The sequence below is a fragment of the Struthio camelus genome, chromosome 1, assembly GCF_040807025.1.
Source record: "Struthio camelus isolate bStrCam1 chromosome 1, bStrCam1.hap1, whole genome shotgun sequence".
In the NCBI taxonomy this organism is placed as follows: domain Eukaryota; kingdom Metazoa; phylum Chordata; class Aves; order Struthioniformes; family Struthionidae; genus Struthio; species Struthio camelus.
Window position 1 is genome coordinate 50,836,760 of NC_090942.1, and position 144,179 is coordinate 50,980,938.

The 144,179-nt window shown below is 40.8% G+C and overlaps 4 long non-coding RNA genes across 4 annotated transcripts; 2 read left to right on the plus strand and 2 right to left on the minus strand.

The window, feature by feature from the left end:
* Nucleotides 1–17,507: 17,507 nt before the first annotated feature.
* LOC138066686 (uncharacterized) lies at nt 17,508–56,371 on the minus strand. Its single transcript, XR_011140060.1, has 4 exons — nt 56,172–56,371; nt 37,565–37,669; nt 26,016–26,123; nt 17,508–17,774 (listed from the first exon to the last, which is right to left on the minus strand). It is a non-coding gene; the product is annotated as an uncharacterized lncRNA (long non-coding RNA).
* A 2,066-nt stretch (nt 56,372–58,437) lies between these two features.
* Nucleotides 58,438–76,489, plus strand: LOC138066689 (uncharacterized). Its single transcript, XR_011140062.1, has 3 exons — nt 58,438–58,552; nt 74,904–75,141; nt 76,431–76,489. It is a non-coding gene; the product is annotated as an uncharacterized lncRNA (long non-coding RNA).
* A 10,847-nt stretch (nt 76,490–87,336) lies between these two features.
* Nucleotides 87,337–121,145, plus strand: LOC138066688 (uncharacterized). The gene is made up of 3 exons (XR_011140061.1): nt 87,337–87,591; nt 90,707–90,792; nt 119,505–121,145. It is a non-coding gene; the product is annotated as an uncharacterized lncRNA (long non-coding RNA).
* On the minus strand, nt 91,213–97,161 carry LOC138066684 (uncharacterized). Its single transcript, XR_011140055.1, has 3 exons — nt 96,347–97,161; nt 94,338–95,843; nt 91,213–93,701 (listed from the first exon to the last, which is right to left on the minus strand). It is a non-coding gene; the product is annotated as an uncharacterized lncRNA (long non-coding RNA).
* Nucleotides 121,146–144,179: the final 23,034 nt, after the last annotated feature.

A 144,179-nucleotide genomic window follows, 5' to 3' on the forward strand; every position in this document is an offset into this window, starting at 1 on the left:
AAGCAAATAATAATGTTTTAGCTGACCCATGCACAAAATAAATCCCTCTCTTTCAGATATTAAGCTCATAGTCTCTTATCTCACGTGATGGCGGGAAGCAGGGGAGTTCAGGAGTCTGTCCAGGTTGAATAGCCGGACACAAAATATGGGGCTTATCTGACTAGAACGGAGCCAGGCTTTCACCCTAGCTAGCAAGGAAACATTGCCACACGCCACCATTTTAGCTGTAAACCAAGTGGGTTGAAAAAAAAAGGAAAAAAAGAAAAGATAAAAAGAAAAGCTCCTGAATCAGATACACAGATTCAGTCTCTGAGCTATAATATAACCCAAGGGCGCCAAAACAGCCAATTTTATCTAGCAATAGAGAGCAACTCACACGCTCATACAGATAGCAACAGAACGAATGCGAGCGCGTTTGAATCATTTGCTTCAGTTTGGAAAGGCAACCTTAAACACATACTTTTCCAATTCAAGCCTTTAAAGGAAACATTTATGGCTTATGACAAGTGGGTAACACATTTTAAAGTATTTCTTAAAATAACAAAGGGGAAACAATTGTTACATTCGTTATTCATTCGCTAACAGGGCCCTGGAAATATAAGTTCAGTTTTAGTGCAGAACAAATAATTTAAAAATATAAGCTCAACATTTTCAGAACACGATTTCTTGTTTTAAGCTAACAGATTTAAAAAATGACCAATTGTGTTAGAGCATCCCAGATAGAACACTGCAAAATTTGCAGAAACAGATAGAGACAGCACTAAGCACCTGACAACACATCTCAGCCAGCAGCACATGTGAGCACTTTTTATTTACTTTCTGCCCCCACAGGTTTCGTTGCCACATCAGCTGGTAGAAAGGGATAAGAGCAACACGAACGCTTCTGTGAGCATTTATTTTCTGCATAAACGCTGGTCATATGCACATGCACACAGTCAGGTGCATACAAACACACATGCAGAGTAATCAAAATGTTAGGTGAAACTGCGGTGTATGATCTATTTGCCTTGCAGATTGTGGGATAGCCTTGCTATGCCTGCTTTATTGTCATAAACTGGAGATGTGATGTGTATGGTACATCAGAAACTCAGCCCAGGCCACCTTGCCAGTTCGCACCATGCTGGGAGCCACCCGGGAGCAGAGCTGCTCTGTGGCGGCTTCAAGGGCATCAGCCTTGTGCAAATACCGAGTTACAAACATCGCATACTCCGAGCATTAGTCACAGCAAGAAGTGGGCTAGCGTATGTCCACACAGGCAGCATGGAAGTTAACAGTTACATTAAAACTTTGCCCATTGGTTTCAAGTGAACATATGCAAGCAGGAAGATGCAGTTGCCGTAAGAAAGGAAGGGCTCCAGAGCAGCTTCATCTGGCCTCTCCAGAGCTGGCGCTACCTGCCATTGCCAGAGGGTCTATGCTGAAATCAGCATGTAGTCAGCACCTGGAATCTGAGCGTAGAGCCACCTGCACAGAAACCATAAACTTGTTTTCTGGTTTCCTCTCAGTCCCATTAGCATTACTGTATAGCCTTCCCAGTGGAGGCATCCAAACTTGTCCTTCATGGATAATTCCATAGCAAAAAGAAACTTGGATATCTCAAGGGGCTGCTAAAGCCCCCAGCTTTACTCCTTCCTTCACTATAAATCATCCATCCACGAAGATGCTGGAGTGAAGAAAGTGCATGCCCAAAAGATAAATTGCAAGCTTTTATTGTTGCGGAGTGCTTGCTAGCATAGTTTTCTCCTGAAGAATGTGAAAAAAAAAAGGCTAGGCAAGAATATAAGTAAAGTTTACAAAAGTCAATTCAATAAAGCAGTAAGCCTTTCACTAGCCTCCAAGACTAGTTTGTATATTGACTGATAGCACGGCTCATCTGGAAAGAGTCATGTTCAAATATGCGGCAGCTATCACACCCCCAGCTCCAGTGCAGCCAGTTCAATGGCTTTTCTTGTTCCAAGAGGCACTACCCACCTAGACAAGGAGCAAAACAAGTTCCTCCATACTTGCAGCCTTGCCAGACACTGTAAGGTGGATGGATAAAAATTAATCACAAGAATGCCCTTTACAGCTACTTTATGTGACGGCAGAGGGGAGGAGGTGTTAGAGAGGAGAGGTAACAGGGCTCGGTCTGGTGACTGCATTAGGGTAAGACTTTTGTCTTTACACTTCACAGATCATTATGAGACCATTTCACTTAAATTTAGAGGGACATCATCTAATAAACTTAATTCAGTTGTGCAGTCATCTAATTGGTAGTACCAATATCAGAATTGCTGGATCTATGGCCGAAGGGCAGGTGTTTTAGACATATGTCTGATTTTCTGAAGAGACAGCGATACTACCTATTTTATCTCCTTTGATAAAAAGAGAAGACCCTTTATCTGCAGAAACAAGGCTAAAAAGACTGACTTACAGTTGTACCAGCACTGATTTTATATAGCTTTAAAATATTCCTATGTTTTATTTAGGAACAGAACAGAGACATATTTCATATGACTTTTCTAGGTATATTAGTTCAGAGCAGGAGCAGGGAGGAATGACTGTGCACTCAACAGTACCAAATCATATAGCTTCATCAGAACATTAATTAATTTTTCGACCCTCCAGTCTCTCTGACCCAATTCTGAGAAGCTTATTACTGTTGTCAGGTCAGAACTTGTTTCAAGGAACCAAGTGTTACCTTCCACTCACAGATTATGCTGGCAGGATTCAGTCTGTCTGCTTACACAGGATACGTCTTTGTCCTCAACATGCATTTTTTCTATAGTTCTTTTGTGCAGAAGCAAGGAATTAGCCTTCCAACACAATTAACAGATGACATTGATCAGTGGGATAAAAATCCACAGCTGATTAGTTCTGCCTTCTTTAGGAGCTAATAGGAAAATAGCCCTTCCCTGTAATGAGATGAACAACATAAAAATATTATCTGGGAAATAGGTAAGATGCCCTATTGCAAAGATGATGCATATAGAAAATCAGTTACATGCCAGATGACCCATAGAAATGCTAAGGCTCAATAAATAGAACGGATAATCTGTGGCCTGGGGATTGCTCCTGCGTGGCAGCATAAACTTGTTCTCCTCTTCCATAATAATCCTACTCACAAGCCTCTTTTGTTGGAGAATGTTCAAACAGCATTGGAAAGAGTCAAGTAAGCTACTCAGTGCTGGGGCGGGGGGGTGTTGTGGAAATGTAACCTTTAGCTCATAAATGATATTATACAGTTAACATACATTTCTTGATTTGTAGAGCTTACCCCTTAGAGTGGGAGCATCAACTGTTAATACTTGAAGGTGACCCCAAATGGCAAGAAAGATAGCAATGCATACACATATATAGTGTCATGCCAAGCACATATATTTTTAGGGAGCACAATACACTTATGTGCTACACTAGAAAATACTAACAAATTTGGTACCAGTTGAGCCATAGCTTCTCAGAGTAGATGCTCTGCATTTTCAGGAAAATCAAGCTGTCTTGTGAAGTGCCCAGAGACTGAAGCAGCTGAAGTTACAGATGTTATTCAAACACAGACCATGTGTAACTTCATGTATTGTACATGCATTTTCCCCTCTCAAGCCCAATATAATACTGTAGATGTAGTGTCATTAACTGAAATAGCTACAATATAATATTTGAATTGGGAAAGCAAATTGTTTCCTACAAAACAATTTCTTACTATAAATGTAGAAGTCAAAGTTGTAAATGCTACTGAAAAAAGCAGTTGATATTACCCAAATTAGTAAAGGATGAGGTACAGCAAAAAAACTAGCACTGGTCAGTTTTGTTTGTGATTCCATATTTAGATTTATTTATATATATCTGTTGTTTGCATCAAAGCGCAGATGCAAAGTAAAATCTGTTATTCTCTTCCAAAGTGGCAATCTGTCCTGTCACTGCTTTAGCTTTGGCTTCCCTCTGTCCCTTCTTTCTTTTACATTTACTTTTTCATGGTCAGGCTGAAGCACAGTTTCTGCTTAACCTGAGTTCAAAAAGAAAGTTGTACCAAGTCAGCCCTTTCAGCTTTCATAGCTTTGGCCAAAGATATCAGCTTCATTTTATTTACCCGCCAGGGACTGTACATACAATGGGAGACTTGAGGATCTCATTTTCGAGGGTCATCCTTGCAAAGACAGTTGCTGCCTGACACAGCTGTTACAGGACACTGAGGAAATCATGCCATGAAAATATTACTGCCACCTCTGGGTATACAACACGTATATCATCAGCACAGTGTTATGAGGATGATGGAATGGCACATGGGGATAATTTTAAAGTCCACCTAGACTGTAAAAACATGCTCTCTCCAGAATGTAAGGCACACGTGCATCTGTGTGCCTTGTGGCAGGGTAGGAGGGAAAAGGGAGCACTGAAGACAGTAAAACAGGAAAAAACACCCTCTTTAAAAAGAGACTTTACACCCAGTATGGCAGTGAATTATTACACTGCTATCACTGGAGTCACACTCTCTATGTATTTATTCTAAAGTCATCTTACAGTGAGTAGGAGAAGGATTTGATTAGCGAGGTGCAGCATGCTCCATGCTGCGTTACTAATGTTGCAACAATATCAACTGCAAGACACCCCTGGCTGGTAAGAGAGAGTGGAGCTAAAACAGGAAAGGAGAAGAAGGGTCACCAGCACAGGAGTGAGGCAGGAAAGCAAGAAAAGAGACAAATGGTCAAGGAGCAGCAATACCAAGAGAGGAGAGAAATATTAGAAGACAAGAAGGCAGAATGAGCAAAAAAATAGACAAAGAAAACAAAGCTAGCATTACGGCAGAGTGAAGGGCTCATGACATCCCAAAGGGCCCCCAGTTCTTCTGGCACCTTTTTAATGAGAGTAGGACTAACTGCGGTGTCACATCAGTGCTGAACTGTGAATAGTCATCTCACACAGACTTTTAATCACTGACACCCAGAATTCAGAACAGCACAGCACGGGAACAAGAAGAGATCTGGGTGTAATACAATGCCCATACAAGGACTTAATCGTCTTCCTCTTGTGAATATACGAAGCAGCTGCTCCATAAGGCCTCAGTGCTTAAGTATGAATAATGTGTTTTTAGGAATGCTGCTCAGTGTTGAGGAAGATTACCATGCATGTCCTTAGCCATGAACACCGGGAGATGAAAGAGCTGTTCTGCTTGACCTTTAATGTACATGGGAGAGGATTTTTGGAAAGAAAAGTGTGATTGTTCACATGTCCCGTTCTACAGCCGATGCAGTGCTTTTCCAGCTCCTGCAGCTGTGTTTGGCCATAAGAGAGAGGAGCTCTCAGACTTTATGCTAGCACTTTTTATACCTAGGGGAATGCTATATTGGCCTCCCCGATATAAACACATTTCTAAAAAAGAAATTACTAAAGATTGTTTTTCCTTCCTTTTTTCCTGCTAAGTGACTCATTTAGGGAAAATATGATGCAATATATTTATATACACTTTTTTCCCTTTCTGGTTATCATCACTTCGGATCCTGCAGAAGTTAGATATTCTTTTGGCTGCATAGGAAGAGATGACAAATCTTACATGAAAAATCAACCTGAAGCGAAAGAAGCTTCCTCCCACGTGCTCCCTGGGGTTTTGCATTTACCCTGAAAGATGTCTGCACTTTAGGGCTGGAAGAGGAAAGCTTCAGGGCATGGAGATGGTTGCTTTTAGTTGGCTGGAGCAAGAAATAAGAAAGATTTGCCCAAATGTTTATGAGCAGTGAATCCCTATTTTGCTAAGAAAAGAGCAGAAATGAAATGCATTGAGGATTTTTTTCTCTCTTTTTTGCTTTATTGTGTTGCATCCCATGCTGACAAATATTATGTAGGAAAACAAACCAGAAACCTTTTAGTTTTGTGCATAGCAGAAGTCATCCTGGGGCCTCCAGCAAACTGGTTAGACAGACTAAGGGGAGTGAAAAAAATAAACATCCATCCAAAGTTTATCTTGTCATGTCCTTGAGAGCTGGTAGGACCAATACCATCCCAAATTTAAAACCCAGAGATACTACTCTCAGAATACTCTGATAGCTTTAGTAGAGATATTACTAATTGATAATACAGAAACAAGGTCAATGAGACATTCAGAATAGCCGACTAGAATGTGTGTAGGCCATTGTGAACAACATGAGCTTAAATTTCAATAAACCGAAGATTTTGAAAGCCCTGTTTGAGACATCTTAATTCAGCCTAATTTTCAGAAAATCTTGCACACTGTCATCTCTGAAAATGAGTACTTTTGAGCCATTCACAATGCAGGACTCACCTTGAGAATTAAAGTTTTCCTTTTCTGTAATTGCTATGCCTACACTATATAATAGCTTAAAGACCTTCAAATTCTAGATGCAAAGTAACCACTGAATCAAGCCTTGCAGTCTCTTGGTCACAGGTTGTCTCTAATTCCTGAAAGAGATTGAAGGTAATGAAACTATTTGCAGGAAGGTGAGTTGCTGGAGTTTTTAAATTAGAAGAGTTAAAAACATCTTAAAAATTTTTATGCTACGTTAAGCCAGAGAAATTATTGTGTGGTTGTCAAGCTTAGCTTATAGGGAAAGCTTCAACGTATAGCTCACATAATTAAAAAATTATCTGTTTAAAAAAATTGAGACATTTCATGATAAGTCACTGTTCATAATTATCCTAATTAATAAATGTATATTTCACCTCTAAACTGTTATTTTCCATATTGATCTCCAGCACAAGTTAAGCACACAACAGAAACAAAAAAAAATGAAACCGCAAAAGCTCAGTGTGGCTACATTATCCGTCTACAGGTATTGCTAAGGTGAGCTAAGATTTGGTCCCTATTTGTGCATGAAATAAAAAAGGAGTTATACCCACAAACAGGCACGTCTGTATGTTATGGATAAATACTGACAGTTGAATAGGTTCGTACTTGTGACTAAGAATTTGCAGTTTAAGCATCCCAAGATATACCTGAAACACAATCACACAGTGATTGCCATAAGCAGCTTAGAACAAGACCTGTTTGCTGCAAAGAGGAGGAAAGAAGAAAGTGAGATGCCAGAACCTGGTCATATAAATTACACCTCAGAAGAAACTTAGTATCTCAAAATTCACTTTCATAAGAATACTGTAGCTAGCATCTGTGCTCTAAATGAAGATTCCTGGGTCTTTCTAGCATCTCCTGTTGTATGGGTCATCCAAGTGACTTTATCTATAGCACCAGGGCATTCTCTCAAAAGGAAGAGTGATATTGTAATAACTGAGTCATCTACATGATACCTTGGTTCCATGTAGAAACTTCCCTGAAGAATTTCCCTGCCCAAGTGTTAGTTAGAACTGAGCACACATTTCATAAAAGGCTATTGTCCAAGCTAAAATCTTGTCCTATTATCAGTGACATTCATGAAGTGAGTCCCATAATATTTGCTGTCCTTGCTTGCTTGCTTGCTTGTTTGCTTAAAAGGAAAAAAAAAAAAAAGTGGGCTCTTTTACATTGGTGCAGTTGTGTATAGAAGGGTCATGCAAAATATCATCTTTAGCCCATTGAAAATGCAGTCACTCTACATTATAGGTTGAGTCTTTGGCTTTGCCATAGCATCACTGACTTCAATAGAGCTTTGATGAATTATACCATGGAAAATCTAATTTATGTTTATCATAGCCGCAGTAATATATTTTGTACATTATCCATGCATGTACACAAAAAATAACAGGTATTCTTCACATAAAAGAACATAAGAAACTTCACAGGACCTATTTTAGATTCCGTTCAGAAACACTTTTCTCTCCTCTTCTTCAAGGTATATGTGGAAGATATTTTCCCTGTCTCCAGAACGTCTCTAAATATACAGGAGCTGCCTCATCTTACACTCAGACCTGCATGGGTGACAGTCTTACTGTGATTGATTGTGTTAGGGGTCACACTTGAAACGAAAGCAATAGAAGAATTTATTCATATAATGACACAAACCTGCATTCTTTTTTGTCTTCCTGCCCTATAAGTGTTTCCATCATTAGGACACTTTATCTGGGATCACATCTTTCACTTACAAAGTGTAACTGAGAGATATTTTTCCCTTCTAATGTGTTGGATTTTATCCTTTCTACTCTACTGTTACTCAGAGAGTATATAAATAAAAATCACACTTCCCAAATAATACACAACAAAGAAAAATAACAGACTTCTCACTTAGTCATTGAACTATTTGCCTTCTTCAAACTGTCGACAGCTTGTGATTCATTTTTCCCTTGTTGTCATCCCAGAGATTAATTTCCTTCTTCAACTTCACCTTAAAATACAAAGCTCCCTTGCTTGTTTAGAGGGGCTGGTTGGCTGGTTTTGTTTTGCAGATGGTGTCACTTCTAAGTGAGGAGGGTCATGGCTGATTTCAGTGCACACTGGGGTCTGTTCACTGATGCTGAAGCCTGTGCGGGAGAGGATGGCTGGCAGGGGCCCCGAGCACGGAGCAAAGCAGGCACTGCCGTCCAGTCACTTGCTCCCACTGATTTCCCCACCCTCCCAGTCCCTGACTTGGGCCTTGGTACACATGCATCCCTGCACTTGCAGTTGTTATGCCAAGTATTCAAACTGAGAAATCCTTTCTTTTTGCAGATATAAATGTGTGCAACACCATGGGTCTCGGTGGAGCCTTACCCTCTTGTATTTGCTGAAGATTTGAAGATCTGAACTCAACTAATTTTCAGCTGCTTAAGGTACTACCATTTCAAGAACCATCTACTTAGATTAACTGATTAGCACTGAACTATTCGGTGATGACTAGATCTTCACAGATTTTCACATACTGCCATTTGTCTGCAGTTGGCTAGTGTCAGTAACTTTCAGGATAAGTCATTTGCCTATATATATACATATATATGTTTATATTTACGCCTGCCTATATCCAGCTCCTGTGGATAAGTCATTATGCACACATTACAAATCTTTTGAACTGGATAAGTCTGTGTCTGCCCTTGACTATTCATGAGTATCAATCCAGAAATTTCCCTGAAATAAAACTATTATTTCCATGAAATCCGTATGAGAAAGACTCATTGGAGTTTTGTTTTATGAAAGAAGATATGCACAAATCCCCTTAATAAAAAATAGATTTTTCTATTATTGCCTCCTGAACAAAAAAGCACATTTCCTGTAACAAGGGCAAAAATGCAATCTAATTTTCCTAAGTACTGCCTAGTCCCTTGTTGATTTCTTCAATAGGAACGAGCAGAGCAGCAGCACACACCTAACAAAGACTGCTGGAGCACTAGGGTATCTCTCCAAATGCTGCTTTATTGAATCCTCTCTCTCTATGAGGCCTATTATCCATGCATTATACTTCTTGTTTCCTCTTCTTCACCAGCATCTTCCCTACCGCAGGTGGCCACTGCTGGCCCTGAATTGAAATTTTCTTGTGCAATAGACCCTGTAACCTCTCTTTTAAACAGCACAGCCTTCATACCCTTTGCAATATACTAAGAAATACTGTTCTTCCTTTCAATTATTGTGTTTTCAACATTATATTTGGTCATTATTTTTCTCCTTGTTCTCTTTGTTACTTCTTAAAAATCAGAAAATGGTGTCTCTGATCATTACAGGCATGTAACTGGGACAATCAAAGGCCATTCTTGTAGGCTGCAATGATAAATTTGAGAAAGCAGAGCACCTAAATGTAAAAGACTTGGATTAGATAGTTTGAGGCATGTCTAGATAGATACTTCTGAATGTGCATCTTCAAATGATATAGATAGAGATCTCAATAGAGCCTTCAAGACTTGTGTTTTTAACATGAATTCAGAACATGGCAAGACACTAAATATAATACAACTTTATAATGTTAAGCATGGCAGTAAAGTGCTTCGTAATGAAAAAGAGAGAATTTAGGCATATTCAAGGACAACTGTTGCTACATCTTTATTTCACTGGAGCTTGCTGTGTTAAGATACTACATCTAGTCCATACATAGAAAAAGAATGTGTTCAGGCACCTGGGCAGCACTTGACTTCAAATGAAAACTATTTTTCTCTACAAAGCATCTCTGATCCACATTCCATTGCCTAACAAATTGATAAAACTAAATAAGAACATTTTTGCATTCACTAGTTTTCTTAATCTAAATATCTGCTACATTTTGAAATTATAGAGGATACAGTTACTAACTTTCCAGGTACTAAAGAAAGAACATGCAGAACACATGTAACAACACACACACACTGGCTTTTTGTTTCAGTTTGAAAAATGTCTAATCTTTTGTGTGAACTATTAATTCACACCAAAAATAGAGATGTCATATAAAATAAGGATTAGCTCTAAACCATTCTTCACATGGGAAGTCTCAAATTCCATCGAATCAAAACACCAGAATTACAAGATTTTAATTATTTTAATATAGAAAGAAATGAGAAATGCTCAAAATATTTTAATCTGAGACTTTCATTTGCTAAACTCAGACCTGAAAAAAGGTTCAAAGTCTTCACTTCTCCACTTCAGCTGTGGTTGATGGACACAGTGTTAAGCTGACTGCTTTGCAGTGGTCCAACTCTAAGACTTGCAGAGCAAGGCTGGTCTCTAGTTGTACTGATTAACCATAGGAATACTTGGATGGTGTGACAACACTCTAACAGCTTGTTTGTCCTTTTTCCCTACCCTGACCATCAACAAAAAAAGAGGGTGTAATGGAAGTGTCATCTTGGCCCAGCAGACTCCAAAGGTTAGCTGACTACTTTGTGTCAGCACATACACTGTCAATCTTTTCGCCCTAGTTTTGAAAGAACTGCCTTCTCAGCAGTGGTCCTCACAAGGCCCAGAGCATCTCTGAAACTGAGCTGATACAGATGCAAATGCACACAAACTTGGCCCACTGGACTGGAGATAGCAGTTCGCAATCCTCTCTTTGCGAGTCTCCGCAGAAACTCGGTGCTGCAGAAGTCTGAACCCAAAAGAGTCTATTTCCCCATTGTTGTTCTTCCCCCTCCTCCTCCATTTCAGGATTAGCTAATACAATTTCCTCACAACTTCCAAAGTAAAATACTTACCTCTGGACTAAGACCAGACATCAATACTTTCAAATCAGAAAGGGACAACCTGGAAAGTTCCTAGTGCAAAAACGAGAATGTATTCACATAAATTGCTTCAGTATCTTAACTGCTTTTCCATGAACAGTGTTGATCTTATAAACAACTCTGATTAAACTGTCACAAAATCTAGAATTCCAGGTTAAGGGCTGGGATCTCATTGTGCTGGATCTTATATGCTCAGAATAAAGATAATCCTTTTATTCAGAGTTTGCAAATCCCATACTCGCACGCAAATCCGTATATAAAATGTAGTACAAGAAATACTATATATGAAGACAGATTTTGTCAGACTACTGCTTTCTGAGATATATGTAAGATTAATATGTTAGACTGACATTTTAGCATACTGAAGATCATAAGACATGCTTTATGGTGCATTAAAATCTCATAATAACAATTTCAGAGAGTTAGCACAATATCTTATTCAGAGTTAAACACTGCCTTGAATGATAAGGGCTAACATGCCATCAGGCTATAATAAACTACAGCCTTGAAATATCAGTTTTCATTTATCAGTAAGGTCATTTACATAGCTAAAGCAAGAACATAATGATGTATTTTTTTCCTATCTAGGAGAAAAAAAATGCACTTATTTTCCAACATCCAGAAAATATGAAATGTTCAGAAAAAGCCATTATTAAGTCATTTAACCTTTCAGACAAAATAAATTGTCATGGATTTAGTTATAAACCTGAAAGTAAATACATTCTGGTTTTTTTTATATTGAACATAAACAAACTTATTTAAATTCTAGAGGAAATATTGCATTCAGGCACAAATGTATTACTGCAGTGGATTTTTTGACAAATCACATCTATTTATCTGATATTTCTGTAAGTGACACAGAAAAGCCATACAGCACTCCTCTACAACTTTACCCCAAGGAAAAATTCATCAGCATGAGTTACTTAAGAGTTGCACATTGCCCTTAAGCCACATATGAAATGCTGTATTTATAGGCCCTTAAGCTGATAAAAGGGTATGCTCATGAGGTGGAAAAGAGGGCAGCTGAAATAAGAGAAAGTGAAAGGGGCACTAGATCAAAAAACACTTTTATCCTCAAATCTTGTTCAAATTTCCATCCTGATGTGTGTGGAGAGCTGCAGGAGTCACCATTCTTGCACCTTCCGCTTGGGAATGCTTCAGGCTACTGATTTGATGGCTCAAATTTCAGCACTTCTTCCCAAAAAAGCAGGGCCAGCCAAGCCAAGAGGCAGCCTCGAACAAGCCTGGGCTGCCACACTCAGGTGTGCCACAGCCTCCCAGTTTTCCATGTTGCACATGTCTTTCTACTTGGCAAAGAGCTTGTAGCACACAGCACCTTATGCACGCACGAGTCCCTTCTCCACCTTCAGCGGACACAGGGCTGGTGTGCCTGGATCACTGGAAGGGCAAGCTCAGCCCAGGAGCGGCCACGTGGGCTTGCACGCAAGCACTGAAGCAAGCCTTTTGGGCGTGCAGCAGGCCAGAGGATAAGCCTTATACAAGAGGTTTAACCTGGCTTCTCAGAGCATGCCTAGACAGAAGCAGACCACCAGTCCAGCAATGAACTTTGATGTACTGCCCCAGAAAGATCAGAAATTCCTCTCCCCTTGGCTTTTTGGTGCTACAGGCAACTGTCGATACAGACGTGCTGCTAAAATTCTGATATAGAAGATAGGGAGCAAATACTTCCTGCGCACAATGCGTTTGCCCCTTATAATAAGGTGAGTAATGAGGCTTTTTAACCACAGAAACACTTGACCCAGATCGAACCAGTGAATTTGAGCCACTTGTGCCTGGATGTGAATTTGGTCTTCCTAGTGCAAAAGGTTCTTTAACTGCTGTCCTCTGTGACGTCTTCTGCATGAGGACTAAACTGTTATTTACACAGCAATCCTTAATCATAGGAGGAGGCAGATCAGGCGTAAGCAGTGGTTTAAACAGGTTCCAGGACTTTCAGCTTTCAAGCCTGCTCTCAGGACTCACCCATTTGGCAAGTCTCCCTGCAGTGTGCACAGGAAAAAGAGCGTCGTGCCACCCCATTCAGCTCTCCATGCTAGGAATTCAATGTGTGTCACAGACAACGTTGATTTTATAATGTGATTTTTAAAAGCTTTCATCTTACAGGAAGCAGTCTACTGTGTGTGCACAAAGTTCAGTCATTTAAATAAATAGTCCACTCGAGTCATAGAAGAAGTCCAGAATGCAACATACCCTATATCTTGATTTTTTGACCACATGCTAGGTTTAAGGTCTAGAGCAGGCAAAGGTATATTTTGCATCAAGTCTAATTTAATTCTAAAGTCAGAGTAGTCTCTGGCTCGCTGCTCTTCTTTATCCATGATATTCATTGTTATTGCCGAAACGTTTTCTGCAGTGAGGTTTCCTTAGATTTCTTCCTTCTTTGCTCATGAATAGGAGCAGTTCTTAGCTTTTCTCTTTTTTCTTTTCTTTTCTTTTCTTTTCTTTTCTTTTTAGCATTTATGGTAATAAAAGAGAGAGGAAGGGTAGATTTAGTGTTGCAAATAAAAGATAATGCTAGGCTTTTCTTATGTATTTTGTTTCATAGTGTAATTGCAAGTGCCAGTCACTCTGTTCACGTGCCTCTGTGGAGGTGACAAACAGGCCTGCAACAGTAGAGCAAATTTAACTTGGTATTTAAAAGATATTTTCTTGCTGTATCTTTAAACCTTTAAGCTTTCTTACTTTCCCCCGCCTCATCTCCACCATATGCACTAATATTGCTCTTCCATTTTTATTTTTTTGTCACCAGCCTTATTAGCAGTGTAGCAGAATGAGACTGATGGGACTGCACCGCATGAAAGGATGTCATCAGGCTGGTGTCAGGTCAGATTGGACTTTGAAGAAAGAATCAAACAGCCTCTTTTCAAAACGATTGATGCCTTCTCCAGCTTCAGCTTAATCATTTTGTGCATTCTTATCAACAGCTTTTGGTCCACTGCAGTGAAATTTCCAGCACTGCTCTTGTCATTCCTGCTGAAGTGGATTGTCAAAGTTTTCACTGGGCTTAGGCTAGCGCAGGAGACCAAGATTAAAACACCTGTAGTCAACCCCTGCAAATTCCTTTCTGTGTTACCAGCATAAGGTTCAAATATGCTAGGAGTGAATAAAGGTCATATCACTCTGAATTTAGATCTGGGTAAAAACTAGTATCCCTGATTTTAAAATAGAAGTGTCAGATTCAAATCCACGTTTAGTTTAGTGGATGGCCTGATGTTCAACAATACTGAAAATTGCTCAGTGTGCAGCACCCTCAGAGAGAAAAAGAAAAGAAATTAGACACTTAGATGCAGAATTAGGAACCAAATTTCAGCCACCGTAGTCAGGCCAGGGCTCTGCCCAGCCCTGGTCAGCCCTTGGTATGAGCCCCAGAGAACTGACATCGCGCTGTAGGTTTGGATTCAGCCACATTTGTTTTCAGACTCATTTGTCAACAACAAAAGAAGAAAGTTCAAGCAAAATGCAAGGGTGTCATTTCTTACCAATAATGAATAAGACTAAAGACACCTCCTGCAGATTAATGACTGGCTGGAACCAGTTAATCACCTCAAGCCATTAACCCTAACTGTTATTAAGCTCTAGGATCTAAACCAAGTCCTCAATCATAGTGGCCGCTATTCAGCCCTCCTATTTCCAGACCCATCCCCCCCACTGCCCTTCTGACTCACACACCAAAAATCAGGTAAAAATTGCATGTGAGAATTTGTGTTACATATATTTAGAGAGATAGAAACCATCTACACAGATTAGGTCTATTTCTCACCTATCTGAGAGCAATATTTATTTCACATCACATACATGTCAGCACAAGGTATTTGTGGACATTCAAGACCTGACGTGTTGGTCAATCAGGGCTCAGCAGAGTATTTGGTTTATAATATAGCAGGAAGCAAGAGAAAAAGGCAGAGAGAAAGGACCTGCCGGGGGAGGGGGGGAGTGGGGATGAGGCGGAAGAGGAAAAAAAAAGGGGAAAAAAAAGCCTCAGGGAGATAAATCTGACTATTCAGCGTTCTGAAGAGGAACCTATTCATAAAGTTCATTCTTGATGTATTCTGATAGTCTTTCGTTTCGGTTTATTTTATAACCCTATTTTACAGTAGGCAGCCCGTTGTTTGCTCTAATCATCTGTTTCCATGACCTTCACCTTTATTGATTCAGCTTCTTCCTAAGTTTAATGCAGTCTCTGAGATTAAAGCCATTTTTCTCCAGGATGCATTGGTTAACAGTAGATTCACTTTTAAGAAGCAGAAATCATTCTGATTATTAAAAAATCATTTTTAGCACAGAAAATATGTTTTAAGTAAATAAAATCTCTCGACAGAGCTAAACAATAGAAGGGGGATTCTAGCTCATAAACAAAAGCAGTGTATTTTTTTTAAAGTGTGAAAAAGTCAGTGAAATAAATAAAAGTAGCATTGCTTATGGTATATTTATGAGTGCTATCAAATCCTGCAGATTTGAAGAATAAGGTACAGAGGATTTTATTTTCCCCTCCCAGATGTTATTTTAATCAGGTTTATAGTTGCAATGGATAGAGAATCATATTATGAGATGTAATTTTCCCCAACAGATATAGTAATATAACTCAGCGTTTTGCAAGTGTAGCAGGTGAGATTATAAATCAAAGGCAGAATTTACTGAAAGAATATAATAAGCCAGATCCCATTTTCCTCAACAATTTATAGTTCTGATTTGATTATATAGCTTATTTGCTTAGCTTTATCACTGCATTAAACTCTCCCTTTCTTGATGATACTTTGTTCCGTAATATCTACCGTCAACCTCCAGTCACACATTTTGATAAGAAAAGCACCCGGTTGTTTCTTGCACACAATATACTAAACACTGACAATTGCCTTTCCATAGTGACCTATACATGGATTTGATTCTGCAGCCCCTTTACCTCACTTGAAACTGTAATGAATTACCAGAGATAAACAGACTGATCCAAACCCACTGAAGTAAATGGAAAATCGTCTGTTGACCTCACAGGGCTTTGAACCATTCCTCCCTTGACAGCAGACATTCATTTCCTGTTCCCAGACTCTGCCAGAGTAATAATAAATGTATTACCCAACTCAGTTCTAGCACTTGGTAGCAAAATGATCCAGAGAGAACATGCAGTACAAACAAATACACCCAGTTTTTTCTGTACCTTACATAAAATTCAGAAGGGAAAAAAAAAAAAAAGAATTATCATGATCTAAGAAATAATTGAAAAGAAAACTGCAGATAAAATGATTTTTCTCATTCTCCCTCTCAAATATTTTGACTGTTGCCATTATTTTTCCACCACCACAATATCATTTATTTTGAAAAAAAAAAAGACAGACACACCTGTAAATTAATTATACACTTATAAATATTTGAACCACATACTGCTTTCTGTTAAAATGGTACAGAATTACTGGAACAGAAACCAAACAGCAGCTACAGAATCACCACTTCCTGTTGATAACAAAACCTGCGCTCAACATGCTCAGAAATTAGTATCTGTTGTATGGAGTTCCCCCTGCAGTGCTTGAACTGTATTTTCCCTAGGTATCGTTTTGATTTCATCCCTGGGAGTTTTCTAAATTTCTCCGAAACTGAATTATTGAAAAAAATTATTGAATGTTCCTATGGTAACAATAAAAAATTGAAACCATTCTAAGCAGATTGATGACTCAGGGCGCAGCTTCTCATTGGAGACCAAAGCACTGATCATTTGTCCACTAATAGAGCAATTTTGTGGGCCTATGTAAAGGGGTTGAACTCAAGGACTATATTAATACTGTACTTCTATTTAGAGTAGAATATTTTTCTCTTCTAAGCAGCTGTCTGTGTGCAGTCTGCGAGCAGTATGTGTGGCATTAATTAGCATACATATCTTTATATAATATATATCCTCCATAGAAATTATTTTAAGCTAACGCTAAGGTCACACCATTACATGCTTTAAAGTAAAAGATAAAACTAAAAGCGACAACAGAAAATCAATCACAATTTTATGTAGATTTTTTCACTCCCTCACACATAAAATGAAATACTCTTTAATTGTTATCTCAGGTCACACTTCCTCAAGAGTGGAGGGGATTGGTTAAAACCAACCCAAAATTCAAAAAAAAAAAAAGAGGTTTTAAAAAGGTTAACATCATAAGGTTCAATCCTCAGCTATCACAGGCAACCACACTGCGCAAGTCTGGCCATGAATATACCAAATTTCTTCCTAAAACAACTATGCTTTTTTGCAGTTATGACACCCATCAAGAGGCTGTCCCAGATCTTTATTCCCAAGATGTCTCAAAATCTTCCTCCAATTTTCAATGAAGTTTATCTGTTGTGCAATCATTTCTATTTTTTTTCCAGTACAAATGCTGTCCTTTTGCTTAAACAGCTCCTCTCCCTCTTTGGTGTCTCAAATACCCTAACATATTTTTACAGAACAATATTTTCCCTACCTAATCTTTCTTCCAGGAACCTAGACCGTTTGGCTTGCTCACCTTTATTTCTACAGGGGACTCTCCTTTCTTTTGCTAATTCTTGCAGTGCTCTTCACTTGTTCATATGTAATTCATTCTTCCTGACCAGCAAAAAAATCCGGATGTTCTTTTACCTGGGCCTTGTATAATAGTGTTAATGCTTCTTTGCTATCACTGGGGATCGTTCCCCTGATACATCCTGGAATATATCATCATGCTGTCCTTCTCCCAGGCTGTATGACAATGCAGGTGCAGAACAGAACCAATTACAAAGAGGGATATCTGAAAATGTCACGTAAAAGCAGATTATTAGTAGTATTTCATGCTTTCGTAGAAATTAAGATTAAAGGAGACTTCTAAATTAACTAGCTTTCTCCTCTTTCTGTTACAGGCAGTATATTTCATCAGAATATCTCTATCAAGCCCAGTGACCTTTGTGAAGCTGAATGTTTTTTCAGTCCTCAGAAGTCCTTCTTTAACATCAAGTAATTAGCACAAAAGACTTGTTTGATCTTAAAGAGCACTTCAAAATGCAGAGCAACATTTTTGAAAGATAAATAAAAAAGTGATGCTAATTGTTAGACACTTAATTCGCTGCATATTCCCTATGTAATACTCATGACCCTCAGTGATGGATAAGACAGTTATTCACAAGCCCTCCAGCCTGTAGTGAAATATCTTGGTCTGAAAAACACAGGGACTGAGGTAGAATACAAAGATAGGCTGTTTTAAGGGTAAGAGGTCAGCTGAAGTGATAATGACAGTTTTTTTAATAGTTATATCATCTCCACCATCTCACATGCAGAGGAAGCAAGCAAATAAAGCCTTGGGAATAATGGTCTGTAAACAGCTTGGTTTAAAAGTGATTGACATCTTCAACTGCTATGATACTTCAGTCTCAGGGGAAAGAAACTGAAACGCTTGTAGCATAGTCTTGAAAGCCCTTTTTCCTTGTTGACTGCAGGAGACAGTCAAAAGTATTTTTCTCCTGGTGTTGCACATAAGTATATGCAAGTGCATATACAAAAACAAAATAAAACAGTAGGTTTTACCAAGATTATTTTATAGAGTTTTTCACTCAATGAAAGCAAATTCTTTAAATCAAGTGTAGATTTATATTTGTGCAAACAATTTGATTGATATGGAGCTGACAGGGAATTAGTGCAAGAAAGTTGTCAGAATCTGTGCTGATACAGTTCTTTTGGGGTGGTGCAATTTCAGAGTTGTGCAAAAGCTGTAAGGTAAAGTATTGCTGTTCACCACCCTTCAGGTCACAAGCACAGCTCAGTAGCTCAACATCACCTTGAAATAACACAGGGCTACATGGTTTAAGGTGTCCGTTCATTTGCAGTTTAGAGCTCAGGCAAGTGTGAAACTAACAGCATTAGCAAAAGTGAGGCACGGCATCAGCAAGCAAGTTGTAAGCTTTCCTCTCCTCAGTCAGGAGCGAGGCCACCCCTTTTACTGCAGGCCAGGGTAGAGAGCCTGCCAGATGCAGCCCAGCTCCTGGCTGTGACAAGTTTCTGAGGCTGAGCAAAAAACCAAAGATGAGACCAAATTCAGTCTCTTGCTGCCTCAGCTAGGATGTGGGCACAGGTATCTAGCAAGGAAAACCTCAGCAAAAATGGAAAAGCATTTCTTAGCTATAGAAAGTTAGTAAAAGGCTTGATCGAAAGCTCAAAAAAAAATACCAACAACTACTGCACCATTGCTTCCCACAACCATGACCTGATTACTCAAGCATTAGTATACAACATAACACTAGAAATAAATGGAAAGTGCAAATAGCAGTTAGAAGGAGGAGAATAAACCGGGTTCAACACCAAACCAAATAACATGCTGCCGTAAAGAGATGTCAGAAGAGCTGAACTCATTTACCCCAGTAGAAGAGTTAGCACACGAATCACTGCTGTAAGCCACGGCTTACAGCTGACGGTTGGAAAGGTCGAGGAGCCCCTGTGCCAGGCTCACCTATAAAAGCCACTGCGACAACCATGTCATGAAGAACAAGCTAAGTAGTGCTCACCAGGTTAGAAGGACTCCTCCAGGCCCATATACCTCCCTGCCAGCAGATTGTTTTGAGCCACAGAAGAGATGAGGTGTTGATATTCTGTGCAGATTCAGATCGCACTGTGCCAAATAAGAAGGCTCTAAAGATGTATTTTTAAAGGCGCCTTGGGGACTTGGCCACCTTTTTCTGAATTGTAGAGTTTTTTGAGCCCTAACTCTATTAGGCTCCCTCTGCAGCCCACAGTTAAGAAAAAAAAGAAATATTGCCATGATTGGTGTTGACTTCAAGGCATTATTAAGAACTGAACTTCTGAGGCTGAACTACACCACTTTTTCAAAAACTCAAGTTCTCGAATTTGCCACTCAGAATCCAAGACACCTAAAGTGACAAATCACTTCTGGTTATTTAGGTAACGGCAGCTTTCAGCATGCAGAGTTATAAAATTTTTCACATCTACTTAGGGAGACAATTAAGAGAAATCTGACTTGATTATTTTGTTTTCTACTATCACCTATTAGCAAGCCTTGAATTTACTCACAACACTAATAGAATAGTCCTGGGGTAGCATCAATATTATCCTGAAAATGAAAATGAATTCTACCCGCGTTACGTTTGTCATATATTTGTTTGTATTACAATATTTATCACGAGAATAGTATTTTAATGTCAACTCAGACCTGCTTAATCTGTGCCTAGTTTATCCATATGTCTGGCTGGCTGAGAGACTTAAGTGGTAACTAATCTAAACAACATATGTACCACTGATTTAGTCACCTTAATTTTTATGTTAATTCAAGTGAAAAATGACCTTGGCAACTGTGTCAGATGAAGTAGGTCTGATTAGTATTCTGCAAAAGCTAGAAATAAACTATCTTAATTTAAACATTTATCTAATTCATTGGTTCTTCTTATTGTTGTATATTTACAGACTCCATCCAGGGTAGAAAGAGCATATGGACAATCTAAGCACAGAAAGCTGAAAAAGCCAGGTCATATTTATATTCTCCTACTGGGAGATGCAAAAAACACAAATTAAATTACATGAGCAGTATAATTCTGTAACTCCATCACTTGTTTGTGGTGATGCAGAAGGTTTTGCTGAACTTGAAAAAAGAAACCCTAAGTCGATCATAGAATTGTACTTAGCAAGGAAATGCTCTTGATCAGACGTTTGACACACTGAGACTGTTTCCTGCTGTAGCGTGTGCTGTTAAGTACTAATCTATTCCCATGGAGATGAGGATGAAGGGCAAAGCCAATCCTGCCTAGATTTTGACCTATGGCTCTAGGGAGATTAGTCATTTTAAACAGGAAAAGCACCCAAACAATACTACTATTCAGTATCTTTTTGTGTTTCTATGTTTTTTTCCTGAATAAAATCCTTATTCTCCTCTCTACCCCTGAAATATTCCCTCTTTCCTCGCTCCTATTCTTTGTACATACTTCAATTTCCTTTTCCACAGTCTCATCTAGGCTTGATGGAAATCAGGGTTCTGAGAGAGCTGTGTCTGGTCTTCGCAGGGAAATGTTTTTCTCTTTCAAGATTCAAAGAGCATCTTGCTATATAAGTGCAGCATTCAGATTCTATACATACAATTATATTTGATTTGTTTATTATTCCTGTCTTTCAGCTTTTCTATACCTACCCTACACTGTATCAGTCCTATTGCTTGAAATAAAAGTGGGAATAGAGAGGAGGACTCAAATGTTAATCGACTCTTTCAGGTTATACACATCTTACCCTGCATCTGATTTCTATAAAGCATAGACAGGCTGTGTCCTCTCTACCACTTCATACACAGTCCTCTTCCTCCCCATCCAGCCTTTCTTGGCAAAAAACTGGCCTCAGCAACGGAGCTAGGGATGATTTGGGGTCTATTTATTGTGATAATAAAGCAGAGGGCCTAATTAGATTAGATACAATGGGCCTCAGTTTACCTAGATGCAAAAGCCGGGGTACACCATATGTTGGAGCACTGGCCTTAAGTGTGACGCAAAAATAATCACTGCCAAGGTCACTTATTGGCAGTGGTAGGAGCAGCTCAGAAGCCTCTTTTTTCCCTCATGTCCTGTCTTGTTCCAGAGTCAGCTGGGTGCACAAGTGTCCTGCACAACGTCATGTAGGACAGCTGCTCCAGTCGAGACCTGCTGAGACGCGTGCCCAAACAGCAATGACATTATTTGGTGTTCTGAAGGCTCAGGTGAAAGCTTTGGGGAGCTGCCTAGCACAAACTGCCCAAGCCGTGGCACAGCACAGCCCTCTGTGATTGAGAACTTCAGTTGCCCACAATTCCACCCCTCACCCCACCCCCCAAATTCCTGAAGGCCTCCAAAGGCACAAGCTGTTGCTAAGGACCAAGGCAGAAAATAAATGCAAAGCTGTTCCAGGCCAAGCCGTAACAAATTAGGGTGATCTAAGGACGAGAGTTTTCAAGGGGAAAACCTTCATATTTTGAACCCTTCTTTCTTGCAAATGCCTTCTTCATTTTTACCTTAAGCTTTCTGGAAAAGTAGAATCAGACCTGTGAAATTCAGATAGATTTTGCTGGTTAGCTAGAAGTGAAAGATGAGCCAAAATCAGGTATGAAATTGAAAACTATTCCTGTCAATGATAAGGAAATAAGCTAGCAGTGGTCTTGGACGGAATACGTGACCTAGCAGCCTTTCTGCCTCCAATGTCATCGATTAAAGTGATCATTAGCACTTTTCTTAATTGTACATAACATTTCTGATTTTCTGTAGTCCTTGCTTTATCCCCATCAAGTTCTTGTGGACCAATTTCATCTCTGCTTAGCTTGTTGCTGCTTTAATACAAGATATTAAAGAGTTAATCCACTTCACAGCATGTCTATAGAGTACCAGACTCCAAATTTACCTTCAATCCACATAAAATTAACTTTGTAATTAGTTTTACAGGATCTCTAGCTTCATCCCCACCAGTTATTCCATTCAGCTTTTGAAAAGACACGTTAGTAAAAGTAGTGTTATTGGCAAATGCAGAGGGTGAGATGTGAACTGATCCTTCTAAATTTTTCTGAGCTAAGTAGCATGGAGCTCAGCTCTGAAATCAAGAGCAGGAGCCATAGATACTTAAAGTCATTACTCTTCCTACAGACAATAGGTCTCCATCCAGTGCTGTACTACTTTGGTTGCAGTGATCTCTCTAGGTCTCTATTTCTATGATGCAGTCTCTTCAAAAGTTGCAAGGACAGGTAAGATAGAGGGCAGGAAGTAAGGGCAACTAAATTCAACTGTGATGCTATGGGTAAACATTAAGAAGCGGTCTCTTCTACACAAGATAAAACAAATAGCAATACAGGGAAGTTTGCTATGCCCAGGTAATAAATATACATAGGTTTAACAGACTTTGGACCAAGACCATCCTTTGTTAGCCTTTTATTAGTCTAGATAAAGTAACGGGACTTTTGAAAGATCCACCTATTAAGTTAAACTTAAGGCATATTTTAGAACTCAATGTATTTTAGTCCCCAAAATTCCCACAGTCAGTATGCACTTTGGATCCCATGTGCCATACAATAAGGATATTTTCTGTAAGCTGGATGGTAATGTTGAGGCACATTATTTTTATAATTAAATAAGATATAAATTAAATCATTGAGTAGTTATATCCCTACGAAATGGAATATATTAACAACCTTTCTCCTACAATTTAGATTACTGTACCTGAAATCATGAAATCAATGCACGTATCCTAGTACAAACATTATTCTGCTACCTACAGTCTTCCATTTTACCCATAGAGATTTACTGTGTACTTTCAAGGTGGAATCCCATCTTATTATGTATTACTTGTTTTAGCATAGTGAAAAGTGTTAGTGTAAAGATATGAGAAATTTCCTCATACAACTCAAAAGCAACAATAAAATCCCTAGAGAATTTCAGGGTCACTGCCATTTCCCCATCTGTAAGGTTAAAATTCTGCTTGGGCTAGGGTTTCTTGGAAAACAGATATTCAGGAATAAATCTCAGATTATGACTGTCACGTAGGACGTAAATGATTTACAACACATGTTAAAATGTGTTTAGCATTTGGATCTGCATGATCTCCAGTGCCAAACCATTCCACAGCAAAGCCTCCTTCTCCACCCCCTTTCCTTCCCAAACAAATAACTCTTTCTCTCTGGGCTTTGTAATCTCCCCAGCTGTCACAGAAATTTAGTCTTTGATGTAGCTGAGACTTTATGCATTAATTGCTTTGTAAATTAGGACAAGAGCTTTAAACTGGCATCAACAGCTGAGTAGAGTAGCTGGAAGATTTCTCTAAAGATCTGTTGTGTTCACACTGGGCTAAGCCAGGGGGGAAAATGGGATCAGCCTTCTGTCTAACATCTTTCCACTCAACTTCAGTGATTCCCATGAAGAAGGTTGTATTCATGGATGGATACAAAGAGGCCTTAAAAGAGAATGACAGATTTTCCTAGATTTCTGGTCACCCTTAACCTGCTATTTGGAAAACAACATTAGCTGTTCATTCCAATTTCACGAGGAAAAAACAAAGCTCCCCCATCTTTCTGAGACTTTCTCACATGGTGACAGATAATGGATATATGCCTTCCATGAGGAGGCTGAGAAAATATTCAAACTTTTTTTTCAATTCACTGACCAGTTCAGTTTCACTGATCATATCACCCAGTTCGAGTTGACCCAGTTATTTTTCATCCATAAGCTTCCACATTCTCTTAGCCCTTAAGCTAAGCTACTGCATTCCACTGTCTCCTGCACTCCTGGATCCCAAAGACTCTGATCTCCTTGGTTTTGGTCTGAACCTTTTGGTCCATACTTGAGCAACATTGTGGGAGAATCCATGGAACGATCTAACACTACAACAAAGAAAGTGACTTCCTTTTCTATGGTGTTACTTATGCCCCTGTGAATGCTGCTACTGTGCATGCAGTGAAAAAGTAATGACTTGTCCATGGGGCACCATAAGATGCAATGTCAGTCAGCAAACAAGTGGCATGGAATTCAACAGAAAGATTTGAAAGTGTTTCTGAGTAAATATTTTGCTTTTGAAGTGTACCAGATTGCATCAGTTGTCAGGAATTTCAAAATAATTTCTAAGGAAGGTTCTCTTAGTCCCTCTGGTTCTTCACAGATCATCTGAAATAGTAAAACTAGACACTGCATTGTTTCACCAATACCTTAGGTCTAATTTTCGAGAGCAAAGCATAAATCTTCCCAGAAAATCTACTTCTTGAAAGTTTATTTGCAGAGTGGCAGCACCTTGCAGAGCAGACTTGAAAATGAGAAAGATTTTGCTTAACTGAAGAAGTGAAGAAAGATTCCTCTCCCTCCTCTTTTTGCAAGTGTAAGGCCTGTGGGGTGCAGAACACACTAATGACCTTGAACTGCAGAAATGTTTACATATGATGATGAGTGAAGTACCTAAACACTTCAAGATTGGGATCACAGAAGAAGACATTTGAGGGCAACCCTTATTAACTCAATATGTCAGTGTTTTCTGTTCAGTCTACAGTTCTTTGTGCTTTTTTTAAATATCCTCCATCTCTGTTGCTAGTAATGAAGAGAAATGTAACTGATGATAAGAAGAATGGATGCTTGTGCTATAATAAAGACAAAATCAGAAATGTTGCAGGAATGGCAGCTGTAGCAGGGTTTTTTTATGTAATTGCTGTGCTGTAATCGCCTTTTCACCTTTTTTTTCTGCCTGATCTTAAAAAGCACTAAAAAATTCTATCGTTCCTTCATAAAGCAGAAATTAGATATGAGAAAATAAATGAAAATGAAAAAGTAGCTTTCCACTCTTGAGTTAACCTCTCATAGAAATAAATAGGTGCATTTTCAGGTTCAACAAAGAGGAGGATAATGGGCAAGAGAAAAACCATTCTTTTTCATTGTGCTTCTTGGTATGAAAGCCTAAGTTTCTTGTCAGAGAAGAATAAAGATAGAGACTACCTAAGGAGAAAAATGGCAGTATCCCAGCATACTCAATGTGCTTCTAAAATAAAACCCTCCGTACAAGCTACTCTGCACTGGCATATCACTTCTCTCATAAATAGCTGAAGAGACGTGAATCAGTCTAAGACAGTGAAGGGAAGGTGTACAGTTTGCCTTTTGTTGACGAACTGAAACTCAGATGGGGTAAGTCCATGGGAAAGAATAAATCTCCACTTTTTTTAAAGAAAAAAGCCTAGTAACATTGTTATCATTAGCCTATTTCTTATTGCTGCTTGTGGATAGTAATTATCAGAAATCTGTCAAATTCATCATTTATTACATTCAATTTTTTACTTGTATCTGGGTTGCCTCAGTGTTGTCTGCATTTAAAACTCTTTTTATGGTTATTTGCTCCCTGACTAAAGCACATTAATCAACATGGCGGATAAACTTCAGTCTCAAATGGCAGTCTATTTCTGAAACAGCCTTTGCTATGGAGTCATAGAGCAGGTTTAAGAACCAGGCTGAACACTGCTCAGCTCAGTAGCTGTGCAAATCAAACCCCATATTTTAGTCTCATCATAATTGCTTACCCACTGAGCGGCCTTGGGCAACTGATCATCTCCTCTGTGCTTTCCATATGGTGTCCATCCATAGAGGAACTAACAAAGAGCCAAACTTCAAGGTAAACAGGCCAAGCTCTTAAAAAAAAAAAGAACAAGACAAGCAAGCATTAAGCATCACCATGCTGTATTCAAGCCTTTTTAAGCCTCCTTCACAAGAGTGTCCTGATACATACTAGAAAACATTTATCCTCACTATCTACTATGTACCTTCTTAGTAATATCATACCTATGATTTACAGCTATGACTTGTGGAAATGTTGCTGAGGACAATCCTAATCACTCATTAGTGCTAACAGGAAAAGGCTAATTGATTTTCAAGCTTTTATTTAAGCTATCTTTCCACAGAAACTCAAATGCATACTTGCATTTAAGCCTTGCACTCCAATTTCTACACACAAACAATTGTGCACTAGAGGAGGGAAGCTAGGACACTGCATCAGTTTGCTTGCTAAGATGTAAAAATTTCTAGGGACTTCAACTAGGAGAAAATCTATACATGAAAGCCATGAGAGACAGCTAGAGCAATAGCTCCCTGCCTCCCTCATTTTAGCAGCACTGGAGCAGCTCAAATTGAACTGCCCTTGGAGAACTCTGTGTGAACATGTGCTATAAGACTAAGATTATCAGGAAAAAAACTTAACAGAAGCAGAATGCGCTTGGCAGTAAGAGAAATTCGGAGACTGCTCATGAAATGGCTACTTCAGCATGGCACGTGCTTCTCTCTCCTGAATTTAAAGTGGCTTCCTACAAAAAGACATGCTGGGAAATCTGCCAAGTGAGGCTTGGAGAAGACTAAACAGTTATCATGAACGAAAGGAAGAAAAGGGCTATCATGTAGGGATTCAAATTTTACTTGTAGTTAGTTTACTACTTGCATGTTCCAAGTAGATATTGCAAATTACCCTAGAGAGGGAATAATCAAAGTCAATAGGATTTTTTTCAGCTTTTTAGACTGGAACTTTCATATATTAGGCAGACATCAGCTCATATGCTGCTGGCCACGCATAATGTCAGATAATTCAGCACTTTTATTTCTTTTGTCAAGTATTTCGCTCCTGACACTGTTCCTCTGGCACAGGCTGCTCAGTGTGAGCTTTTCCTGCCAGGGATATACACATGCATCATATGCAGGCTGGTCAGGCCTGTTATGGAAGAGGCCGTTCTCCACTAAAGGAAAGGAAACACCGAGACAAGGAAACCTTTCAAGATGTATCAGTCTTCCTATGAACCTATGAAAGTATAATTTAAATAGGTGATGAATCAGAATTTAAACAGGTGATGTACTATAAGGAGTATCATTGATAGTACATGTTGGAAAAACATAGCTATTTACAGTGAGATGCTTGCTTAAGAGTGTTTCTGAATCACAGAGATGCATGGGAGTGGGCCCAAGATTAAATGAAATCATTCCATCTTTTTCTAAACCAGGGGGAAGAAAGAAGATTAGGCAGCTGCCAAACCTGGACTATGCTAAAAGCAAAGCTATATATGTCAGAATAATAAACACCCTGAAGGAGGGTTTGTCTCCCTTTGGCTGCAAGTCCATTGTCCTTCATTGATTGTTTTGGGTTGTTTTTTTTTTTTTTTGGATCTGTTTGAACAAATTGCTAATTTCCTGTATATTAATCTGGGGGAGAAAACTTGTCCTGCAAAGAAACATAAGCCTGATAGGAAGGGCAGGATGCATTATTTAACTTCCTTTTTGTTTCTCCCTGTCACTGTGATCCTTGGTCACACATGTAACCATCAGAGAAGATAACTCACAGGCTTCCCTGTATTCAAGCACTGGGCTGTCAGCCACCCTTTCTCCCAACAGCCAGGCTAACAGCTGTCACTTTTACATCAACGTTATCTTGAGAATGCTTCCCTACTTTTCTCAGACATAGCATCAAAACTATTCTCCATGTTTTTGTAACCTTGCTCCTATTTCATTAGCAATTTCATACCTCCTCACCTTCCTGCTCAGTCCGTCCAAGATGTTGCCTTGACCATGCTTGTCCTCTTTTTCCAGTCTGCTCAGGCTGCCAGCACAAATCTGCAATCTTTTCCTTGGAAATCAGCACCACGGTCTCACTCCTATTGCATCACGTTCAAATCCCTGGCTTTCAAATCTCCACCGGGCACATGTCTCCTCCTGCCATCCCTGCGTTCAAACTCTTAACTCACTCTTTGCTTCCATACTCCCTTCAGACCTGTCTCCCACAGGCATGCCCAACGTGGGACCCCTGTTCTGGGACGAGGCAGCCTCTCCCTTCATGTCCCTCCAAATAATCCTGGCCTTTCATCTCTCTCCTAACTCTCCATTCCTGTGCTATTTCATGTTTATCTCATGAGATATTTACCAGATAAATACATTAAACAGAAGATAGGAGATAAAAATTAGGTTGCTTTTTGGACAAATCAGATTATTGCTTGAGTAAAATTTCTCCAAACTTTCCACATAAATTTCACCATGCTTTGTTCCACATACATGGTAATCTCTTCAGTACAAGGATTGATTCTTTTATATGATTATTATATACCACAAAATCTTCAGCCTCTATATGAGCATGTCATTAGCATTATAAAACATAAATAATCAGCATTAGAAGAAAGAAAAGATGCAGCCTCAGTAATGGTCTAAGATTCAGGGGCTTGCAGTCAATTCAGGTTTTACCAGATCTAAAACCTCTGCATCCCTGGGCAAGTTACTTAATCTTTCCATGACTCCCTGTGAAAGAGCAACGTTGATGTTTCCCTGGGCTGCCTCTTCCGCCATCTCTCTCTTTTGCACGGTAAACTCCTCAGGGCAGAGTCCCCCTCATTGCACATATAATATCTGGCGCAAAGGAACCTCGATCTCACCTGGGCATTGGGTTTTAGCATATTATAAACACTTCATTAAGAGTTTGTTATTAATATAGCAGTTATTGGTAAAGCTGAAAAAAATGCTTTTCTTTCATTATTTTTCTCTCTCTCACAAGCACACAGGCACACACAAACCATACACACAGGCTTTCTTTGGCTGCCATCGCCACCACACACTGACCTTTGAAATATGGAAATAAAAGTGCTCAGAAATAAAGCTGGCAGCAACAGCAGTCTGACTGTCGTCATTTAGACTCTGAAACAAGTGGGGCCATAGTTTGCAAGCTGTCTTCATAACTACTTGAAGCAGTTGTCACTCTGGCTCTAGTTTGTTCATTACACCCCAAACAAACAGCTGATATTTGTTAAAGCACATAAGGCACTTTGTTGAGGCAGGGTTCTTTATTGTGAGGAACCCTGCAGCTGCAAGTCACATGCAGTTCATAGTATTTCCTGATTTCCTTTGCTTTATTTGCTACCCTGCATTCCCTTTACAGCAAGGCCTTTTTACCAGAGAGAGAGAGAGAGAGAAAAAAAAAAAATACAATAAGGTAAACATTAGCTAACATAAAGCTTGATAGGCTTAAGGTTTATGACCCAAATCTGGTTCCCATTAAACAAATACTTTTGCCTCAGTAAAGAATTCTTAGCATTAAGAAAGTCATTGCTGGAATTTGAAGCTGCTGCTGTACGGTGAAGGACTGCCACTTGCGGTGCAGCGCATCCCTCCCGCAGCAGTCCGAAGCAGGAGCGCTTGGACAGGAGCAATCTGCTTCGAGTCAGACAGATTCTGTAAAGGTCCTTTCTTTGCACCCTTAGTCCTAAAAACTGAGGTCCTGGCAAGGACGCTGCATAGGAACTGTCAGCTGGTGGATGGTCGTGATCTTCTCCGACGATAAACTGGGTGGCTGGATGGAAAAAGATCCGCTTTGGTTACCAGGGTGGGCAGGTCTCCCTGGCTGCTGACAGAGATGAAGGAAGGATTGGGGAAGGTGTGCAGAAAGTGGAGCTGCTTTCATCTGGGCTGTACGTGGTCTCAAGAGTGGTGGGGGAAAAATCCTATCCAGTACCCCTTTTTTCAAGCCTGTTCTGGCAACGTGATTTTGAAAGAATAAAGACAATAAATAAGCTCAGTGAGCCCAAGAGCTTGACACAGTCTTGTACAAGACTAAACTATTAAGTAATTTCTGGATGTGTGAAAAGATATCTCAGCCTGCTGAGTCTGAAAGAAATAATATAATTTTTTTTTTAGTAAAGGTACCGGTAGTGTATTTCCTTCTAGTGGAAACCCCTATTCCCTTTCCCATTAGTTGCGGAGAATTTTTATACGTGAAAAAATCCTATCTGGCAGTCTCTCAGATGATATGAAAGATATTATTGGTTGCCCTTGTTGGTGGGAAAGAGTCAGCTGAGGTATTGTTATTGCAGCTCTTTATAATGGACCAGCAAAGAGAGAAAATGTGATTTATTTCTATCTTGTTGACATGTAGCTCCAAGCTCACTGTTGTGGAAACACGAGCCCAGCACATAGTCTTGTCTGACACCTGCATGTCCAGCAAACTTGTACCAGAGATGAGCTATTCAAGACAGTACTTTTATGTACACAGCAATTGAGAAAAGATACACTCTTAGACTACTAGTTGGTCTTCCCATTAAACATGAGACCATGAGAAAGAAAGAAGAAAAGTGAGATGCAGGGAAGGGAGACACTGGGAGGTCTCACAGGTGGTGAGAGTAAGGCCATGTATCATTTAAGAACTTAAGCAAAGTCAGAGAGGGAGATGAAGACACCTGAGTTCTTCCCTCAGGAAAGGGATTGGGAAAGGAAAACTCAGTGGAGTGAGAGTGAGTAGAGGGTGCAACCTGTCAGGTACAGTCCAATTCTTTCCATTCAGTCATTTTTAGTCTTCTACTGAAAATTTATAAAAAGGCAATATGTAGAAGAAGTTAGCCTTTAATTATTTTCCTCATAATTTAGGCCTTTAATTTTTTTTATTCTCTTTTCCTGCATGGCAGCATCTATAGGCTGTTCTTGTTAGATCTAATCTTGTCTTTCTGTGCCTGTCTGTAGCTGGCTTTTAAACTTGGAATGTAAAAGGCAGAGTTAGACCTCTGCTATTTTGCAAAACACAGAGAAGAAGCCAGGAATCCAGAGGAGAAGGGAATGGACACCCCATAATCTCAGCGAGTACTTGCCTCATCTACCTCTTTTTAGGCATGTCATTCCTGGCCAGGGGTACTCCCATTCTCCATGTCTGGGCTCGGGTTACTTCCCAGATGGCAGCTCTTGGCTATGACAGTGCTATGACTGCAATCCGTTGCTCTGCATCGAGGCGAGCACCAGCACATGAAATCTCCCCCTTGCACAACCAGGCTTTCTGAGGAAGGAATGAGAGAAACGAGGCAAGAAGCAGAGCTGCTTGGACATTACTGAGCTGATGCTGCTGCAGATTCGCTGCCAGTGTCGTCAAGGGCAAACCGCTTCCTGCACCAAGGGCAGGGTGCTCTGATTCTACCTCAGCTGAAACAGATTTCCATTTTTACATGTGAAGGTAAGCTATGCCCAGCAGTAACCCCACTATAAGGATGCAGATCCAACAATAGCATCATGGAGCAAACTTGCAAAACTATTTTATTTCTTTGCTGCTTCCCTCCCAAACGAAAATGAATCATTTGTGGGAAGGATGGGGTACCAACATGGTGCTTCAGAGTATAACTTAAACTTGGTCATTTATACAGGGCATATGCATCCACTTGCATCCAGCCTGTGCTTCCTGGTTTAGCGATATGCATATATAAATTAAGTTTCGTTAGAGCTTTGGCAAACCTGGCTTTTTCAGACAAAGCTTTTCATACTACTTTCCCTGGCACACTTGCCAGTGAGCGCACCTGCTGAAATGATAACAAGAAGATTATAAGGAAAGGATGACCGAGTCGTAGTCTCATAATATACTCCTCCGAAAGTGCCCTCCTGAGAGCAGAAAAATTTTTCACTGGGAAATTTGAAAAGAAGAGACTGCAGCTGTCAAAAGTCAGAGAGGCCATGCCTGGAGTATAAAGGACTGCCAATTCACAGGACTGATCTGGGCACCGAATGGATGACCAGGCTGAATCTTCTATAGACAGTTTAAGATTTATTGATAAAAATCTCTGAGGGAATACTATGATAGTGTAGAAAGACGTATTAAAAGGTATAGCACAGCACTGTAAAAGGCTTATATATCTGGACTGGGAAGTCATCTTTCTAGTAAAGGCTGGCAAATATCTTTCCTTTCAGTAGACGTTTTCTTTATCTCACTTAGTAAACAGAAATGTCTTGGCCATACTGAGTCAAGTGCCACCAAGCCTGTTGCAACTGCTAGATAGACTGAGGTTAGTCATATATGAAAACTCAAAGTGCAAAGCTTCTTAATAAAACAATAATGCAACCACTATCTATTGAACTCTTAGTATCTGGTTTGCCATACCACAAATTACACTGTAGGAGACCAAGTTTGAGAAGCAAATATCTAACAAGGGAATTTTTGTTTTCCTCCTTTCCTCCTTTCCTTCTATTTCCTGAATGTATTCCATTATTTAAATATTCTACAAGATGGGCAGCATTCTCCCTCAATTTAAGCCCTAGTAAAACAGCATTAAAACAAGTGACAAGACTATCATTCAAAGGAGAGGGGTTACACTAGTGGCTTGTTACTTCATTTTAATGACAAAGATTGCATCTGACATTTAATACCTAACATCTTTCAAGAAATATAGTGAAGCGCTCCACCATTTTGACCTTTTCTTGGCTCTTTATTTCTGACTGGCCCATCCATTCCACTCTTTCCTAGGCATTATAGCCCTATCAATCAATGAAATAGAGATTACAGTCCACGGTGAAACAATACACATTTAAAGGAGGCAACATTAAGGTTTTTAGGCTACACATCTTCTATAGCCTAGAACAGTTACAAATGGATCATTAGAACCAAATTTTCTCCTTTTTTATTCTTCTCTAGCCTCTTAAAATAAATTTAAAAAATAATGAAAAGTCTTCAGGATTGTCAAAGATACTATGGTGGCAGTATCTAACAGTGTCCCTAGGTGACAGGTTTGCATTATCAGTAGATTTGGCATGACAAACCAAGGATATGCGTGGAATGGAGAGGCAGAGATTTTTGCTCATTTCTAGATCAACCCTTGTGCAGCAGTAGCTTTGTTTCTGTCTCTGTCTTTCTCTCTCTCTCTCTCTCTCTCCACCCTTTCTGTGTATATTTTGGGGGAAGAGCAGGTGAAATCTAAGTAACACTTTAAAAACTTCCACCTATAAAAAACAATGATCAGATAACACTTAGATCTTTAGTAGCACTTTTCAAATGCAGACCTTAAAACACTTCCAAAAAGTTGGAAGAGGTATTTTTAGATGTGTCCCATGTTCATCCCAGAGGTCACTGTAGACTCAGGAATAGAATCAAAGATTCCTAACGCCCAACTTTGTAGGCCTCATAGCAGAAAAAAAAAAAAACCTAAGTAGAAGTGCAGAGGTAAAGAAACACTTTTGAGCCTCTTGGAGGGTAACAGTAAGAAAATGGGGAACACTATAAAGCACTATCTGCATTCCTTTTATTCACTGTAGCTATAGTGTCTCACAAATGAAATAGTGATTTATATACTGCCATTGACAGCAATGATAAACAGATCAAGGAGTTTATGGCCACTAGTGACTGACATCAGCTCTGAATTATGCCCTGCAGTGACCCAAACTCTTAGTCATGTTATCAAAGCTATAGGGAAGTAACCCTTGAAGTTGCCATGTAGTTAACGCAATAGAAGCTCGTGTGCTGTTTAAGCAGCTCAGCAAACACAGTATATCACATTTGTACCAAGGAAAAGATAAAGAAGATATAAAAAGGGCAAACAGGAACTTGAAGGAGGGTGTTTTAAAGAACACGGAGAGAGAAAGAGAGAGATTGTGATTGAATGGAACTTGAAATCCCAAAGGCAAGACTGTCTCTGTAGCACTAATGCCACCATTTGAGCAATCTCACACCATTGCTTTCTAAAGAGCTGAGCAAGCATCACACGCCTTAATAAAAATTCCCACAAAAAGAAGCACACAAGTAATTTGCCACGTCTCTGTCATATAACGCATGAAAAGCCCGAACCAAAAAACTTCAATCTGAAATGAAAAAAAAAGAAACCCTACTCTTTTCATCATTGATGTACATGCCATGGGTACAGTTTTGCAGTGAAGGCTTTGGGAAGTATAAAATAATGCACATTCACTTTGAAAGGGCCCTTCTTTTATTTGCTTTGAAGTGTGATCATCTATTACATGTTGGGCTCAAATATCATCTGGGATTTAAGGAAGCAGAGTAAATCATATGGGCAGACACATTGCTCAGCTCTTTGCATTGCATGAGGGCTGGATGCAGTTATGATGAGGGGAGAGGAAAGGTGATCCTCTATTATTTACCATGGAGAGTTGAGGAAGGGGAAAGGGTTATTGCTTCTTAGCTCTCCCCATGCCAGTGAGTCTTTGCTGGTCTGATAGCACACTAGTCACAAGCCCTTCCAGCAAATGCCCATGCTGCTTACTTGTGGCTATCTCCCTTCTGGGCTAGGGACAGGGCTTGCTAAGATTTCTTTTTTTTTTAATTATAGTCTATCAAAAACATCTAGTTCTTCAAAATTGATCTGCTCATAGAAACTTGTTGGTTTGGATGAAATTTGCAGCAGGAAAAAATTATGGAGTTCAAGCTTGCATTTCTGATTAAAACCAAAAAGCTTTAGGTGGATCTCAATAGCCACAGATACTGGGCACTCAGCTAGGATCTTGGAGGCGTTAGCTCAAATACCGGCTCCAAAAACAGTCTTGAACACAAAGAACCAGAATACAAGCTAATCCTTGGTGGGGTGTTCTCTTTCCCTTATAATTCTCCACCAAATCAAACAAACAAAAAAAATATACAAAAGAAAACAAAAATAATTGGACAAAACCTTTTTTTATCCCAGTGAGGAATGGAAGAAAAAATCATGTTTGCGAAAAAGGTCGCAGGAGGAGAATTCCCAGCCCCATTTTAGAAAGTAAGAAATAGAAGCAGGTGGGAAAGCAGCTTTCCCAGAGCCTCACTGCAAGTTCGTGACAGATGCAGAGTCAGAAACTAGGAGCTTTTGCTAGTAATCACACCACAGGGCTCATTTGCCTGAGGAATATATTTACTGTTAGTCAACCCAGCATCTGCACCAAATCCACCCTTACAGAGCACTTACAACTTTCTTCAAGCTCTGTGCAGTGGCAGTACCAAATGTGGTTGCACTGCAGCTGGGAAAGCGATGGGGAAAGGGCTGCACCATGGTCATGCGGTTGCCATGTCAGGACTCATTCGCACCCTGGACTGATGCTGCTGAGGACGGTTTTGAAGGCTGCTGAGGTCCTCCTGCACCCTCATGCTTTCTGTCGCTGTTGTAACTAACTATTCCCCCTTCTGACGTCCCACAGGTCTTTTCAAATCTTACAGTGCCCATTTTGTTATTCCAGAAAATACTTATTTCTGGAAATTTGTCTCTTCCCATCTACCAGCTGGAAAACTGTTCATATGCCAATATTGGCTCCTGCACTTTTCCCCAGTTTGTCACTGGAGCTAAGAGTCTCTGATTTTAATGTTAGCTCTATACTGTATTTTATCTTTCTCTACATCTCTTTGTTTCCCACTCTTCTTTTTCCCTCTCTGGCATCTGCAGTTTTCCTTTCCCTTTCCTGCTTTGACTTGCGGTACTGACGGCTTAAACCTGAGGTGATCTTGTCCTGACTGAAAGGCACCCACCTCTCTGAAATTCATGTAACCCAGGAAGAACTGAGACATTCAGAAAAGTGTTAAAATTGAGCGACATTCTTTCTCTGATCTGAACTGAATTCTGAAGCTTTAAAAAGCATCAGTTATTAGAGAGAACAACGTACTGGCAAACCAGTATCTGATTTGAATTGATGGTGTCAGGAAAATCTGCAGATTCGAGGATTTGTTAAGAGCTATAGGTTATTCGTATTAACTTTGGATGAGCATTTTGGCAAATGTAGACAGTTTAGCAGTGCTCAATTTGTTCAATATCAGAAACAAAAAGATACTTAAACTGTACTTGATGAGAATTTTGAAAGTTGTTTGGGCAAAGGTATTTGATTATGATGAGATTCTGATATATTCGGCATGCCAGAATAGCACCTTATTCTTCTTTCCTTTCAGCACTACTCGTTGCTGTTGCTATCTGATTTCGGTGGCTGTTATGTGGCCTACTTGTGCACATTCTCACTAACGTGCTGGGTGCTTACTCACTCCTCAAGGTGAGGGCAAACTTCTTCTGAAGTTCCAGAAAACACCATCTGCCTTCAACTCCCAACCTTTTCTGACTTACTTCTCTCTTGCTCCTTGACCTCCAGGGCTATCTTTTCTTTTTTCTTTTTAATTGCTTGCTATTCCCCAGGATAATAATCTTAGTCCCTTCCATGCAATATTAAAGCTTCTCCTGACCTTTAGAGAGGTTCTGTTGTTTTCTTTTTCAATTAAAACTCTGCCCAAACAATGCTTTAACTTTGTTTTGTGAGGGATTTTTAATTGTTCGTGGTTGCTTTTGTATTTTTCTTGTTTTTCTGGTTTGTTTGGTTGAGTTGTTTGCTGTAGGTGTTTTTCAGAGTGGCACTTGGGTAAACAAAGCAATAGATGTTAGTGACATTCTTGTCATGAAAAATTTTTCTCAGAGGAAGGTTGATGTGATCTTCACTAAAGATGATAGGATTTAGTTTAAGTGTGAGGCACAAGCTAGCCTCAGCCTTCGATTAGAGATTCAGCTGATCTCCATGGGAATTTACGTGGTAATTGGATCTCCTGAGTCAAACACGTTTGGTCCCAGCTCTCACCTGTTTCACTCTGAGCTTCATGAACCACAAATATTGTGAATTTAAATATCCTCCACCTTTTTATGCCTCATATTCCCTGCATCTCAGGTACTTCAGCTCTGGGAGAAGCTTCCTGGGTGAGGGAGAGTCTCAGTGCTCAGGGAAAGGCAGCACACCTACCCTCATCCGAAGCAGGGATGGTAGGGAGCTTTCCCCAAAACGCCACATGGGAACGGATGCTGACCCTCCTCTGATCACTCCGACCACCACCACTAAGCAGACACGTCCCAAGGCAGGAGGCTGTCTCAGCTTTTGGGTGCTCATCTCTGCAGACCTCAAAATCTTGTAGCCTATAGACATTTTTATTTTTATTTTTTTTAAGCATAATGCATGTGAAACACTCCAAGGCTTGACAACACTCAGCCTTCAGGATCATGCCTGAGAATGCACCTAAGCATAAATTATTGCACAAGAATTCAAGCCCTATCTGGTCTTCTTGCTTAATAAAATTAACATTGTGATGTGAACCAATATGTCTTGAAGTAAAATTACACTTTTTTCAAGAGTTCAATTGAAAGGAAAAAAAAATAAACCCAGGTTTTTATGATAGAGGCAAAATATAACGCTCTTTCATCTCAAGACTTTTTCTTTTTTACAAGCCAGCAACTTAGTTGCTTTTGATTCTGTAAGTAATGTGAGAAGGCTTTTTATACATACTCTGAGTCATTTCACCATTCAGAAGGAAAGCAAAACCAGAAAGCTGCATGTGTTCCCGAATTTTATTTTTAATGAAAAATACCTTTTTCTCCAGTTTCTTGGAATGTCAGCACTGAAAGGAATAGTGCAATGCTCTGAAGAAAGTACGTAGAAAGAAACTTTTCTGTCACCCTCTCCTTCAGAGTTCCTGAAATAAAAGAGTAAGGAGTTTTTCAGTGCTGTCTTGGTGACAAACCTGCTCATCTTCTTTCAAAATATGTACAAATACACATCAGCACATAAAGCAAACCCCAAGCCTAAGATCATAATGATAAGGAGTATGAGGAAGACTGTACTAAGATTTACAGCCATGCAACATCATTCAGACTGATACGAAGGCCTGAGGGTTAAAGGTGGTAAAGCACTTGTAGTAGTCAGCTTATTTACTCTTTTATGCCTGTAGGTATGTGGAGAAGCTGGCCTCTTACTGGAGAGGTCAGCCTGTCACAAAGTCCAAGCATTCAGCCTTCTGCAGCTCAAGAGGTTGCATCAGCTACACAGAAACAAGCCACAGATCAAGAAAATACTTTTCCATAGGTGCAACTTATAACTAACGTTATAGAACTTAAATCCTTTATAAATTAAAGCTGGTTTTAAGTATTCAGCTATGCTATGGAATGGATGCAATTTATTCCTAGTCTAAAATTCCAAATGCATATACGTAGTCTATTTTCTTTAATTCATCAGTTAAGTGATGCTCTCTATCCCTCAGAAAAACAGTGATTACACTGTTCATACAAATTCTTGTCAAGACAGTAAGACTACTTAAAGGGGTCTGTGTGATGGTTAATACACTAAGCCCATGAATGGTGTCATGGAGATTATTTTGCGAGTGTGCAAAACCTCCCTGCCATACAAGAAAAAGTTTGAATCTAAATGCAGATATTTATCATGGAAGCCCCAAGGAGCCACAGTATAATAACTGTTGGGAAACACAGAATGAAAAGAAGTAGAGGCCTAAAAGTCTAAAAGTGCAACTGAAAGAAGTAAAAAAAAAAAAAAAGCAAGGGTAGCCTTTTGTCAACCTCATATGTACGAGAATAAAAAAGCAGATTTGAATCAAAATCAAAGACAGAGAAACTCCTGGATCTGCTCTCTACATGCCTTTGAACTGGCCTAAGCATGCCTCAGTCTAGTCTGGGAAACGTGCATGCACTAGTTTGAGGATTTCACAATTATGACAACTAAGCAGCCTTTAGTTTGTGTATTTTGCTTAGTTAAATGTAGCACCCCACACACACCTTGTCAAAAAGGTTTTGATCGAGTCCTTATGTACTTTCAAAAGGCGAGTAGACAGGCAGAGAGACACTGACTGTTTTAGCTCTCCAACCAACACACTGGGAGAGCAAACTTACTTTCTTCAGGATGCTGCTTGTTAATTAGATTCTTTCCAGTGTGAACTATACAAGAGGATCTTCACGCGGGCTTTGCGCAAGGGCAGGAACCCCCTTAGGCAGGCCCAGTGAAAGGTCTTGGGCAACGTTCACAAAAGAGGCCAAGGTTGTTATCTTCCGTACTTTCTCTTTTCCGCATACACAGCATCCACCCTTGGGGCTGGGGGCAGAAGAGCAACAGGGCAATGCAGCTATCCCAGATTGCTAAAACAAAATGGAAATAAATGGCCAAAGTTCCACAATGGGGAAGAGTATGGTGGGAATAACTTGGAAAAAGTCAAAAACCTCGGACAGAGTAAAGAAAAGAATTAGGTCACTGACTCTAAGCCAGGAAAAAATACACACAAGAGGAAATTAGAACAGCAGAAGTATTTCATATTAGCTCATCCAAAGATTTAACGTGCACGGGCAGCGGTATGTTCTGTCTTCTGGAAAACTATTGTGGGCAGGAAAGATTTTTAGGAATTCTATGCCATCTCCACAATCTAACCAGTACTACCCAACAAATTACATATGTGGCTGTATACATATGACATGAGATATCCTTTAAGCCTGAAAACCAAATGCTGGAGTCACTCTAATAAGAAACAGCACAAAGCATGTTTGTTAACCCTTTGTATACTGTACATTTCACACACATTATCAGAACATCATCAAGGCTACAAAGAAGCACCCAACATTATTTTTCTCCCCAGTGCGGATGTGTGTATTTAAACAAATTGTTTACATTTTCCCTTATTAAAGTCCCTACCTCAGCAGCTAGAATGGAGTTGTAAGGCTTCATTTTTTGCAGAAGTTGGATCCAGGTGCATGAAGGATAATAAATGATTTAGGATAGTCATCACAGAATTATGAAAGGCAAACCGCATTTGTCCAACCTCATTGCCTCCTATGATGAAAGATTGACTTTGTGAATGAAGGGAGAGCAGTAAATATCATTTACCTTGATTTCAGCAAGGCTTTTGACACAGTCTTCGGTATTATCCTTATAGCCAAGCTGAAGACATATGAACTAGATATCTGGAAAACAAGGAGGGTGAAAAAACTGGCTGGGCTATTGGGCTCAAAGGGTTGCAGTCAGTGGTTTGAAGTATAGCAGGTGGCCAGTTATGAGTGTGTTCCTCCAGTTAATACTTTCATCAATAATCTGGGAGATGTGACAGAAGGCACCCTGAGCAGCCTCATGGATGACATCAAACTAGGGGACAGCAATTGACTTTAGAGAGCAAGGCTGACATTCAGAGAGACCCAGATAATCTGGAGAAATGGACTGCAGGAAGCCGAACAAAGGCAAACACAAAGTCCTGCACCTGGGATGAAATAACCTCAGGCAACAGCAGGTCTGGGAACTGACTGGCTGGATAGCAGCTCTGGAAAAAACATTTGGAGGGTCATCACGGACGACCTGTTGAACATGAATGAGCAGGTTGTTATTGCATCAATGAATGCTAACTATGTATAGCAAGAAGATAACCAGCAGGTCAAAAGCAGTGATTGCTTTCCTCCTGATGAGGCCTTATCTGCCACATTCTGCATAGTTTTGGGCCCCTCCATACAAGACAAACTGGAGACAGTCCTGTAGAGGGCCAGTAAGAGCATTATGGATCTAAAACATACAACAGGAAAGGCTAAAGGAATTGCATTTATTTAGCTAGAGAAAAGAGGACTAAGGCGACTGTCTTTTACCACCTAAAAGGATTCACAAAGATGGAGTCAGACATTTCTCAGAGGTGAAAGGACAAAAGGCAAAAAAAAAAAAAACTGGGGGGAGAGGCTAACACACCAGAAGACTGTGCTGCCATTCAGAGGGACCTGGACAGGCTGGAGAGCTGGGCGGAGAGGAACCTCATGAAGTTCAACAAAGGCAAGTGCAAGGTCCTGCACCTAGGCAGGAATAATCCCATGCACCAGTACAGGCTGGGGGTTGACCTGCTGGAAAGTAGCTCTGCCGAGAAGGACCTGGGAGTGCTGGTGGACAAGTTAAACATGAGCCAGCAGTGTGCCCTTGTGGCCAAGAAGGCCAATGGGATCCTGGGGTGCATTAGGCAGAGTGTTGCCAGCAGGTTGAGGGAGGTGATCCTGCCCCTCTACTCAGCCCCGAGGAGGCCTCACCTGGACTACTGTGTCCAGTTCTGGGCTCCCCAGGACAAGAGAGACATGGCGCTACTGGAGAGAGTCCAGCGGAGGGCTACCAAGATGATTAGAGGGCTGGAGCACCTCTCCTATGAAGAAAGGCTGCAAGAGCTGGGCCTGTTCAGCCTGGAGAAGAGAAGATTGAGAGGGGATCTCATCAACATGTACAAGTATCTGAAGGGGGAGTGTCATGGGGCCAGACTCTTCTCCGTGGTGCCCAGCAACAAGACAAGAGGCAACGGACAGAAACTGAAACACAGGCAGTTCCATCTGAACATGAGGAAAAACTTCTTCACTGTGAGGGTGACAGAGCATTGGAACAGGTTGCCCAGAGAGGTAGTGGAGTCTCCTTCGCTGGAGATATTCAAAAGCCGTCTGGATGTGATCCTGGGCAATATGCTCTAGAGGTCCCTGCTTGAGCAGGGAGGTTGGACTAGATGAGGTCCCTCCAGAGGTCCCTTCCAACCTAAACGATTCTGTGATTCTGTGATTCTGTGACAGTCACACTTTTCAGAAAGGGATATTTCAGTAGGAACTAAGAAAAAAAAGTTCTTCACCGTGAAAGCAAAGAAACACTGTAAGAGGGGCTCAGAGAAGTAGTAGGATCTCCATCCTTGGAGATTCAAAGAACCCACCTGGATGAAACCCTGAGCAACTTGACTTGACTTACGAAGTTAGCCCTGCTCTGAGTGGAAAGTTGATGAGTCCCAGAGGTCCCTTCTAATCTAAAATTTTCTATAGCTCTATGATTCAAAATAGCATGTACATGAAGAGCCTAAAGCCTTTATGGCACATGAACTCAGCCTCTCTGTCCTGACTATTGTACAGTCTAGGCACACTCTGCCAAAACTTAGTATGTAGTGGTGGTGGGAATGTCCATGCTTTGGAAAAAAAAAAAAAAAAGCACCTACCAAATGGCTGTGACACTTCAAAAGCACTTCAAATCCACAACTCCTACCTTCCAGGAAATGTTCTAATCCCTGAACAATTCATCCCAGTTCACAAGAGAGTTGCGGTGCAATTTTTTTTCTGAAGCCTCTTTTGTAGCAAGCCAACATACACAAAGAAAAATAAGAATTATATTGCCGAAAGGAGAACAAGCAAGTAGGGACTGAGTCCATAGCCAATTGATTAAGGCATTACAGTAGGTAAAAAAGAACTGGCAACCACCAGAGAAGGGAAAGTCCAGAAGGTCTGTGCTCTCCAGCTCATTCACACGCTTTACATATGAGAATCATCAGCTAAGTGGTTCAGGGAGAACCAAAAAGACCAAGGTCTTCTCTTCCAGTTGAGATTATTTTTGCATCTGCTCTGCAATGATTAAGGCAAGAAATAATAAGGGAAAGAAACTGAGAACTTATGCTGAAGAGACTGGAGAACTGAACACTATCCCTTTTTCCACCACAGATTGTCCATGTGATGCAATGTGAATCGCTCAAACCAACATTTCACAGGCAGTGAGCCATAAGCTGAGTCCCTTGCTTGACACCCTGAGATCTAATGCAGAGAACACTGGTACACTTCCAAATGTAAGTGGAGCCAGTGCAAACTGTGTTTTGAATATACAGGGTACAGCTATTTAATCTTCCCAGGCCCATTCACTGCTCCAGGGACCAACTGTGTCCATACCATTGGAATGCTTCTGTCCATACCATTAAAACCAACCTCTGAAAGACCATAAAGTTCTCCGCAGTGTCTATCGAAAATAGTTCCTGGCCTGGATTGGCTCCTCAACTGTACTCAGGAATTGCCGGTGAGGAATTGGCACGAGCCAAAACCATATCAGGAAATTTTTTAACAATTCAGAGCAGGGTTTGAATGATTGCCAGTGCATAAAGCTTAGAGCTACATGTGGAACAATGAGAGAAAGTAAGATATTGATTATGACGTAAATGCTGTTCTCCTAGCTTAGTAAGCATAGCTTTCCTGTGCTACTCTCTCAAATTAGTCCTTCAGATCTTTCCTCCTTCCTTTCTTTCCTGAGCTGTTGAGTAGGATATACAAGATATACAATATATACAAGATAGGATCTTGGTGCACTGTTGATGATCAAAATGAATGAGATTGCCACCGTTTCCATTAACCCTGCTGCCTGTGTTCTTTATCTTTTGTGGCATTTTAAACTTATATTCCAAACTCTGTGTAAGGATTCACTTGATCTTGTATTTTATTGCATGAGATCCAGTAGGGGCGCAACCCAGGCTGTAACTGCTTTGTACACTGGTAATAAAGATTGAAAAAAGTGATAACAATGTTTTTGAATGAGCACGTTTGTTTTTAAGACAATTTCATTGCTTTAAATTATTCATTTCCTAAATTTAAACTTGGCTTTGTCTGTCAGTTCAGGAAGTCTGACTTGAAAATATTCAATGCTGATTTAGATCATCAGATAGGAAACATCTTGCAATTCCCCTTTTTCAGGGCTATAGTTCTGAATAGTGATTAGGGCATCTCTACAATGTCTCTAATTTGTACCATTTAAGTAAAAACTCCTTGAGGTAAAAGGAGAGGTCCAGACACACCAGCTTATGAATGTCAGGCTAACAGTTCACAAGTCTTTATACTATGTCTAGTTTTTCCCAGAAAATATTCTTGGAGCTGGTACAGGCCCTGCTACAACAGAGTAACTTAAGACTGCCTTATGTCAGCTTTTGCTAACCTGCAATGAGTAAGCTGGCAGGCCAAATATATGTTGAATAAAAGGGAGCCATTTCTCAAAAAAAGTTGTTTTGACTGTAACTGTAGATCTGTCAAAACTTAGGCATTGAGCACCCCTGCTCCAGCTCCACAGTTTTACATACCAGCAGGGAGGCCTGAGCAAAGACCAAACACACAGATCCCCAATGCCTGATGTGCCAGAGGGGGAGAGAAACCATAGAAGCTTCACCCAGCCAGAAATGCCCCATTCTGACAGAGGAACCTTTCATGTAGATAGAATAATGGAATATCCTCTTGTGGTGGAAAAAGTGTCAACTATTTTTGCAAAAAGGAATTTCAAAAAAAGGTTTCAAGAAAATGGAAGTAAATATTTACAAAATCTTAGTCATTCAGGCTGCCAGCTGCAGGGGAGCCAGACAGGTTGTGAGGCAAGTAGCTGTGGAGCCATCAGTTCAGACAAATTAGGACTGTGTCAGCCTCAGAAGCTGGACATACCAGGGAGCCCTTAAGCAAGACAAGCCAGGCAGCTCAGCTGGCCTAGCTGGCAGAAAGCATTTGGCTTCCCTAACGTCAACATGTTTTCAATAGAAAAATGTCTCTCAGAACATTTTCAACAGGCTTTCATTCTCAGAAACACCAACAACGGCACTGCAAAGTCACCCTAACTCTAACAGATATAAGCTTTAGTGGGAGGATGGAGTTGAACTTCAGAAAGGAAGGGGCAGCAGAAGGCTGGAGGAACTCCTTCATTTCTAAGATGACAAGATACTTCCAATAGATCCCAAATGCTCTTTGCTAGTTATACCATAGTGCAGAAAGAGTTGCTGAGTAGGAGATAATTCTTTAACAGAGAATAAAAAGATAATGATAGAACAGAAGATGCCCTATCCCTGCTCTGTTCAGCAGCCCAGACTAAAGAGCTCCCTTCCAGAGGGATTAAGCTGACACCTCCTACAAGGTCAGAGGCAGTTTGCAGATCATGCTGCACTGACCTACGAGGGGGCTTCACTGCATGTTTTTTTGGGCATGCACAGCTCAGGGTAGAGTTGAATGAACTGAAGCAGAATGGCTGAGTACATTTAGCTTTATTCAGATTATATCCTATTGTCACATTCATGAATTTCTTTGTCATTCTTTCCTTCATATAAATTCCCTTGCTTTGTATGTTGACTCAGAACTGTAACAAGGGTGAAGCATTCTTAAGGCTTATGGGCAATATGATAAGAGCAACTGCAGGAGGAAATTTCTTTTCTTAGCCTAGGATGGAGGCCTAACCAGTTTTACTGGAATCCAAGACCCATTGAGCCCAAACTTTGTTGTTATCCCAAACTGCCAAGAAGAAAGATTACCCATGACATTGATTTGGTAGGACAGGACACACTTATATGTCCACAACGTGAGCAAGTCCTTCATGGCTTGCCCTGACCTTCCTTCCTTCCATTTGATCCTTAATCTAGCTTTCTTCTTTCCCACTGGCCCACAATTTTCTCCACACATCATCTTCTCCCCCAAGGACCCTCATCTCCATCTCACACTCTGTCTCTGCTCTCTCTCTGATTGCAATCTCTTTGAATTCACATTCCCTTCACCACTACCCCTCCCATTTTGGGCTAAGGGAAGACCTTAAGCTCAAAAATCAATAGGGAAGTGTAGGAAAAGTAGCACAGTCCAGACCTACCCACAGGCAGCTCCTTTTATCTTCTTGAGATGAAATGTCATTTCTGTCGCAAATGCCCTTTCATTTGGAATCCATCTTTTCTACAATAAAATAACATTTCTGAAAGCACCACATCAGAGAGGATGATTCTTTAGGGATACAGTGCTAATAAGCATAGCGAGTGACGGAGGATAATCTCAGCAAGCATTTAGTAAGGTAGGAAGCAAGACCTATTCAGTCTTTGATTTGGCAGAAAACTTCAAACTGGGATTAAGCCAAATCTTCAGCATCCCTGACATCTCTAAAGAGGCAGCCAGCTGTTGGGTCACACAAAGAGCTACTATCAGAAATTCATAGATTCCAAAGGGCTTTGGGCATTCTTACTCCGTAAAAACTTATCCTGGACAAAATATTAGTATGAAATTAATTTTAATTATTTTCTGCACTGTTGGTAGCTTCCCATTTCCAAACCCAAAGCAAAAAAATCTCTATTCCTTGAATGGTTCTATTGGATTTCACTCTTGGCCTTTCATCTTTCTGAAAGATCCCATGACACTACTGCTGTCCACAGTCTTTTGAATTCTTTGAATTCAAGTGGCTTTACCTGAAAGAGAATATGATCCTACAGTTGTCATTAAGGTGATGAATAATAATGAGGACCTAAAATTTTGGAAAACCAAAATTACACACTTTTTTCCCCTGCCCTAAACTAATAGGAGGAACACAGCTTGAAAAAAAGCAATTAAAAAAATGTATTACGGTAAATGAGCAGTTCTGCCTCAGCTACCATCAAGCATTATGTTACATTGCCAGAGTCATGTAGCACACCTGGGTGACTTATGTTTCCTTTTAATTTGTGCAATTCCTGGAAATAAAATGCCTCATTATGTTCTGCAGTAACAGTAGCATTTCTGGAAGGTGCCCCACAGTATCTAATCATCACAATACTTTCATTTTATTTCACTAAAATGAACAGACGGGCACAGAGGATATCTAGCTCTTGGCTTTTAAAGGAACACTTGGCATTCCCAGTTTAAAGTATTTCTATTATTGCAGCTCGGATGATTAATAAAAAACAACTGTTGTCTGGCAGATTGTATTTAAAAATGTACTATTGAACATATCCCAGTGTGCTATGGAACAAGGCATGTGCAAGGAATACATCATTAAATACATTTCAGGAGGGGAAACATCCCCTAAAATTTAAAATAGGTAATTGTGTAAAGTTCAAATAGCACTGGTAGAAAATCAGCCCATTTGCTAGATCTGTCAATGTGAAAGTAGACAGGTTCTTCTCTCGCAGTAGAATAGATCTAAAAATAGAATAAAAAATGTAGTTAGTCCTCCTTGATGTCCCTTAGAAAAAGGGTATGCTTTGAGATAAGTTTGGAAACCAACAGGAAAAAAGCTTAAAGCTGTTTAAATAGTGGTTTAACCATCAGAAGGAGTATTTAAAGATTTAAATGTGATTGTATCCTGGGGTTTTTTGCACTTATAGCTTTTTCTACTATGAATCCATTTTACACCAAAACACAATTTAGGCACAAGTTAAGCCTTTATTTAAAATCAGGCCCTTCGGTGCCACAGGCTCATCAGCTGCCCCCACAGGGGAAAGGAGGATGCTATGAATGCAGGACAGAGCCAGGAGATTCACAAAGCGAAGGTGTTCAGTGCTGCCTTAACCTCTCTGACTTTGCCCAGAGTTGTGTAGCATACTTTCTTTTTGCCCCTGCTTTGCCCCCTCTAGACCTCCTTCTCACAATGCATGGAAGCAAGCGTGAATGTAAGGCAAGCGTGCTGTCGCTGCTCCCACTGGGAAAAGGGATGGCTGGCTCGGGGCACGTACTGCGCTGTGTGCATCCCGCAGCACCTAGGGAAAAACAGCATCATGGAGGCATGTTGTGGGGCTGTGCTGTGCATTGTTATGTAAGAGAAGCCTTCGGCTTCAAACACACAGCAGTTGTCATGAATTTAAATAAGACACTGAAGAGCATTAGCTGCAGAAAATTAATGCCAGATGAGCCTACTCTAAATACAATGTGCCCAAACCCCTTTTCCGGAAAAGAATAAAGCAAAGAGTGGATATTCATTACATTAAATTACATGCATACATGCATGGTCTGCATGTAACACATGAAAACTATCTCCAGACACATGTGCATGCATAAACACACACACACACACACACACACACACACACACACACACACACACACACACACACACACACACACACACATGTACCATGTGACTCAAATGCACACATAAAAAACATTATGTGTACTTTTCCCTCATCACATATGTCTAAATAATAACAGCACTCGCATGAGAATACACTTGAGCAGCTGTGAGTGCCAGATATAGGACAAGCATATGCGTGTGATGATGAGGCGCAAGCCTGGATTACCATAAAACCAAACAAAAATGCAAAGAAATTGCATTTAGGATTTCAGAATTTATCATTCAGCAGCCCAGCTCCATAATCTCATTCTTCTTTTTATTTGGTTAGAGAACTTTCTATATACTCAACAATTATATTTTATTGCTATTCTTCTCAATATTAATATCAATATCAATTTAGAGTGTTACTTCTTTAACAAGAAAGGTAATGTTTGCCACCACTAGTATTAGTAAGGTATTCTGTAAAAGCAATCTAATTGCCTACACATTAAGCAGAACTTCTAAGTGATAAGTTTCTGTTGTAGTATTGTAATTAAGCTGAAAAATAATGCAGTAATAACCTGAATCACTAGATCTGGATTTTAAGTGGCAAGATATGGTAAGAAAAGTTGTTGTTTGAGTAGGTTTATAAGGAATTTAAGAACTGGAATTGCAATCCAGAAAATGGATATTCTTAATTGTGATTACTTGCCACACTTAAGTAGCCTCACAAGTAGTGCTAAGACCAGTAGAAGTGGCAAAGAAATATTTGCCATATTCAAAATGAGTTGGATTTTGTTAAAGTTTGTTTCTATTCAGCATTTGTGAGCACATCTTAGCTACTCAGTGTTCAAATATATTGGAAGAATATCATAGGAGCACAAAGGGCAGATGCTATGGTTTGTTAACAAAGTATCAAAAGCATATAAGTAGATTTCAAGTTTTGAAATCATTCAAGAATTTTGGTGGATAGAATTCATGCATATATGCATACGTCTTAATGTTAAAGATCAGTACTGTCATTAGCCAGACGTACTGTGTGTGGAATACATGCTTAGATCAAATTGTCTAGACAAGGTCAGGTTTTTTTTGAATTCATCATACTAAAAGATAAATATGTCCAAATAAAATAAAGCTCTAGAATGTAAAAACAGTCATTTAATTTCAAGCTTTTCATCATTTTGGCAGAGGACAGAAGAGTGGGTGAGATAGCATTTGGTGACAGAATTATTGTCAGATCTACAAGGTTAAGCTACGTAAATAATTCATCTCCACACCAGATATGTCTTTCTGAAAATCTACTGCATGTCTTTCCTCTGTGATGAACATGTTACACACCATTATTTCAATGTTAATTGTGGTGGGAGCTAGATAGAGGAGCTCAGAGTGCCTACTGTGCAAATGAAAATTGTTTGCCCTATTTAAAATCAGTAGTGCTTGACATGGTAAAGGTTAATACCGTGAAGAACAGTGAATGGCTTTCAGTCTTTAGTGCTGATAAACAAGTTTATTGTTTCTTTTGTTTATTTTCAGCATTAAAGTTAACCTATCCCTGTTAAACCAAGATATAGGTCAATCAGTTACCATATGTAAAGGAAGAAACTATGTCAGTTAGACTCGCAGGAGAAAAAGATCAAGCAATATTTAGTCCATTTGGCCCTGAAAAGAAGTTGTTCAATGGATAGGAAAATTACAGAGTAAGCGTAAGGAGCATATATGCCTATTGTTTGTGATTTTTCCTCTGAGTCAAAGAGGAGATTTTGAAATTATTTGTTACACTAGAGATTTGGTTGGGATTGCTGAGAGCAAAGTGCTAAGGAAGCTCTGGAGAAGCAGACCTTCTTTCATCTGGGTACAGACTAGACCTGAAGAGTAGTGCTTCATGCTTGTTCTCAGCTGTAAAAAAACATTAAACCAGATACACAGGTAGTCTGAAATGGAAAGCCACAGTCTTTGTTTGCCACAACCCAAGGCTGGAGTCCAGAATTTAACATGGCACCCACAGCAAAGGAGAGTAATAGTCAGAGGCCTCCACCTTTATGAAGGAAATTCAATACTGTATTGCTTAAGAGGTAAACAAGAAAAAATGTTTTTAGGATCTTAGCCTGTTAGTTGAAGTCCAATTATAAAAGTCAATGGGCATCATATTTGCATGACTCTTTAGGTAACTATGAAAGACACAAGACACATTTAAGAGGTATAAAACTAGCTGAATTCACCTCTTGAGGTTCAGGACTGCACTTCAGAGAAAACACTCATTTTTAATCAGACCTCCTTTGCTCCTATAGCTGTGTCCCTGCCTCAGCTTCCCTGCTGCTCTTGAGCTAGGCCAGCACTCTCTTCCTGGGGTTTTCCTCTGTCCTTGCCCTTTTGCTCCTGGCTCCCCTTCCGAAATACAGAGGTCAACATACATAAAATGCCATTTTCCTTTGGCCAAATACTGTTTTCTAAAAATTTTGTCTTTCCAGTTGCCCTAATAGACTACTAAACACCCTTCTTTCTCCCCTCAACGTTTCCAATCTGTCTTACTATGTGCCACTCTAATGAGCACTATCATGTGATCAAAGTATTTTGCCCATACCCCATAGCCCATCACTGTTGGGGGTGCTGGCTTGTCATCTAGGTCACTGTCTCCCTGTAGGCAGGGGCTTCCATGTGAGCCGGTGATCATCTCTGTGTTTAGCTAAGCAGGGTTGCCCCTTTCAATTTCTGTGCTGTTTTGAGGCGGAGGACCAGCGAAGGCAGGTTGCGGCTTGTAGACATAGGAGAGGTCTGAATATCAAGTGGGAATGACAGAAATAATCATCATTTCATCTCATTATTACAGTACATTGACAGGGAGAGATTCGATCTGGGATATGTTAACAGAGGGTGAATAGCGCTGTTGCAGCCATATGATACACATGGTTGCTAGCTCAGCTTTGCTGTGAAAATATCCTGAAGCCTTTGAAGCCCCTGTGAGGGATGGGCTGACTATTTCAATGCAAAGAGAAGAATTAACCAATCTCTTAAGGTTCTTGCTAGGGTTATCCTCCTCACAAAAATATACCAGAGGTGGCACTGGTGGCACTTTTAATAATAAAAGTTATTTTGCACTTTCCACACCACATGCTACAAATCCAGTGAAACAACCAACCAGCCTAGCTGCAGCCAGAACATAAAATCTGGATTTCTGAGCATTTGAAACTTGAAGTTCTGAAACCCCAGGAAAATCTAAATTCTTGGCAAGTCCCTTTTTATTTTTAGGTATGGGGATTTCACAACGGTGGCAAAGAATCACCATTTCTGTTACTTATGTGTTTGGTTCCCCACTTTGACCTAGGATGGGTGCTTTTTTTGAGCCTTCATCCATCTACTGGGTTTCAGATTAAAACTGAGGGATTTTTTCCTGAATTGCCGCCAGTATGCTATGTGTATTCAGAAGTGACTCCCATAAAGTCACTGCTTTTCTTTTAACTTGCATACTGTGTTGAAGATTGTAATCAGAGACTCTTACTTCTACTATTTCTATCTTATAGGTCATTAGCAAGCTCTTTCAAGCTCTGCCCATACACTAGATTCTTATATTTCCTTTCCATTTACACACTTCATTTCAAATTCTATGGGAAACCTTTAGAGGACATTTGTTTTCAACCTTTATTTTCCAACTGGAGAGCATTTTCAACAGAATGGTTTGCAATTTTATTTTCAGTTTACACATATCGAGACATCGTGACAGATCTGCACTTCATAGATCTCAGCAAATGTTTTAATACACAAAGTCCTACAAGTGAAAGCCCTGAGGAAATGAGACAACAAAGGCCAACCATGTCCTAGATTAAAAGGTCTCAGGAGAAAATTCTTTTTGCAGCCTACCCACAGCAGCCTTAACAGAACCCTTAACAACCTCTGTGCAACCTCCAACTAGACCCCAGGGGTTTGTCTCTGCTACCCCAGCCCACACTTACCCTAACCATAGCTGTGCGCCTTGTGAAAGGATCCCCAGTCATAGTCAAGACAAACAGCTTGTCAAGGGAAAACTATTTTCATTGCCCAAACCTTCTCTTGGTAGCCTCTTTGCAGACCTTCTCTAACCGGACCTATATGCTTTGTTACGTTTCTAAGCCTAATCCTGTAAGTGGCTGCAATCTTTACCCCAGGCAAACCTTGCCATGGTCAAAATGAAAAATTCTTAGGGGGGAATACATTTGGTTGCCCAAATCTTCCATAGGCAGGTCCTTTGCAGTCACACTCCAAAAGCCCCTTTGCCCTAAGCCTAGCCCTAAGCGATGGCTGAGCATTACCCCAAGATCCCAAGTGATAGCCCAGATAGGAAAATCTCTTGGAGAAGAGCAATTTGTTTGGCTCAAACCTTCCCTTGGCAGCCTCTTTGCTAGCCCACCTCTAATATATCAAAAAGTTTTATCTTTTTCCTAACTCTAATCCTAAAAGCAGTCAGAGCCTTTACCCCGGCCATGGCCAAAGTGAGGAAGTTCCAGGCTATTGTATGGGGTCTGGGCTCTGTCTCCACCAATAGCTAGGTTTGGCTTTTATAATACATATTTAAAAGTGTGCAAATTAAAAAAAAATTAACAAATAACTTGATAGGTCTTAAAACAAATAAATAAAGTTAACTATCCATCTTCTTCAAGAGAAATATAAACCATAGAGCAATTTTCCTGTGGCTATAAAACAAAAGTTACTTTTAAGATATATATGCTATATTTAGAGCTGGTGGTGCACTTTAGGATAGTTTCACTAACTGAGGAAGGATCAGGACCATGCAAGGGTTTGTTTGAAGACCTATTTTATATGAAGCTCTCACTGAGGAAACGAACATAGGGAGAACTTCAGCCTCAGATAACTTTGCTCCACAGAGGCTGGAACTCTCAACATTTTCACTCAGGATGTGGTCAGACGGGGCAGGCCACGGGACTCTGCAAAGCTCACTACCGCTGAACAGGGATGGGTCCCAGCCCTTTCTCCTCCTCTTCTCCAGATGGCTTGCACCTACTGCTCTCCAGTACTCACTCCACTGCTTGTCTGATCCTCCACTGAACCAAAACAACTCACTAACCCCAGCAGAAATCTAACTCGGCAAAAAAAAAAAGTGCGTAGTTTTCTGCCAGGTTAGTGAGTTGAACTATCTCAAACAGAGTTAGCAAGAGCTAAACCTGAGGAGCAGGGAGGAGATTTGTTGACACAGCCCTGGCAGCAGGGCGAGGACAAGAGGAAAGAGAGAAGTAGGAAGCAGAGGAGGAGGGGGGCAAGGAGGAGCAGGGCTGTCCCTTCAGGATGCAGCGAACGATTTCAGCCATCACATCCAACTGCACGTTAGAGGTGGTTTATGCCAATCTAACAACAGCCTGCTCTCCTCTCCTAGCCTTCCCACACTTCTGGCACTTGTCTTACCTTGCACCGAGCCATTACACAGCCTGCTAATCCAACAAAAGTGACTTATTTTCTGTATGTTAGAGTGAGATAATGTAGTGGAAGGCTGGATTAAAACCAGAATGTCTCAAGGAAGAGGGCACCATGGTAAGGCCTGGGATGCAGGACGATGGCCTTCATCAGTCAGCTCAGCAAAAGCCACTGCACGATGTCAGGCCAGAGGTCCTGACCCAGGGACTCTCACAGCAGCCTGTCTACTACTTGCTCATTTTTTCATTCTCCAAGCTGTCAGCTGGAGAGATTACTACATTGCTGGATCTTTTTCCAGTCCTCTAGCACAGCTGAGCTCTTCTTGGGCTGCATAGCAACTTCATAAGCCTCCAGGATATCACCTGATAAAAGACCCCAGAGCCTCAGCCAGAAGCAGTTATAGCTAGGGCTGGAAAGAAGCTGACTGGAAAATGTGATTTCTATCTCTTGAAAATATCATGTTTGAGGAAAAAGGATCATCCAAGCAAGGGACACAAAGTAAAAAGAAAATTATGTCATGAGGAAAGAATTCTGAAAAAAGATCTGTTTGGGTTTTGGAGTTTTTCACCTTGCTGAGAGGGGTCTTTGCATGTTCATTTTCTCCTTCTTGAAAAGATTTTTTTCAGACCAGTTACAGGGATCTTTCTGCCATCTCTATTCTCCTGACGGAAAATGAGGTTTGCTTGCCCCTTTGGAAAAGTCAGATTTTCAGCTTTGTAAAAAGGACTTTTTTGTGGAACAACTGTTTCCGGGAACAGCCATGCTTTTCTCCCCTTAAAGGGAACCACTCTGGCACGCAGCAGCAATGCTTTGCCTGCAGAAAGCTTCTTAATGGCGCTATCCCTGCTCTTCAGCCCCAACCTGGCCCTCGTTTCCCTTCCACGGAGAAGAGATGATGTAGGGGAGAGAGTAGAGAAGAGAAGGATGAGGAAAAGGAAGAATAAGAAAGCATATATGCCTAAATTTCAGCCTGATATGTAGTTGTACTGGGACCTAGGAGCTAGTAATACAGACCTGGACAGAAAGTATCAACTATTTTGATAGAGAGGATCCCACATGAATATACTAGCTGCCTCATGAATCACACCTTGCCTCTCTCCACAGCTTTTACCACCTAATGACGATGGCTGGCACCACTTTTGCATTTGCAATTGTTGACAAGGAGAAATTATATTAGGACAGTATTTATATACCTTAGCTTCTTGTAGAGTACTTCAGCAGTCAGCAATAAGGGGTCACAACATGTGGTCAATGAACCCACAATAAATATCCTGTGAACAACTGTTAAAAACCTCTGCCCTATCTAATAAAAAAAACATTAAAGGTGATTTAAATAGCTCGCTCTTCAGTGGAACATCTGGGGTTGTAGTCATTCATCACATAAACTATGACTAGGGCCAAAATGAACTAAAGCCCTTCTGTTTTCCTTTTCCTTTATATATAGCTTTTTCCACTGGAAGAATACACTGTAAGTTCTTAATCACTTCTGCAGTATCACAGAATGTCAGTTTTATTTAGCAAAGCAATACTTATTTCAGCAACAAGTGTATGTGGACACATTTACATTTTATTTTTCTGTTTAACTAGTCTTTTTTTTCAATCCCCAGGGTTTCTTGAAGACTTTTTATTTGGAAACTACTACTGATTTTTTGGGTAGTGACCAGCTAGCTCTGCTGAAATGCATTATTAACCTTACCTCTTTTTATAGAAGTTATTCTTGTTTGCTAACAATTGCTTATGTGTTATAGTGATTATTTTGTGTCCTGAATCCTATGGAAAAAGAGCACACTGCTGTGTACCTCAAAGTTGTGTCATAAGACATATGTGCAAGGGGTTGATGACAGCTTCAGGGGAAGCAAATGTTTTGACATTTCCTAGCTTCTCACTTCCTCTGTTTGCAATCTGAATAAAATTTCTGTTGACAAAGAGGTTTTTAATATAATTTCCTAATTTTTTTTGTTGTTGTTCAATTAAAAGATAGAATGAACTGTACCACATGCAGTGATCTCTTCTTCCCAACATACTTTGCCATAAGAGATGCAATCCTGGTTTTTCAGTTCTGCAGCACCAACCTCCATCACTTCATATACAGGACTAAGGATGCCACCTGGTATCCTGGCTTCAGGGCAAACTGTGTCCTTCCTTTCCTTTTGCGTGCACCTTTGAAATGTGATAGGCTGAGTTTCCGTTACTTTAAGTGCAGCAAACAGCACTTTAGACTGGATCTCTGGATGAAGATGTTACAATCTGTGATTAAACCCTCCTTTTTCTCCAGCTATCTGATGTGGCAGGGCCGGCTATATTTGCCACATACAAGAAAATTTCCTCTTGCCCTCCCAGAGCAGCGGCAGCCTAGCATATGGAGAAAAATCTGAGAATTAGAGTCCCTCGTCCAGCACCCAACTCTGGAGACCTCCCCAGACTCTCAGCTGCCCTTCCCGGGCCTCCACCCATGCGGGTGAGTGGCAAGACGACCTGTACAATCCCTCACCTGGCTCAGCCATCTGGGAATCCCCCACTCTCTCTGGAAATGAGCCCAGGATCCCAACTTAACCAGCACCTCCTTTCACAAGTGACCCAGACAGTGCCAGGCTATTGCATCTCCCTATGCCGAGGGATACTTGCTCCCTTTCAGAAAACACTGCCTATAGAGGAGACGGCAGGTTGATGATTTAAACAACTCAGCTTCCTACAAAGGAATTCATCAGTAATTCTTCCAGAGGCACATGGTGAGCAGGAACAAAAAGCCATACGAGCTTGGTTCTCATGCTCAGCTTACTATTCCTCACACCCCTTGGGGCAGCCTAGCCGTCAGTCCAGTCCCTGAGACCTATGCTCAGTCATCTCTGCTTAACAAACCTGCCTCCCTCCCAAGCTTTCCTTCTCCCTTGCCCCTCATCAGCCCTTCCAAAGTGAAAGTTTTAATTTTTAAATGTTTAGTTTTGATCCTCAGCCCTACCAAGAAGCCTATGCAGTACTGCTTGGTACTTAGAATTACCTTTTCCCCAGGCAATTGCTCAGCCATTGTTCCCTTTACCTTTCTGATATCATTTACCCAAAGATGCCTTATCTCATTGCCATTGTTTCACTTCTTACTTGACATTACTTATAGTTCCTTTTGATTCAACTCCATCTTGGCAGACAGAATAGTATCCCAAAAGTGAAATGAGGCATGTGTCTCCATCTGGCTGCCTAGCCCTCTTCTGAAGAGGGGCAGCTAAAAGTTCAGAGAAGGAGGTGTCACTTACCCCTTACCAAACAGACCAGTGTAGAGCAGTCACTCAGGAAGGGGGAAGCCTTTTGTCTGGCTTCTGCTCTGCTGGGAGGTGATCGCCCATGCCTGAAGGCAGTATCTTCCTAATCAGTTGTTGCAGGCATCCTGTGTAGGAACATTTTCACCTCTTCTCTACAAGTCCAGCTGCCATGAAAGCAGACATGTAAAAGTCCTGCAGTGAGCTGGAAAACATACAAAAGTGATCTTAATTTTATACTAGTAGCCAGGACACTGTTAGAATTGATATTGATAAAATTCTCCCTTGACAAAATAGGGGCTAAATCCCATAGTCTCAGATTTCCTCTCTAAATGCTCAGAGCAGTAGGTTTGACCATTTTACAAACAACCGGACAGCAATCACTTCCTCAAGTGAGATTTGTTATACTGCTGACCATATTTCATGTCTTGTATTTCAGGCTTTCTCTGCGGTCATAGGAAGACTGTACGCCTGCCTATGCTTACACCTAGATCACAACAGAGAATGAGGAGGAAGGTTGACTTCCATCACTGTAGGGTGCAGTTCAGAGCACATATCAACAGACACAATTAAGCGCCACGGGAGTTGTCTCAGGAAAGAGGAGGGTACCTGATAAATTTAGGTGCCTGCAAGGTTAGGCAGTCCTTTGAACCAGGCAGACTGGATTACTGTCTAAAGCTCAGTTGGGTTGTAGGTCACCATGAATGCAAATTCAAGCAAGCAGGATCATACCCGTGTTATCCACGAAATATTGCAGATTATCTTCATTGTCCTACATATTTGGCAACAAAGGAAATTTATTACCCCAATGGAAGGAAACGAACTGCTAGGACCAATGCTGAATCCTTTAGTTGGTCTTCTGAGGGGCAGAAAAAGATTTTGCTGAGCTGGTCTGTTTCTAGTTATCTTCCTGAGGCTGTCTGCCTGTGGTTTCCAGGCTGCTGCTGCTGTTTTTCCTTTGGTGGTATTTCTGAACCTCAGCTATTCAAAATGTTTATGTGCACTTATGTGCAGGCTCTCAACATTTATCTGAAGTACATAAGTATGAGGCAGGAAATGGTGATTTCTAGCAGCTTATATCTCTGCTAAACTTCTTTAGAATTTCATGGGAGCAAGAGAAGACACATCTCTAGCCCAAAGGCCCTCTCCCCCTGAACTTCAAAGCCTGTCATAAACAGTAAGGACATTAAGACTTTTTTTAAGGAAAAGGTGCATGAAAGTTTTATAATCGAGAGGTTAAGGCAATATATATTTAGCACATATATACATGTTATCAGTTTCTCTTGTAAAGCTCCGGATTTCTAATCTTTATCAAGTAAGTCAGTTCAGCAAGTTTAGCAGAAAAGCAATGAGGTATTAGTCGGTCAGGCAGTTTTCTTTTAAGAGAGAAATAGTTTTCCAACCCCTTTAAAAAGCCGGAGATCACTACAGTGGTGCAAGCAGAACTAAAACAAACCATTAGGTCACAAACACAAAAATGCTAAGAGCCAATAGCCCAAGGTAGGCAGTGAGATGCAGAACACCAACTATAGTACACGAAACACTAATAGCTGCAGAGAAGCTGTCCAATAAAATAGACTAGGGGATCAGGGTCCGGGAGATTCAATCTGATACCATTCCAGGAGTATCAGCATATGACTTCAAACACTGCATTAAGAGGTAGAAAGCTTAATAGCTGCTTTCTGATTTGGTACAATGTCTACTGACAAAACTCCTGAATTTAGAACGCATTAAATATCTGCTGCCTCCAGCAGCAATATCTCAGTACTTTGCTGAGATCAAATCCTTTAGTGAAGTGTATCAAATAGGTCAGAGGCAGATGACAGTACATGAGAAGGGCCACTGCCTCCTTGAAAGCCTTTATAAGCAAAAGAATATATGAGGCCAGAAGAGATGTATGAGAACTCAGATATTCATGACTCAAAGACATTTTCAAGCTTCTTATTCTCCAATGATGCATTCTATCCACCTAAGCAGCAAACTGCCAAAGGTATAATTTTTATATCCAACATTACCAGAAATGAAAGTGAAAATCAAACTTTCAAAGATGGGCAGATGAGCAAAACTCAGTTAACCTGCCAAGGATGTAGAAAAAAATGAGTTGCCACTGTTTTGAATGAACTGCCTTAGCTTGGTAAGGAGGTCAGAGAGGAGAGAGGGGCATAGTTATAAGCTCCTCGAGGCTAGCTCTTTGGACCTGGGCAATTTCTTAGTAGGGTAATAGAGCTGATTTCACTTCCTGATCTTTCTTCCTTCAGGTGATGGTCCTATGCAGTAGATAACAAGCAGTAACAATGCTCCATTATTTTGGACACCAAACCTATACCTGAAAGAAAAGGGAGACTGTTACCCTTTGGAGCCTGAGCGCCAGCTGGAAGGTACTTTTCTGTTTCATTATACTTTACTGCCAAGTGCCAGCTAGAAGGTATTTTTTTGTTTCATTATACTTTACTGCCAATCTTTGTTTGAAAATTACTTAGGAGTTGAATATTTACAGAAATAATGGCTTTTGAAGTTGGTCCTTACAGGCATTAAGTTAGAAAAAATGGTTACCTTGAAAAAATGAGAACAATGGACCTTACTTATTCATTCTGTATGTTCAGTTTAATAACTCAGGGCTAAACCTCATCCAGCTGTGTTTGGCTGAGGTCAAATGCAATAAAAGACTGATAATAAATACGGAGTCGCTGTAGGGGGACCCTTGCTGATGGCCTTCCTGCATGACTAAACTGAAATCAAGTGTATACTTTGCACTAAGCTAGCAGAATTTGGAAGCAAAAGGTTGAGAGCTCTGTGGACACGAATCTGTTATAACACAACAGTCTTTCATATTTTTAAACAAGACTCTGCAAAACAAGGTCACAAAGGGCATTTCTCATTGTATTCATTAAAGCCACTATTTCCTTGTATATGTACTGGCAGGGTGGAGTACAATTACTTTCTGCAAATCAAATGAGAAAGCTATTAGAATATAATAAAATTCAAATGTGTATTCTTATCAGATCCTTCCCTAAGAGCTAAATATTTGCATTTTAACTGCATTAGGCTAGGTAATTTAATTCTAAGGACAAAATTCTACTCCTTAGTATTCACAATGGATCTTGACTCCAAGTAGTTTGCTCTTCTGTCATCCTCATGTTATTATCCAAATTTTGGGATACACTAACTGTTTTTTGCTACTCCATAAACTACACTTGAATTATGCTAGGTTTACAGTTTTGCATTGCCAGAGTAGGATACAACAGTGAAAGCTGGGACTAGCTTTAGGCCAAAGCAAAACAGGAAGTTGCCTAGGGTGCATCCTTGCTGCTCCAGCCACGACAGCACCTGGTTTGCCAGGGCAGCACCTGCTTGCTCTGGGAACATGAGCTGGAGAAACCAGTTTCTGACTCCCACCCGCATGGCCCAACCAGCTGCTCCTGAGGGACAGGTAGGAAGAACAGGCAGAAGCAGTAAACCCTTATCCTGGACCTCCAATTGCCTTTTCCTCCCTGTGCACATCCCAAATCCAGACTCCTGGAAAACTCATAGACCCTTTCAAGGCTTTTTTTCACATGCTCTCACTTCGCTGTAACCTTCCTGACTCCTCTCTTCCCTAGACCAACTCCCCCTTGAACTCCACTGATTTTCCCAGCTCTTGCTTCACTACTTCCTAAGCCTACTTTGCCCGAGACGGTCACCCCAGGTATGAGGACAAAAGGAGAGAGAAAAACTCAGTCTGTCTAAACTTCTGGTTAGCCTTAAGATAGCCTTTGCTGTAGAGCTGTCTTCACGTATGTTTAGCCAGTTGCCACGCTGTGAGTGATGGAGGCATAGAAAATGCAATCAGTAGGTCTCCATGCCTGTTATGAGATGTGTGGTCCAGAGCACGTGATTTCAGTGAGTCATGGAGGGAGTTGTGATTTACTTGAAAGAACATATTAAAACTAATGATGAGACTTCATGAAATTTCCAAGAACCAACGTAATCTTCTTCTTAAATTGCCTTTATTAAAAGGTTAGAGAGGGAAAGATTTGAAAGTTATTCAAGCCCTTCATCTAAAGTACTTCCTACAGTTTATTATTCAGTAACTTGTCTTGTTTCATTGCACGTCTTAGGCAATGAAGTTGCTACCGCATCCCTTAGAGAAATATTCCATAACTTGCTGTTTCTCACTCGTCAGGAAATTTTCTCACACCAGCTTGCATGTTTTCTTTACTACTTTCTTCCAGTTGTGCCAGCAGTATCCTCATTTACTACTTTTAGCGAGAACAGTAATGAGTGTTGTTGCTGTTACTATTCTTATGCTATTCCAGCAGCTATGAGAGGTCCCCATGTAGTAGGTGCTATATAACAAAGGTTCCTGCTCCAGTGTTAAAAATCTAAGAACTTCTTCTTTCAGAAAATAGTTCACATTTTGGCAATCCCATGAGACGTCTTTTTGCATGAAACTTGTCCTTCTGTTTTTTGGTGAAAAATAGACCTAGTTTTTTTTTTATACTTTGAAATGCAAAAATAAAATATCTCTTATTTTTAAGCCATAGATGTACTTGGGCTTCCTGAAAGCTATTAGAGTGAGCTGTCTGGGTGCGCTCTGTTTATCTGCAAGGAAAATACAGCCAGCATCAGCTTATCCTCCATTATGAAGTACTCTTTCTCCACCCTAAAATGGAAGCATCATTTCTCAGGTCAAGAAAGAAGGCCAGCTTCCCTGCTGGTTAGTCCTTGGGCACCGTGGTGAGTCTATCACTTCATATGAAGTATGGAAACTCAGCTGAGAAAATCACAGTTTACCAAGCCACAAATTTACCACAAGTAGTAAAGCTGACAGCTGAAGCTGAAGTTTAGTGAATATGCTATGAGCCATGAAAGACGTACTATTGCAAATGATCAAAACTGAGCAGTATAATTCCACAGAGAATACTGATTTCTTAACAACATATTTCAGTTCTGAACTGAAAAAAGAAGAAAATTCTGAATTTTCCTTTGAACAAATATTATGAAAAAATTGTCACATTTAGTCTCTTTCCTTCTTGATGTAATGCTGTGATCTATAATATTGTGTAATCTTTTTCACATTTTATTTAAATTTCAAAATAAAAATCTATATTGCTCTGTATTTTCATGTAGTTCATTTAACTATTGACACATCTCAATTCAAAGTTTCACTTTCAGTGTAACAGCATTTCCCAGTAGGAACATATTCACTGGAAAAATTTCAATCAGCTTTTTAATGTATAAGCCATTCTCTTTCCTTATAAACTTAACTCAACATTCAAGATTAACAGCAATAGAGCTGGTTTTCAAATACCCAGTTGTTTACCTGCAGTAGAAATTTTACTTAAATTGTCCGTTATTCAAGTGAGTGATTCAGTGCCTAAGACTACAAATAACCTGGGTGATCTGTTTGCATAATTTGAAAAGTTTGCCAATAACTTGGGTGTGAACTATTAAAGAAATCCATTCAAACTCTAAGTGCTAGAGTCATTATTCCTGATGAGTGTGTTCTCTCTTTATTCTTTCCAAATATATGCAATGAAAAATCATGAATCCCTGAGCAATATTTTTCAGGTAGTTTATTCTGACCACTCTTCCCTTTATGTACTTCAATCTTAAAAGTTTGTAACATGTGATGTGATTCAGAAATAAGCAAAATGTTTAATGGTGTTTCTTTATCTACCATTGCTAGCGGTTCAAAGCATAATCCATAAGCTAAATGCAGAAATGTAGTGGCCAGTTTCTGTATATGAAAATCATCAGTCTGACTTGATTGAGGATCCTGACTGTAGTTTTGCCTTCAGACTTTTACAAGTTCAGGGAAGTTGTAAACCAAGCTTATACTAAAAGTCTAATCTATCTAATTTCTTTGGTTTTTCAGATGTGTATGACACTTTAAAAAAGGGCTGTGGAATTACACCAAAGAGCAAGCACCTCTCTAATCTGCATTCCTCTAGAGGAATGGCAGAAATAGCAAATTTTGAAGTAGAACCATTAAGACAGAAAAAAGGGAAGTGATTGTTAAAATGACTGAGATATTAACCTAAAATGATAAACTGCCAGTCACGAGGAAAAAATCTAGCCAGGTCAGTCTGGCTTTGATCACTACAGAGGGCCCACCCCAGCACTACATGCACAGCGCAAGTCAGACTGCAGTCATTCAAATAGATCCTTATGTAGGATGGGGCTTCACTGCTGGGATGCCATCACCTTCTGAATAACCTTATCCTCAGAGCATTCATTTGAAATAATATGATTTCAAAAACAGTTACCCCAAGAATACTAGGTTTCTTAAGGGCAGATTTTTAAGATGAAACTGTAAAATAGCAAAAGGATGTAAAGTAATAAAACATCATGGAAATCTGCACTGTCAAAAAATAAGTCAGTTTCAAAACACCGTGTTAGCTTTTTATGCATAAAGACTTAACAGATATGAGTTCTTTTCTAGACCTCTTTGTCTGGGTAGCACATGCTTTGTAACCTTTCAGCTGGACTGGATGAATCTGAATGGAAATGGAGGGCAAACTCCTCTCTCTGATTCAGCAGAATGTTCACTTATGTTTAATCCCAAACACCTGATTCCTTCTAATTTAAACCTTAAATCATGAAGGATCAGCTAGTTCCTTAATGCCTGACTCTGACTAGTAATACCACAAAACAGGCAGCTTCCTATACATGCAGGTACTCTGAAGTATTCCAGTGGCTTTTAAGTGAAGAATTTCCTTTTTTTTTTCCATGCCCTTTTACCTCAGAAAACTAATCACAGCACTCAGAAAAAAAAAGGTGGGAGTATGATGCATGGCAACACTGAGCACCCACCTGGAATGTGCTTAGGAGTGGCACTGCAATGTTAAATAGATGTCAGGATGTTTATAGCCAAAACTGATAATGAAAGGAGAGAATGTTTGAAATTGCAAATAATGTGGAATGCACAAATCAGTAACAGTGATGGAAGAAAAAAGGAGAAGATGAAGGGAAATACAGTTGAAAACCAAAACCACAGGCAAGGAGGTCAGAGAAAATAACTAAATCTTATGTGAATGACCTTTTATCCAGCATGCGCTGGAAAAAGTGTCAGGCCGAATAAAATTTGAGGTGCTGGAGAACTTATTGAGCTAAGACCGAAATTTGAAAAGTTCATGGGAAACGAGGCTTGTACCAAAGGCTTGAAAAGGAAAACTGGCAACAGTGGTAAAAAATAATGTGAGAAAATAAGTGTAATAGTAAGAACTGGAGGAGATAACACTCAAGGGTTAGAAGGGATGAGGTGCTACAAATATGACCTGTAAGAAGGACAATAGTTGGAAAGCCAAAGAATTCACTTATTACCCCAAAACCACTGAGGCTGTTATGGTCCTTTCTAGCCATACAAAACAGAGCCAGAGAGGACTGCTGACATACCCCACTCACAGAGCATAGAGTAACTGCTGAGGAGGACTTCATCTCAGTGGAGAAGTCTATCTTTAAGGCTAAATTTCTTCTTAGTTCTCTCCAGAAAAAGACAAGAATGTTTCATTCTCAGTCTTCCCTTCACTATGTACAAATCCAGAATAATATCAGAAGTGGTGGCTGCACCAGGGGAGCTCTCATTTTGGTGTACTGTGCTAATTTTAAGCAGCCTGTGCTTTATCCTGTGATCAGATCACGAGAAAGTGACATCTTATTTCCAGCAATTTTATTATTGGGTAAATTTTGGCTGTGTGGCTGCAACATATACAGCTTCATAGGTTGAAATTCTCCCATCCGCATTAGGATGCCTAAAATGCACAGGTTTGCCTCTAAACTGGTAACATAGACTCCTCTTTGTCCAGGGAGGGAAATAAGCAATTCTAAAGAATTGTTCATTTCATTCATTTCAGACATCTTGAGTAGAGACAAAGTGTACCCCAGGTGTGCTAGCGATGCTGCATTAACTACAAACAGGGGTGTCGCTTGCTAACTAGCTCAGAGGAAGGCCGCCACATTGCCGGTGCCTCTCATTTTGGATGGAAGTAGCTTAGATCTCAGAACAGTGCTAGCAGTAGGTGATTTAAGTGAGTTCTCCTTCTTCACCTCATCATTAAAAATGTGAACTGTTTGCAAGTAACCTAGAGGGCAATCAGATTTCATCCCCAACACCAAATAATTGGAAAGAGAAGTTCAACTTAGTTGAATTCATTGTCTAATGGAGAGTTGGAAAAGTCTCTGCTGGTAAGACTGCTGGTAAAGGACCACTTACCAAGCTGATATCAAGTATGACCAGGTTATTCTTCACGTTTGACCACTGTTTTATACAAAGCAGAGATCTGAAACAATTCAAATGGCAAAGAGGAGGGGAAACCGGCAACACAGAAATCCTAGTCTAAGCAGTGCAGCACTGACACAGGAAGGTACACAGCCCAAGCCAGTAGGGTGATGAAGGGCCTCCCTCAGCCGGGATCTCCCCAGTGTCCACTGTAAGTATCATAACATTTCCAATGTAGTTTTCAGTTCGTGTTGACCTGCGTGTGATCTTGAAGTTATTTCACTCCCTGTATTCCTTCTTTGCACTTGCCTGTCCCCATGGTTCAGACAAGGAACCATGGAGGACAAAGTATGATGACCATCAAAGAGCTCCTCCGCTGGTTATTGCTTCTGCAGCTACTACTATATTTATCAAACCAGCAGTCAGATTGCCTGAGTGCCTAACTAACAGCATAACTTCAAGAAACCTTCTGAGTCCCACAGCAGGCAGTGGTATCTAACAACAAGGCAATTTCTAACCCAAATGGCCACAACTGCACAATATGCTGCATGCTTAAAAGAAGTTTGGGAAGTAGTACCATATTTTATATGATCACATATTGCAGCAAGTGAGGTCCATGTTTTAATCCTCTCCCCCTTCTTTCCTCTCTCCTGTTAAAAGGAAAAGAAAAAAGAGAGAGAGAAGAAGAGGGAGAGAGAAAAAAAAAAGACTTAATGCCAGAAAGTCTTTTTGAAGTATTTATTCACTTGATTAAGAGTTCTCAGTTTGGCAAGACCTAAATCAAGATACATCAAAGAGGTTTCAAAATAAAGAGCAGCTGAATGAAAATGTAAAAGATGACAGAAGGAATAAACAATAATAACCGTGCATATGTTTAAGTCATCTGAAAGTGATTGCAGCAATGTGTAAAATATCCAGAAATAGACATTAAGATGGCATCTTAATTCCCTAAGGAAAAAAAAATCTGCTTAAATCTTAAATAAATCCTGTTTAGCCTAAACTGCATCCACTCTCCCCTTTCCTTTGTCACTTTAGGAACTTTCCCATCCTTTCAGTTTGGTTATGTATAACACAGAAACCATAACTGTTACTGCTCAGATTTTCTGTCATGATAGAGGATTTCTAGGGGTGAATACACTGGCAACATAGCCAAAATAAGGACCTCCTCACCAGCTAAACCTCATATGGTGGGGATGAATAAGTCATGGCTCATACGTGTCTTCTCTTTCCTGGCATATATTTCCCCTCAGCTAAAAAGGTTTTTCAGTAGTGAAGAGTGTGATTGAAGGTATAAGGGAAATGAATCACATTTCACTCCATGATGACTTGAGAGCTGAACAAAACTTAATGGTGATCCTGGGGAGGCATTTCTGGTTGATCATTCCCAGAAGAATATAATAAACAAAAGAGTAGCTAAAGACTACAGAAACAGATGAGAAGGGAAATAAAGGACAGAACTCAAGAAGATAATAGACAGGAGAAGATAGCACTAGGTTAATAACATGACAATGTCAGTTTTAGTTTCTGATTTTCAAACACTCTTCATTCTTTGTTACCTGTATAAATACCATAAAACAATCTAACAATGAGGCACCTCTAACAAAATTCCCACAGATTTTAACTCAGGATAATATCTCAACTTTAAAATAGCCCTGTATCTTTTATTCTGTTTATTTGCTTTCAGCTGAAACCCTTGAAAATTAATTTGAAAGACTATAATTCTTCACAAAACTATTCCCAATGGATGCTATTAAAGGTAGGATAGCTCTCTGCAGTACTGTGTCTTTGTACTGCCTGTATTTCCATTGTGACATTGTAAACACTTTTGGACAGCACCACCATAGTCACATTTTAACAAGGTGACAAAATAATGGCCTTTTCTCTGTTGAATTTTTTCAAGCATTCAAACTTTAGCAAGCGTTGCAGTAAATAGTTTTTAGCTAACAAGTAGAGATTAATTTTTGGCTCCAGTATTATCTGACAGGCTATCATTATCAGTCACTAATGTCTTTCATGGAATGGATAAAAGGTCCAGGATATCACTCATATGGCTGCTTTAAAATGCCCTGAGGTTTTCTGTTTTGGTTTGGTTTTGTTTTATCTCCATCTGAGTGTGACAAAATGTGGCAGACAGGAGGGCACCACAGAATACTTCTGAATCATTTCACATATGTTGAACACAAGGTGTTTAAAGATAAGGCTGTGGAAATTAAAGTATATATAGCTGCTTTTGTCTTACCCTCTGCCAAAAAATGTGGCATCCTTACTGTATACTGCCGTTGTACAGGAGCAGCCAAGTACAGATTATTTATTCCTGTATTTACATTGTTGTACTTTACAAGCACCCTGGGTATATTTGAAAATATAAGATGAGGATTGATATTATGACCGGTTCTGCTTTCTGTACTCAAACAAACAAGAGGGAGTTACAAGTAAATGTAGCATGTAGCACTATACTGCTTTAAGATGCTTGGTAATGTACCAGTTGCCTCCCACCTCAGACTCTCATTATCGCTGCATTCAGTCTCAAACAATCAGAAGGCCATAAAGTGATGGATGGGGGTTGGCATTTGCCATCTCCATGCACCTTCTCACCCCGTGATAGGCTAACAGAAATTATCTATCTCCTGTTTTCTCTCCTTTTACTCTCATATACTTCTAACCTAGCCACCCATAGAAAATGGAGATGGAATTATGCATCTGTTGCCTCCAGTCCAACTATAAACCATCTCTTATTGCTTACCATACATTGTTAGATCAAACGCTCCTCTTCAATCTCTCTCCTCTGTGTTGCTCTAGAGGCAGAGAACTCATTAGCAAATTATTCCACTTTCCAAAACTATCATCAGCTCATATACAGTCAAAGTACCTGAATTAAATGAAAACCCCACCTAGTCAGAGTGCAGAAATCATGCCAGTGACAGGAAGACAGTAGGCTGCCACCCCACAGATTTGTCATCCTAGTAGGGAACTTTACTAAGATCTTTTCCAGCCTTTAGTCATCTCCAGTCCAAGGTTAAAGAAAGAACGGTTGGCCTGAGATGACGAAGTGAAGAGTCCTAATTAGATAGCTAATAAAGCCCTTTTCTCTTCTTTCTGCATGTCCGCTGCAGGTAAATTGAACAATCAGCTGTAGGATAATGTGGTCTGCTGTTGTTTGTCTTCTACTGCTAGTATACTAGGTTAACTAGTTTAGTATGAAGCCACTGAACAACGAGTTATAGCAAGCATCCTTCATACTTGCCAATCTGCAAGGCAAAATCTATAGATTCTAGGGTAAAAGATCCATGTTTTTCCTTGTTTCCTGTAACACAGCTCTGAAGCCAGCCAAGCTTAGTCATGTGCTGTCTGAAACAGGGATGTGGGTTTTTCTTCACAAGCCATTTGTTTTTAATCAAATTTTTGTTGGCCTTTTGCTAAATATGGTGGAATTAGTGTATAATTTGAAAGTGCAATTATTTCAGCCACACATTTCTGTACTGTGCTGAAGCCTTAGAGTAGCACCAGTGTGCCACCTGTCTCCTCCTGGAAGAGACAGGGCAGAAGGTGCTCCAGGTGGAAGGTGCTGTAGATGTCATGCAAGTGGACCCCAACTGACCAGAAATGCCAGCTAATGAAGAAGCATCTTCCTAGAGCTGGCAAGAAATTTAATGGCCCAAGCAGTTGCAACTCAGTTAAAGCAGTACTGGCTCCTGTTTGTGAGTTTACCACAGGGTAAGGGCTTCTTCTCAGTTTTAGGTGCTTGCCTAGTCCATCACCTTCCTGAGACAATCACATGCATGTCCCCAGTCAGGTTCAGTGACTGGAACACTTTGACACTCATTTTCTACTGCCTTTTTCTTAATCTGCCATTCATCTGCAAGTTCTGCTAAGTCCAGCTTCTACTAGCCATGCTCACAAATATGTTCTTCACCCTTCTGAGCTTTGCAAAGCTCCTTTTCCAGCTCCTCTTCCTTTCAGCCTTCCTTTTGTTCCTCTCCTACAATGCAGCTAGGGCCTCCCAGAAGTGTCCCACCACTTCCTGGGTCAGTGTTTTTTCAGAGTCTCTGACCCCTGCTTGTACTGCCCAACAGTGAGGATGTGTCTGTCTGTGCCTGGACTACCAGATCAAAACTCATCTGCAAGAAGATAGTTGGAAAAAGCAGTTTCTTTCTTAAAAGTTTCATCACAATACTTCGGAAAATAGGCTCATTACCCTCATTTCCAAAGCAGCTCAGAGAGTACCTACTGCCTTGAAACTGCAGCTGTCTAACTGTACACCAATTAGATGTTTGCCCTAAACGTGTTTCACTCACAGCTGTGGTCTCCTCACCTCAAGTCCATCATCATCTGTCTTTCTCACTTGCTTCTCCACTGCCCTCTTCAGCCTTCTTATTGCCCTCAAAATCTCCCTCTCATTAGTTTTCCCTCTCATTCCTAACCAAGACTAACCCTCTCCAATACAATACCAAACCAAAACTGAAAAACTCTCAAATCCAGTTGCTGCACAGGTATCCCATATTCCATTTGTGACATTTCAGGTGCTATATTCCTTCTGACTCCATCTGCCTACTTTGTCAATGTGGGGCACAACTACGGAGGTGAACTGCTTTGAGAGAGGATTTTCACATGCACAGTTATTCTACTATAACTGCAGCAGCACAATCAAGCTACGTAGTTGTGCCAAGAATTTTACCAGCTTCAGCAAGCTTTTTGTTGGTAAGATCTTCAGGGCATTGACTGCCTACTTTGTTTGTACAGCATCTAGCACAGAAAGGCCCTTAGAATGACATTACAGGACCAAAAGTAATTAAGAGTAATTCCTTTTGATATATCAGCCATAGGGCATTAAAAACACCTTTCTAGGGCTCTAAAAGTCTAGAGGGAGACAATTACATAACAAAAGGACTTCCCTTCTGGTTTAGCCATTAAATAACATAAATTCCATGATATCCTGTTAAAGCATAAGCATCTTGTTTTTGCAAGATGTGCGTATATGCTTAAGAATATGAGTAGTTCCTTTGCCTTCTGTGGGAATAGTCATATCCATAAAGCTAAACATGGGTGACTGTCTCTTTAGCATCAGTATCCATGTCCTTTAACGTACATTTAGTGACTGTATTAATAGTCCCAGCACTGCAGGCAGATGTTAAGGCCCACATGTTTATGCTAAATCTTTATTTTTATTAGCTGAACTTTAATGAATGAATTCAAAGATTATGAGAGAACTGCATATTTTCTTTGGAAACTAGAAAAGTATTGTTTTGGAAACATTTTCATACCATTATAATAGCCCCAAAATGTGTCTGGTAGAATTCCAAGATATCAACAGTGTTACTGAATATAAAATAATCATGAAGAGGGTTATGCTTGTATAGCTGGGAATGCTTTTGGAAGATAAATGTGAACTTTCAAGTTTGTATTCTGTCAGAAGGCAATATTTTTCCAAAAGAATGTCATCCTGAGTATCAAGAGACCAGCGTTATGTGAAAAGAGGAGTACAGTGGAGTACATCAAGTACGGTGGAGGCAGCTGTGAATACTACTGCTGGAAGAATAACTGTACACATAGCTAGCAAGTCTTGCTGGGCTTATCATGATTTTCCCAGTGTTCCCTATTTGTAATAGTAAAACAAATTCTTTGTCCAAACAGAGTCATCACTTACCACTAAATGGAGTCATATGAATGTTCCTTAGCCACATGGTGTTGACTTCTGTTCACTAAAGGGCTGACCTACATTCAGGAGACATGCCTGAGAAAATCACTGCTCTTCAAATTCCACAATGAAAATCAAAGAGGAAGCATTTTAAGAAGAGAGTGGGTGACAGTGAGCTTATTCATGAAGAACTGTAAGACATTTGAGATAATTTTTGCCACCTTCTACATTAAAAGAAAAGTGCCATGCATTTGGTGGCTGTAGACATCAATTTTTTACACTATCGGCTTCCTCTTGGAAGCATTTAGAGAAATATAGGGAGAGATTTATCAGTTCCCAAACATTTTACATCCAGTTTTTTCTTACTACATTAGGCAAATCACGAGATCTCCTTTTCTTAGACTTTTATGGTCTCCTTTTCCTCCCCTTTCTAACAACCACCTGACCTGTGGGAGAGGTGTTTCCCTTCCCCAGGAGCAACTTCCTGATAGTAGACTTACATTTCGCAAGAGCATCTTCACCTCCACAACTCTCTGCAGAAGCTGTCAGAGTGCGATGGTAACCAGGCAGTATTTTCACTGCAAATACATCTGAAGATTTTGGGGCCTGGAGTATGCTTAAAGCATATCCTACTTAAAAGCAATATTGTTATTGACACACACTTTCCTTTATGCCCATGCAGTTTCTTTGAGGCTGGCTCATGCTTCCTGAAAGCAGACCAAAATGACCACTCAATAGCACGCAGCAATACGTTGCTGTGACATACTTCACCTGACACAGATTTTTAGCTGTTACACTGCTGATGATCTAAAGATGCATACCTTCATATCCACTTGCCCGTCCCCTGAGTCAGTCAGGCTACTGGAAGCATCAGCCCTCCACACTTCCATTCAGCTCACCAGTCCTGCAGAGGCAGCACTTGCTTAACCAGAGTGTCTTCTGCTGACTTAGCAGATTTTGTTCTCAGAGGTTTTACTTTAGCACATTAGAAATAGATAAATCAAGGGTAGGGGACACACTTTCAAAACAGACCAAAAAGCTTTGTTTTTCTACATAATAAGCTATTAAGAATAAAATGCATCTATAATCTCTCAATTCTGAGAACTTTCATCTCTATTAAATCTGACAAGTTAATTAGATTAATATGAAACTATTATTTTACTTTAAAATACCAGTGACTAGATAAGGATAATAGATGTGTTCATTTGATATTCTGTGAAGTAAAGGGGTTTGAGGTAAGTTGCAATACCAATGCAAAACTGAAGTCCGAAACCTAGAATACCAGTTAAAGTGTAATTCAAAGTGTGTAGCTGTTCTGGCACAGACCACCAGCTGCCAAAGCTCAGTGCCATGCTGCCAGGACGGATACCTACCCATTAAATACACAGACAAAGTAAATTCTATGTGTGGAAATTGTATATGTTGAAAGAGGAATATCCATTTTATGACCAAAATCTTCTACTGGAATCTGACATTTTCATTCTTAGCATATGCAAGTTGAACACACAAGAATTTAACAAGTAATGTGCTAACCCACACGTAGGGAAACAATTTGCAGTACTGTAAGACTGATAGTTTTCTCCCTAAATACAAAAGGTCTCTGAAGTTGGTAAGGAAGGAAGAAAACAGGGACTGTTTCAGGACAATACACAAATAGTGATGCTAAATTTGAAAAAAAACTCTAGATATTTACCAGTGGCTGATGTGCAGGCAGCCATGTAGAAAATACCAACTTGAAGCACCAGGCAGCGGAGACACATTTTGCTGCATTCCTGTAGAGTACTGTAAACTGCAAGTCTATTCTACTGTTTCCAGAATAAATGCTCAAAGTGTCATGACGTATGTTCATTGAAATAACTATAACAATACATAGCACAGCAGCTCAGAAAACCAGTAGAGCTATAGTGACTGGCAATATGCAGTGCTCTCTTAAAAATCTGTCATTTGGTATTTGTCATTGTATGCAATAGCCTTCGCCATCTAATCGGGCAGTACTCCCTCTGTTGTTGACTCCCACTCTGTCTGATTCATATAGTTCTTTACTTCCTGGAAGAGATCTCTTTTTTGAACTGCTGAACTTCCTTTTCAGTCAGAATACCTGCTGCATCTTCTCCCCAGCTCTGGCATCATACAGGTGCCCCTTGAAAGACTCTGCTTGGATAACCTGTTCCTTCTTCCACCGAGGGGCTTCCGCTGTTCTTGAAACAGCCACCAAAGCGATGTCTTGCAGAAAGAAACCCTCCCCATGAGATGTCAAAGCCATTGTAAATATATCCAAATATAATGCAGATTGTTTGTTTTAAGGTCTATGTTCAAACTAAGAAAACTAAAAAAAAAAAAAAATCCCACCAACTTGTAGCAGTGTGTAAGCACAGTTTGTTTCTCAGAAGTGGCTGGACTGCTTGAACCTTCCCTCTCCTCCACCTCTGTTTGTTAATCCCAGGCTGTGTCCCAATTGTGTCACTTTCTTAACACAGGAAGCATTGCTTGAATTGAAATTCAAGTTGCTCGCTTTTATAAATATTTGTACAGTGCATTGCTATATTCCTGTGTATTACAGGTAGAATGAGAAGCAAACTTAAGAAGGTTAAATAAAGCTGCTTCCATCTGGGCTCCAATAGTCCTAGAAAGTACTGATCACAGGACTGTAAATTCCATATACATTCTTGTTTCCATATCTTAAAGAACACTATAATCTTCTCCTACCCCTTTCAAAAGCTTTCTTTTGCTAGGGGATTTCCTCAGTGGCATGATGAGTTTCAATGAACTTCTGTAAAAAATATCTCTGGGTATTTCCACAGGGTAAATGAATTAAAATGTATTATTTAGTTATAAAATTATTTATTTATTTTTAATTTAATTGATTTATGATATATCAATTTATTTAATTTAATCTCAAATATAAATTAATTTTCGTTATTAAAATAGCCAAAGGAAGTTAAGTCCTATTTCAGGGAAGTGTTTCAGTCGATACTTTGTTGGTCAGTTTATACTACAAGATGTTACAAGTTTAGGACCTGACATAATCAGTTTTGAATCAACTTCTCATATATGCTAATTTGTATTATCTTTAAGACACATTTTAAAATGTCTCTATTATACATACAGATTAGATACTTTTGTATATTTTAAATTTAGACATAGTAGTAAATGAAGCTGCAGTAATGCTGGCAGTCAGGACTTCAGAGTCCACTGAAGTCAGTGAGAAGTTTTGCCATTTGTCTCACTAATCCACCCCTCCCCAGCCTGACACACATAAATGTATAAATGTATAAATGCACACACACATATACATATCTCTATATATGAATGATATGTATACGTGTGTTTGTGTGCTTGTATATATATTAAAAGTTTATACAGATATACAAGCACACAAATACGTGTATTCACAAACACTGTAAACTGCGTTGTGTATTTTATTCAAAACAACTTCCATCTAGAATACTAGCCAGAAACATGCTGTTCTGGACGTAAACCCACAAAGAGCGTATTTCTTGCAGTTTCATTTTCTTGAAATTCTATAGGAATAAAACAGAAAAAAACATGATAATGGAAAATGAAAGTTACCACTGAGTTTTACTGGAAGGTAGTTCCTATCATAAACAAATTTTTTAACCTTAAGTACTACTGAAACATGTAAATAACGTTTAATGGAGACCGCATACTGTATAAAGGCCTGTATAAAGGCTATATGTACATGAATAATTTACTTGTTAACTATGTATTATAACACTGATGAAACCCAGTCATACATTCACCCATTTTCTGACAACTGGCAGCTCTTATCTGACAAACTCCATTTCCTACACATGCTTTCTCTCAGTGATAGTAAGAGAAAAATTTGCTGAAGGCAGGACTATTTTTGGCCCAGTAACACTTATGTTGCTATGTGATCTCAGATAACTGGGTAGATAGGTAGACAATGAAGTCAAACAGCTGATCTGCAAAACTGAGAACACTGTGCGGTTTCCTTTGCTGGTGCTTGTTTGTGTATAAATACGCACATGTGCACAAACTATGGGTAATCAAAGCTTTTTTTTTTCTAGATATGTTCATCCAAGAAAGAGGCCACATCCTATAGCCTGTTAAAACCCTCTGCTAAAATGCAGCCTGAACCCTGTAGCCAGCTCTGAGAAGTAGCTCCATAACGTGGTACTCATGACATTTGTACAGGCTGTTTCACTGCAAAATTCACAGCTGATCTTAGTTAAGATAGAACAACCATACGTCAGTGCTGCTGCAAACATTGCCTCTTCCAGTTGGCTGATAATGGCAACTTTGATCATTGAGCCATCATGGCAAAATTGTCAAATGCCTGCAAATACAGCAAATATCACTTTCAGTTCAAGTCAGACGGGGTATCCCTCCAAGACTATTAGTAAAATCTACACTAGAGCAGCTGTCTTTTGTACAAAGGTGGACTGAGTGCACCTCACCTCTTCTTCCTTTCTCCTCGTCCATTGTATTGGGTGCCTGGTGACCTAAAAGCCGGTTGTCTCTACACAGTAGTTATAAGAAGTACCAAACTTGAGCCCATGTTTTTTTTTTCATGAATGCAATATCCCCTTAGGCAATGAAACTCATCAATAAGCGTGATGAGCTCTTAAAAGGAGACTGTGATACACAGGTGCATTGGCCAATACTGTAGACATTTAGATCTGCCACTTTTATCATAGTATCCAGTATAAGAATCTCCATAAACAGTATACACAGAAGTAGCAAGATACGCTGTATCAGACACTGGAGAATTAGCTTTCTCAACCACGTGTCTGAATTATGATTAATTGACGGCTTTAGTTATACACCATCTATGTGGACAGAAGTTCTACTTTCTGCCTCAGAGCCAGTTACAGAAATAAATCTCTTTCTCTGTATTTTCTCCTAACACAAGGATCCTATGGGAGCAGGTGCATCTGGCGTCCTTGCTGCACTCACCAGACCCACTTCTGCAGAGGGAGCAGGAAAACCATGTGAATTGTGGTGGAAACACACAGCCTGCAGTGTTCGCACACGAGCCAAGCTGACAAGAGGCAGTCCTCTCTGGCTTCCCCTGTCTGCACTTTCCTGTTCAGCTGGAATATTTGGGACAGGATAGAGCACCTATACCATTGCTTTGCGTTCTACCAGAGGTATCTGCTTACAGGGTGCGGGTGAGGGCAAGGTGTATGGAGACATGTCAAGAGAGCATTCAGGGTACATATGGCTCTGAAGTAAGCCAAGGTGTGTCCCGCTACATGTGACCCGTTAGCGCCCACCTTTCTTCCCTCCTTCTGAAGGAAATCAGTGGGCACTCACGCAGTAGGAGCCCTACCGGGCACCAGCCAGCAGTGCAAACGAGCAATAGTCACGCTATCGTGTCGGCTGACACCACATCCACCATGTTGTGTGCTAACATGACAATAGAGATGTCCTCTCCATGCAGGGCTGAGGAGGAGTAGAAACCCGCACTGCTTCTCCAGAGGATGACAGACACTTCAGTCCAGTACATTGGCCACTCTCCAAAAACCCGCTAGAGAGATGGATCTAACTACGATCCCACTTCCTACATAACTCCTGTGGGAATTAATAGTTTGCCCATGTACACCTTCCTCTTCTGAATTAGACCATCCTAATTTGTAATTATTCGAATTTGCTTTGAACTTTATGATAGAATTTTATGACTTTCTTTTTATTCCAGAGATCTTCCTTCCAAATGAATATATAGTGACAAACTTTTGACAATGCTGCAACACAGTGCTTCACTTCCTTCAGACTAATGAGCTTAAATGAAGATAGGAAAAGAACACAAGTTTCAGGTTCTTTCTTCCAGTGAATCCAATCTCATCAATTCATCAATAAAAAATGACTTAAGTCAGTGAAGCCCTTTAAGTTACAATTAGACTTTCTTTGACAGGGTCCATCCTTTACTGAGGAAGAGGAAGGATGCTTCTAATGGAAGAACAGACTAGTGTTCATTTCAGAGGAATACACCTTCAGTTTTGGTAGTGCTGGAATCTATCAGTTCCCCACATGGGACATACTTCATATACTATCTAAAACTGAAAATGGTATGATTTTATAGAGGGTAGGAAAAGGGAAAATCCTGGCTTTGAAAACCCTTATTACTCAAAGATATTTCTTGGGCAAAAAAAAAGTCTCAGTTCATACTTGAAAGAGGAGGGGAAATCACTAAGAAAGAAAAAGAGAACCTGACATTTACTTAGGATTCTACAACTGAGCTAATTCTCAGGAAAATGATATTCAGTTTAAAGAGTCATAGGGTTCAACTTTAGTTACAGAAGATTATAGTGGCAGCTACATGGCCTGTATCTGTCTGTAAGTCCCTAGCCTTTGTTAGTGAAATTTGTTAGTAAACCCTTGTAGCTTCCCTTTTTTCCTTTTTTTCCATTTTTAAATTTGTGAATCTTCTTCATCACAGTTCATAGGAGCCAAAAATTGAAGACAACAGTTCCAGCCTATGGAAATCATCTTTCCTTTTTTCATACTGTTAAACAAGCCCAGTGGGAAAATGCAATTAGCAGGGACATGCTATTCCAGTAAGAAAATGTCAATGGCAAAAAATGGAAATATTACTTGGGGAGAAAATTGATCATCAAGAGCAGGTGAGCATAAGGGCGAAAAAAACACTTTGATCAAGTGTGCTCTTTAATGTCTGCTATATCCAAGTGTGAAGGAAAAGTGAGATTTCTGACCAACTTTTTGGTACGTTTGAATTAAAGATATGGGAGTAAGAGCCTACTTAGGTATGAGCTAAATAAAAGCAACATTTGGACTAAAAACCTGAAAATCACAAAGACAACAGATACATACATTTTATTCTACCTTTTGCGTAGATTTTTTCACTGGCTGATCTCAGCAGAGAAAATAGTAACAGGCCAGCAAATTTATCTGACAACACAAAGCTGAGAGGTGTTGGAAACATGGAAGAATTTTGATGTTATACAAGAAAATCTGAGTGACCTTGAGGAATGAAGTAACAGAAATGGAATGAAATCCAGCATTAGAAGTTGCGATGTCTCTGTAAGGAGTGATCGCCAGTTGTTCAAATACCTCCATTGTCATTTTGCTTCAAAAAGACAAATGTAGGAAGTGTCAGACAAAATGATTTTGGTTGAAACATTGCAGTTATCACAGCTGTGCAGGGCTCTGATGAAACTGCCGCTGGAGTGCATCATTCCTGTCACACAGGCTGGAAAAAGGTGAATTCAGGCAGTGAAGAAGAGTATCAGAAAGACAGAGAAGTAGAAAGCTTTGTTGCACAAGAAAAGGCTTGTTTAGGCTAGGAAAAGGAATGCTGCAGGCGGATCTGAGGGTTTAACTCCATGAGTTAAACATGATCTTCTCCAAGGAGATGACCTGTTTAAATTAAAGGATGATGAGGTATAACAGCTAATTGCAAAGTGTGGCCACAAATACATTTTGACTAGAAATGAGAAGTTTTACAGCCATTCACTTCAGAGGACTGAAATTCCTGAGTAACCTTCTAACAGGAGAAGTGGGGGCAAGCAACCTACCTGGCTTTAAGAAAGAATTTGATCGTTGTATGAAAGGGATTACATGATATAGTTGCCTGTAATAGCAGGGGCTTGTATCCCAGGAAGCCTGGATATGTTTGTGGAAATCAAAGAAAAAGTAAGATCAAGAAGACAAGTGCTACTTAAGTCATTCGTAATACACCTTGCAGCAATACGTGAATTATTACGTTGCTGTAGCCTGAAAACTATTATTTGTTTGGCTTCTCCATGAAATCAGAAAATAAGGACTCGGAGAGTCTTCCTTTTTATCTGTACACAGCAGCTTTGCTTCATTTTCTGAAATCACTGAGAAGCTTTACCAGGAATGAATTAGAGGTTTAGAAATAGCAAAAAAGGTATTTGCCTGCTTTGCTGATAACTGCATAAAGTCTGAAGCAAGAAAGGATACTTGTGAGATAGGGTGCTAAAAGGATCACCAAAAGGAATGAAACTACCTCAGAACGATGGCCACTAGCAAGACACATAGATCTCGTTTACCATGGGGCTATATATTTCCAAGCATGATTTGGTGAGAAGTTAATGTTGCCACAGTGGGTACATGCATGGCATCTGCTGCAGAGGCTGACTGGGTGGCTGTACCACTCTCTAGAGAAAGGGCTGCCTGGCAATATACAGTCAGACACTGTGACATATATCCTCAAAAGGAATATACCAATTACCTTAATGGAAAGAAAACCGTTTGCATGCATGATTGACCTTTCATGCTATCTGTACAAAGGGCCTGGGGAGTGTGAAATGACTCATGGGTGGCTTCATTTTGAGAAGATTGCTGAATAAGTTATTAGACAGACAGCTACCCTCAGGCCAATACTAGGCTGAGGGAGTAGGTAAACATAGAAAGAAAGAAGGAACTAAAGTGAATGGGAGAGCAAGCGGTTGGTCACACATTAGTGTCCTGCTTCCAGACAAGTACACTTTCTAGCAACTTAAGATTCTTCCTGTAGTAAAAGACCAAGAGCCATACTGAACTTTTAAGGCCTTCACTAGTTGCTAAGTTATGCTGAGCCCAACGACAGTACAACTATTCAATAAGGATATTTATTTTATTACTATACTGTTAAGCATCTCAGTATCAGAAAGAAATAAAGAGCCCCGAAGACCAAGCACAAATTAGATCTTCTAATCTTTAAAGATAGCTGCTCTTTTTTGAATATTTTGGGACATACTTCTTTCTCTCTGATATTAGTAGAGATTAGTGATTAGTGTCTGACTGTTTTCTTTATATGAGTATATTTTCATAACTATATCAAGCACTTCAGTCACATGGAATTAGCTGGCATTTGTTCATTCTTGAGGATTTGCCTCTCCTAGCAAAGACATTCCTGCCCAAAGCTACTGACGTAGCCAGCTATGCAGTCATTCAACAGTATGCAAGAGTTTGCATCTTGAAAGGGGAGATGTTGGTGCACTGAAGTGCCTGCAGGCAGATGAGAAGTTGCATCTATTGAAAAAGACAATGATTACAGCAAAAAGAGATCTCTTCTTCAGGAGTTGGATTCAAGCCACAAAATAGAATGGGACACTCACTGATTTATTTTGAACTAAATGGTATGACTCATGCTTGCACCCTATTTTGGTTTAAATGTAATCTCTCCCCCAATCCATGTATGACTATTCCAGGAAAAGCAGCAACAGCACATGTGAAATTATTTTCTCCCTTCTGACATTTTCTATCAGTCTCAGTCGACACGAAAACAAAGCTATCATACAGCATCAGAAAGGTAATATGAAAATAGAGTGACTGAAAGAGGATTGACCAATAGTTAATAGCTGTCTGACAGAGAAAGATATAGATTTTGCTCTCTCTCCCTCCAAAGCTCTTCCTTCCAATATTTGTTTTACTGAAATCTCATCAAAATTATAAATTCCAGCTCAGAGTTCTCCTCAACTAGTGCTTAAGAACATGACTGTGGTGGATCTGCAAATGTTAGATTTATTTGAGGGTTTTTTTTTTTCAAGTTTAGTTCTGGTATGACTGAATTTCACTGTGAGAATGAAATGGAAATGCCATTCCAAAAAAAAAGATGCTTCATTCAATTCCCTATGCATGGTACATGTCTGATCACTCTAACAGGGGATATAGCCATGTAACTATTTGCCTGAGTAGACTCTAACTAAATATATGTATCTACTAACCTCATAATCAGAGGTTTTTGTTCCACAGCTGAGTGCACTGGTCTTCACCTCACTTTTTGAGGTGAAATGAGAATCAAGTTACCCTAAAAGGAAAGTAACAGAGACTGGAACACAATATGAAGCGATGAAATATGATCTATGTCAGTAATAAAAATCTATTCATAACAATTATATTCAGAAGTAATTTCTCTCAGGAAAGAGAAATTTCAAGAGCTTGGTCTCCAGAGTGACACCTGACAGGCAGGCTGCTATATCAGGTTAAGTATCCCACAAGAAGAAACTGTTCAACAAATAACACACTAGAAATTTGTCGAAGATTACTAGTGAAATTCAGTTCAGCTGTGTACCCAACTGTGCCTAATCAAGACTTCTACTCATTACATTTCATTTATTCTTGTTATTCATTTTCCAATAGCTGTGTTAGAAATCCGGATAAAGTCAGAATGAGCTCAAGAGGTTAGATGACAAAAGAAAGAGCAAGAATATATTTTATTCAGTATCTCAGTCTAAACCCCACTTCTAATGGAACTTATTTTTCTTTATTCAAGCTTCATAACTTATTTCCTTATTGTGCTTTTTGCATCTCTGCTTTTTGCTCAAATGTCTTACTAGAAAGGCTACTGCTGCAGAATTTTCTTCTGAGATCGTATTAGGAAGTAATGGGAGTGTCACAGAGAAACATATTCTCATATTTCTAGTCTCACCTTTCTCCTTTTAATTTTCTCTTTCTTTGTATAGAAAGGAGAGTCAAGAAACAGGCGTCTAAAAGACTTACTAGATTATCTTCTCCTCAGTCTCTGCTAATACAAGATGCTTCCCTGCATGACATCAGCTAGCGTTTGCCAAGTTATCAAAGTCCCAAATAGATAAACATTCTTCCCAGGAAGACTCATGCCTCACTCTTGCAAAGGCTTGTTTCATCCTTAGCCAAGACAGTCTTTTTAAATGTCTTCCATATAGAGCTATCAACAAGTAACACCTAAACCAGCTATTTTCCTTCCCTGGAATTTAACAGCCTTCCATTATGGACAGATTTTTGTGAGAAGACAGTTTATTCTGTTAGCATCATGGGCAAGTGCTACATTATATGGTTAATCCAGAAGCGTGGTAAATTTCAGCCCCAAAACTGCACAGTTCTTGAGGACAACTGAAAAAGCCCCAAAGAGGAGAACTGCGCAGGCAACCTTAGCTATTGATTTTGTTACAAACCTCAGCTAGAATACTTATCAGCTTCACAGAGGTGAAGGGTTGCGAGAGCTTGAATCTGTACAGAGCTTTGAAGATAAAAGGATTGAATGTTGCTTTCTATATACATGTGTGTGTGATGGGTAAGTAGATGAACAGTTGGCAAGAGTCTCTAGGGCTGACAAGCCACTATCTGAACTTTTAATGTGATAGCTGTTCATTACACAAGACAGGATTTCAGGGATAGCCACTGGGAATTCGCTTTTTGCAAGTGCTTCCAGTTTAGTGTATATATAGCATGTATAAATACGCACACACACACATAGATATGCATGTACAGGCACTTCCTACTGTTCATCTCCAAATCTATATTTCCAACCAAAAGCCAGACTGGAATGGAGTTAATATCAGGAGCCCATACGATTTAGTAATTTAGGCTAAACGATATTCTAAGTATTCTCTAATTAAATTCAACCATTTCTTATTAAATCAATAAATTCAATTTCAGAGTAAAACATGACAGAACATGGAAATATGCAATTACAACACAAAACACAAAACAGCACATGTTGCCTAAACATAGTCTTTCTCGTATGGCAGGGCGGGGGGGGGGGGGGGGGGGAGTGTTAAGAAATTTAAAAATAAGGATAGTTAAATTTACAACTACAAAGAGCGAATTCTTCCATCATTACCATGATAATAATAAGTCCTTGATATCTTTGGAACCTAAAGCATTGCACAAAGCAAGGTGTTAACATTATTCCAACCTTGTAAATGAGAAATAAACACAGAATTTAAATGATATACCAGTGGAGTCGTAACGAAATAAAATTCCTCTTCTGTGTTCTCTTAATCTTATCTTGGACAGCTCGTAGTTTTTGTCTGGGGGCTTTTTATTCCAGGAGAGTTTTTGGTACAACTGGAAAAATTGATTCTTATTACTCGCTTGCTTTCTAGTGACTTACCTAGATAAATGCTTGATGTAAAAAATGATTCTAAACTAACTCTGCAGGTCTTTCTTTCAGAGTTCGGTCACTATAATTTCTTTTATTATAGTATTTAGAGTCAGTTCCTCTTAGAAAGGGTCAGTGCTTCAAAAGTTAACATTTAGCAAGATTATTCCCCTTCTCTTCAGAGACTACATATCTCATTGATTACTTAGTATCTGTTTCTTATTTTATTTTTAAAACAAAGCAAATAGTTTAATGTGGTAATTCCTGTAAAAGGAACGAACTTCTAATATTTTGCAATTGAATTCATGAGAGATGAGGAAAAGCCCCTGCTTTACATCAGTCCTCTATGCCTGATAGAAAATTCCCATCAATGACTCACACCCGATACTACATAAGCAATGAGCCCACATGATCACTCTGATTATCGACTTGCAGAAACCAAGGAAGCATGGGGCTTTCCAGAACATTGCTGCAGTATAAGCAGTTTTTTACAGAGGTGAGAGACAATTTCTGCCAATTCACTTGTGCCAAACCTTAGCCAGCGCAGGCACCACAGACAGGAAAGTGTGCAGCAGAAACACCCAAGGGAATAGGAGTTTCCAGTGATGAGCAACGAGCAGTGCAATATGCACACTGACCGTTAATGTGTAGGGAAGATACCTTAGCGAAAGGATGGGAGTGTAGACAGTGAATTCAGAACTGCTTCAATCCCCTGGTCGCAAACCACCAATGTGGCAGGAAATATTGTGGTTGTGTTCTCTTACAAATTTCCCACTGTAACTTTGTTCCCCTTGGAACTGGCCCTATCACTTTGGTGCTTGTGTTTTTACTCACTTTTCCTTGCAGGAGATAGAATAGAGATTCAGTGGAACAGCATTCAGGGTAGGCATGGTAGGCTCTCAAGATCTGGACGTAGAACTGGCTGAAAGTTTTATGATGAAATAGATTTTCATGGGAAAACACCAGTTCACCAAAAGAAAAAATATTGCATAAGACAGTGGTTTCACAGCGTTCTCACAGCGGCAGGCAGGGCTGTGCTGTAATGGCACTTGAAAGACTGTGGAGCATCTGTAGGCTTCACGGTAGGACAGCCCCTGGGACCTTAAGACTTTTGGGAGTTTTCACGTGCAGCTTTCCAGACCTCTGCACTCCTTCCAGCAGTGACAAAATCCCCAGGACCTCAAACCCTACTGAAGGCTTGGCTTCCCTGGCTGCTGTAGGTAGGGAGCCTAGTAGCCTTGAAAACCCTAACTCATGCCAGGGTCCTGAGGTCTCTGTCTCACGCTCATCGATTTTGGCTTCTTCATGACTCCGGGGCTCCTAACCTCCTGGCTGCCCTATTGACTTTGCATTCACAGCCAAGCCAAGAGCTGCAGCGTCTAGGCTTCCACTCTCACTTTCACTATGGACTTTGCTAAGCCAGCTGATTTGATACATTTTTTGTTTTCCACATGCAAGCATTTTGAACTCAGTTTTTCATTCCAAAATGGAATATCTGTAGTCAGCACCTTCTGCAAGTCTGCAGAGCAGAGGCAATGCAAGGGCAGCTTTACCTTCAGATGTATCTCTGCAAAGCCCCAAGTGGCGATACAGCTTCTAACGGCAAAACCAACTTGTTTGCTGATCCAAACAAAGCACTTCCTTCAATGTGAGAGAGTCTACTAGTAGAAATCTTCTTCTGGCAGAAAACACTGCACCTGTACACAGTTTTTAACTTGTACTGGTACTTTGAGGGTTGAGAATATTTTAACTGACAACTAATATTGCTATGCAAGACACATACCTTGGAAGACACATGCCTTTTTCACTGATGAGACTTGAATTAAGGGTAACCCTTACATTCTAAATCAATTTTGGGGGTAGAAAAGTCCTCAATTTGTGACATACAACACTTCAGTTACCAAACATAATGATGGCTCAGGATTCACCAGTGAGAAGCTCATATCACGCTGCTGAGTGGCCTGGCAGCTTTTTCCCTCTTCCTGGTACAAAGCTCACCAGCATCTGCAGTGGTGACTGGATCCGGGCAGCCGAGGAACGGCTGTTCCCCAGTTGTATAACTGGGAGCACAGGCTGCAGCAGGTGGTCGTCCTGGGAAAGCTGTATTCCCTAATTCTACTAGGTCCACCTGTGTCTATAGCACCACAGATGTTTTCCTTTTCCATTTGCCGGAGCCAAGGGAACAGACCGTGGGAGATAACTATATAATGATTCATTTTTAAGATTAAACCAGGCAAAATTTGTTATATCTAAATTTAAAAGCAAAACAAAAAGTGTGCTGAAAACTTCAGGAAACTACTCAACTCCAGCAGCCAATTCTAGCACAGGTTTCACAGCTGTGTGATAAGGTAGTTGTGATAACTTATCATTACCCCTCTACTGCAGATCACTTAGCAGAAACATTTAGTTTCATGTTTCCTTTTTGAGTGTTTCTATTTTGTGCCTTAAAATTGTCTAGTCAGACATCCAAAAAGTAGTACCAGAATCCAGAACAGCTTGAGGTCAAGTCAAATAGAAAATAGTTAAGGTTGGTTGCAGGCGCCAGGTCTATAATAGTTCCTCCAGTTATTTTGTGCCTATTAATTTTAAAACCATCTTTTCCTAATTTTGAGAAAACATATAATGAGAAGTTCACAGTGAGTGTGTTACCTCATACGATTTGTCTCCCACTATTTAGGTTCTGCACTTTCTCTTTTACACAGTTTCCTTACAGTTCATTTCATCAGACACATTTTCTTCCAGGGATGATGCAATACCAAAGCTGTAATGGGTGAGGTGTCATATAATCTGGAAGTTGCTTACACTGAATCTTTTTCCCCCATCAGCAAATCAGGGCCTGTGTGTGTTACCTTTTCTGATTTTGCATCACAGAATTTGGGGTTGTCTTTAAAATGAAGTTCTGAAAAGCACCAGAGAAGGGGGGAAATTCATATTTCAAGGAGTTTATATCATAGCCAATACAATACTGCTGCAGTTATGTACAAGAAATATAATTTAGATGTTAAACTTCTTCAAAAATGTTTGCTTCATCCCAGTTAACTCTAGTATCTTTCTATTTACTTTAAAACCTTTATTGACAGCAAGAGGTAATTTGGCAATTGGATACATTAGCTAGAAAGGTAAAATATGACAAAAGTCAAAAGAGAATTGTGAGCCCATGGATATATAAATATTTATAGGAATGGGCAAATTAATTTAATGTTTGACAATTATGAAAGATAAAAAACATACTGATAATTTTTCACAAGTAGTACATATTACTGTTCCTAGATAGCAACAGATTAATGACCATGAAACTCATTTTAGAGAGCAGGTTTTGCTGAATTCTTTGCAGTTCCTCTCTGAGGTTTCCCTATAATCCTCATATCCATCGAAACAGCTGAAATTTTGCACACAACCTGCCTGTTGGAAAGTGGGATTCTAAACGAAAAATGGATCTTGTTTCCTTGTAAAATCTGATAGAGGAATGTTCTCAAAGAAACATTCCCTGCCCTCTCACACTTTCCTTCTTACAGTTCTTCAGGTGTTAATATTGCATAGGAAGCTCATATGTGCATTAAAACTGTGTCCTACACGAACTCAGTTCCTTCTAGGATGGCAGCATGCTAGGTCAGGCCTGGATACCCAGCCTCATTGAATTCAGTCAGAGCTTTGCCCAGACTCAAGCTGGAACAACAACATGAGGGAAAGGACCACCTGTGGTACCTAGCAAATAATGATATGAGAACATCTTGAGGCAAATAAGATGGGCCCGGCTAGATTAGCTTCATGGCCAGAGTCTCCAACACGGATTCCACTACCAGCATTAGTGGTAGCAAGCAGCAGACAAGCCGCAGAGCAGGGGAAGAGAAGCAGGGCAGGTGGACAGGGAACTGCATGTCCCCAGTGTTACCCTCATTTCCACCTGGCAGAGGTTAACTGCGTCTTACACCATGAGATTGAATATCATATTTTTTTCTGATAATTATATTCATGCTACTAATGTATTTTTTTTTCCTAATTCTTGCTATAATCCTTTGTGATGTCTCTGCCAGCCAGTGTTTACTTATATATTTTGGAAAAAAACATTTCCTTTTGATTTACTGTCTTTTAATTGCAATGAAGATCTCTATAGCTTTGTTGTGCTGGGCTGGGAGACAAAAGGTTTCAGTCCTACCTTCCCCCATGCTCATCTGGAACTGGGTGTAGTCCAGCTTGCAGCTAAGAGCCTGGACGACAGTCTGCAGGCACTTCCATCTAGCCTCTCTCTTCATCCCAGAGGACCAGGAACCACTTGCACACACAGCAAACACAGCTGAGCGCCTCCTGCTGAGCCTGTAGCACCCCAACACAGCCCACCAAGCTGTTCCTACCACCAGTGTGTTAGTGCAAGGAGCAGTGGCTGCTACTAGGTGGGAAGGGAGAGAAGACGAAGGAAACACTGATCTAAGCCAAAGGCAGAACTTACTCCATACCATATAGTGTACAGTATGGGCTCTATGTTTCGATACAATATCAGGACAGACCATGCAGTATTTAGTTCATCTGTACTCATGCAAAATTCCCCATATTCTCACAAGGACGTTGTTAGAGACACCACTGACCAAATAAAAATAATGGACATTTGTGAGACACACTCCTTGTGCAGTAAAAATGTCAGGCTCCCTGTGCATGATCAGAATAGATCAATATAGCAAATACTATCTCCTAAATTGCCATCACTGTTTACATCTGAATCTGACATACCCTCAGAAATACACTGTGTTATAATAACCATCCTTTTAATGTCAATGATTTCCCAGTCTGATGTAAGATATTATGCTGACACACACATCTATTTTCCCGTTAGGTACTAGGCAGAGCGCTTTGTAAAGCAGCAGGCTGCAGCAGTGAGAGTAGTCAATAATTCTCTTGGCCTACCAGAGTCTATTAATTTAAAATTTCTGTCATATAACCAATTTCTTGGCACTTATGTTGACTTTCAATAAGTCTTTTCAACTAACTTAGAGGATCCTTTAGATTTGAAAGATGCTATGAAATTCCTGATGAGTACACATTGCCATTTTGTATCTATCAAGCAAAATTGTTATAGATGGTTACCCACAAAATAATACGCTCTTTCAAAAACAGCAATTTACTGACTGCTTTGCTACCAATTCCTTAACTTATCCCACTAGAGTAGGTCATTTTGCATTAGTCTTTGACGTGCCTAGCACTGCTTTGGCATTATTCTTCCTTATTCTCTATTTATGGAAATAAAAATACATTATCTGCAATTTTCTTAAATGCTAAGAATCTGATATAATGCTGTTGCACTGAATCTAGTAAAAGGAAGAGACTTTTTATCAAAGGAACATAAGGGACTGCCTTGAGTCTTAACTATATCACTATTACAATATTACACACCCGACTGAGATGAATGTGACCTTGGGTACCCGTTTCCTTTGTCTCCTTTGGTGAAGGCCAGCCTACAACCTTATTTGAATTCACTGTACCTCCTAGTGTACTTAGTAGTAAGCTTGTAGCTAAGAGCTCTACTGAAGAGAGGTTTATGTTACTGGTACCTCTTATCACTAGGACAAGAAAAGAGTGACTAATAACTCTTTGCTAAACTCCAGAGTCCAAGAGAGGACGTGGCTGAACGAGTTGTGTGATTAGTTACGGAAAGTTATGGCAAGACCACCCGTCTTCAGAGCTGTTGCCTGAATCCCAGCAGCAGATGCCTGAATGTACATGCAGCTCCTTCGCCGGCAAGGGTGGGCCTCAGAAAACTACAGCTATGTGCAGTAAGGTATTTTAAATCAGTTGTTACCGTGAAGTAGCTTTGTGCATGCTCAAGACAGAGACAAAAAGAAGTAAAATTCTTGCCTGCAAACAGGCAGACATAGAAAACTGCAGAAGCGTTCCTTGAAAACTTTCTTTTCCTCCTGCAGAATGCGCCTGAAGTGGGCTAACAGCAGGCGTAGAAAGGGTTACTGCTTTCCCAGCTGTTCACACAAAAGGACACTTTGCACCTGTTTGCAGCGAATGAAAGTTTCCTTTGTGCAAAGGCCAGTTCACCAGCCGCAGTGTCTGAACCAGGCAGCGCCTGGGCCAGGCTGGCTGCAGCCAGCGCCAGGTGGTGGAAGCGCCAGCCTGAAGGACAGGTCTCAGGGAACGGAGCTGCACTAGCTCTGCCATGTAAACATACCCCCACCTGAGGGCTGATATCACTGCGAACGCAAACCGCAGGGACGGTCAGCTAAGCGTAAGCAAAAGAATGTGTACTTTTTACTTTAATCCCAGTTCTATTTAATTTACTATGTTTGCTCAAGGCTGGCATAATCAGTTACCGGTGAGCTATTATTCAGAAAAATCTGCACTGTACTGCGCCTGCATGGTCATAAAACAATGTACTTAATATTTCCTTCGATATTCTGTTAGATCTACATCTCCTAAATTATGATTTATCTCAGACATTGCTATTAGATTTGTGCCAGGCTCTCAGCTGAGGTAAACGAGAGTAGGTCTGCTCAAACTCGGTGGAGCTACAGAAGTTCACGCCAGCAAAGCGTCTAGCCTGTCTCAGAAAAGTCAGATCTCAGGTGACAGAGTCGCAACGAACTCATGAAATATGGTCAGGGCTGATAAAAAGCAAGGAGCTAGGGAAAAGAAGAGGAAGAGGAAGAAGAGGAGGAGGAGGAGGAAGAGAAAAAAAGAAAGGAAAGGATGGGAAGGGAAAGGAAGGGAAGGGGAAGCAAGAGAAGGGAAGGGAAGGGGAAGGGGAAGGAAGAGGAAGAGGGAGAGGGAGAGGAGAACTGAAACCAGAATCCCATAACTAAGATAGCAGCTTCTGCTTTTCTCACTTGTACTAGTGACCCAGCAGTTTAAATGCTTCTCTTCTTCAGCACAGGGCTTACAAACAGGCCACATAGGCCATCAGTCTGGGCTGATGCAGCAGCAGCAGTGAGATCAGCCCAGATTTCCTCTACATCTTCACTCATCTGACCTTCAGAATATATTGTGTGTGTGTCCCATTTCCCCCTACCCCTTTTAATCCTAGGTTTTTTTACTTTGGAGCTTATAATAAATCAATAGACAGTAAAAGAAAATCCCTGTGGGAGCAGCAATTGTGGTCCTATTATAAAAGCTTAAATTCCCCACCTGCCACTTGACCAGTAAAAAGCTTGGATTCACCACTCCATTCCAGATTATGTAAAACTATTCAAATCCTGAGTGACACTATTTATGAAGACAGCTGTTGGGCTCTCCAACTGGGGCGGCAGAGGCAAACCCTGGGGAGTCCAGTAGGAGTTGTCCTGCTATTCACCCTCTCAGAAATGCTTACAATGCCTTTTTTTTTTTTTTTTTTTTGCAACCCAGGTGGAGGGAAATGAATAATTTGTCAGGAAAATGAAACCAACGGTTCTCAAAAATGACCATTAAAAATAGAGAGTAATTTAGAGATTGTTATCATCATGCTTACTTCCCATTCCTTCCCCCTTCCTCCTCCCCACCATTTCTAGGTTTATTTGTTCATCACAAACAGGGGCAGAAGGTGGGGGGAGGAGATGCTGTGTGACTTTTTCATTTGTCAACACTGTTCAGCTTAGTACGTTTCTGGGAAGAAGATTAAACGGAAAAGATGCTATCATGTTTTCAGTCAATCAAATGTTTAACCACTCCCTTTATGTCACCGCAGCTGTACCACTGTCAAGTATTGCCGCTCTTGGTGGTACTTCAAACTACTGTTTATTGGCAAGCAGAGGTAAATTGGCAATTTTTTACTAAATTGGCAATTTAGTAAAATGAAGCCATTTCCTGAGACAGTGGTCACTGCGCTATAGCAGCTATTGGGAGAGTTGGAACAAGAATTCCACTTAGTTAATGTAATATTTGATAGTCCTCATATCAAACAGCAAACCCCCCTATTGACTTCCCTGGGTGTTCGCTGGGTTCTGAATGCCTATCTGGCCATTATAGGAGTAGTTTGAGAATCTGATCTGTTTACACCACATTTTTTTAAAGACAGGAGAAAACCTGATTCTGCTTCCATGGAAGTCAGTAAGGAGTGTTTTTCCCGGGAAGTGGATGCGGCCAGTGAAGCTTTACTGAATGTGCAACGTTCATTTGACCTACATGACATCTGAGATCTAATAATATGGTGTATCAGCATCTGATAAAACCTCCAAGATGCATAACAAAAACATACTTAACAGACCTATTGCATTATGACCTTAATCTTTTGAACCTTGTCTTTAGTTCTGACCAGAGGCTTATTTCTTATCTTTTTCTGCATTTGTACCGTTACATCATTGATGTGCAGACCCTGGCCTTTAATTTGTTTGATTTGGCAACGCAACGATGCAGCAAAACTGTACCAACAGGTCAGTTAGAGGTTTCTGTGCTCAGGCAGTGGTCCAGGTGCAGTCAGGTCAGATTCTGCCCACTTCCTCAAGGCACCATCCAGGCTGACGGGCAGTGCAGGACATGGCCATAGCCCTTTGCACTCTTGTTGCCCTGAAACCAGGAAACAGGCTTGCCTCACCTGATGTCAGGCATCAGAAGGGTAGTGTCTAACTGAAGCTGGTCATCTAGACTTCCTCAACAGTCATGGAGGAGAGACATGTACCTCCAGAGAATGACGTCTAAAAGAGGTTGGGTGAGGTGACTCTGGGGCTGCCCTCTCTTCCTGGGCTACAGGAGCCTGGCTGAGCCCAGATGCCTTGTCAGAGTAGGTCAAGTGAGTCTAGACGTAGGGAGGTCATCACACCTGTAATGTTCATGCCCTGATTTCAGTCTGCCACAGAGATGAAAAGATGGAGTTGTTTTCCCTAGTGTCCTTTTTTCTGTACAAGTCAGTATCCAAAACAGAACACGGTGCAGATATTTGACATTCAACTTTTTGTTGTTCTTGTTTTGTGCAGAATGCCATCCCTTCCTCCCCTTCTGAACAGATGCAGCTGCAAATCCCTCCATCAGAAAGTAACACTTCTGAATGAAACTCTTATAGGTGAGAAGATAAAAAAAATAAAAGCAATGGCAAAAAGAATTGTTGAACTAAGCCTTTCCTTTAGTGAGATAATTTATGTATTAAATTTTTAGCATCAGGATTCTGCTCATAGTATTACCATTCACTTAACTATGAATACTCCTGCTTGACTGGTTATTGTCTGTGAATTTTGAGGCCATGGATGAGCAAGTAGAACAGATGTGCCCCCTAAAATGAACTGGATGCTCCTGATCTAGAGAGACTACCAGGAGTGAGCAGCATTCAGTACCAGCTAAGGAAATGAGAATGGAAGATACTCAACCCTTCACAGAGCAAGTTCTTATATAATCTGTTGCTATATTGTCTTTATGGTTAATTGTTTGACCACGTAAACAGTCCATAGATGCATATTTTATTTATAAATATTTATGTACATGGAAAAAAAATAGCAATTAGACAATTTTTAGCATTCCCTGAACCCCCTTGTTAGAACATACACATTCATTTCTTTGTTTTTCTTGTTTTTGCCAGATATTAAAAAGCTTCCCACAGGAAGTGGCCAGCAGCTCCAGCTCCGCCTCATTAATGGCCCCCACTTTGGGTTCTAACAAGGTCAGGACAAGGACAGGGAAAAAGCTGAAGTCTAATTTGAGAAAGGAATCTTTGGATGGGTAATTTCCATGCTGGAGTTCAAACCATGGAGTTTTTCTCTCACTAGGAGAGACTCAGCAGCCATCTCCCACTGGTGCTGCTGACTGGCATGTTCTGGATAAATGTTGGAGCGGTTCTGCCAGGCAGGCCAGGGACACCGAGGCCCTTCCCCTTCAGCCACATCAAGAGACTGTTGTAGGCACCTGTGATCGTGCTTAACTCACTTATTAACCCAGTAGATATGTTAAAAGGAATGAACTTGGCAGTTTAAGGTCAGTCCCCCATGATAACATTATCAGAAGAGCCATTTTTCTCCAGTGGGAGCAAGCACAGGACTCCCTCAGGCTCATTCTTTCCATAGTTCTTGCCAGAACCAGTTAGGAAAAAAAATACCAAAACTTTAGGTGTCAGGGTTCTTGCTACCATTATATATTGACAATGATTTGCAGGATTTTGTGATATATCTAGTTGTCTGGCACTAGCAAGTAGCAATAGCTTTAACCAGAGGAGCCTCAGAAAAATCCCAAAGCATGTGTGCAGTGTTTCTGTTTCATTCTGCAACAACATTCAGATCTGGCTTTACCAGTGCAGGAACACAGGCACCAAGGCAGCCCAGAACATGAAGCTGCACAGTCGTCTTTATCAATTCCCTCATTCTTTCCTTTTGAACTACTCCAGACTTGGCACACGCCGAGTTCAGAAAGAGTTCAGGCTCCCTGAAATCTTTGGTTTCCATTTCACAGGGATCATTGCAGGTTCACAGAGGGGATAAAAGAAGATACCTAATGTCTGTGCCAGCCTGGCATTCGCCCCCAGGGTAACTCAGCCTCCCAGCTGTGCTCCTCACACAGCTAGATCCATCTGCAGGGAGAAAGCCTTGGCACATTAAAGGGACACTGTCCAATTGGTAGGCCAGTTATGTTATCTGTCCTCTCTTGTCTACATTTGTTTGCAAAATCCACATTGTCTTTTGAATATAGAAGTGTTTTATTTCCAGGCACAGCTTGGAGTCAATACTAGGACAGTATCAATGTTAGAATCAGTAATAGTCCTAATCCAGTGAATACACAAGGGAAAAGCAAAACAAAGTACCCATGCACAAAAAGAAGGAGAGGGTAAAGACCTTTTAGGAAAGGAAGAACTTTGCCTTGGCCTTGTAGAACGTAATCAGAAATGACTGCGAGAAAATCAGTTTTTTGGAAGTTAGGGAAATGATATATCGCGTACTTTTTCAAATAGGCTGTAGATCCCATGTCCAAAACAAGGCATAATATATTGTTTTAGCTCATTGATGTATCTGGTTTCTTTTAAACAATGTATCATATGCAGACATCATCCATTACAATATAATACATACTAAAGGGAAAGAGAAGAAAATTTTACATCCCTAGTAGTGGGAATGTTTGTGATAGGATGGAGGATGAGAGAATTATCATTGAACAGTGTGTTTCTGACAAAATATGCAACACTTTTGCCTTCTCTTGACTCTTACTGAGACATTTGTTTCAAAAAGAAGCTGGTGGTAGCAAACGTAATGATGCTGCAACTGAATTAACAAACTATTTTCATTTACTGCTTTAAAATATGTTGCATCAATTTAATGTTATCCCTTCTTTTTAGTAGAGTAAGAGGTTGCTCTTTATCGCAGTGGTGTAACTAGCAGAGTGCACCCTTCTCTTTGCTCAGAGAGCAGGTTCCAGCATAGGGAGCACAGACCATGCCCGAAGACCTGTTTGTGGCAGGGTCTGGGTGAAGTTCATGAGACAGAGGGTACCGCTTGTGCAGCTGAGCTTGCAGGTGCTCCTAGCCATACTTCGCGTGCTGGCAGGGCGAAGGTTTGCCCTTGGCCAGGTGCAGGCAGTGCTACAGGTGAGCAGCCCACAGTTTTCATGAGCTTTCTTTGCTCCTTCTTGTTCACTGTCACCAGCAAGCCGCCTTGACATTCCTTCCTCCCATGTCCTCCCCGCAAATCAAACAGGTCTTGTAAGGACATTCCAGTAGTAGGTTTGCAAAACTGTAAGCCTCCTAAGGCAGAGCCAGTGTAATCTGATTTACCTGCACAGCACCTAGCAGAATGAGGCCCTAAGCCTGATTTACAGCCTGTAGGCACCACAGTAATATCACTTGTTTAATACAAATGACAATGAGAGGAAGGGACATGCTATTCACAATACTGACTTCTTCCCAACCACAGATGCTTGGCAGGACTTCAGATCTGCATTTGGGGAGTGTGTAAGCTTTGCTGAAATGGCCATTCTTTGTACAAATATGCCCCTGAGCTATAGTAAAAAGAAACAGATGCAGATTAACACTCACTTGAGTCATATACCCAGTGCACTATACATGTAACTTAATGCATGTGAATAGTCCTACTGACCTTACATCTGCTGCAGAAGCACAGCCTAATTGTAGGCACTGTTGTCTTTTACAGTGTGAGCTCTCCCCAAGCGCAAGGAGTTTGAAGGCAAAGGGAACAGCACTCACCTAGGAACTGGGGGGCACCAGAGAAGAGCAAAGTGGGATGAATCCACCTTCACTTTGCCTAACAAGCTCTTAAGATTTTAGACATCTTGTCAACGCTTGCCATCTTAGCTCCCTCTGGTCTTCGTGGGGGGAAACAGAGGGGGTGGTCTGATTCATCCCATCTTCAGACCAGTGCCTAGGGTGCCTGTGATGAATCACACTGCTCAAGGTGGCTGGAGCAGAGAGGGAGCCTGGAGAGTTGCTTATACTGGCCTCCCAATTTTCAGATGACTAACATGGGATGAAATAAATCTCACTTTGACAGCTGAGTTATCCTGCATGTCAAATGTAAAGTGAGAGATGAGTAAGCAAACCCCCAGCTGTCTGGGGCTGCCAGATCTCACTCACAGTGGAAAAGGTAGTTGTGACATGTAGGTGAGCAGACCACCTACAGTAGATGCCTCACTTCAGCACTCTGCTTCCTTCCCTTCAGCACTCTGCTTCCTTCCCTCTGCTGACAGCACAAGGAGGCAGCATCTGGCAACCCCAGATAAGAGGTGGTTCAAAGCACTTCTCGTTGTCTTGATCTGAGACGCCCTCACAGGTGTGACAGCTAAATTACAGACCTAGATGAGATGACCAAGAGTCTCCAGCTGTTCTTATGAGAGTTATGGATTACTATGACACTACGCATTTTGGAGAAGGGATTCACAAACCCATAGAAGATCAGCCAAAGGAACTGACAGAATGGAGTCTATAAATCTATTTAAGCCCCAAATTGATCAAATTTTATTATGAAATTCTGTAAATATACTCTTTCTAAAAAAAAAAAAAAACATTGCCGTAGGTGAAGAGTGTGTGTTTATATGTATGCATACAGCTTTCTGTAGGAAGTCCTAGAACTCTGCTGCTTCCTCCTGTTTTTGAGCTCTCCTCTTGTGTCCTGTGATCAGGTATTTTTGACCAGCGTGAGTTCACACCACCATTCAGCTGCATCCTCTTGGCATATAGAGCAATGGAGAGTAAATGACCTTCCACACTACATCCACTGCTCCTCTCAAAGAATCCATTATGTGGCTCAGTCAAAGAGCACAAGCCTGGTTCTGTTTGAGTCAGCATGACTCTCACAGTATAAACACTGCAAAAACCTCTCCATGTAACCAGCCTCATTTTCTATTAGTCAGGAAAGGTCAAGGCAAAATTGGAGTCAGGATAAAATTGGTCAGTGTTTGGAATCAGTCCCACTTGAGCTTGATTTCCTGTTTCTCCAAAGAAAACACACTGCCTTCCATTATCTGGATACAAAGTTTAGTGAATGTTGCTATACATGCCACACACACGCATTTGACATACAGTTATTCCTTGAGCACCTACAGAAATTATCCGTGTGAGTAAGGAGACTCTTAAATGCACTTGTTTGGCAGCTGCTAAGAAGAACCACAAGAAATGTGAAGGTCAAAGTTTATATTCTTTCCATCTCTATTTATACTATAATGTTTGTTTATTCTGAGAATTTCATGCAGAGCCCGAACAGTAGCCTCAGGGAAGAACTGATACCCAGAAGGCATTCACACTTATCCCCTCTAAAGTCGACAAGCCCTTCTAGAAATATACCCAGGCCAACAAAACAAAATCAAACTGGTGACTTACAGCTTAGCACCTAGACCACTGTTATGAATTTAAGCAGTATCCAAGCAGTCTGAATTTCAGACTGGAAGAACACACACAAAGCTTTCTTGATGATTAGTTGTTTCACTAACCAGGCTAGAAAGTTAAAGTATAGTGCACCTACCTTCATCTGAATTAAAATAATCAAAATATCAGTCTCCAGAGAGAGTAATTACATGCATTATTGACAGTTTGCCAGCTCTTTCTTTTTGATGATATTTGTCAAAGTCAGAAAGTTGACCTCCCTATTACCTCCAGCTGGGACCCATCCTTCTAGCTTGAGGCAAATCCTAAGGGAAAAATAAAGAAATACCATAAGACAGACAATAAAAAAAAATACCAACTTCATGGATTTGAGGCTCCAGCAGGGAAGACAAAGCATTTCATATTAGTGTTCCAGCCTTTTCTGTAAGTAGCCCATCAGCAGGCACCCCGTAGTATCACAGAACAGGTATCTTCTTCAGTAGCATTAACTGGTAATGGTGATTTTTTTGTTCTGCATTCTTCCAATCCTAATACTCTCCAGCAGCTTTCTGGCTCCCTGCCCCGTATGCCTAACATGCAACACTTTCTGAAAGATTTGGGAGAGGAGGATTCAGTTCACAGAACTTTATTTGCCTTTCTTTGTCTTTGCCTTCCCAAAGCAGCTCACTGACTTCACTCTGTTGGACTATTTCTGGAGTGGAACAAATAATGTCTGCTCGCCAAGCCTAGATAGGACCTTCTTAATTTTCTTCTGAAAATAAATTCTTTAATACATATTAAAACAGAGATTTCCATAATGGTAACCCACCTTTCTCTGGCTGAAGTGAAGGGTCCTCATGGCTCACGTTTCCAGTGATGGTGAAGGTGTTTAACATTTCAGAAACGCAATGCCTTATAGGTTCCTTGAGTTCAGCCATGGACCTCTTCATCACTGCTTCGTAAGAGGCATTCTGTTCCTCTTCACAGAGACACACATGATGCAGACACCGAGAGGACTTAAAACTAATACCTTTTCTTCTAAAATACACCTTTGGCTCTCCGTGACTCACAAACAGGCCTAATCTTTCATCTTCAACTGCCTTAACTCCCCACCCCCATCCTTTGATTTCATATCTCCAGTTACGCATATGAGAACTCCTGATTTCTCCCCCGCAGCACCCCCTGGGTGGATGCCATCACGACTGATGTCTTCTAATGTTGGCCACCATACACTTTCTATTCCACGTTGCCAGCCTCCTAAAGCTGTTCATCCTATGTTCTCACCAGAAATTACCCTGTCACATCTCAGACACTGTAAAGAGCCTTGGAATATGCAGCAAGACAGACGCAATTTGTGGCACAACTCATTTCTGCACATGAATGAGGAGAGCTACCTCAACGTGCCACTACCTGTAGATGAGCTGTTACTCCAGGGCAACTGGGAGGATATAACTTGGTGGAGAGAGAGCTAAAAAGTTCAGAAGCCAGGGTCCCCATCCCTAAAGGCAGGTTAGTGCCTGTCCAGAGTGATGCCATCCCAGGTCTTGCCTCCCTGCCTGTGCTGTTCTGGCTATTCTGCCTTTCTGCAATGTGCCACAGCCACCTCACAGTTTGTCCCACTCCGAAGAGGGGAAGGACAGACCGCATGACAACAGCCATGAGGGACAGAGGGAGAGACACGTTTGAAAAGTTTCCCTCCTCCCTTGCTCAACCTTAATCTCCAGTGTACTGAGTCATAGACTGAATGCAAGAACAAGCTCTGGGACTTCCTGGCAGAACTGCTGCCTCAGCTCCTCTATCACACCCACTTGCAACATCAAGCACAGACTGATTGCGTTCAGCAAGGGATAAAGAGATCATGCAATGGACAAGCAGCAAGCAGAGGGAGGCCAGCAAAAGTCTTACAACTGCTTAATTTGCTCTGGGCATGGCAAATACAATGACAAAGGTCATGTTGCTCCCACAATGATTTAATATGGATGTGACTGATGCTGCCTAGACAGCCAGTAGTGATGATCCATTCCTCCTCTTTACTGGCAATACTTCGTAGTTCTGTGTCAGGACCTCAGGACAACTAGTGCTGATCTCTGTGTTGACAGCATGGAGGCTTTGGGCTCTTTGAATAGTGCTCTGGGGTATGGGAACAAGGAAGCAAAGGATGGTCATTGTGGCCTTTTTCTACTGACCTGGAATCACTTTGTCACCCACTAATTATAAGATTAACAGAGACTAATCTATAGGCAGATGCCTGTCATTGCCCACTTGCTGGAAGACCCTTTTCATTGCTGACAGACGTGACTCAATGCTAGGAAGTGTTACTGCCCAGCCAATCCAGCAGAGACACACCTCCACCAGCCCAAAATGCACACCACCACCAGGAAACCTCAGGTCAGAAAGGCTGTTCCAGACCTTGCAAATAACAGTTCAGAGCACCACTGTGACTTTGACTTACAAGGCTTTAGTTTGAAAAAAAAAATAGACTGAGCTAAATAAAGAGCGCCCACAGTGAATGCAGCAGAAGTTATAGGAATGTCCCTGTTTGCCCTTCAGAAGTTTCAGACACAAGCGTTATTTCTTCTGAGCCTGGGCAGAACAGGACCATTATTTGCATCATCACCATGAAATAGCAAAGAGACCCAAGGAGAACACAGCTGAAAGAGGAGAGGGAAAGGGGAAATGACATATAACGGTACAATGGTTCAAAATCTCCATAAAGGCTATCCACCAGAGCTTGAAATGAATCATAAAACAAAGATAAGACTTTGAAGTGGTAAATACGATCTAAAAAAGTAGTAGATTTTTAAAACACAGGACTATGATGTAGAAAGAGTGAATGTAAAAGGACAGCTCAATGCCATGTACAGCATGTAACATGGCTCATTTCTCTGTTTCATTGATCTGCTTCCTCATAGCTAAAACTCTGGAAACCCATGTTAAGGCAAATAGTTCCACCTCCAGGAGAATAATTCCCTTGCTTCTCTGCAAGAGTTCATTACTCAAGAAGTGAGGAAAAAACAAATAAACAAAGAAAAACCCTCTGAGCAATGGTCTGAGCAATGGAATGCTACTCATAAGAAGAGATATACCATTTTCAGAAATGAGGAGGAGGTAGGATAAAACAAATAATTCTCTACATTTTATAAGGTTTTTTTGAGAACATATTTTAGAGCTCTCTAACAAAAACTCATATGCACACATCCACCTCTGTTTATCCAGAGATAAAATCTGAGAGAGAAACCAAATTCCAGTGTAAGATATGAAACTGGGACCAATATAAGTCAGGATTTTGGCTGAAATATAAATCAGGGGCAAATTTACAAAGCCAAGGAGTAGAAGGTTTCCCCATGCCCTAGCAAAATACTTAAACTCCATGCTCTTCTCTGCTGGAGAGGACTCGAACACATATTTTTTTGCCTGTTTGGATTAGTGCCCTAAGAATCAAGCCTTCAGGTATGCCGTTTTTACTTTTTCCTCCCAGCATCACTATTCTTTGTATGGCTGAATTAAATGTTTACTGATCCTAAGAGTAAGAGAAGGATTACGTTTAACAGTGCTTGGGGCACTCAGCAAATGAAATACCCCTGCTCCAGCTCCTGTGCTGTGTCAAGCATACGTGGCTTTAAACTTAACTCAGTAGACAGATGCTGGAACTTTTGTTTTGGCTTGATTTTTTAAAACACGGATATCAGATTTATAGACAACACACCAATTTGATTGAAACTGCAAGCAACATGTTATGAATGTGACCTATTCATTCTCAGCTTGACCGGGTGTTTTTTCAACTCCTTTTACCTTGGCTCAGTTACCATGAAAAAAGTGACTGAAGAAAATTGGGAGAAAATTCAAATAAAATTCCCTACTGCCTGCTGACAGCTGTATAGTCAACAGGGAGTACTATACATTAGTCAAATCTCCCATATAAAGACTCAATTCACACTTAGAGTGTTGTATAAGGCATATTTTAAAAAGTGCCTATTGAGCCAGCAGGCAGGTAGCATCATCTGTCTGGGTTAAAAGATTAGCGAGAAAAAAAAAATGTAACAAAGTAGTAAAAACATCTGCTTTTCCAGGTTAGCAACAAGATTTATTTATGATTGATCCAGCAACTATGTTTCTTTAAATGATAAGTCTCTGCTCAAATTAGTGGGAGACTTGGGAGAGTTTGAATATTTTTCCACTCAACATATCAAAGCAACTTAATACCCAGAAAATGTAGTGAGCTCTTTTTCTATATATATATAGTGGTAAGCAATTTATAAAGCAAGTGGAGTGTGACCTGATCTTTGTGTCCAAGCCAGTATCTTAATTTAAGATATCATACAGTAAATGATATGTTGTCCAAATTGCAGTTAAAATGAGCAGCCTGAACATGTGTTAGTCTTGTGCAAGCGAGAGCTATCCACCAGAACACTGTCCTTGCAGTTTTTTATATTCAGCAGATGCCAGGTAGAGTATGTTTGCCCTTCAGAAGGAACTATTGAAAAAGTTGAAAGGACTATCAGTACCTGATGGCTTTTTTTGATGATGTCCAGCACTGCAAAAGGCATACATTTCCAGTGCCAGCAAAAACTGACTAGGAAGGTCTAACTCGTTCTCCTGGGTGAACATTGACTTTTTGGTGTAGACATGCAATGTGTAGGAGAAGAGAGTAAAGAGGCAGAGCAAGTGCTGAGTGGAAAGCTGAGGAATAGATCTCAAATGAATAGCCTTTTAAGCTATAGAAACAGTGACAAAGATGCACTCTTCCATCTTTGTAATAAATATTTCTGTCATTTGTTTTGTCAGACACTAAAACAAAAGGGAAAAACAAACAATATGCAGCTTGCAGCCTTGATGGCTGATAGGAATTTTATGTTTTTACCTTAACAGTGGATGGATCCCTAGAAAAGTATGGCTGTTTACCCAAAATGAATGAGAACCATTTGCTAAGACACAGGTTTACATGCTGCAAAGTTCCTGGTTCTGCCCCTGGGTCCCACTGAGAGTTATCTCATTATCCTGGACACTGTCGGATTGTTCTGAGATTTCTGTAGCTACTAATAAACACTTACATATCCATGTATGATATTGAAGATGTTAACTGTCACACATTGTACTCTTGCAAATGAAACAGCTCATTACCCCTGTTGATGGAGGTTTGCAGCACATTAGGGTCTTCATTTCCAGTTTTACCCTACTACAGTACTGATTATTTCTTTAATTGAACTTCTCTTTCTTTAACCGAATTTCATTGTGACAGTAGTTTCTGCGATGATCTACACAGAGCCATGCAAGATTTAGGATACTGATTACACTTTTGGCTTTTTAGCAGAGAGTTCTGAGGAAGTTGTTTTTTCTGTGAAAAATAAAGGAAAATAAAGAAACTTAGCCTTTGAAATAGCAAAGAAATATTCAACATTTCAAGGTCAAGCACATGTGTGGAAAGCCAGTGAAGGTTCCCCTTTTCATGTTCATTGGCCCTTTTTATGAAATTACTGCTTTGCAGTTCCCCTCTCCTTTGATGTCTTCGCCTCAATGTTTTGGCTGAAAGCAGGAAGTAGAGCAGTGGGTGAAAGCTCACACACATAAGGGAAAAAAAGTCAAAATATTTTCCATGGTCAGAAGGGGTTGGGGTTTGCACAGAGCGCAGTGAAACGTTTAATTTAAAATGTGGTGAATCCAAAACCAGTCGTGCCCACCTCTCTGGGCGTAACCAGAACAGAGCAGGCACATTTAGTTCAGTTCCACTGAAAACACAGACCAAGCACAAGATGGAAAAGGATAACACAGGATGGGGAAGGCTTCAAGTGATGCGGGGAGAAAATTCCACAGGAAAGTATTAGTGTGAACATAAGCCAGCTGTGTTATTTAATGATGGGAGGCAGGTCCTCTGCATGCTCAACTTTTTATATGTTTTCTTGTAACAGCCAGGCATTCCATTTGGGCAACATTCATAGTTTGCAGAACTACTCTAAGGCTGCAGATTTCAGTGAAAAGCCAATAAAGCAATGTGGTTCTCACTTTGCAGTAAGTATGGCTGTTCTTTCTTTCTTGTTCATTGGCACTGCCTGTCTCTGCTGCCGTTTCGTATTCTCTTAATTTTGATAGATTCTGATTAAACAGAAAACTAAAAAAATACGGCTGGATCTGAGTCGCAGCTCGTTTTGATACCTCAAATCCCCTTGACACTCAACAGGCCTGCAGAAACTCCTATAAGAGACATATTCTGAGTAAAAATAGTGCCCAGCAGCCCACAGATACTGTCCAGACTCTGTATTCCTCTCTTTTCCATTTACAACACTTAAAGTGTACAAAGACCAGAAACGGAGCATGTCCCCCATGGGGGGGGTTGCCTTATCAGGGGGGAAATCTTAAACTGGGGTTGCTGGCTATGATGGCACTGCCTTCATTTTCCCTACCGCCTTCCCTCTGCTGCCTGATAAAGAGACAGGCTCAGTTGTAGGCTGATAATCATGTGAGAACATGGGGAAGTCTAAGGATCTGGGGAGGTCAAGAGCTGCGGCAAGTTAGTGCACAAGCTTGCTCCAGTCATGCTCTGTGTGCCCCCCCGCAGCCGTGAGCGTGGGGTGCTACGGCATGCGCTGCGGCTTTTGGGAGCACAGAATGTGGTATGGCCTGTCCTAGTTTAAGGGCAGGACAGGACATTCACCTATGAACGCGGCGCTGTATGTTTCCATGCGAGATGGATACCATGGTAATCATAAGCTGAGTAGAAAAAAGCTCTCTGTGGCTGCAAAATTGCTTTCTGTTGCAACCTCTTGTTTTCAGGTGCCTGTATCTATGACAAACAGCTGCCCATGGGGTTGAATTTTTCCAGACAAAGTCACTGTTCAAAAGGTAAAAAGTTATCTTTGAAACTAGGCGCAAAAGCTGAGCTACTATCTGAGAGATGAGAAGAATCATAAAATACCCTTTACCCACAATAAAAAATTATCAGGTCTTTATTTGACTGATTCTGTAGCTGGACTGGCTGCTCTTGGACATGCTGTATGTTTTGCTAGTGCATACTTAAGTCCCTAAACTGTACCTCAGGAGGGCTAAGGTCCACTTTAAAAAGGAAAATGTATGGGCTGTGTACTGGCAACAGTAAGAAGAGATGCCAAGAGAAGAGCTCTTAGAAAGCAGCAGGCGTGGTGCTCCAGCAAGTAAGCCCTGAGGTGGCTCCCCTGCCCACACCGGGACATAAGCCAGTGACCACCAGTGAGCATTTGGCAGTGGCTAACAACACCAAAGTCCAAGTCGGTACATATAATGCATCGTGACTGTGGGGAAACTGGTAGAAGCAGCTATGTATACAGAGCGCCGATGCTGATCAAAGCCTCCAGAATGCTTAATTTCTTATGTATGTGATGTTACATGTGCTGGGACCCCTATGTAAGTCTTCAGATACAAGCTCTTGCTGCTGTAAATCTCACACAGCTGGTTTAAGCTAGGAGGTCAGCCTGTAAATGGCAGAGGTTAAGGGAGAGGCTCCCTCCTCTGCTGGAGCAACGCCTGCGAAAAGGTAGTAACCCCCAGCAAAATAGCGGGCAGGCACTCCGGAGGGTGGAGATGTGTTCAAGCACTACAGGCAGGTTTTGTGCTGCTTGCTTTAGGTTATACCCACAAGTGCAATCCGCAATATTTCTCCAATTATTTTTAATGAAATGCCAAAATACCTCTAGCTGCCCCGTGCAGGGGATAAAAAAAGCAACAGAAAATAAATGTGGGTCCTGAGCTGTTGTCAGTAGCTGGGAGGCACATGGGAGGCTGCTCAGTCAGTTCCCAAGTTTGAGAGAAATAGTTCAGCCAACATTCATGAACAATTCTCTATGTGTGCTTCTGGCATTATAGCCTGACATGTGAAACCTGCATTTTTCTCCTTAATAACATGTAATCAACTTTCTGCTCTAAAAGTTGCAGGATGCTATGTGTCTGTGTGCATGCAAGGGAGGAAGCATAACTATTTGTGCATGCAGGCTTATGTGCATGCATGCTGAAAACAGCAAAGATTTGCTGACAAATTTAGGGAACTTTAACTGACCTAATTAGCTACAGAGTCCCCCTCCCCTTTTTTTTCTTTGCAAGGACACATTGCCTCGGGGAAAGTTCTCTGACTAATGGCTTCTCTCAGCTTCAGAGGTATAGAGATTGTATTTCCAGCTGAAAGCCTGAGTTACTAGGGAGGCTGGAGCTGAAACTTGTTTCAGCCTGTAAATCACAGGACTATGTGCCATGGGCCAAGCTCTGTTTTGATTTGGTGCAGTGTAAAGAGATCCCTATCACAGTGCTCCATATAAACATCCAAAAAAAGATCACATTTCTAACCCCACAGCAAAGAGCAGATGCAATTTTCCATGATTCACTTAGGGGTTAAAGAAGTCAATAGAAGTGTTACAAAACTTGAGTCCAGTTCAAAAATAACTCCTAGCTATACATTAAGCAACCCTCCAAATACATGATAACTTCTGGGAATGTCAACCAAACAGCGCACAGACGGGTTGGTAAATTGCCCCTGCGTCAAAAATAACGAGTGTGTTTGTTGAGCAAGGTCATTACAGTAGTTCAAAACTTGCGGTTGGCAAGAGCCTCCTGGATGTTGCTGAGTCTGCAATTTTGTAGCAATACAAATATCAACAGACTGGCCAAGTAGCGCAGAGTCAGTTTTTGTAACTGAGCACTGCAGGGATACGCTCAGGATGCTGATTTATTAGCAAATTCATCAACAGTTGAGTTAGGATTTCCCCATATAGCCTTTTGAAGTGCAAATATGAACAAAATTACGCTGCTTCGCAAAGCCAATACATTTTATCCAAAGCTTTGCATATGATTTTGATTTAAAAATGCACAAGTCTGAACACATTATTTGGAACGTTTGTTTGTTTTTTCTCCAGCTGGAGATGCACTCAGATCCAAGTATATCAAAAGATGAAGTAGCTTTGCTAAATATCCTCCAGGGGAAAAAATAGTAATTCCAAGTATTGAAAGAAATAGGTAATTAACATGACATGAGGCATATTTGGCACCACCAAAGTACTTTCCTGGCTCTCTATTATATCTATATAACTCACTATCCTTGCTGAACTTTATTCTTACAACACTCTTATGAAGAGCCTCATTTTTTCTAGTACAGTGCATGTTTTATGTGTATAGGAACAGATAAAAAGTTCACAAAAAGTTAACAAAATTTATCAGACCATTTCTTTTGGGGGTGGTGAAGGAAATCAGCATCTTCTCATGTATATTCTGTGTGCAGAAAAGAAACTACAGTTGCTTATTGTAGACTCTTCACCCACGCTGTAGCTGAATAGCAGTACAAATGTCAGAAGTCTTAAATCTAGCCAGGAATCCCCACAGGAGCTTCCACCCTTTGCTTCCCAGATGTTTCCCCACCCTTTGCTTCCTTGATCTTTTGGAAAAGTCCAGAAGGGATTTTTTTAGAAACTGTAGAATTAAATAGCAGTTTCTCTATAATCTAGCTACAACTGTCTATAAAATGGCTTACAATGGAATTATACAGTTTCAGTGACAGTAATTTCTACTGTAACCTTTTAAGTGTCTATAGAATCCTATTGGCTTCCATTTGCTATTTTGATTTTTCCAGAAAAGCAGCCCCACCCCCAAATACCAAATACTCCTGTTTCCACAAAATGTGCATTCATGTCTTCCTGACACTGGTTACCCACATCACTATCTCTCACAAGCAGGAATCAAGTGACTAATATCTATCTTTTCAGTTCCTCACTTCACTGGCTGCAAGTTCCAGATTTTTTGACCATCTAAGCTTATTTTATGATGTTCTGAGATCTTCAAGAACCCTGATAAATGTTTTGTGCACATAAGCAATTTAAGTGCAATAGGCACTCCCTCAGGCCATTTAGCTCTTTTTGATAAATGTTAGTTTAAGAGCGGAGACACTGTAAAACGTGAGCTTTTGGAGTTTTGAGGGGTGGCAGGGAAGGGCTGAAGGAAGGAGAGAAGTGGGAGGGAGTCTTTGTGCTGGTGATAGAGCTGGTGGGGATGTCAGCCGTGTTCATGGGACCTGCAATCATAGCAACAATATACCTTTGTCTATTCAGGTTGGATAATTTAGTTTACTAGGTTAAACTGCCAGACAAGATTTGCTGGTTTTTCCTGCCAGTATATAGAGGATGGCTCTGTCCTCACTGAACCACAAATAGTACCACCCAAGGACAGTGCGGAGGGAACATGATATGTAAGAAGAAAAAAACAAAATGCTTCGAAGATTTTAATTTGGGGCTGAGGCAAGTTTCAGGAGAATGAATTACTGCTTAGTTAGGAATGGAGTGGGAAATAAAGAGAGGGTAGTGGCTGAGACTAAAATATCATTCTAACCTTGCTATTAGTTTAGAGTTCTGTTTTATTCTTCCCCTTTTTAAAAGCCTAACATGAAAGTTCTTCTTCAAACAGTCAGCCATCTGGCCCCTTACTGGATTTTAATGCAACTCCTGAAATCTGATCTGGATTCATATAGGCGAGAGAGTCCTTTGAAGTTAGCAAGCACATAAACACAAAAGCTTTATCAGTACAGCCATTCATACAGCAGTAAGTGATTGCAGGGTAAATTCGTCCAGCCACAGCCTGTCCCAGAACAAAAAACATTCCCAACAAAGCATCTAATTTGGAGGACAGGATCCTACTCCCTGAGCACACAGCCTCCAGTTACCCACGTGATGTGTCGTGTACTAAATAGGAACAAGAGTGGAACTGACCCTGCGACAAGCTGCTGGGCTCTTACACAGATGGCTGTGGCCTGAATCATTCACTGATTGTATAGCAGCAGCAGTGCACTGAAGCTTTAAGAAGATCTAGAAACAAGGTTCTTCTTGTGTTGTTCAGTAGCGACACTGTGCCAATGAGCCTGGCAGAGTCTGCTTCGCGGGATGGCTCAGGTCAAACTAATCTGTGGTCTGTAATTTTAGCCCTCTGCCCAACACAAGGTAACAACAGCTTCTTCTAGCTGCCTCTTCTCAGAGACCTCTTGCCCACTGCTTCCTTCCTACAGCCTAAAAAAACAACAGTTTCTGTCAACATTAACATAGTACAGAAAGTCCATATATTCTATAATACTGAATGCCAAGAAATGTCCAGTCAATCCACAGCATGTCGTATGCCATCAGGTAAACCTGCAGGTTTCTCCTAAGTCGTCAGAACTTTGTTAGGCGGCGGGTTGTCCCTTAGCTCTGCTTGTCTCATCTCTGAGCTCCCTCATAGCCTGTCAGGACTGTCATCTACCGGAGGCATTCTCAGATGAAGCAATTAGCAATTAGCTCAACATCCTTATTTCCCATCCCCATCTCCATTTTTCTAGCTATACCTCCATCTTTGGGGATGTCACCTATTTCTCCATATGAAGAGTTGTGAGAGTTCTCACAACTTCATAAGAGTAGAGTCACAACTTCATAAAACTGCAAAGCTGATTAGATCCCTGCTGTCTGAGAACAGTATTTCCTATCATGGCCAATTTACATGAAACTGCGGCAGCTCCAGGACTATATCATGTTGAGTTTTGATATAGCTTTATTTGTCTTTCTGTATAATTGCAATTTCCCAGCAATTGCAGTATAAGTTTCTAATACGGCAGACATTCTTATCTTTAGATTTCTGCTGAAAAATTGTCAGCAGGAGATAACCCATGATTCATTAGTGCCGTTCTGCAGCTTGGCTGTTCCCACCACAAATCACAGTCTGATTCAGCAATCTTTTTCTAGGAGACATTTTATTATTTTGATAATATTTTCCAACTGCTTGATGGGAAATAATAGGAACTAGTGGTTAAGCATCTAAAACTGTTGTTTCCTTCCAAATTACCTAAACTGCAGCCCATTGTCAGACATGAACTTTTCATGAAAACACTGCCTAGCTACTAAAACTTGGTATGCACTTCCAGTACCTCCTTGTAACAGTATCTCAGGAAAGTGAAAGCAATCTGGGATGACTACGATGTTTATTTTATTTCTAGCTAGCAAACAATTTCATAATTACTTTATTTCAAAAGATCTATAGCTCCTATGCCAACAAAAAGGCCCTTTTACTTTATTTGAACTATATTTCTGTCATATGCAGCATCTAAATAGTTTCCACTCTCTCACTGTAATTTTGAAACCAGTACAAAATATCTGCAGCCCCGTGCATGGTTCTTCCCATTATTAAATGGCTTTCATATGATATGTGTTAAGATATTTTTCTGTTGTACATGGCAATTACAAGAAGCCTTTAAAAGAAAAATATATTTAGTATTAACATGCAAGTGATTAAAAGAGCTGGGAATACACTGACCCAGACACTTTTTCTGTAAGATTTTTTTCTCAATGGCAGCTCACATAACCATTCTTCTGAGACTTGAAGGGGAATTTATAAACTTGACATGATCAAAATGTAACTCTAGAGTCTCACCACAGCACTTGAATATATTTGTCTACTGACACTAAGTCTCTCCCAAGTTTGTATTCAGCTCATAGTTGAAAAAAATACCCCTCGTATCCTTGGGAGAGGCTTACCTGGCCCTTTCTGCAAAGACAATGGGGGCTTGTAGATATTTTTAGCTAAAGCAGACCTCTTACCAAAGCAAATAAACAAAAAAGTGACATTTTTCACACATGTGGATTTAGGCCCAGGACAAGTATAGATTTTTATAATACACAAAACGTGCAAAATGTACACATTGCTAGTGCCCTTCTTATGTGATATTTGTTTCAGAACAATACTACATGCTCTTTGGAGTTTTCCAGGGACAAATTCATTTTTTTATTCCTTATTATCCCCATTCTGGAAAGTCTTGAATTCGCTTCTTCGGTTTCTCAAAACCTATCTGGACTGAATAGATACCTTTGCACAATAATGCTTTCAGGTTGCTGATTTGTTCAGCTAGATTACCCCTGTATGTTCCCATATTCTACTCGAAAGAATTGTTGTGCTCCTTCCTGGTCGGTTTGTTGGAGCAAGCAAGAGGTGCTGGCTTCAGTTTCACAGTGATCTACTTGTGCTCTGTGGTATGTTAATTTTTCTTCCAGGTACCTTACTTCTGCTACAGAGAATTTACATTTTTGTTTATTGAGGTTTAGTCCAGTCAATCTGGTTCTTTCCAGAGCTGCTCCGAGCCGCTGGTCATGTTATTCCGCTACTTTTCCATAGATCAAAATCTCTCTTTAGACCATCAAAGACTTGTTGTACTTTCTTCTGAAACAGCTCAGGTGCCAAAACTAACCCAACTAGGAGCTTGAGGAGCCTGTGCCTCCCCAGTGGCGTGCTGAACGTGAACAGCCCTGTGCTCTGTTTCCCTAATGGCACCTGCCAGCACCCTCCTAGTGCATCAAACATATGGAAACATTTAGCATTAGCCATTAAAAAAAAAAAAAGTTTTCCTTTGTAGGTAGAGGGAAAATTTCCCCTTTCCTACATATTTACTTAAATATTTGCTGCTTATAAATAAGCAGCACTTTCCCTCTTTGCCTCTCCCTCCCCACCATTATCTCTGCACTGAAGATACACCCAGTAATTTTGGACACCAGTGGAGTACCCATCATATGGATAAATGTTTCTCCTTCTACCTTCGTCAAAAAGATGTAACTGTACAAAGAACTGCCATTAAGGACTTAAGCCTAGGGAGCCTAGTGATCCTCCTCTTACCTTCAAGGTGTTTATCATGAGCCAATAGTATTACATTATTGGGGTCTTGCCACACTACTTTCCAGATCTGCTTCCTTGCAAAATCCAACCCTCACACATACTCCTCAAAAAAATCTTGACCTTGCCATTGATTGTCATTAAGTAAAAAGTCTGATCTATTTGGAAGGAGAAAGGTTAAAAATTACAGGTTTTTTTCTTCTCCCCCCAAGAACTGGTTGAGTGAAAGAAAGAGGTGAAATCTAGACTGAGGGACCCACAAATGCCTCTGAGCTCTTGGCTGTAGCCAAGTGTCAACTATATTTCAGGCGAAGTCCAAACATGCATCAGGTGCTCCCTTCTCTCCCGTGTTACTAACACTCTGGTTTCACAGAAAGGCAACCCCAACACACATGCTGAACGGGAGATGAAGTACACAAAGGGATTCCCTCTGTGGAAGCAGACAGCAAGACCAGCATTACAGGGAAATTAAACCAATGTATTTGTGTGGTGTTGCCTTAAGGGAGGCAAACACTCCCTTGAATAAGGTCTGTGAGAGTGCTGACATTTGCTGTGTTTTAAGAACGATTTGCCTCTTTCCTTCCCATGTCTCATCCAGTATTGCAAGTCTTGTCCTGGCAACTCAGCACCGTCTACAAAACATTTAGGCTGCTCTCAAGGTGTGACAGCGCCATTGAGAGAGAGGTTTTAAACCAGTCTTATCAGGAAAAGTGGTGAATTCTGATCACAAGATCCAAAGATCAGTGCTGATTTGAAGATGCATACCTGTGCTAAAGGTATGCCACAGCCCCTTATGGCAAAGCTGATGACTCCCTTCCCAACACCTTTCCTCCCTGTTTCACAGCAGATAAAACACCACCGGTGGTGCTGGACAGCCTAGGAGAAGGGATCCTGCTCCCAAACATGTGCCAAACAAGCACTGCACCAAACCCCTGCCACCATGTGGTCATCCTGAAGAGGCTTAGAGATGGCGGGACCATTTCTGTCCTTAATGCAATCTGACTGTACAGACCTCCTTCTCACAATGGACATGTGTCTTCTCACAAAGACATGACCCTACACCCACAGACATAAGGCAGAGGAGAGGACCTGTGCCTGCAGGCCTGACCCAACCTTGAGATGCAGGTTGAGAGAGGAGAGGGGGAGAGCTGTGTGTGAGCCCTTCAGTTCACCACCTGTCAGAGCTTGCATGGTCGCAGCCTTTTGTCTCCCTTTCCCATGGACAGACTGGAACACACAATACTTTTGCTCAGGATGTGGATCCTGGCTCTTTTTTTGCATTTGCTGACATTATAGGGAGCCAGAGCCCAAGCTGTAGATTTGCGGTGACTGAGCTAGAGGCTTTTATGTGGGGATGCAAGGTAGTTTAAGGTGTTTCTGGATTTTGAGAGCAGGCTCAGCTGCTCCATGAACATAGCCAATACTCCTCAGATGTTGGCCCTCCAGGCCATGGAATATATCCTGACCTGTGTTTGTGGGGAATTCAGCATGAAAAGGGTCTGTGTGCAAGCCAAGGCTTCAGGACAGTACCATAACAAACAAACAAACAGATAACAGTCATGGTATGTGAAGGCATTTTCCCTCAACTGCAAAAAAAATGTGCTCTTTGTAATGGTAAAAATCAGTTCTTACTAGGTAAGAAATACGGCAGTTGCCCAGGGAGCTGGCGAAGCTGTCATGCAGGGATTGGGGGAAGAAAGAGCAGTTGCTGTTCCTTTTTCCATCCAAGCGGACTTTGGATTCAGTGTTTCTCCTTGGTCATTTATAATAGCTTTGTGTAAACAAAACCAGCAGATTTCCTGATAACCTCTGCGAAAAATAATTTCTTCCTTTTCTGCATTTGTTATAAGGATGTATGAGCTCCCTTGAGCAGTTTCTGTTACCAAGAAATAGAAGCTGTTTATAGAACATGCAAAACTTTCCAGAGAAGAAATACTCATCAAGTCCAGCCACAGTCCTGGCCACTGGTATATAACAGACTCTTCTCTTTTGTCTTAAAAGTCCTTCATATTTGTGTGAATTCCCAGTGCCAGGCCGTGAATAATGTTAGAAAGTGAAATCAGGTGCAGAGTTTTCTTCTCAGACACATTTCAGACTGGGTCTTACCATCACTCACAACTATATTTTGCCAGTTGCTGTGTTCCAGTCTCTAGGCATGTACATGGGCAAAGCTCTGCCGCTCCAGTAACTCCCTGGAGAGCACTGTGAACAAAACTTTTGCTGGACATGACCCATAATATTAGCAGAACAATTAAAAATGAAAGCAGATAACTACCAGTGTTTCATTTGCTTTTTCTTTTCCCTCTGATTTTCACGTGGCGCGTGTGTGCAAACGCACATTCGTGTACATGGGCATTTAGAGGCCCCTATGAACACCAAACCACAGAACAACGTTATCTGCTTGTCTGCAATGCTGATGTCTTCAGAAGTTTTCACTGAAATCAGTATCCTTTCTGTGCAGTAGAGACAATATCTGACTCCCACAAAACAGGAATTGAGAAGGTTATTCAATCACACTTTTCTCCAGCAAACCATCCCCCAGAAAGCAGGAGGACAACACCTGTTGCTTCCCCATGGATAGCAGGGTGACTGTGCATTGGGAACAGCAGCTGAGAGTGGGAGGGTAGGAGAAGCCTGCGAGCAGCCAACCAGGAGCTCTGGGTTCAGGACCGCAACCTGCCCATGAACACGGCAGTCTCCTGGGGAGGTTTGGTATTCTGCAAGCTCTGATACTTGTTTCCCAGTGTTCATCTGCCAGTGCTCCCTGGGATGCAGGGAGATCGTATGCAGGTAGGTATCCAGGAGATTGCATGAGGCAGGATGCATACTCAGCTTCTATGGCACCCATGTAGGTTCACTGCCTGGCACATGGCCATTTCTCTGCCTTCCCCATCTCCTGGGCTTCCATCGTTCTATGTCTCGAGCAAGTCTTTCCACTCAGCTCTGTTGTCCTTGCCTTCCTCTGGCTTTAAAACCTCCTCCTCCACATACAGAAGTGGGTTTCAATCTGCAGCATTTAAAGTTCAAGTTGGTCGTGAACTGGCTTCAGGTTGTCTTAAAGGTTCCTTGTGCAGTAAAAGGGATGAGTCACATCAGCCTCCTTTATCAAAGTCAGAGCCGGAAACAACTAACCGGCTTGTACCCACAAGTCTTCGGAAGCCAGGCCCACATGTAAACATTCAGGTACTGAGAATTAGTTCAGAGGTGGATTGTTATCAAATATAAACACCGTGATTCCTTAACGTGCTATCATGGACTTACACCATTGCTTCTTATTGATGCTTGATTGCTTCTCATTGTTCCTTCTTGCAAAAAAGGTACCATCCCAGTAGGACTTGGTAGTCCAGCCTGACAGTGCTTTGTCTTGCCAAGTAGACTGTCTCAATACTGCACTTGAGAGATGCTTGTCTGCACATTCCTGGAAACACAGCCACAGCTGCCCTTGCTCTGACACTGAACCTACCAGCATAGGTCAACCAGACCACTAAGGATGATTTGAGGATGACAGGGTAACACAGCGGAAGATAGCACTCATATTTTCCATAGCTGAGCTCAGTGTTAGGCCCAGGCCAAAGGAGGTGCTTTCTAGGCCACTTCCATATGTCAAATCACTGGAGTCAGTTTCCTCTCACAATAAGTACTCTTTTCTCTTCTCTAGGAAGGGGATACTAATTCATTCATATAGCAGCACCTAATTGCAGAGTCTTGTCATCATCTTTTCCTGAATAACTGGTTAGAAGGTGTTTATCAAAATCCCCTTCACCAGGATTTGGAGGTGAGGATTAAGGAAGTGTGAAACCAGACATGCTATTAACAAATTTGAATCTAATAGCTAGCAGAGGACAGTGGGAGGAAAAATAGATAAGAGTGACCAGACCTTTCAAATCAAATAGCTGAAAAACAGAAATGTGTGCTCATATTTAAATGAAAATGTCACAAAATCATGTGTTAGGGCTGTTATAGTTGCTATAGATATAAGGACATAAGGCTTTGATTGATTATATTTAGGACCTGATCATTATCAGGTGCATCTCCTTAGATATCTCATAAGCATTCCACAATCATGCCATAAAATTCAGAATCAGGTCTGAAGGCCCATGAAGTTGTGTATAAATTTTAAATGGCCTTCTAAAAAATCAGTATATTTCAAAGATTCTTTGGTATGCCTTAATGTTGTCAGTATGCCATGTAACTTCATTTTTGAGGTAATACTGCTCATTCAGTTTACACTTATAATGCTAGAAATGTAATTTATATACGATGGAAAGACTTTGCCATTGAGTTCTCCTCTGCAAGCATGAGAAAAAATCTAGTAAGCATATATTTCACTGAAATCCTGAACAAGGAACACAGAGTCCACTGTGCGTGGTATGTATTGCCGCTATTAATCAAGAAAGCCTATTTCTCTAGATAAGCAGTACAAATGGTATGAGAGGCATCTATGGCAATGAAGAGTCAGTTTTAAAAAGCTATGCCTGATGGCAAAAGCAGAATGACTGCAAGCACTTTGTGTTCCTGTAGCAGCCTAACACCTCCCAGATATTGGCCAACCTTAGATTCCTGCAGCCGGGTGTTTCACACGCATTTTGATTGTGTGATTGTGTATTTCCCCCAGTGGATGTGGTAGCCTATGATAGTTTTCACTTCCTGTTTATAAGGATGTGTTTTCAGACTACACTGTGAGTTTACCAACAGGAGTTGCTCATTTTCAATACTGCTTACGGTCAATTGTGGAGTGAACAGCTTTCCATTCTTGTGTCTTTTCAACACAGTTGTATTTTTCTCCCAGTGAAGCACAGCTATGGCCCAATGCATAGCCCTAGGTAGTTTTTGTGGTATTACAGGGTTCTTCCAAGAACACACAGGCTCATCAGTTTATATGGTGCATGTTTCCTTACATTAGCATACAACTGTGTTGTTAGAATAACATAATTTCTGCACTTATTTTTTGTGCTCTCATGTTTAGATTGGAGACAGTTCAAACTTCTGCAAGTAAGTGTTCTTCAGTGTTCCTTTCCAGTTCTTCTCTAAACATACAGAACTATGAATGGTGCATTTGCAGTTGTGTAGCCCCCGATTGGGTTTTCTAAAGTGGTTGCATTGTCACAAGAAACCTTTTGTGTGAGTGTGTGTGTGTGTGTGTGTGTGTGTGTGTGTGTGTGTGTGTGTGTGATTTCAATCAGACCATTGTATCTGGGTTGTGGATGCCTTGTTTATCAATATGTTTTGGTTGTCATCTACTTTTTTTTTCATGTCTAGTAGGTTGAACATGCACAGTAAGCAGAAACACGTTAACACTAGCTTCTCTAAGGCATTTAGAAAGGGTTAGCATCTTTGATTCAGCATGGTGTCCATTACCTTGCATGTGCTGATCTTTTTTACTGCGTCTGTTCTAGGTAAACTATATTCCAAAAATCGTACTTCCTCCACCTCATACAAGTTATTTTGTGGATTTGCAGTTCCAGAATAAAAGAGACTTTTTTTTACATTTTTTTTCATAATTAATCTTTTATTTAATAATGACAAAGGCCACAGAGCACTGATAATCTCTGAACAACCAAAATGCTGGTTGAACCTATTGTAGCCCACAGGACCAACTACTTAAAAACATATTCCCTCTAATGGCTATACAAATCTTTATTAAATTGCATTTTTTCCCATTCCTCTACCAAAAAGGAAATAAGATAATAAACAGATACTGCCACACTGTACTGGTTGCCATGCTGCCTTCAGAGGCCTGGACCAAAAAAACCCAAGAGATGAATTGATGCTTGCTATTAAGCATATAGAAATTTAATTGTTGCCTTGCCAAGTGTTTATACTAATTAATCGCTGAACTGTAATTTACCTGTTTTACGATTATCTTAAATTTGCCAGATTAGAGTTTGAATTTGCCAGACTGCCTAAACTGAATGTTCACTAACCTAAGGACCTATGTTAAGATGAAAAGATGCAGAATAAGAATCACTACAACTTCTCTTCACATTCTACATCTCCAGTTCATTACAAGCTGCCAAAAAGATGAGCCTTGTTTTTGTTTCAGGAAACCAGGAAACTATTTGCCAGATATTTATGATCTATATGGGTATAAATCTTTTTGAAATATAGTCTCAACTTGGAAGGGTCTGTGTTCATGGTTGATTTACAGTGCATTCTTAATGCCTAATTATTTCATCATGCCTTTTGCCAGAGTATGAATAATTCATGATCCTTCTTTAACAAAACTAAGAACAGGTTGATTCATGATCTTGATCCACAGCCAGAATTATGAAAAGTATATGAATATTGGAGCAGCTCAGGATTAGGAAAAAGGGAAGAAGAGCATGATTCACTTCATATCTAGATTATTCGCAGCAGCATCCACACGTTATATGGTAAGGACTATGCTGAGTAAGAGAAGGGAATTTGCAAGGCATTACTTGCAAAACACTGCTGAACACTGACCACTTAAGGGTTTCATCAGCTTCGTAACCTGATCGCAGGCTATCTTTGTGGGACCATTGTTCAGGCATTGACTGTGGACTCATTTTAGCTGGTGAGTCAGAAAGGTAACCATGATCCGAGGGGACAGGAGCTGGAAGCTAAATTTATTGCTCACGGTGCACCCTCTACTGTCCAATTCCTTAATAACTCCGGGCAAAGTTTTCTGACTCCTTTAACAGTCTGTGTTACCCTGGCTTAAAACATCACAATGTGCACTAGGACAGACAAGTGATCCAGGGAAAAAATGCCAAAGTAAAGGAAAAGATCAACCAGGTAACAAGCAAATATGCACGAGAAAGACCTTAAAGGAGAAAAATCAGAATTTTTTCTTTACATAGCTACCTTTGAGGAAGTATTAAGGCCAAACCTTTAATCCTGATTGCATTACAAGTCTCCCCGAGTTCAATGGGAGATCCTCTTTCATGAATAAAGCAAGATAGGGTCAATAGAATTAGGAAGCCCATCTGCCTTCCTAGACCATCAGATATATTTGAGGCTCAACTTTCCACAAGAAAGGGCTTAAAAGAGAAGCTGATTCAGGCTTTCATCTATTGCAGCCACACATAGTAAGTAAAACCAACATTCTGGCCCTCTAGGAAGCAGAACAAAGGGGTAGATCTGTTAAGGTTATTTTAAAAGCATATCTCAGGAGACCTGCTAGTTTTGCGTCACGTTTTCTGTTGCTCAGGGATACTAGGGTCACAGGGACCAGCAAAGGAACTATTTGCTTCAACTGTGCTCTGTATGGGGAGACACAAAATACCGTGAAATATCATGTCCTCATTCAAGCTTGGACACCAATGTGCATTATACTGTAAGAAGCAGTGTATCCTAATTTCATTTTCAGACCCTTGGTATCATCTGCTATCCATCTAAAATATTTACTGGGTTTTTGGAAGTATTATGACAGCTAAGCAAGGAGTCAAAGTTTAGGATGGCTGTCAACTGAGATTTTTTTAAACAGAAGACTTGTTTCAAGAGATGTAGCAAGAGCCAGGCAGCGAGAGGCTTTAAAAAGCAGTCTGCACAAAGTACTAGATAGTGTGGAGCAGGAGACAACTCTGCTGTGCTTGGACTTGTCAAGTAACCTTTTCCCTCTTTGACTTCTGTTATTTCAGGACGGTAATCTGCTACTCTCAGGCCGTTGTCCTTGGCAGAGACTGAAGCATAGCCAACACATGGATATCCTTGCTCATAACATAAACACAGGGTAGCAATGAAAACGTAGAGCCTAGATTAGGGGGAGCTCACTGCAAAAAATATCTTTTCCTCGGATATTATCCTCTGTGCTTCACAGCATTTGGCATCAGCCTCAGCCTTCCTGACTGCATGTGAGAGCTGACCTGGCAGTTTGTTAGCACTGTAAAGTGGCATCTCAAGTGTTTTTATTTTCCTTTGGCAAAGGGTTAAACTGTGACTTAGAAACAACTATGTAGAATTCTTGGTTTGGTAAGATCTTCTAAAGCTGTCTACTGATGGCTATTCTTTACCAGTCAAAATGTAACGTGAACAGATATTTGACAGGAGAGTTGCGGATTACAGAGGGAGGGTGAATAAGATATGAGTATGCATGTAATCTGTTCACTTAGTTACTATGATGTCTAACGCAAACTGACATTTTAAGAAAACAGTCTAAAAGGGAATGCAGCGTATATTTATGGACAGGATATATTTTAATGAAGGAAGCTAGTTCATGTCGTCCCTAGGAAGGCGTTCACCCCACATGTACAGTATCTTTTACGAGTTGCTTCAAGATCATGCTTGAAGTCAAATTTGCCAGCTGTCCCAGTAGGAAGGCACTTGGGATAAGGCATTCCCTAGGAGAAACTTCCAGAAATATTATTCCTGCAGAGTAAATGAATTTGGGTTTTAGCAAGCTCTGCCTAGATGCCTGCATGTATTGCAATGGCACCTCCTGTTCGAGCCTATGCAGACAATACGGACCAGAAGCCCGAGCGCGGCCTGTGACAAGGGGTTTGTATATAGTTTGACTCTGTGAGGAAATGGATGTTTAGGGCTGGGTCTCAGGAGCAGTTTGGGCTACTGGCCACTTCCTGGACTCATCAGCTGAAGTACAGCAGCCCTGGGTACCACAGTTCTGTTCAAAGAAGGCCACATCAAAATTCAGAGCTTAAACTGAATTCAGAGCTTTCATGTTGTGGCCATCCCACAGCATGAAAAAGACATACATTTCAGAGCTCGTTCTATTTCTAACAGGTCAGTGTATTTACTATTTATTTGCTCATACAAGCTATGTTTTGCAGGACTGCAATACTACAGACGTCCTCACCCCCAATATTGGGCTATACACCCTGCGGTAGGACCAGTTCTGTATCAGGGAATCAAGCTGTTCTTCTGCTTAGTGAAAATTCAGCAAGTTAAATAAGTACCATTATCATAAAGTATAAAAATAAATTATTCTCCTTAAACTGCATTGCTTAGCAAATCAGCACAGCAGAGCCCAGAAATACAAAATGAGTGTTGTTTCAGTAGAGCAAAGTGACAGGGCCAACAGCAGATGCATTTCTTGGCACTAAGCGCAGCAAATTTTGTAAGCAGCAGGGACAAACCTGTTTCACCAAAGATTAAGTCTACACAAAGGCATCTCATTCAGCATTGGTAAAGAGGCTCATCTATTGTCTTTGGCAAGCAGCACCAAAGATAAAGTACCCTGGAGACAAAATGTGAGGCTAGTTGGAAGCACACTTGCCAACCTGAAAAGAAAGAGAGACAGCACAGTGGTAACTAGTGAAGAAACAGCTGGGCATGGTGGCCCCAGACCGTGTCTTTCAACCCATGTTATCAACACTTGTTCATACAGCAAGAGCGCGGTGAAGAAGCACTTGTCAGGTTCCATTTGGTCACAAAGAAATGAATAGGGCCCAGTGTCAAAGAAGGCAGGCTGGGGGCTTTTATTTGTTCTCTTTTAATACTCAACAACATTGGAAAGGATATAGTTAACTGGGAAAACCAGCCATGTGCAAATTTGTGCCACAGCAGTGACTTATTGCTGACATTTGAGAAAGGCCAGGAAGATTCCAGCAGATTTTGGAAGTTATAGGCAATCATCAACACAAAATGTAAGACACATACTTCTAACACTTTTTGCACTCATGCCGAATTCTAGCGCAGAAAAGCATGGCTATTGGCCAAGTCCAAAATGCAACATTTATAATGTGGCTAGTGGCCAGTCCTCTCAAATTCAGAATTTCACCCCATGGAAAAGCTGTTGTCTAACTTCAATTCCTCCATCCATTTTAATTTCCCTTTCAATATTTATGGCACAACCTCATTTCTGTGACCGTACTGAGGAAAACAAATCTGCTCTAAAGTGTTTAATTGTATGAGTTATGTGCAAGTTTCAAACTAGTGGCAAAATGTGAACACTTCTGTGAAAAAGTTGGATGCCTCTGCCCCAAGTTATCTGAGACCGAGATGTTCATAATCTTTCTTTCTTCCGTTTGGATTCCCCACAAAAAGAATCTAAGAAAGTCATCTTAGTGGCAGTGGATTAAGAGTCATTATAATGGCCTTTGGCTTTACAAAAAAGTTCATTTTTTGGTTAAGGAGGGCTCCTAAGGCACATACAGTTTTAATGATCACAATGAATTGTAATCTTCTAAATAACCTTCCTCAGAGTTCTATTTTCCAGAGAGGAAATCAGGAGCTGCAAATGGTCCAAGAATAATAACTCATTACAGCAGAAGTTGGCTGCTGAGGAAGCCAGTAGTTGGACCATCAAGAGATTGCTTATTTGACCTGTGCTGAAATAAAACGACATCCATGGACCATATCAGCACTGATGGATCAGTACTCTCAAATAGCAAACGCGTGATGTGGAATTTGTGACCGGTTCTGATTCTGACTCTTTGTTTCAGATACAGTACATGTAAGAGCCATGCAAGCTTTCATCGCCTAGACTGTACCATTAACGTGCAGCTGCCTCCTTGTTGAGCCAAATATCTCACAGCAAACCTAATGAGATCAAACCGGGGTTTGTGCCCTCGGCTTGAGAGCATGCAAGGAGTTGGCCGCAGAATCACAGAACGGCTGAGGTTGGAAGGGACTTCTGGAGACCATCTAGTCCAATCCTCCTCCTCAAAGAGGGTCACCTAGAGCGCATTGCCCAGCATCGTGTCCAGATGGCTTTTGAATATCTCCAAGGACAGAGACTCCACAACCTTTCTGGGTAACCTATTCCAGTGCTCTGTCACCCTCACAGTAAAGAAGCTTTTTCTCATGGTCAGACAGAACTGCCTGTGTTTCTGTTTGTGCCCATTGTCTCTCGTCCTGTCGCTGGGCACCACTGTGAAAAGTCTTACCTCATCCTCTTGACACTCTTCCCTCACATACACATTGATGAAATCCCCCCTCAGTCTTCTCTTCTCCAGGCTGAACAGGCCCAGCTCTCTCAATCTTTCCTCATATGAGAGATGCTCCAGTCCCTTAACCATCTTAGTAGCCCTTCACTGATCTGTTTATACAAAGAGCTGACATAACTAGGCTTCAATGGAAGGGCGTCTTTTCCACCGCAGAGGTTAGCAGAGTTTATAAAGGTGGAGAAAGTTGGTTTTGTATAAGTGGAAGAAGGACAGGTTGCTTTTTGTTAGGACTCAGCAGATTTAGGGTTTGCTTACTAATCTGATGCAAAATGGATGATTTCAGGGCATGCTGCAAGGTTAAATCCTTCTTCTGTACTACCAAAAATTTGGAAATAAAAAAAATTGTTAGAGTATTGAGGTAATTTTAGCATTTAGTTTGGTTGTCTTGACCATATTGGAGAATACTGGTGCATGTCAGATCTGTTTTTCTGTTTTCAGCTTTAGGAATGTATCACTTTTATCAAGACCAACAAAAACTACTACAAGACACATAACTCCTTTCTCACTCCCTTTGATATGGAAATATGCATTACTGAATTGTTCCAAGGTTAGAAGTAAATGACTGTAGTTCACATTGCTGAAATAGCTCCATCCAAACTTACAGCTTATGAAAAACAAAGCAAATCATCCTCCAGAAAGAAATCTTGGTCATCCTGAAGACATTTCTAAATAATAGGTAACTTCCCCTACTGTGACTTTCATTTCTCCCTTTCATTTAAGCTTTTAACTTTGATACAATGAGTATTTTTCTAGTCCCCTTTTACATGCTTGGGTAGTTTTGTCTGGTTTAAGAAGGAATTTTTTCAAGTGTCTGTTCAAGGAAGTAGCCGCAACTAGTTCTGCTAAACTGAAGGTCAGCTAATGTTTTCAATATGGTCACTTTTCCAATGGTTTTGAGTCAACCCCCTCTCCACTTATATACATAAAAATAATGCATATATGTGTGTGTGTGTGTGTGTGTGTGTGTGTGTGTGTGTGTATGTATGTATGTGTATATAAAACGTGTGTGTGTGTGTGCGTGTGTGTGTGTGTGTGCGCATATATATATGTGCCTTTAAAACTGCTTTCTTCTAAAGTAGGCCTGTGAGGTCATTGCTAGAGAAAGAGAATAAAGTTTTCTAACATACCATAAAGATTAAAAAGAAACAAAGAAAAACTTTGAACAATGAGCTTTTAAATAATAACTTTCTATAAAAGAAAAATGACTCACAGCATTTCTTCCAGATACGATGAAACCTAGTGAACAGAGTTGGAAAGAAGATTTCACACACATACACTCTTTTTTTAACATCAAAAATATCTGTGACATGTAGACGGGGCACCCTCTGTCCCATGAACTGGAGCAAACTGCATTAGTTTCCTGCCTACCTAAGCTACCTACCAAAAGTTTGAGAAGGATAAGAGCCACAGCACCTTCCACAACACTTTCTCCATTTCTCTGAATCAGGATCCCAGCCTTGACCCAAGCTCCTGAATGCCAATCCTTGATCAGTGTCTTTGGCCGGGGCTCATTCCGGGCTGAGTTTGCATGTAAAGTGCTGGGAGTTGTGCTGACCGCAGGGCATACGCAGGGCCTGTAGGCTGCTGGTTTGTACTGGAGCAAGCGGTTCACACAGCTGTTCCTGCGTGTGGCAGCATACTTGGCTCTCCTGCCTGCTCACTTTACTTCCATACATAGTGGAGACAGAGCTGAACTTTTTCCACATGATCAATAGGAGTGGTAAAATATCTGCAGCTGGAAGACAAGGCGTGTATCTGGTTAAGTGAGCTGCACCTCACCTATTGGTGACTTGCCAGTGATCCATGAGCAATCTGCACCGAGGCGTTGGCCAGCACTCGGGAACCTAACGATTCCTCACAAGCACAGGACAACTAGGCACCGCCCCAGGCCTGCCACGCCACTACTGGACCAGCATTTACTTTTCCTTCCTTGCACCACGTTTTTGGAACTTTTTAAATTAGTATAAATAGCTAATCACCAAACGGTCACTTCATAAAGTTGCCGAATAGACCACCCAGGCCTCCATCCACAGCCTCTGTTACCAGTGTATTATCAATACATATTTACTGTTGATGGTCCAAAAGCTGACCCATCCCCCAGGGCATGCCACAGAAACCTGGCTCACAGGCAATGCAATCCGAATGCTCGCTCGTTTAGGCTATGTCTACCGTGCTAAATACAGCAGGCTCAAGCAAAGGGATATACTTCTTTTGGCTTTTCTCTATCTGCATCACAGACCAGGCAGGAGGAGCCAATTGACAGGTAATGAAGCAGCCTATTCCCAAGAGGGTTGAAGTGCAAGTCTCATCACCGGGGAGCTCTCAGAGTCCAAAGAAGGGGTCATCTACAGACTTCAAAAATACAAAAGTATCTCAAGAGATTAATGAGAAACCTTAGCTAGCATTGTAAGGAAGAATACAAGGATCATTGTCTTGTTTACAATATCCCATCCTTTTACCTTAGATTTAATTTCTAAGCACTCCCATGCTATTGTTAGAAGAGTAAGAGTGGGCATTAGACACACAAAGATTACTTCGCCCACTCACGCTGTTGGAAATTTTTAATTAGTTTCAGGGTGCCCTTTGAATCAGTACCCACATTCACTTCTTCCCAGGGTGTCATAGGTTGCATCTTTACATTTCTCTTCACTAACAGAAATTAATCAAGCAGATTTCAGAGCAAATATTTGAACAGAGAGTGTGAACTTTTAGCTTGTAATAAAAATTTCAGCTTGGGTAATGCAATGTATTGAGATACAAATCTTTCAAGTGAACTCACCAGTCAAATCTTCCTGTATCAAAGACTCTGTAAGATGATCCTACTGTGGATGGGACACACCTGCATAGTGGGAAAACCACAGGAGACGAATTGATGTTTGAACATTTCTTCACAAAAGTCAGTTTCATTCTTTTCTCTCTAACACTTTTTCTCCAAGAACACTTTTTTTCATTGACATACTCACTTTTTTTGAGATGGCTAGTAAATACATCTAACGGAAAATTTTGCTTACAGTCATTATTGGAAAGTTTCTGTTTTCTCCTGAAGTGTTGCTCATTTCTTTGATTTTCTAAGATTATTTTATGCTGACAATAGCAGGAACAACGATCAGGAAAAGGCAGAGATATCTTTGTAATATCTTGAGGTAAATGAATTGAAATGTAAGACTTGACTTTACTTAGTGCTAAAAATATTTCAGCCGCACTTAAGGAAATAGTAAATAATATTTCAAATAGAAATTCTTGTTGATCTTGTTGATCTTTTTCCCTCACAGATCCACATCTGATATATGTTAACAATGGTGTAAATTTTTCAGCCAAAGTGCTCAAAGCATTTCATAAAAACTTTAAAAATTCTTACCCTTATTTTAAGGACAGTGCCACAGAAATGATGTGATGTTTCCAAAAATCACTCCGTAAATCTGTTCTGGAGGGAAAAGCAGAACCCGCTCCACTGTGTTCCTATCTCCCCTCCTTCCCAGTCACTTTTTTATCATGAAATGGAAAGACGGGGGCGATGTGGGAAACTTCATCAAAGATCATGTCACCTCACAGTCTGTGCCCAACAGATCTTCTCCTACAAAGCCCAAGAATGGCAAGACAAAGGTCAGTAAACTTTGTTAAAGGGGAAAAAAATGCCTGCGAGCATCATGGTGCTGAGGTTTGCATACAGGTGCATATGCAAAGGCTGATCACAAAGGTGGTCACCCAAGGCTAACTAGAATCGGAGACAGTTATAATTATAGCATTCTCTAATTACAGAAAGGATAGCACTCCTACTTGTGTACAGATGCATGGCTAATTGTTTAGCAATGATGGGAAGGAAAAGAAAGAGAAGTACTATGACTATTCAACGAGGTTTCTGAAAAAGTATTACATTATTTAAAGCTGGTTTGAGTGCAACAGTCTCATTACATTGCCACTCCTCCCTGTGCTTTTCGTATGAGGGAAGCATGTGGTCTTGGGTTGAGCACTGGCCATACCGTAGGTGAGGTGGGTGCCTTAACTCCTTGCCCTGAAGCAGGTGGGTGAAGAGGAGCTGTGGATTTATGTATTTATGAAAGGTGCAGTGCTTGCAGCAGGTATCGTGTTAGCCTCAGCCAGAAAAGAGCGAGGAAGAGGCGCATCCAGCTGTGTTGTTGCAAGTCCCAGGAGAACAGCATTTCCCTGCTGGGGAAGTTGCTCTCCTTGGAGGGGATGATGGGCACCAACAGCACCATACCTCCAAGGTGGTACTGCGGCTGCCCGGGGAGGATTGCCGTGCCGTCTCATGAGCCAGAGAAGCATCACAGGTATGGGGGCTTGGTCGTGTCGGAGGGATACACTGTTCATCATAGATACACAAACTCTCACAGTCTCGCAGTGCTCTTGCACCAGCTGGCTCGTCAGTGGGATAGCTGTTCACTTCACAACTTGGTGTTATCTAAGAACTCGGCTGCCTACCTGGACACACAGACCGACATCAAAACCACTGATGGCCATGACTCCCTTGCCATTTAGAGCAGCTGAGTATTACTCCCCAAGTGTTTTTATCTAGAAGGTGAATTATGAGTGGTTGCACCTACTGCCAAAAGTACACTTGCTAACCAGAAGCAGCCATGATGGGGACTGGGACCAGGAACAGAGACATCAAAATCCGAGGCTGACAGAGAGGGAGAGGGAGAAAAGGAGCCAGCTACCAAGAACTTAAGCAACATAGCTCCCAAGGGGCGACAGCACCCAAAAGGAGCGGAGCTCTCCAGAACCAGTTTTCAGTTGTGGAGCTGGGAACCAGCTGTGCTGCTAATACCTAGCTCTGCTAAACCAGACCTCAGCAGCTTCTGCACAGCCCTCTCTATCCCTTTTTTGCACTGCAGAAATGCAGAACGTGCTGAAAGCTTATTTCCCTGAGACTTTTCCTTTGGCAGGACATCAGTGGATTGGCATCTCTTTTAGACATTAGCACCCCGAGTGGGCAGTGAGGAGAAAAAAGAAAAAACCTAGATGTTGCTGTTAAGGAACAATTTTGCCATGTAATACATGTAGACCGGAAATTTCCATGACAGTGAATATTATTAGAACTGATACTTGACCATCTTGCACTGGAAAATTATTTCCAGGTTATTTCTGAGTGGCCTTGTGTTAACACAGATATGAGACACCGAGCCTGACCTTAATTTATTAAAAAATCCACAGGCAAGCATAGGAACTACTAGAAATACCTTATGGTGGAAAATATAAAAATATAACACAAATTGGGTTATATATTTCCAGACTGGGTTAACGGAAAGAGGTATCACTTGACTGTTTACATTCGTCAAGATAAATTTACACAGGTTTTATTTAGGCTGTAAGACCCAGCTGGGACATATTTGCTCATTTCAGAAACACTCATTCCATTCACAAGACAAAAGAAAAGGCTTAGGTTTGAATTGACCCTCCCCCACTTCTCCACAAGGAAAACAATAAAAAAAATCCCACAACCATGCTAAGTTCTTCAGCAGAAAAAATTCATATATTGGCAGAGGCTTGGCACTCTTGAGGGATTTTTCAAAGTAGCCTTGAACATACAGTTCTATATGCTTTACATAAAAAAAAATTTGCTTTAAAAAATCCTACCAGTGACTAATTCTTTCTGGCATCTGAGATACTACTGATAAGGCCTGCTTGGGTGCTTGGGAAAGTACATATTTAGAGGAAATTTTGAGGTCTGTCTCTTTCGAAACATGAGCACTAAGATAGCTTGTATAGGATATGCTACAAGGCATCTCTAAAAGAAATAGCTGGTTCATTCCAACCTGGGCAGAAGGCAGACAGAATTTCCTTTGGGTTTTTTTGGATTTAAAATAACCCTGTTGTTTAGGGAATGACTGTGAGCTATGAAATGCCTGAACAATATTATATCTTGTCTGTGTTACAGCATCTGCCTTGGCACAGCTACTGCAATATTAAAACTTTTTCTGTATGGTATTTCATATTTTTTGTATACTATGGTACCTCTTCATAGTATTAATGTAAATATTTCAATACTATCTCCAAGCTTAAAGAAAAATCCTCCCTCTCCCTTTGCTTTCCCCTCACAGACATTATGAAGTTTGCTAGAATTCTCGGCAGGGAGAGGGATCCTGCAGTCCTCTTGTAGGGCTTTTTGCTGGTACAGTAAATAGAGTAAAGTTATACATTTCAGGTAGACCAATGGATATAGATAAATTTCTAGCAATGCCTTGCTGGCTGACAGATGGAAGGACAGTCATTATTTCTCATCAAGCATCTCCCATATGTCTCATGGGGTGACACAAAAGTGGGCAAAAATAAGAGATTTGTCATGGAAATGCAAATAGTGGTTGTAAATCAACAGAAACAGCAGAAATATGAAGTAGCACAAAACTCTGAGAGAGTGATAAAGTTAGATTTTCTAGGTAACACCAGAAAACCTTCCAATTCACTGGGTTTTACTGAAAAAAAATGAATAGTGAAATAAGAAATTGGAATTTTAAGTGTATCCATAATTAGATTAAAAGGTCAGAAGTGATCATGAAATATGGTACTAGGAGCAGTCTGATTCTACCAAACCCCAGACTACACAAAGGAAAAAAAAATCAAAAACACAGCTATTGGCTGCAGCCAGACTTCCCTCCCTCATGTAAGGTCACAGCTGCAGTGGTGTTCTGCAATGCCACCATAAGGACTTATGCAAGCCACTCACAATCTTCTTACTCCCAATTCAGACATTTTAGAGAGTCAGTTGGTCCATCTACTTTTATACACCTTCTCACTCAAGATGTATCTACAGTCAGCCACCAGACTACTTGGGAGCAGAAATATCCACAGGTATCCATGCTTAAATTCTTGCATATCTTCAGCACTACCTCAGGCTGAGGTAACAGATGGAAACTAGGCTCTATCTGCAATTCAGAGACTGTAGAAAGTCATTTAAATTCCCTCTGAACTGTTCCTCAGAGGCCGTCAGAGAAACCCAGTTCTCACTGACCAGAGAGGGAGTGCAGCACCTCACAGGCACCTTGAATCAACTTGTTGGGGCTAGAGACCCATTTTTAAATATTACAGTTTCTAAGCTAGGTGTCTGAAGAAGGGAGTCTAAATGCCATCTGCAGACTGTTCAAATTATAGCAGACAAGGAGTCTGTGGATACTTACTCTTCTCAGGGGAATGACCCAGTAATCGTAGCCAAGATTTCTGGAAGTGTGAGGGCTATATGAGTAAGAGAAACAACTGAATGTGACAGACATCTAGAACAACAGAAGTATGCTCAGAGATTTACAGGGCAAAAAATTCACTTTCTTTCCCTCTTCTGGCGGTGAAAAGACAGAAACCCAGCAGTTTTCAACCATCATTTAAAGAGTGGAGTCTTGAACGATGCTTAACTATGTTTCAAGAGAAATTATGAACTATTGGCAGATATTAATAACATGCACAAATGCCTAATAACTAAGAGCAAGTCTGGGGTTGATCTCCATACATTCGAATGTCTAAGATCCACCAGAAAATGCCTCAGGACAAATTAGCCTACCAATTTGGTTCTCACATTAAACTGGACTTCTTGAAAAGTTCCTCTGACCATTAAGAGACGCCTAAAGAGACCTATTGGACTGAACAGGAACCCAGAGCCTTGACTAGATGGAGACTGCAGAGAAGTATGTTTCAATGTTCAACATCCAAATAACTTGGAATTAGATCACAGTTTCTCTTCAAGAGAAGAGCATGGAAAAGTCAGGGTAAGCACTAAACTTTCACATATTTTTACTACCAAGGAGTGCATTGGCCAAGCTTCTGAAACTTCTTCCTCAGGAAAACAAAAAGAAGTCCAATACCTTCTCTGCAGCTTAATTTTCCACCCTAATGGTTATAGGTAGTAGATAGCCTGGGCAATAGGGATGCTTTTAGGGGTTGACGGACACAGAATAACAGGCCTAAGAGACCACAAGAAAGATAAGCATGCCAATATAATTTCAGTTTGCCAACAAATAATGTCTCACACACACATAGTACATAGTAAAAACTAGACTCCCCAGAAACCTGTAGGCCTCTAGAGCTATGCATTAACTGACTTTCTGACACAAGTCACATTTTTCGTTTTTTATTACTCAACATGATCATTTTTAATGTATTAAGTGCCAGGGTCGGTGAAGATACACCATTGGCTTCAATAATTGTTACAGTACTTACCCCAGTGTTTGAATCAACAGAAAAAATATTTTGAGGAAATGATAATGGAATGTATATTTTCAAAGCTTTTCACTTCCAGGTGTTAATACCATTTGTATTATTATTAATATTAGCCTGGCATTTCAGAGACAACTATGGTTTTTGTTCTTTCTTTTTCATTTCAGAAGGCAGTAATCCAGTTCCACAGGAGATGTAATTATCTACACCAAAGCAATGTAGATTATTACACAAGAGAAATCAGTGTGAAGGGACAGCTAGTCCAGTAGGATTTTTTTTTTAATTGAGAAGTTGGAAAGGTCATAGGCACTCCAATCTAATGGAGACTAGCTTTATTTTGTTGGTTTACCTTCACATTCACCTTCTGAGCAAGAATAGAATATTTTGTCCGAGGATAGGAAGGGTAGCTAGTCTGTATGCTTTTTCATTAATCAGGAGCTGCTCTGTATGAACAGCTAAAACAGAAATAAATAAAGCCTATTTCTGTCTGGGCGCACAATCGAGTCAAATGCCAAATACACCATCAAAACACCATTTTTTGGGCTGGCATAATTTCATAAAAATTTACAAAGCAAAGGATGTTAAGTTTCGAAATGTGTTGAACAAAGTAGGAAATGAAAAATTCTTGAATTCAAGTTATAGATGCGTTTTTTTCAATCTGAACTTTCTGAACCTCCATCCCAAAGTAAAGATCTGTTGGAGACAGAGTGATGATGCAAGGAGGGGGCAACAAAGCAACAGAGAGATGTCACTAACACTCTTCAGAAAATCCTTCCAGTTATCAGGTACGAACAGAATAGAAAAAATTAATATTATCATCCGAAATTATTCAAGATTTCATGTTTGCTATTCATGATAAAGCTTACAGAACATGCTATTTATATGCAGGCACTGTTTTTTCTGTTACTGCAAAATAAACAAAATAAAACCTACAAACAAAGAAGTGAAAAGGGAAAGAGAAAAAAGTACATATCTTTTTAACAAAAGAAGTCTTTAAAAAGTTAATCATTCCTTTATATCGCACTCTTCCAAAGTTCAGAAAGAATAGGTTCCTGTATATTTAAAGTGCAGTTTCAGAGTTTGTTCTCCTTTGCTTATGAAATTCCTCTCCCAACAGATTTTCCAGTGGTTCACATGAATTTCAGCTGCAAAACAGCAGGCAAAGGAAGTTTTAGCAAGGACACGAGAGGCCGTGGACAGTGTGCAACTGAATGCTTAGCAAGTTCAAGTTTACTAATGTTCCCCTGCCGTATAGTATGAGCTTTCATTTTAGGTTAGGTAAGGATAATGGCAGACCACCATATGAAGAAGAGGTTGGTTTCCTAGATGATCAAGGAAATTCTTAGCATGAGGAACTTATCAAGTGTCAACATCTTTCAGGTTACTGGCATTGTAGTGTTAACTGTACAAAGGTTGTTCTCACTAGTAGCACCACCAAATTTTACTAGACTTCTGATAAAACTTGGGAAACCATGCCATTGAATATTAACACCTGCTGAGGGAGGATGAAAACTGCAATATGTTAAAAGAAGTAAGCCCTCAGCTCTTAATTTTAGTAGTTGCCCTAGTAGACACTAGAAAGGCCACGAGTGCGATTTATTACAGACCCACAATTATATATGTTAATTGCTTGTATTTGAAAAATATTTTTTACTTATTTTGAGCTTCTGTGTAGCTGACAGCCTAAAAACAAAGACTTGTGTCAAAGAAGACACAAGACACAGCTGCAAACTCAAATACTAGGGTGAAAGACTGAGAATGTTTTAGAGTCCAAGCCATAGTAATTTTGCAAATAAAACTGTATATCAAATTTAGATTTCTGAACGTCTATCTAATTGAAGCCACATCTAAGCTTGCCCTGTCTTACTTACCTTTCCTCTGTTCACTCCACCAGTGTCACTGTATTTTCCAAGTGCCTACCTCCTTGGGAACTTCTTGAGCAACATGACAGTATGAACACATAAATACGAATAAAATTGACTCAGAATTTTTAATGGACTTGCTACTTGGTGTAGTGGGATATAAGTTTGCATGTAGACAGGTACCTTGCAGAGCTGGCGCTTTGCTAGGCCACCACTCATCTCTCACTGCACGGCAAGCACCTTTTTTACCCACAAGCTCAGTGACTTCTTTTGAAAGTTTCATGAGTTGGCTGAGGAATTTCAGGTAACTATACTATCAGTTCAAGATTAGTTTCTAAGGAAGAAATTAATGAGAAGAGCATCTCTAATAACAGCCTCAGGATTTCTCAGGAACTTCATGACTATAAAAAGGAACTAAAGGCTTTAAAAAGTCAGAAGTCTGTGCGGTGCTATTATTCAGAGGTCTCTGTGGGGTTACGCCTTTAAAATTAAAAATTAATTATTAAAATAATTATTTATTTGTAATTATTAACTTAATTATTAATTAATTAAAATACTGCTATTGCCATCTTTCTTTATAAATGAAACCTTTTGTTGCAATGTACCTGCCAATAAAATGACTTACACTGACTTCCTCCATCCTTCAGTGTGGCGGCCAGATGCCTTTGAAATGCAGTTAGCAGAAGGACTCTATATTACGTCGTGTTACAGCCACAGATCACCAGAGCTCTCTGATACTAAGCAAACACAGATACTGGAAATGGTTTTGCCTGTGAAGAGGCATTTCTATTGTGTTGCAAATGGAGACCAGTGATGGAAATACTGTTCTGGCCGTGTCAGGATCTGGGGAAATTGTGTTCCCTCGAACCCAAACCATATGAGGCTTCACAGAACTGCAAAGATGAATCATTCTGTCCTGGCAAGGTGAGAATGTGGAAAGGCTGACGTCCTAGGGAGAGCATATGTGAATCAATCAGCTCTGTGTGGTAAATAACCGTGTACATATATTTACTTTAAGGACCAGAAAATGAATACTAAGGATTGCCTTAATTTTTCATTTCCTTGGGGCCAAGTGCAAAAGCCAAACATCCGGGTTTGGATCTCCAGAAACTATATTTCCTCCTTGATATCAGTGGCACTACTAAGAGTGACTACATACCTTTCTTTTCTTAGTGAAGGTCTACGCCATTGCCACTGCTATCCTGCAGCAAACACCCAGAGGAAGATGAGTAATGTTCACAGAATCACAGAATCACAGAATGGTTTAGGTTGGAAGGGACCTCTGGAGATCATCTAGTCCAACCTCCCTGCTCAAGCAGGGACCTCTAGAGCATATTGCCCAGGATCACATCCAGACGGCTTTTGAATATCTCCAGCGAAGGAGACTCCACTACCTCTCTGGGCAACCTCTTCCAATGCTCAATCACCCTCACAGTGAAGAAGTTTTTTCTCAGGTTTAGGTGGAACTTCCTGTGGTTCAGTTTCTGCCCATTGCCTCTTGTCTTGTTGCTGGGCACCACGGAGAAGAGTCTGGCCCCATGACACTCCCCCTTCAGATACTTGTACACGTTGATGAGATCACCTCTCAATCTTCTCTTCTCCAGGCTGAACAGGCCCAGCTCTTGCAGTCTTTCTTCATAGGAGAGGTGCTCCAGCCCTCTAATCATCTTGGTAGCCCTCTGCTGGACTCTCTCCAGGAGTGCTATGTCTCTCTTGTACTGGGGAGCCCAGAACTGGACACAGTAGTCCAGGTGAGGCCTCCTCGGGGCTGAGTAGAGGGGCAGGATCACCTCCCTCAACCTGCTGGCAACACTCTGCCTAATGCACCCCAGGATCCCATTGGCCTTCTTGGCCACAAGGGCACACTGCTGGCTCATGTTTAACTTGTCCACCAGCACTCCCAGGTCCTTCTCGGCAGAGCTACTTTCCAGCAGGTCAACCCCCAGCCTGTACTGATGCATGGGATTATTCCTGCCTAGGTGCAGGACCTTGCACTTGCCTTTGTTGAACTTCATGAGGTTCCTCTCCGCCCAGCTCTCCAGCCTGTCCAGGTCCCTCTGAATGGCAGCACAGCCCTCTGGTGTGTCAGCCACTCCCCCTAGTTTAGTATCATCAGCAAACTTGCTGAGGGTGCACTCTTGTCCCTTCCTCCAGGTCATTGATGAATATATTGAACAAGACTGGACCCAGGACTGACCCCTGGGGGACACCACTAGCTACAGGCCTCCAGCTTGACTCTGCGCCATTCACCACAACCCTCTGAGCTCGGCCATCCAACCGGTTCTCAATCCACCTCACTGTCCACTCATCTAACTCACACTTCCTGAGCTTACCTAGGAGATGTGATGGGAGAAAGTGTCAAAAGCCTTGCTATGTCTTTCACGATTTTATATAAGAGAGCCTGGGGTCTGCATAAGATGAATATTCTGATTAGGCCGAGTTTATGTGATGTTTTTGAGAGTCTGGGGCCTCTATATGTGTTTGCAAAGGAAAGATGCTGTGCACATGAGCAGTGGTCTGGCTATCTGCTCCACATGTGATATCAAATCTTGGGCATACGTACAAGCACACAGTTGTGAGCCACGTGTGCAGTAGGTCCAACAGCTTCTGGCTCCTGGGTTTTGAGGGTCTTTTTATACAAGGGACTGAGGCAATGAGCCTGTCACCTCTGTTCTCTGACAACACTGGGGCATTCATCCCTGCCCCCAGCACAGCTCTTCTCATGTTACCAGAAACCCCTCCGCTGTTTGAAATGTGCCATGAAAATAAGGGCAGCACTGCCAGGAAAGAGCTCCTCTGAATGACTGCTCCGACTGCTGAGCTGGCTAGTTATTTACAGCTCTCACCACAAACAAGCACTCTTATAGGGTTTTAATTTTAGATCCTAATTTTCAGATTGTAGAGCTTGTATTTCTTTAGGCAAAGCACACCTGAAGAGCCAATTTGACTTGGATAGCTCCTTGTCCACGCTGCAGTTTGCCAGCTGGGCTAGTCTGCTCAGAGCACAGCAAGCTGCACACCCCCATCCCACCCCACCTCTGCCACACATGGATGCTCCCAGGCCAGAAAAACCCAGGCATAGCGCAACTCTGCTGGCGAGAGCACGTCTGCACTGGCTCAGTTCACCTCATCCAAGAAGGTAACGCAAGCAGAGGTCTCTCTTTCAGCTTACGGTCACCTGCACCGGGAAATTGCTCACTAGCTCAAGTGTCAGACCCTTATAGTGTTGACCTAGGCTTGTTTTATCTATCTCAACTTTTGTTTAACTTCACATTCTTTCTTTATTTTATCTGTAAACTGCTTGGAGGAAGGAATTTATCTGGCTAAAGTATAGCATGAGGACTTTGATTTCAGCTAGAAGCTCTAAACTTTAACTTTGTAGAGGCCACGTAAGTTATACAGTTACAGGCTATGTGAACACACATGCATGTATGTAACTGTGTATATAATACATACATATATATACACATATATGTATATATACATATGTTTATATATAAAAATATACATGTACATATACACACATTTGTAAATACACTTGTAATATATACATATTTTTGACATGATATATGTACACACGAAAAATTTTACCTAGCTTTAGACAGCTAAATCTCGGCTTATCACCCTTAACTGCCTTCATGAGCAATGGAGAGAAATAAGAAATGCTCCAGTCGTAAGAAATAAGAATCATAAGAAATGCTCCAATCCCAGCAGTGTTACACTATGGTCCGTCTTATGCTAATACCACATCTCCAAAACAGAAGCAGTCTGGAGAGAGGGAAAGTAGAATGCAATGAATCATATTCAATCTTTATCGAAATTGAAGCAGCCACAAGACTTTTCAGTTATGATGTTGCACCTTCACTGAATATGCTCCACTTCAAAATTCATCGCAGCGGACTGCCACTAACACTACATAGGGCTACTGGTTCAGTGCTCACACAAGGTGTATTAATTTCCTGCACGCTGGAGATGTTAGTGTGAAAAAACTTTCTATAGAAAAAGTGCTATGTGCATTTGGTTTCACAGAGTAAAAATGGTCAGACAAATCAGTTTTTGTGTTAGTTGCTTCATCAGTGCTCTGTGTATCTTAAAAAGGCGTTTGCTTAGCTACGTTGTCAACAAAGGATATTTCCAAGAAGCCTTGAGCTAGAGGTTTCCACAGGGAAGAGTTAGGGCTTAGGGAAGTACCGTGAGATGCAAAGAAGCTCTGAGGAAGTCTGATTTGCAGATTGGCATAAGGTAGGAGACGGGAAGGAGGAAAGAGAGAAAACTGCAGCTATAGTAGCCAAACGCTGAGATGGCAGATCATGGTGGGGGTAGAGGGGGCACGGGCACACATTTCTGCCGGCTGGCTCTGCTGCAAGGATGGGAGCCTCCCGCAGCTGCCAACAGTGCCATGGGGGTGGCAGTGCCCAGAAACACTGCGCTGGCTCCTGGGTGCCCACAGGCAAGCGCCACGGCAGCGAGGGCGCACGATGTTGTACGACTGAGCAACTGGGATAATCAGCAAAATGTGCAAGAGAGATGATCTGCAGAGAAGTGTTTGCCAGTATGTTTCAGACTGCAGAGTGTCTTTTGGATCCTCGGGGTATTAGTGAAGTAAGTGTCCAGACCTTGCTTTAGCAAATGACCCAAAATAGATCCGGCCTGGCAGACTCAGCAGCCCTGAAACTCATTGCAATTTGGATTCTAGATAGTTAACTCCATTCTTAAAACAAAGGAATGGGGTGAAAAGGGCTCAATGCTAGCTAGATATTTCATTAGATATCAAGCTTTCACCTATCTCATTAGAATGAAGACTAATTGGTTACCAGGAGCCCAAAGCCAAAAGGCCAGAGTTGCCACAGAGGGCTGAGCCAGTGTGAGATATGTAGTCTACTCACTGCTGAGAACCGTGCTGATGCTACAGACCATCTGGGGTTTGTGGGTAGGACTGAGTTTTAATTCAGAAGGTTATGGAGAGGTCATGAGTTAAAACACACACACATATATATATAACACCCTCCCAAATGAGACCAAAGGCAAAGGGAGCAAAGTGAAAGGCAGAGAGTCACCAACATCCAGGAACCGAACTCTGAGGAGACTGTTCAGCCCTGGGGATCATGTTTCATCATCAACCTAAATGTCAAATATTTTAGTCAGAAAAACATACTTGCACTGAGTTACCTAATATTTCCTTTGGGGAAGCAATTTTAAACGAGTTTTGAATTATCTCATGACAACCAGAACTTTTTTTGGAAAACTAACAGAGAAACTTAGCACTCTAATCCTTTCTAGATTCTTTTACCATGCATCCCTGTGTTTAATGAAATTTAGCACTGATATAGTTGATTACTGCTTTGCAAGTATCTCATTACAGCTTTGGCAGATAGACCTGCAACAGCTAATAGTTTGGTTCGTTCTTTCTCTTTCCCTTTCCTCTTCTTCCCCCTCCCTGCCAAAAAAATCAGTAAACAGGATTATTCAACTTTATTTATAAAATATACCCTGCAAACACTGAGATATTTTCTATCCAGCTGCTCCAAGTAAGTGAAGATTTGCTTCTTAGCATTGAGCAGCGCCATTATAAAAGAACACCTAACTCTTTCCACTTAATGTGGAAAAAGGGGCTATCAAGACTGTGAGAGTTTCCTGTATCAATAAAACCTTCCAGAGGGCCTGGTAGATCTTTGTTAACGTTTTTCTAGTACAAGTGAGAAAAAAAGTGACTTCCCATTTGTACCGCGCTGAAGCTGCGGGTGGCAGTGGGTGGGCAGGCAGGCTCGTTTCCAAGGGCCACGTGCCCACTCACATTACAGGGCTTGCTTCCTGCTTCACACACCAGCAAGGTGAGGAAGGCAGAAGAGGAAATTGAAGTCCTCCCTCTTTCCCTTCCTTTGCCTCCCACAAGCCAGGGCAGGCAAGCATCAGGGCAGAGCAACGCAGGCCCAGGAGGGCCAGCTGCGGCTGCGAACAGCCATCCTGGCAGTGTGCTTTGCTGGCACCTCCTTACATCCACCTGTAATGGTTCATGAGCCAGGGCTGAGCCCCAAAAGAGCAGGGTAGAAATTATTCGGGTAGCCCTGATATGCAGAAAGCAGCTGCAAAAGGATGCTCTAGAGACACTTCAAAGCTGCCCACGCAATGCTCATGCTGGCACCCTGATGTTTTAAATCCCTGTGTGTGCCCCCACACCCCTACACAGTTTTCTCCCAAGCTTCATATTCTGTCCTACACCTTTAAGAGAGGGGCAAGGAACCTCATCCCAAAAGGATGGGGAAGAAAGAAAGACACAATTAAAATATAACTTCAATATATATGTGACATCTACCAGGCACTCGTTTTTGCTGGTTTCAGTTACAGTGTATAATGACATAGGTTCCACATTTGTTAAAAAGAAAAAAATAACCTGTTTTTCTAGATAGAATTAGCCATGAGCTTAAATTACATAATAGAAGAGTTTGAAACTTAGGCTATGTTTGTGAAGCAAAAAATAAATCTTCTGGAAAGGTCTGCAAAACCTCACACCACCAGGTTCACCCATCTCTAATTGAAACCTTTCCCCTAGCTCCATGAGGGAAAAATTACGTGTCCTAGAAATGTTTTCCCTCCCGCTGGTTGGTAAGTCGATTGCCTTCCTGCCTCAGGCAGCTTTTGGATTATATCCACTGTCAAACAAAGAAGTTTGCTTTGCACCAAAGTTTGACCATTCGTATTCTTCAAGCGGTCTAAACCTTTTCTCATCTGGAGTTTTTCCATTTTGTTCTGTAACGCTGAAAGCTTTTTTTTTCCTTCCCTCTGTACCGTATGTCACGCTGGAATCAAGATGCCAATACTGCAAAGACAATTTGACCGACGTTAAATAAATGCTGATGTAGGGAATTTCTAGTTTAGCGACATCAATTAGGGCATGATTCACACATGAAGGGATTGATTTCACTAGACTTTAGTGGACTAAGCCTGCAAATAAAATCCTCTCCATTCATAGTAGGGATAGGAGCTTGCTTTTTTTTAAGTTTTTCTTGCTCCTCTTTAAGCAATTCTAAAAACTTCCTTAAAATTAGCCAAAATTATTCCTGCATTGGAAATACAAAGCATTACCTTTGAAAAAAAACTAACTGAAAGGTCCTCTCAGGGAAAGAAAGCATCCTAACTTGCCTATTGTTAAAACACTAGCTGTATTTATTTAAAATGATTAATTAAATATATTCTGTGAATATATTTGAGTATAGTTTATTTTTCCTATGCCTATCTGTTCAAGGCTTGATAGAACTTGCACACGCTCATAACTATTTTTGCAAGCGTTACCCCAAGAGAACTAACACCACAAATAAAATTCTTAATTTAATTTTCAGCTTGAAGCCTCCCATTTGAATGAAACAGACTCCATACACAAAAGCAAACCAAGAGCAAGCACGAGACTGTGGGGAAAGGCAAATGGAAAACACTTGGCATGTCCTGCTAGTGGGATCCTACAGCAGTGGCAATAGCCATGGACTGAGGCTTTGAAGTTGAAGGAGGGAAGATTTGTAAGAAGCCTTAAAGAAGCATGTTTAGGTGTTCATTGAGCTATACTACTCAACTTCTGGAGCGTGTCTGTAAAGAGCTGCTTTAGGAGGAAGCTAGCTTACAGCTGGCTACAAACAACATCCTTCCATTTTATTGCCTGGCAGAGACACCATAAAACAGCATTCTGGCCAGTTCATGTTCATCTATCACTGTTTTTAGCTCTACAGAGCCTAAGCCTGCAACCTCTACCTCAACGCATCATCTTCATTCCCATCACCTTTAAACAGGCCACGTGCAACCACGTGCAGGGTACAGACAGAAATCAGCCTGCCGATGGCTGCCAGAGACGTCAGCCTCGGGGCCTGTGGTGCAGGACGTCCCCGTGCAGGACATCGAGGCGTTCCCGCACACGTACCAGCACCGAGGAGGTGCCGGGCACATGCCGTGCCTCCTTCCCTTGGTCCCCACCCAAGAAGCTGGAATGGGGCGTTCAGGTGGAGCCGGGTTCCTGGGAGAGTGCTGGAGGCAGGCTTCCCAGAGGAATAAGGCACACCAGACATTTTTCCTTCAGCGAGCCAGGTGGAGCAGCAAGAATGCCCTGGCCCGTGCAGTCAGGCAGGCGAGAACGCCCTCCCCGACGCATGTCCCAGGGGGGCAGACAGCAGGACACCACCACGCATCCGCACAGCGCCCTGGTTTTATTTGCCTAGCCGGGAAAAACCAAGGCAAACGCTTGTTTCTGAGGAAGATGTGATAGTTGGGCATAAGTGAGGTAAATGCAGTTTTGCTGCTAATGGATCAGCAGGGGAGCTGCAGGGAGGTGTTTTCACCTCCGCTTTGCCTTTGATGAAATCGCAGCTGTGAAGGCAATGCTCTGGCTAATTTATAATCTGCAGATACTGTGGAAATATAGATTTACTCCCATCACTCTTGTATTTAGTAAGTTAATAAGTTTCTGCGGAAGGTAATGTAATAACAATGAGAGTTTATCTTCCTGAACTCACCCTCCTCCTTTCAAGTTCTAACAAAGCAGCAGCATTTCTTTTTATCTTCATTCATTTCAAGCACTGCCTCTGGTAAAGAAGGAATACTTCCTTATTAAACTCTCAGAAACCCAAGAAGGCATATGCTGCCATTTGCAACGAATTATGTTATTTTGCAAATGGGTAAGATTGGTACCAATGGTTTAAACTAACTAACTCAGCCCAAACTCCAATGATGCCTAAAGAGTCCAGAGAGCTGAAAAGAACATGAAGAAGGAAAGAGGCCATCACTCATTTTCTGTTCCATTCCGAAAGCAGTGACCTGCAAGTTTCTCTTTTGCTTGGCTAAGGCCAGGGCATCACTCCCAGTTAAAACATAAATGCAGTGATTTCACTTAGATACATTTGATTTATAAATGCATATCAAGCTAGTGCTATAAGCTTTTCTTGATTTGTTGGTGAGTTTATTCCATTTTATTTGGACCTTAACTCAGACAACGAGAATCTGTCTCGGTGCTGAACTGAGGATGTGCCTATTAGGAGGCATGAACTCCCAATTGTTAAATAGATTCTGGCACTTCCTCCACACTTAGGAGGAAACTTTCTGGTTTAGAGGAATTATTTACTCCTTGAATATTAGCCTCAATTTCGATTCACAGTTCATAGGGTTTTTCTCTTTTTTCAGTGTCTCACCTGCTACTATGTTATACAACCCATAATCCAATCAGAAATTTTCATGTCACAGGAACGTGGCATTTCAGAGATCCCTGTTTCAGTACCTGACTCTTACAGTACAATGTATTTCCATCTTTGCTCCGTTTTTATCTTCTCATTCCACCAGGTAGAACAATTATTAAATTATAATGAGCCCATATTCAAAGTCTATTATTAATAAAACAGTAAAGTATTTTCTGGCCAGGGCATATGTATTTGTCACTGGTCAGGGAAGAGTGAAAATAAGTTCTCCAAATATACCACTGGGCAGAGAGAGAAAGGCAAAGAAAAGTGCCATCGTGATCAAGAAAAGCTAATGTGAACATCATTTATTATGTAGTTGCCTAGATAGGTTTCCTGCGTAAATATTTATCTGCATACTACCAGTAAGAAGAATTCTTATTAGAAAAAAACATTCAGCATGAGTATCTTTGTATCAACTCTTTGTGATGGAAATCAGTTTAATCATTTGTCTTTACAGGCTTTCTTACACATCACCTCAGTGTTCTTCACAGAGAGATTTAAGGCCAAAAGATAACTTAACACAGATTAGAGAGAGGGAGCCATGGACATCTATGCTGCTCAAATTACAGACTCGGGTGACAGCATAGGCTGGACAGGCAGGCTGCCAGCAGTAGTACATGGACTCAGAAGTCTGGTCCAGCCCTCAGCCACACACACGCTCCCCAGCCTCTTCAGTGGCCAGTGATGTGGTGCAAGAACAGGGACCTGTGGGCTCCACCGTATGGAGATGCACTATGGGCACCTCTGTACAGACAGATCCTTGTTAGTTCTGCTCATGCTCTATGCCAGCAGATCACAGCCTCGGTCCCCTGCAGGAGCTGTTTGGCCACATGAGCAACAAGCAAACGTATCCCGCTGAGTGGCTCACCCAGCCTCCAAGCCGTGTAGGCGTTCCTCGAGATAGAGGAGGAAGAAAGATGCAATATGATCTTACCATAGTTAAATAACCTGAAACTAATGAAAAGAGAGGGGAGATGAGAAGTATAAACATAGCTGGATGGATATACATGAAACGAAAATAGCATATGACACGGTTTGGCAGTGTTGTGGTTTAAGAGCCATGTTCTGATCTATGTTTCTGTAAGGCATCTCAATGACTTGCACTATCGTTGGTAATAAGAAGAAAGTCCAAGGGAATAAAACAAAGGTAAACGATGAAATAATAAGGTTAATGGGAAGATGATTCGTGCTTTAGGATTTTTTTTTTTGCCTTCAAAGCTGGTCCTTAACAAGGCTGGATGAAGCTCTGGAAATCCTACTGTAGACAACAACAGCGATAGTGCACTAAACACTGTTTCTTCTCTGCTTCTATGAGAGGGCTGCATGAATCTGTGTAAGGAGGGGGAGATCATCACTGCCCTGTTACTGCATTTATAGAGGTCCCCAAATAGAGGGATTTGTGAGTGAACACTGGTGAATATGGCAAGTCTGCTCTGCTTTAAAATTATAAGGTCATAAACCTTATATGTTTCTGTTCAAGAGCGCTGAGATGACTTCTACTTTATTGATCTATTTTTCAGATCTATTTTATTAGGGCTATTTATTAGATTTATGAGTGCTATCTGATTAGAGCCTCTGGACACTGCCATGCAGAGCTTATATTTTATCAAGCAGAGCGATGATAAGATACACCAAGGAAATCAGGTGATAGATAGAAAACAATTTCTCAGTAATACGGTTGTTTTCCATTTGTGAGAGTTTCCCCCATTTTGGAAGGGATGAGCAGAGAAGGAATTTTCTGTAGATTGGGGTACAAAAAACATAGTAAACGTCAAGCAGTTTTTCTCAAATTTTCTGAGGGTGTGACATCACCTCCCTTTTTAGTTCATCCTCTTCTGGCTCAGATGCCTTCCCGTTAACCTTCTTTAGTCCCTTTGCTCCCCCCGAGTTGGCAGAATCTCCACCCCTCTAGCTTGGGAAAGGAAGAACAGGCTGTCATTACTGGATGCAAATATAAGCATTCATTTCCTCACCCATGGAAGTACCTAGCTGCTGCCAACTAGCTCTACGTCTTCCAATATTTTGTGGTCTCCTTTGAATCTTTTCATGACCTCCTTTGAATCTTTTCCTGACTCCCTACCAATTGTGACCCCAGTTACAGAAATGCTGATCTTGAATGAAGATAGTATAAAGCAAAGGGGCACAGATACGAGCAGGAATGAAGCATACGACTTGGCAGAATGGAGCAAGCTGAAAGGCACAGGTGGCAGCACAAGTCGAAGTGCTCACAAGTGCCAGCAGCTCCCTGTGAAGAGTATCCGGGCACAGAGGGCATTGTCAGGCAATGCCACAGCCTAATTTGCAGAAGAACTCCAAGAAGTAGCATGACTAACTGGGCAGTGAGAGTTATGCTTTCACAGAGCCGTAGGGAGGTCTACAGCAAGTTTATAAGGAGGTCAGATTCATAAAGAGATTAACGCCTGGAAAAATGCATTGAAACAGTTCCTTGCTAGACTAGAAAGCTGGACATATCATCTATTCATTGGCCTTATCCTGAGAGGTTTCATTCTTTTGCCTCTAATATAGCATTGAGTTAGAGATCCCATTAATAATAATAATAGAAAATAAAATATTGAAAAGATATTGCTTTTTGCGTGTGGTAAGACTTCTGCAATGTCATAATAATTTATTATTTGCAGGTAGCTGTCACAGGACCTATTAAAACAAGACAGTCTGTGAGCTGAAAGAAAGCTATTTAAGGTGTTGTATTTGCAATGAGTGCCTTTTCACTTGTGTGGTAGTGTTTCTGCTCCTTGTTTAGATTTTTTTATAGAGAACAGCATGGCCTTAATGGCAAATAAAACAGTAATCGTTTTGGTACACTCCCATATAAATAGTTCTTTTGTTAGGAAGTTGTTACTGCAACTTTGCAATCTTTATCAGATTAAAGTAGCCATATGGACATTAAGAAAAATATATAGGTCACAGAAAGGTAACCTTTTGTACCCAATGTTTTTCCTAACTCACACATTTTTGATAGAGAAAAAGTAGGAAGGGACAGTCTCAAATAACTGGAGCTGGCTATTGAACAGATGTGTTTCATAAACCGAAAGAAATTGTGCAACGTTTTTCCTAGCGTTGGACTAGGGACACTGATCCAACAAGCACAGGAATCTTTCCATTTAGCAGGTAGGGAAGGAGTGCTGGCTACATATGTCATCTTTTTGCCACAAAAAATATTTGCTTTGAATTATTAGGCAAGAGAGAACTTTGGAGGATCTTTGAAGAGGCATATGTGAAGTTTTGGAATGGTTGCCAGGACACTTTCTAATGCATGGCCACAAAACTGAAGACTTAGCAAGGAAATTCTCCTAAGTTGGCATACTTTCTCCTTGTTTTCTCTGCTTTGTAACTGATGTACTGTTCTCTTACAGGTGGCACTGTGCCATAACCTCCTCTGCTTCTGACATGTTCTTGCATCTTGAACCTAGTCTGAATATTTGGTCTCTGATTTTGTAATGCTATGGGGACTGCTAAAGGAAAAACAAACTCTCTAATTAGGAGATTTTCCAGCTGGAGAGAGCAAAGTTCCAAACTATATATTAAAGGAAGGAAGAACTTCCCCAAATGTCAGTGACTGCAGTGATAGGTCACACATTCTGCAAGGATTGTATCTTTAAGCTTTTAAATGGAGCCATTATAAATTTGAAGCTTTTACGCTGACTGTTCTGTAATGTGCAGAATGCTTTGTAATCCTTGCTAGTAAAAGCACTATAGTCTCACTTTACGTATTTTTCATCTTTAAATCATCAAACTACTTAGACTGCGCTTAAGGGTTATTATCTCGGTTTATTATGACAACTATGATGAAGAGAGGCTAGGTTGCTTATTGAAGGGCACAGAGCAGTAAGTGAGAAAGTCAGGAGTACTGACAACTGACTACCTATGCTGCGCTTCCTATGGTGTATTTTTGCGGCCACTGAACAGCTCTTTTTCTTCCCAGGAGATCACTGCATTTCAGCAGGCGTTCTACAAAGAAAAGGATTTGGCAGCATGACACATTGCTGGCTTTTCTGCATACACTGAATAAAAACACACATGTATATGGGATGGACAAGTAAAAGACATACCAATACATAAATTTAAAGGAACAGTGTTATTTCAAATTTAATTTCTATTTGTTTGCTGATGCGTTGGCTGGTCCTTTTTGTGAAATTAATCTGGATACCGTAGCTGAAGTCATTATTGCTTATTTATTTTGAACTCTCAACAATAGCTTAGGAGGGCTTCTGCCTTGACATTTTGGCCCCTGTGAGCTGATTGACAGATCACTGCAATCTTTGTGTTGAACCAGCTGAGCCAGCAGTGTGCCAGCAGAAGTCATGGTGGTGACACCTTTGATGGCAAGTCTAGGGAGGGGACAAGATGGCAAGTTCTGGGAAGGGGACAGGGCACACCTGCAGCTAGGACAACAGCACATCACAACTCTGGGAGTCTGGGTGCTGAGTCTCCCGTGGACATGAATACTGAAACCCAAAGACGTGAGGAGGCAGAGCTGTGAAGCAGCTAAGAGAATAACAGCAGTGCAGTGCGGCTAAAGTGAGGAGGGATTGCCTAGGCAGAGGGTGGGCCACAGCACAAAGAAATAAATGCGTCATTGGAGGAACAGTTGCCCCACCAGAAACGCTTACCGTTTGCCGTACTTTCCTCTGCCATCAGAGCCATCACTAAATCTGCGCTTACTGCAGATTGGACTTGAACAGAAATCCCATCCAAACTGGAGAGGTGAGGAGGGTAGACGGTTGCTGGCCTGATGTGGAGAAGAAGCTCGTAGAGAGGCAATATTGCATTTAATGTATCTTTGTATTGAATCTGAAGATTCAGAAAGCCTGAATCCATCTATCTGTTTGATACTGCCATTGCTGTGACTTAGGCTGCCCAAAGAAAATGCAATCACAAATCTGAGATTTTACTCAATCCTTTCAATCATATCATGG